Source organism: Vanellus vanellus (assembly GCF_965231255.1).
Source record: "Vanellus vanellus genome assembly, chromosome: 3".
Classification (NCBI taxonomy): domain Eukaryota; kingdom Metazoa; phylum Chordata; class Aves; order Charadriiformes; family Charadriidae; genus Vanellus; species Vanellus vanellus.
In genome coordinates this window covers 64,566,295-64,684,576 of record NC_138907.1, presented here as the reverse complement: position 1 = coordinate 64,684,576, position 118,282 = coordinate 64,566,295, and the positions used below count along the sequence as shown (strand labels likewise).

The window sequence follows — 118,282 nt, the reverse complement described above, 5'->3', positions numbered from 1 at the left end:
CAGAGCGCAGCCAAAGCCACGTGCACAGCCCTCCCTGGGCACGCACATCTGCTCGCTCACAGACAGACCAAAGGAAGAGTTCCCTGACACGCTACGAGGGTGTTCCTGTTTGTGAACGCCTGGAAAGCAGCCCCTGTAATAACTCAAAGATCTAAAAGCACCTCAACACACAACAGCTTCACAGAAGTTTAACATTTCACACATGAGCAAGTTCTGAATGAACTTTGACAGCACAAAGCAATTTAAACTCAAAATACTCAACAATTCACGCAAGCAGATCCACCTCCTCTCTACAAATATGTCCTAATGAGTAAAAGTTCAACACAGTAACGTGAAACTGCAAAGCAAACTCAGAATAAATCTAAGCAGGTAAGTCCTTTTAAAACCATACATATGTAAAATACGTATCACCTGGCAGCTCATCTCCAGTTTTGGTAAATGATTAAAAAAAGATTGATAATGCAATTAAAAAAAAAAAACACCAAAACAACCACATCAACAATGTACAGTAGAGAATGTAAAAAGAGTTTGTTAAACGTGGCTTTGAAAATACATCAACAGTAACTTCACTTTTCACAGGAAAAACTGAATGTGGTTGCAAACCTTGAAACACACAGGATAACAGATGCACATCCTTTCTGAAGGTGAACTTTGGAGTTATGGCTGGGAGTAATTTGTAAAAAGGATTTCTGAGCAAAAGCAGTATCCTTCTAGAAAGACAGCATTTGGATGGGTCTGCCCACAGTTGTTGCTTGTGACTGCATGCCCATGTTATATAAAATATGTATTAAAAATATTATACTGTAGAAGCACAGTTAATTAACCAATAGCCATATGGCCTACTCATATGCTGTTTTGACAAAAAAAAACCCTCACTCTGTGATTCAGAGATAAACTTGGACGTATGTTTGAGAAGTGAAGGGACTGGCAAAGGGTGAGCGGCATTATACTGTGGAAGGAGGGAAAAAAGAAAAGGAAAAAAAGGAAAGGACTAAAAGCTGGAGTCAGGCTTCACAGTCCAGCAAGCAGCACTCCCGGTGAAAACGTGCCAAAAAGGCAACCCCTCCACTGCCTGCAAAAGCAAACAGCATCTGCGCCGACAACAGCGGTACAGCGGTCGATCCGCTTGCGTAAGCCAAAAAATCTCATCCCTGCACCCTCCTCGCCCTTCGGGCGAACTAAAAGCGTTTTAAAGCGCTCTCGCTGCATACATCCCTCCTTAGAGGGGATGTAAAGGCGCATCCCTGCTTTCCCTACAGGAAGACACAGCCAAAGCCCCGCTCTCCTGCAGACGGGCCGCGCTCGGGGAGCCGCAGCTCCCAGGTACCTTAACCCCACCGAGACACCCCTCCTCCCCCGCCGGGGCGTACCTCGCCCCCGTTCCCGTTAGCTGGATGTGGCGGCTGTTCACCCCGACTGCGGCAATTCGCCTTTGCCTCAACTCCCGTTCGACACCCACCGCCCCGGACTGCCGCGCCGCAGCCCGCCGGCCGGGCCGGGCCTCCCCCGCAGCAGCCCCGTCACGGTGAAGGCGCCCCGCACCGCACCGAGCCCTAAAAACCGAAGTGTTTCAGAACAACAAACGCTGCCCCGGGCACGACGGCGCGCACCCGCCGGGGCCGGGGAGAAAAAGGGGGGGGATTCACCGTTGCAGTGGGGCACGGGCCGGACGCCTCGCCCCCACCGGCACCAGCTCTGCCCGCCGCCCGGGCGGGCCGCAGTGCCCCGGCGTGGGGCCGCCCCCCCGGCCGGGTCTGCAGGCGGCGGTTAGCGGTGGGTGACACCCGGGAGAAGGGAGGACAGCCCCCCCTCACGGCCCGGCGCACGGCGGGCGCGGGCAGCCGCGGGGCGGCCCCGCACCTGTTGCGAGAGGAGGCCGCCGCCGCCGGGCCCGCGCTCCCCCTCCTCACGGCCCGCCCGCAGCCAGCCGGGTGCGCAGGGGCGACCGCAGCCGCCCGGCCGCGCCGCTTCCCACCCTCCAACTCCCCAACAACCGCCCGGCGGCGCCTCACCTGTGGGGCGCCGGCACCCGCCGCTCCTGCCCGCGGCCTCCGCCATGTCTCCTTCTCGCCCAGCGCGGCTGCTCCGCCCCGCGGATCCGCGGCCCCGGGCAGGTGAGAGCGCCACGTCCCCCCCCTCCCCCGCCAGCAGCGGCGGCGGGATGTGCCCGGCAGCAGGTGAGGGCGGGCCCGGCCCCCGCGGGCGGGTAAGGGCCGCCCCTCACGGGCACCAGACCCCGCCGCCCTCAGCGGGGGCGGGCGGCGACCAGCCTGCCCCCTCGGCAGCCCTCCTCTCGTCCGTATGCCCGCGTTTCCCCAGGTGGTTTTTGTTTTGGTTTGGGTTTTTTTGTTTGTTTGGTTGGTTGGTTTGGTTTGATTGGTTGTTTTTTTTTTTTTTTTCCTCAGAGGGGCTCCCGCCGCATTGGCACAGCTGATTAGGTACCGGCGCGGAGAGAAAGAAGAGGTTTTTGGCGTTGATTACCAACTCCCCCCCCGGTGTCTCGACAGTAGGTGGGAGGCGCGGTGGCCACCTCGCAAGCCCGGGCGGTGTGCCGCATCGTTTGGGAAACAACTGTACCGCTGCAGCCTCGTTATTACGGCACACGCTTTTAAACAGATGGGTACATAGCCTAAGCTGCCTCCAACGCCTTGCTTCCAAAAAAATGGCTCTGTGAAGAGCTGTCAACGTATCAGTCCTTTCTGTAAAGGTCATGGTCTTGTTACCTTTCCTGTGAGTTCACCTAAACTGACCCTAAGCTGCTTTCCATAACTGTTTCTTTTATAAGCGCCTGGATTAAAACATCATTTCATTTTGCACCTGCCTACGGCTGAAACAAGGTGACTGAATCAGGGAACTCGTGATACGCAGCTGCGACACGCACACAGACAAGCAGATGGAGAGGTGCAGCTCCCTGGCACTGGGCAAACTTCTGCCACTGGGCAGAACATCCCCCTTTTGCAAACAGTTAAGTTCAGGGCATGAGGTCTTCTTCCAGAGAAAGGGAGAATGAATGTTTTCTTGCGCTAGGAGCCATCTGTGCTCTAAAACAGAAGGAGCTGGGGCTTGGGTGATAAACATGCCCTGGGGCTTGTGGGCAGGAGAGCGTTTGCGATGCACAAACCTTTGCTGAAAGGTGCAAGAGACTCCAAAACCAGCATTGCCTCAGTCAACTTTTCACTTCTGGCTCTCTTAATGGAGGTGGAAAGGTGTCTCTCAGTCAACCCAAGCCCTAGATTACAACAGCACAGTGGTCAAGGAGCAAGAGGCTATATCCAAGCTTAAAGGGAGTGGTATGTCCTGTAGTCAAAAGGTTGCCCTCAGCAAAATCCTACACTAAAACTTAACATGTCCTTACAACATAATTTCAGATCCCTCACTTGTGGTCCACATAGGCATCCACCAGCATCTTCAGGGAGCCAGGATGAGGAATCCCAGGCTGACCTGTCTGATACACCCTGTCCCAAAACATTTCTCCACATTCTGTCCAAGGTTATAAAAAGTAATATGTCAGCCACAATCTATATGAAGTAGTCTGAAGTGGGGATATTACGTAAACTTTTGTGCAGAGATCTAGTACATAGATAAACTGTGCTGTTCAAGGAACAACATTCAGTCAAGTTCATGATCTCTGAAGTAGCATAAGTGTACATGGCCCATCCTGGGCATGCATCAGACTTGACATAGTCTTACAGTGGAGAATACAAAACTGATTGCTGAGCAGCTGTGCAGAAGCTGGTGAGGCCAGAAGTCAACTATAGGAATTAATTCCCAGCTGGTGCCAGGCTGGGTCTTGTGGAGACATTAAAATGATTCCTCGATCACACTCCCTTCTCTTACGCATAGCTGGCATTACTGAGCACCCTGAGTCATAGATAATAGAGAACAGGCTGCATGCTTTCAAAGTATCAACACACAAATAACACAATGCAATTACATTCTGGTCTATTCATGCTGCACGAAATCAAAGGTTTTCAAACTGTAGTCATGGACTGGTACAGGATCATCACACAAAAATCAAATTAGGGGAGTCTACTGTCTTAGGGTCAGCTTTTCCACAGGTAGTTGCTTTGGGTTTTGCAAGTCAGCCTCCACCACTGGTCTTTCCAGTGCTTAAAACTACCTTGAAATTGTACTGTTTTCTGCTGTAGTAACAGTTGAAATTTTTTAAAAGTAGCTATTGTTTCTCCTGAAATGTAGTTACATTTTTGGAATGAGTTGAATCTGTGCCCAAACATCAGTCGAACGATCTTCAGAGTAAAAAGGTCTGACTAAAATTTTTTAATGTACGGTTCTTTGTTTAGCCTTTTTTTTTTTTTTTAATACATAATTGTTGGGTTTTAGTCAGCAAAAATTACTATATACATGTTAGGACAACATGTTTGTGTTTAGAAAAAAATATTTAATTTTCTTTGAAAATACTTGCTAGACCTGAAAAATACAGGCATAAGCTGTTCACTGATTACCAAAGTTTATGAAGAAAGAAGCAGCTTCTGTCCAGGCAAGTCTTACTCACAATGGAATTTTCTGCAGCTGCCCCATAAAATTCTGATGGGACCCAGTGCTAGAATGCTTGAGTGACAATGAGAGTAAATGGACAGGGAATATCCACCATCCTTTTTCATTATATTTGAGAAAAGACGTACTGCATAAATAAAAGCAGAAGAAAACAACAGGCCACAATGACTATTCAGTGCATGGAGGCAGGACATTCATTTCTCAAGTACAGCACCCAGAGAAGAATTTTGTTTGCCCCTATATTGTCAGTACAGGAATTAGACTGAACAGGAAACCCAAGAAAATATTCGATGCTATGATTATCAAACTCAAGTCACAGTAACTTTAACATGTGTCAGAAAGGTTTCCTGGATACTCAGTATGATTTTTTTTTCCTCTTTTTTTATTCCAATATTTTCCAGTTCTACACCTTTATTATTTTAAAAGTCCAAAAATATAGGAAAAAGTAAGTCTTAGGTTCTTTTTATTTTCAATGGTGTATGTCAGAGATAGCTTTAGAACAAGCTAACATTACTGTGGTTCAGGTGTATGCAACTGGTACAGTTCAGTAGTACATAAACAACTCTAAAACAAATGCACCATAGAACTTAAATTACCAAAAATAAACAATATTAAACTGTGTAGGGCAGTAGGTAAAAACAATTACCTTTCGGTCTTGCACACTAAAAGAAAAATATCTAATTATGATTGAAATTATGAAGTTCTACTACAGGTTATTGAGATACATTACAAAGAAAAAGAAACTTGAGAAGTTGTTGTCACATTTTGGTTTTGTTCCAGTGATGTACAGTCACATGTAATCTTACATCAGTTTTTCATGAAATTAACATCTGGTTACTTTAACTACAATATTTCATGAGTTTATAATGTTTTTGGTGTTTTTTTTTTTTTTTAATTTTTGAAAAACTTGCATGTAAAAATGTTTAAAGTAAAATAACGTTGCAGGTTGTTTACAGATTCCTTATGGATTATAGGAGTAAAAGCAGTCAGGAAGCTGCAGTGTTTTTAACATTGGTAAACAAATACTGGATTAAAGTGCAACAGTCCTTCTGACAGCACACCTGCTCTGTGCTGAAAGGAAAACTTTTCCTCTCTGCAGAGAAGCGACGAAGAATTTCAGTGTCAGGCGTGTTTCTCCCTAAAGTCAGTGATGGCCTTCCAGAGTGTGCATAGCATTCCTCCTCTGTAAAGAAAAAGTATAAAGATGCTCAGGTACAAGATGCTCTGGCTTGAAAGCATTCTAATTTAGGTGCCTTCTGATTTTCTTGCTCTGGTTTTGACCAATGAAACTCAGTGGGAAGGCTGATCAAAGGTGAAATTCAACACACGATACACAAATAGGGAACAGAGTCCTTTTCTGATTACAGTAAAAGGCAATCTTTCTACTTTTCAGATGCCTGCTTTCTGGAATTCAGACTTCTGGTCCAAAAGACCATTGGTCTTTTCACTCTGAGAGAGTGAACACTGTCTGCACAATAGGCAGTTAATTTCAGTAGTTAGAAGAGGCCCAGCTAAGAAGCGAAGTTACTGAACGAAATTGGTTCTGTTTTACCTCAAACCGGGACAATAACCCACAGCAGACTTCCAACATTATGAAAGCATCAGTTATGAAACGATCTTACCACCTGCCATTTGTTTGTTTGGGTTTTTTTTTTTTTTTTTAATTTACATTTAGTTACTTATTTTTATACTGACTGGGCACACACAGTGTTTGATAACTTCTATTGTTTCTACCTAAACTTGGTTCTGCAGTGACCCACACACCTGGCATGATTAGGTAAAATCTAGTGTTAGGTGCAGTCCATGGGTAGTATTTCTGAAGTTTGATGATGACAATAAACTACAGAAAGTTTTTCTATCTCTGCCTTTTAAAATAAAAGCAAGGCTTTAATGGGATAATCCAGTGTCTCCAGGTGTAAGGTAAAAGCTTTACTTTAAAATTTTCCGTCTGCTTTCCTTTACTAGAAAAGCTCATTTTAAAATTTAAACAGTATCAGGTGTTTATGAGGACTGCATCAGTATACGAAGACATACTGGAAAGCGTTACTTATTTTAAATTGACACTGCACAATCTAATAAATAGAGGCTCAGTATCAGTTATTTTCTCTTGTAACAAAACACAAGTACTGCTCAGCAGCATTACCTCAGTCTCAAACATTTCAGATCATCTCGTGTAACATAGCAGAGAACATCCATTAATGTATAGTCTTCAGCCAAGAACTAAAAAAAAAAGTTTACACGAACATTTTATTAGAAATATAATCTGACTTTCTAAGTTTCATATACTGTCTGCCCTTAAAAATAAAAGTCTAAGTTCAGAAGAAACCTAAAATTGGGCCAAAAGGTGGTACATGTAACAGATGAACCCACATCGTTTCTAGAAATACAGTGAAACTACTTAATTGGCATACTAGGCACAACTTGAAAGGTGTAATGCTTTTAGAGCTACTCAAAACTTTTGCCAACTGGCATTTCTATTGTTATCACTGATATCACAGTCTCACAGACTTCAGTGAACACAAATTAGAGCAAAATTAATACATTTCATCCATGAGGAAATTAAAAACAATGGTTAAGACCTACGTTTTCAAGAGAGGCATGTACATTTGATGTAGTTAAGTTTTGAGGAACCTTTGATCTGGTCTGTGGGAGTGACAACTACATGCAGGTTTTCCTAAGTCAGCTGAAATTCCGAGATGCTCAACACCTCCAAAATTATATAATTTGCTGCAGAGCAGACCTATCTACTTCAGGAAGATTTCATTTTAAAACAGTTAGCAAAGGGTGAAAATGTATTCTGTATCTAGGATACATCAGGAACTGCTGCAACGTGTAAAGACACTGAAAAATTATGAACCCAAGAGATACTGTCTATTTACAAGGACATTTTATTCCTTTATTCCTAATCTGATACAGGAATTATTAAGAATACTGTATTTTTATGAAGGCCTTCATATTCATGGCTTTTTCCTATCCTTCGAAAACAAATTCATCTCTCAAAATATGCTAAAATAATTGGAAAGGTTTGGTATCTTCTTGCATCAAGTCACAAAACAGTACTGCAACTGTGTCAGAGAGTGAACAGAATCATTGCTACCTTGTTTATCGTGGCCTCATCAGCTCCTTGAACCCTCAGCCAGTTTATGAGATCAGGGTCTTCGCTCCCTGTGCCAGTGGAATGACGATGACACACAGACAATCCAGGAATATCTAGAACAAGCATTTTTGAGAAAAGGGTTTGTGTTGCCAAAGCAACTTCTTGTCATTTTTGACTGCTGAAGCACTTTCTTCAGTGAGCTTTCCCTTCAAGCTTAGAACACCAGTATCCCCATAAATAAAGATAAATGTCAATTCCCAAAGGTCTGCACTTAATTGCGGTTTATAGACAGTTATACACCAATTACTCTACTTGGACAGGGATACAGCTAAAGTACTGCGAACACTGATACAGATACGTTTTCTGTCCTCTTCTGAAAAATTACTTTACTAGTACAAGGCACATCGATTTCACTGTAACTGTTTCTACACTGAGGCTGTTGCACCAATTTAACTAAAATGTTCAGTGTAACTCATATAATTGGTGTGTAGGCAATGCCTTAGATTAAGGATCATCTGCTTTTGGAAAGTAACACTTCTTTGAAGCACATTACACCGAAACATCAAACTGCATTAGCACTTCCACCTTCTTCAGGGCAGATATGTATCAAACTCAGCTCCCCTCAGTAAGCTTTAAATTGTATTTACATCTCACCAATTAAATCCTCTTGAACTTTCAGTGTAACAATTGGAACAGTCTGTAATTCAAAGAGCACATACCTAAACATACTAGATTATCCTCGTTAGAAATAGTATTTATTCTGTAGGATAATAGCCTTGTGTTCTTCCATATAACCACAATCAAAAATATTTAAATCATACCATTCTTTGTACTGTGATTAACAAATTCAGTAATTTGTTTTCACAACGTACATTCTTACTTCAAAGCAAATCCTACCAGGAGCAGCATAATAAAGCATCTTTGCTGAGACTAGTTCAACAAAAAGAAGTTTAGCTGCCACTCTCTTCATCTGTAGCCAGTATGAAATTTTTCTTTGAAACCTCTTCTCACTTACCTATTGGCTGTGACCTAAGCCGTAGGTTTCTGATCTCTTGATCTTTTTCTTCTATAGCTTGATGTAAGAGGACTTGAAATTCTCTCTCCTTTTGAACCAACTCCTCCAATAACCTGTGAAGTAACGGGAAGAAAGTATATATTTCCTTAAGTACTACACTTAAACTGGAAACCACCTTGACAGAGACAAGAACAGACTTCTTCAGCTCTCATATGAATAGATTTATTATGACCTACATCAAGACATAAACATTCACTGGTTCCTAAAAGCTATAGCTCTTAAAAAAAAAAAAAAAAAAAAGCCCCAAACACACCAGCCTCCAACTACACATCCACCCACTGAACAGGTGGTATGGTACAAAATTTCAGCAAAATTTCTACAGCCAGCATTCTGTTTTAAACAAAGCTGTGTAATTCAGAACAACAAAACCAAAGTGTTTCATCAACCAAGGGCTAAACTTTGTGACATAATCCTTTGTAAGGAAAAATGCCAGTTCACGTCTCTCCAGCAGACATTTTCAAAGGTATGGCAAGCATGGAACTGTGATGAAAGTGTGGTGAAAACTTACGGTTGCATTTCTTAAATGAGGAACATACATTCTCATCCACAAAAGGGCTGTCCCTCACATACTAGGCACTACCCTCCTATGCTATACAAAGAGTGAGAAGGGAGGAGGCAAAATACCTTGTGTGCTCTCCTAAGCAATTACTTTTGAGAATGTCAAGCAGAAACAAACTGGAACCCATGCCTGACTTCCTTCATGACACAAACCCAGAGACACCCAGAGAGATTCAGTGATCAGCACATTTCAAACTGATCAAAGGAAAATTGAAAAAATAATCAGAATTCAATGGAAAAATAGTATGTGAAACTGCTGCAATTTGCTATTTTAGAAAAGTATTGTAGTAAAAAGGGGGACTTATGAACAACATGTATTCAGGAACTTGGTCAGAGAAATTGGACGTGGAGAACACACTCATATACCTATCACTGACTTCCGTGCCTTAGGAAGTTTGGCCCTGAAAGAACAGCAGCACCTTCATTCCTTCCTTGAAGCTTTTGTCAGCCTGAGAACTATGCAATAGTTTTTAGTATGATTTTGGTTTTGTTTCCTTTTTGTAAAAAAAAAAAAAAAATAAATTCATTTACTCATACCAGTTGAGCACTGCAATTTTTTTTCCCGAGACACTGAAAGAAAGGCACATTCTGTAATTCAGCTCCAGAATGCGTTACAAAAGCACCTTACCTGTCTTTGCACGGAAGCATCTCATATGATTGATTTGTAAAAACATCTAGCCCTACTTTTAGCTTGCATGCAGGCCTACCAGCAGCATAGTAGCATTTGAGTGCTTCCACGCTTGTGCAAACAATTCTTAACAAGTCCACCCTGCACATGGAGAGCTGCTTTGTGCCTCTACGCACACCCACAGCTTGGTTAATTTCAGTGCAGATTAATATTCTGTGCAGACAGGTGTGCAGTCACCTTTCAGTTAATTTATTCCTCCTCTATCCATTTCTGGCTGAAAAAGGCCTTTGGGGCCAATAAAACAATCAAATATTTTTTCTTGATAACTGCTTGCTGCTTATGCCAATAAAGCTTTAATTAATACTTAAACAACTGTCCATATTATTTACCTCAAAATTTCTGTGTGAATAACAGGATGTCACCAAAGGCTTTGCGTTTGAAAAATTTACAAAAATAAAGTGCTAGAAAACTACCTCTACAAATTGACCACTTCTGGTGCTACTCCCCATCATAAACTTGGGAAGTGAGCCAATCTAAATTTTTTATGTATTTAAGTGTATCAATAAGGCAATCAAAATATTTCTCAGTGGTCAACACAAGCAAAAAAATTAATTGTAACATATGAACTCAAAAATAATGATACTTTATTAAAACAGTACTGTCTCATGAACTACTCTAATTGTGGCAAAATTCTTGGACACATTTAAAAGTAAAGTGCAATTTAACATTTTAATTTAAATTGGAATAATAACTACAAAGAGCGTTCTAGCAGCATAACAGCTGTCTTATTGAAAAAGTTCTCTTTCTATCAGGGTTGTATTCAAAATTTACTGAGGTCAGTAGGAAGACCAATGTCATAATTCAGATGCTGCAAAAGCTAAAATATCTACTTTAAACAGACTATCCGGTATATTTTAATGAAAACAAAATTATCTAGAAAATTATTTGGGTAAAGTAACGGAGACAGAGATTTGTCTCTGACATTTCTTAAACAAAAAACCCAAGAGAACCACTTCTCAAGTTTAAAGTAGAATATGTACATTTCTGGAAAAAAATCCAATATCCAAATTTCCAGCTTATTTCTTCTTTTAAAAAACACACCTATTTTTCCCATCTTTCTCTGATGAACAGAATTTATTTAATGAAAAGGTAATGCTTGCTGGTAAGCACGGATCCCGCTGCAGTGAATTCTGTGCACACGTCTGAAGCAGTTTCCTTGTGGAGTTCACGCATGGCCGTCAACTAGCTTGAGTTCATTACCCAAGAATAACTATAGAAAGGAACAGCTAGTTCTGCCCTAATGGAAACTAAACATAACACCATTCATCAGCCATACACAGCATATGAAGGAGAGAAAAAGCAGAAGCTTGGCAGCAAGCTCAACTTTTTCAGACCTTCCTTGAAAGGGTACCTGAAATCAAGACTGACCTTAACTTGCATCACTGTTGTTCTGAAATGAATAAAACTAATATAAGTGATCAGTCACAGCTAAAAAATAACCATCATTTAAGTGAACAACTTGCAGCACTGTGGAATTTTGATACTGTCACTAGTATTCTAGCACATATATTTTAAAAGCCAAACAATACATACTGTCACAAGTAGGCTAGTGTCCCCTGATGTCCAGGCTTACCTGTTTGTTTCTAATTTTAGCCTGCCCAGCTGGACACTCAGTGATCTGTGAGCAGCCTGGGAGTCATGGGATACCGTAGAGCTGAGTGTGCTTACACCTGAGGTAGCTACTGCATCTTCCATGACAATGCAAGGCTGTTGGATTGTTTGATTCTGAGGCTGTTCATCTTGATCTTCTTCAACTTCTATATCGTCTTGATCTGCTGTATCACTTTCAGATGCAAGACTAAAATGTGGCCTCAATTCTATTAGCGTTAAAACATAAGCAAAAGAAAAAAAACATTAAAGATGTTAAACATTCAAACAAAAGCAGACCTAAGTGTGACTATTTACAGAATATCCTACACCTTTGGTTAAACCAGACCTGAAATTTCTGTAGCAAGAGAATGGTTATTTTCTAGGTGTTTAAGATGACTCAGACCGTACCAGCGTCTTAGTTTATGCTCGTTATTATTCAACCTACCGAATGTTCAAAAGCTCTAAAAAACAAAAAATCTGGATGAATAGGATTCCAGATTTAGCTAGCATTTCGTGTCAGATTGTGCCGAAGTATTATGTGCAGCAGAAGTATTTTCTTTTGCTTTATTCCGTTCTCAATGTTTTGTAATTTCTTATGTGTCTGACCTGAAACGTTTTATTAAACAAATAACCATTATTTCTTATATCCAGCTCTTCCTCTTTTTGCTATTCTGGCATATTCAGCATTCTGTCATAATAAGAATATGTTTAGCAAAAAATTGTATCCAAAGATACAACTGTATACAAAAAAGATGAATTGTATACAAAGATACAAGAGGAAATAACAAATAGACCCCTTTCCCGACAATGAAAAGTACCACCCATCCCTTCTACTTATTGGAGATAACACTGCCTATTTTGTAATGATGGACACCCACAAAACTGCGGATACAAAGCTATAGCTGTACTCTGGGTTTTGTTATTCCCTGTTTAAATTACCTACCAGAGCTTTCCAGGTATGCAAGATATGTACACAAGATCTTATACTCCTACAAAACCTATTATTGCAACAACATCTGTTTGTTAATTCTAACCATTTTATATAAATCTTTCTTCCTTCCTTAAATTGTGGCTTCTTACTGCTGAGCACTCCCTTTAGTCTCCTCATCAAAACATACTTTTTTTTCCCCTGAATCACACTTGTTTTTTGTCCTTTCTGCTGAAAAACTAAGTACATTTCTCTTCTTTGCAAAAGGGACATTTGTTCCTTGATCCATTTCATCTCTTCATTTCAATGCTACATACCTTTTTCAAGGCTGAACATTCTAAGATCAACAGACCTGTGCTTCCTCTAAATTAAAGAAAGCAAGTGCATTATATAGCAGTTACCCAAATATTGCTAGGCAAATATGTCTGAATTTGCTTTGAACTTCTGCCTCACGCTAATTAGAACAGAAGTTCATTTTGCCATTGTTCACCACAAGGCATTACAACTATACAACGTCTACTTCTTACCACTCCTAAAACATCTTGTAACTTTTAGAAGTGTTAAGGCCAGAGACAAATCTTCACATTGTTCATGCAGGCAAAAAAAAGTCAAAGGCAAGGGGAAGCAATCAGAAGTAGGGTAAGGCAATTAGGGAAGAGGCAGATGGTCAGTGCCTGAAAGCTACTCGGGCACAGAGGCCGTTGTTCAAGCTTGACCGTTTACAATCGACACTGATACTGAGCTGTATGGGGAAGAAGAGCCTATCGAGGAAGAGTTCTACAGTACTCCTATTGTACAGCAGTAAAGTACGTGCCCGTTAAAGGTGTTTGGCATTCTAATCAAAAGGCAGGTTTTCTTTATGACTCAAAAGTAATACAGAAGCCCTATTTACACCTTGCTGGTTGTGCTGGGGATACGGAAAATACCAAGGAAAACAGGAAGAGCTGTGACTTTTGTTGGAATTTTCAGATCTCCTTGATGATAATGTAAGACTTAACTCACAGCAGAAAACAGGAACATAAGTATTCTGACTTCAGACTTAAAGCAGTAAATCGTGTATTTGAAAATTTCACCTTAATTCCAGTGTAGGGAACAGGGGAATCACAAGCTTAGAAGTTAAGAAGCAGCAAAGAAACTAAGTCTGGAAATAGGTAGAGTAATAACAGAATAGGCTACAGTTTCTTCTACACAGACTCTTTCCCTCAGCTAAGCTGTGCGTTCTACTTCCACAACATTCAAAACAATACTCAAACTGCAGGGAAGGCAGATTTTTTTTTTTTCTTTAGAGAGCTTCTGCCCAGGAGCCAGAGAGACCTTCAAGTGCTCCAAAAAGCACATCATCAACCTGCACTTTGTAAAACACCTTCCAAAACTGGCATGTGCTGGCAAGTGGTTTGTCCTTTGGATTTCAAGAGGCAGCATTGTGTACCTCAAAAAATGAGGCCCCAGAGCACCTTAGCCTACTACTGCTCACTGTGTTGTGGAAGTTTAGATTACGCATCTCGGAAAGGTGGTTTCCAAAATGACTTAGACAATACACTGATTAGTTTTTGAGTTGCAAAACAGATCGTGAACAGGAAGAACGCCACTGCTGGTTTCAAAATCTTAAGAGAAGCATCATAATCACAGCTCCAAAGCACATTTAAAGAGATCAGCTAATAAACATTTGCTGAGTATTAAGAAATCACTCACCTGGGACCAGAATAGTAATAGCAGTCTGCACAGCTTTTCTGATTATGCTGTCCAAAGCAAACATCCAATGTGGCTTGATGTTATGATTTCGGAGAACTTTATTGACCTAAAACCAGAGAATTCAGTTCAGATATATCCCCCCACAACTTAAAACTATAACGTATGTCAGCATTACGTAAAGTGTTTGACATTACAGATGCTGTATCAAAGCAGGTGATTAAGACTATTTCATGTTGTCATTAAGTGAAAAAATAGCAACATTGCCAACTTTCACCATTTTAGTACAAGTCATGCAATATTTTGTATTTTTTATCAAGTATTAGTTCCTGTGCTAGGTGACTTTTGATGGCTGCAATACCGAAGTTTATTTAACCTTCATGGGTGTGGAGAGAAACTTAGAAAGAATGCAAGCAAAACAAATACCAATATTATTTTTTGTCATCGTTTTCACTGCTTGCTCTGAGCAATACTTATCTATTTTAAAGTACAATTGTAGGAAATATCAAAGAACTATCGTAATGCTGCTCCTTCTTGATTCAGAAAATAGTTAATGAATATTAGTTTAAATAGTCAGGGGACTTCATTTGTAGGCTTTGCCATTTTCTCTTTCCTTCTACTTTTTACTTTGTACCATCAGACAGTTTTCTACACTGGATTGCTCCTAATTCCCTACAGGCCTACTTTCAAACCACTTTTAGCTGTATTCCCAGGTGTCTCAGTGGATGCTCCGTGCCGTTAGCAAGAATGTACCTTGGGGGAATTGTTTTCCAACTCCCAAATGAACAGGGAAGAAGCAAGTGGGGTGATAGTGCTACAAGAAGATGCCTAGCCACAGGAAGCAGCAATAGCGCAAAAACAGACTCAGTGCTGTTTTCCAGGCGCTGTAGCAGCAGTACAAAACAACAGGCTCTGTAGGAGCAGAACTCGAGAAGTTGCAGGAAGAAACAAATATAACTGTATTTAGAAAATTATTAAGTTACTCAAAGCCTTATAAAAAAAGTAGCAACTACTGCTTACTAAAAAATGTGGCAAGAAGATACTTCACTCTTAGGTCTTCCTAAAAAAGGGATTAGTTTAGTTCTCTCATTGTGATAACCTCTCTGTAAAAAATGACTGAAGTTACACAAATTATGCCTTCTGAAGATGTGTAGAAGTTAATAAATGTTATCAATCGTATTATTTTCACTGCCCCAAAGCAACAGTATTCAGTCATGCAGTAATTTATGTAGGTACCTGTACTGGGTTTGGCTGGAATAGAGTTAATTTTCTTCAGAGCAGCCCGTATGGTGCTATGTTTCAGACTGGTGACTAAAACAGTGTTGATAACACACCCATGTTTTAGCTACTGCTGAACAGAGCTTACACAGTGTCAAGGCCCTCTTTGTTTCTTACGCTGCCCCACCAGCGAGTAGGCTGGAGGTGGACTAAAGGCTGGTTAAAGCCAGCACAGCTGACTCAAACTGACCTAAGAGATATCCCCCTCTATAATATCATGCTCAGCAATAAACTGGAGGGGGGGGGCTGGGGGGGTAGCTTTTCCAAAGGATCCGTTGCTCGGGGACTGGCTGGGCATTGGTCTACTAGTGGTGAGTGAGTGACTTTTGCATCACTTATGAGGTTTGGGGTTGGGTTTTTTCCCCCTTCACTTATTAAACAGTCTTTGACCCACGAGTTCTCACTTTTTTCCCCTCTGATTCTCTCCCCCATCCCACAGGGATGGAGTGAATGCATGACTGGGTAGGGGCCTTCCTGTACTGGCCAGGCAGGGTCAAGCCACCAGAGTACCTGTCTCCCTCAGTTCTCTTGCCAATGGCCACGAGATGGCACTTGGACACCGTGCTTGGACTTGGAGAGCTGTCAGCAGCAGACACCCGGGCAGCAGCTGCCCAAGTGCCTCAAAGGCATGCCCACCGCCCTCCGAGACAGCACAACTCCTTGACATACTGACTCCTACCAAAACACTGAGATATGTTTAGCTAAGTGCAGCCTATTTAAGTACGGAAGAAGCATGATGTAACTTTGTCAAGAACACAACAATCCACAGTAATCTGATTTAGCTATTTACATTACAGAACAAAATTACTTTTTCTTGGTTGCTCCAATGAGGATACTATGATTAAACATTGTGACCCGAAACAACCTTATTAAGTCCCAAGAACAAGGGAACTACTTTCCCTCACTTTTAGCAATATCCCAGTCTCTGCAGTATCTGACATCTTGATACTGACCTGAATTTCAGTATTCTACTATAGAAATCTAATGCATGTCCAAAAGAATTAAGCCTGGGCACATACAAAGCAAAGTTTTTCTTTGAACTTTCTGTAGGTTATCTTCATTAAATAACAGAGATAGTAATGAAAGAGACATTTAATGGTTGGACTTGATGATCTTAAAGGTCCCTTCCAACCTCACTGATTCTATGATTCTATGATTCTATGATTTATGAGTTAAAAAACAGCAACTTGTAATGATTAAGTTAACAGAAGAGGGTAAAATATTTACGGAAAAGAACATGACTCAGGCAATTACCACTGAAAAACTGACATCCAGCAACATTTCTATCAGAAAACCAACCCAGATATTTGTACTTTTCCCACCTTAATTTTTTCGTGACCTTGTATGTTTGGTTTTTTTTTTTTTCTTCCAAGTGTCAAAACAGTATTAATATGAGGCTAAGTAGAATGGAGAACAGAAGTGTACTCAAAGTGAAGGCTCAAAGAGAAAACTTTAAAAGAGAGGTTTCCACAAATCAAAGATTCATATTACACGTTTTTTTTTCCCCCCGTAAAGAGCATCTAATTCTTGTCAGTGTAGTCTATGCAAAAAACAGTTTACATGCTATGCAATCCTTCCTGACAGCTCTTTTACTTGTCAGAGTGCCCCAGGATTAAAATTTAACAGAATCACCCACCTCAAATGCTTACTTGGATTGTCATTTCATTTTTACTACATGACTTCTGTCTGGACATGCAATGCCCAGCACAGCTGCACGCTCCCATTTTGGTTATTCATCTTAAGCATTAAGCCTAATTGCTTGTGAACTAACATTTAAATACATAGCTTAAGAAGAAAAAAAACAATTTGCTTTTGGTAAACTAGCTATTTAAAGGGTATCCATATGTGTGTTTGGATGCTTACTGTAGGAAATCATAAATTTTGCATTCATTATTGACAGAAGAGTAACCTTTTTTCCTCTTATTCTGCTTACTATAAATTGAAACGAAAATGTCTATTTTGGCAGAAATTTGCTGCAAACTGAAAGTACTAGAATAAGAACTCAATACAATATTGCGAGGTAGACAATTATTGGAAGCATAGAGTGGTTTAATGTATTAGTTTATAAGATAAGTCAAGATCAAGAGATCTGCATTTACACAGGATAAGCCTGGCATCCAGTGTTGGTCTTATCAGAAAACCCTCCAAAATGAGGTTTTAAAAGGGTTTCACTGATTTAGTATTACAACATAACGTTCACACAACTATGCTGAACCTTCTAGATCTTTAATGAGCAGAAGCCCAACAGTTGTGTTCAGGGTGTGTGTCCTGCCAAAGGATCAAGTGGCAACGCAACCACGTCATGGCTGTGGGCTGGACTTTTGTTACTACAGGTTCAAAGCCTTCATATATTATTGTTTCAGTAACTCTGGGTGGAAGTTAAGGAAATTCTGTTTGCTTCTGGCTTCTAGCTTATTTTTGGGCAGCTTTGTGCACAAAGTTCTTAGTAAAAATGACAACTTACAGCATCTTGAAAACCAAACAGCACGAGCTGCACTTGACTGATACCATGGCTGTCAAAGTCTAACTCCAGTTTCAGTTTTGAAAGAGTGTTTGCGATGATTTTACGATCGGTGGACCGCACAAACTCTCTGAGGCTGGAAACGAGCGTTGTGATATGTTCCCATTTTAGCTTGGGTTCTTCGGCGCCCTGGTAGAAAAGAGAGGGAAAGAAATAGTTTTGATAGCCATCTTTTGAAACGTACGCCCAGAGGGACTTTAACCAACAACATCAGCTGGCAACATGGATTTTTCAGAAACTCTACTGCTATGGTTAAGGGCAAGGTGCAGCTGCAGGTCAGATAATGGTAGCAGCGTAACTACAGCAGCACAGAGCTCTCCCACTCAGCTCCCTGGTAATACAGGTTACTTGACAAGCAAGTAGCTGACTTCGTTTTGTATCAGTTGAAGTATATGCGCACACTACAGTCCGTATGTTTCATTGCACAGGAGTGAAAAGATATGAATAAGTATACGTGCACTGAATACTACAAATTACTCTTAATTGCGAACAAACATGTACTTTGCAGTGCCTCTAATTTCAGAGTGCCTCTGAGAGACAATATGCAAGGTCCCACAGTAGCATTTAAAAGAAGGGATTAGTCAAATTTACGCAGAAGGCTCAGAAAGAGACTAGTTCTTTCCCACATAATTTCCCTTGATATGGAACTTCTACACTCACCTATTCATAAAGCAGGTCTAAAAATCTCTTACCTTTCTATTATAAATATTCATATGCTTATTTTTAAAAGCTTTCGTGTTCTTGCATGAGCTACTAAAGTAGCAAAAAGCTCAAAAGCATTTATTAGAATAACCAGCATAAGTAACTAGAAAGCAGAGAACTGTATTTACTCTCTAAAGTAAAGTTATGCCAAGTGAATACTAATTTCAATTCCAAATCTTAATTTTAAGCCAGAGATAGAAAACCATACTAGCTGTTCAACGTGAAGTATTAGATGCTTATTCTGAAGGAAGTTAAGTAATTATTTATATAGACTAAAGATATCTAACATTGATTTCCATAACAAAAGGACATACAGCGTTTGCTTCTGTATTTGCCAGGTTTATGCCATGAACGTTACAGCTGGCCAGATATCAAGAACTCTGTTTACCAACGATGTTGAGGTCTTAACTATAGTTAGTTCATTCTGATCAGGATGAAACAAAGATAATTTGATTATTTGACAGAGAGAGAAACTTAAAAAAAAAAAAAAAAAAAAAAAGAGCAGCAGCTTTAGAGCAGTCAAACATTCCACCAACTAAAGCATGCATCTCAGATAAAATATCCTAGCCTCTGGTCCTGATCTGCTTTGATTTGGAGAATGCACCTGATGATTAGCTATACTCAAGTGGACCCCTCACTCTGGCCTGCCATAGCTGATCTCCTTTTCGTATAAATAATTAAAAAGCCATTAGGGCAGATAGGTGGATGTGCAACACACTGTAGCCCTGGACTAGAAGACCAAGTCCATCAAGGCATGCTGGCGACAGGGAAACCAGTATGGCTCCCTAATAAGGAACAGTGGCCTATTTTGGGAGCATCATTCTCCTCCCCTAAACCCCATACCCACTGACTTTGTTGAAATTGTTCTCATGAAGGGAAAAGTGCTATCAAAGCCTACATCCTGATGAGGCCTAACAAGCAAGTCAGGCTTCGATTTATTGGTAACTTCTTGCATTTAAGCAGGACACAAGAAGAAGCCAACTCAACCTCCCCTTAACTGCAGTTACTACCGCTTTCTAGTGGTTTTAAGTAAGTTTTCTGCTCTTTGACCAGGATTCCTCTCTCAAGGGAGAAAATGGTGTTTGGGAGTCAAAGTTCTGCATCATCCTGAAGGGCAGATAGTCCCATGCACGTGAGCTTTGAACTCTTTGGCTCTGCAACTCCATGTGTCTCTGCTCCTATCTTGGGCTGTTCCAGCCCCCGCTGAGGAAGGCACGAAACACCAAGCACGCTCTCTGGATCTTGTGATTGAGTTTCAGCCTCTCACAATCACTGATTATTCCTTTCAAACACATGCTAACAACTGTGTCTGTTATAGCAACACTCTAAGCAAAGCGCAGATCACGGGCATCTCTCTTATTGCCTTCTATTTTAACACTTTCTATGGTTACCAGGACAACTGTGGGTTCTTCCCCTCCCCCCACCAAGAGTTAGAAGCTCTTTTTATTGGTATGGCAGCGATTTCCAGTTACGTTAACAGTAGTACATGCATAAGAATCATATTGGTTTGCATCAATTTCTAAACAGTACTATCTTTAGAAGATGAGTTGTCACATTTTATACAAATAGGTTTTAGACCAGCAATACTTAGCCTTGAGAACGAAGTGAGTCAATTAACTATTAACACACACACATTACAGACAAGAACAAAAAAATTCATGTCATCCAATTACGGTGTTGCAACATTTAGCAGTGTGGTCCTGACCTGTAATTTATTCAGTGTCATCCTGAACTGATACATCATCATGAATCATCCCCACAAAGGAGTGCCAAAGGGTCATTCTGCAATTATGTTTTTGTTTGCTGTAGCTCCATCTCCCCCCTCGCCGTGTGCTCCCAACTGCTGTGAGGAATAGCTGCAATTTATTTTCTCCCTAACCCCCTCTTTCCCCTTTTATGGCTGTTGGCTAGAAGGCAGTGGTGTACCAGTCAGCCCCATTTTTTTGACGCAGTAACATAAGAGCAGGCCAAAAGACCTAAAGCTCCCTCCATCAAACCAGTCAGCCAGAAGATGGAACTCTTGAAGTGGGGGACGGTAATCACCTCCTGGGGATGAACTACCTTACATGAGCTGACCTGACAGCCTCAGTTAGTGCCATTTGAAAATCACTGGCAAAATACAATCTCACAAAAACATGTTTTTCTGTTGTCTGGTCAGCACTAATATCCAGGTATACAGATAGTATTTACAAACACCACCAAAGGCATATGCAATGCAGCATAAACAAGTTTAAAGCTTACTTTCAATAGACTAAAAATAAACAATAAAAGCTTACATAGCGAATGCTTTCTAGTTTAATCACAATTTATTTTTTAATTGCTTTACTATGCATAATTTCAAAAGTTTCAGGTAATTGCAGATAAGTCTTCAAATTCCATAAAATTTTTGCTGCCTTCTGAAATTACTTTACCTGAGCCAAGGCTTCCATCAAGTTCCTCACCACCTTCTCTTGGTCCTCAGTTAATATCCTGTGAAGGGTAGCTCTCCTTTCACTATCTTTCTTCAGCATGAAAAACCCAGAATCTTTCTCTTCAGGTGAAGGAGGTGCACTGTGATCCTCAAAATGTTCATCTGGGATGCTGAATGAAAGACGCTCAGTGAAAAGAAACTTTATAAAAATCACCCCAATGCACAAATTCCTAATCTAACGTGTAATATAAATGTCAGATAGCTCTTTACCTCAGAAAAAGGGACCGGATTCCCTTCCCATCTTTTTCTCCACAGGATTTGGCTCTTGTTTTGAAAGAGAACGGATCAATTTTTAATTCTGTATCAGGTGAGACAGAACCATATTCACTGCTGCTACTTGTATCTTCCACCAGAACAGGGACAGGTAAGGATATACTCCGAAGATACTCTATTCGTATAGGAATATTGAGAAATTAGGATTTAATAGTGCCATCACAGTTCTGAAGTGAAAAGGTTACTCTTTCAGAGGAAACAGTCTTCCCCCACACCAATACAAAACAGTAAAAACAAAATTGACAAAAAAGCTCCTAAAGCTTATTCTTCTGGAACGGAGTTACCTTTCAGTTATGTTTTTATTCAAAAGCTTCCTGATACACAGAAATGCTGGGCTCTTCGCAAGGTCACTTACAGAACTTCCCCACTGGAGTGAATGTGCATCTCCTATCATCAATATGCACTTTCAGCAGTAACAAAATGTTTCTACAGGGTAAGTCATCCGAGCACCTTCCAAAATCTTCATTTTAAGTGTGTATATAAATATGTATTTATATATACAATACATGAAAGTATATACAACGCAGATAAGATACATTTCTTTACCAGATTATTTTGTAGAAGTTTAATTAGTTCATAGTCTTTGATTAATAATAAACATGCATGTTAAGTCAGAACTTTTGTTTTTCAATCCAGAGCACACATTACTGCTGCAAGAAACTATTATGCATGCATTTCAAAATGTCCTTTGATAGCAACTCAGCATGAAGGTAACAACGTGCTTGTTCAGTTTCCCCATCCTGTCCCATCCCGTCCCCCCGCCCTGTTAATTTCTGGAGAGAGAGACGAGTATCCTCTACCCAGGCCTCACAAGGCGTCTCAAATACATTCAGCTTTTTTCCAATTATAGAGTTTAGCCTAACAAAAATCTATTATCTTTCTTCAAAAACCTTGGCTGTATCGCTACTATAAAACAGCCATTTGGTTTCCCGTTCGGATTTCCACTAAACGGCCCGATAACACCACCACAGCTCTTCAAGCCTGTATTACCCACCTGCATAGACAATTAAGACATAGTCTGGTAGGATTACAAATAGTTGTTTAAATTTGCACAAATTATAAGTTCCTAACAGAGAAAGGTCACTTATTTTCATAATTGTGCCCACTTCTCCTTGCAGCATTTTGGTGTGACAAATTATACCAGAATAAGTGATTACCGCAGTATCTACAGTTATGTTTTGATAGTGAAGTATGTTAAAACTCACCATTTGTGTTAGCTGAAAGAACTGTGGGAGAAACGCAAAGAAAAAAGAAAGTTAAATGTGCTAAAATTAACAGAAAATTCGCATAGTCTAAAGGATAACTATTTCCTTTTTTTATGGATTATCTGGACTCTCCTGTCTGCAATCTTTAAAAGTGTAATTTATTGCAATTTAAAGTTATTTTTTATCTGGGGGGGTGGTGTGAAAACCATGGTAAAAGCGATCATGCAATGCCATCTCCTTTACCTTGTATTTTTATTTCTTGTAGGTATCATGCTAAAAATATACAGAATATATTTTCATATGTATATATGCACACACAGAATATGTGATTCATACTCTCCAAACTCTTTTTTTACTTTCCATAATTTAGAATACTACAGGAAATGAGTACGTGAAACAAAACCAATGCAGTGCATTTACTGTGGGACAAAGATTATTTTGCTTGTGTAGAAAACTCCCCTGAGGCTTAACAGCATGTTCAAACCTCACATAAAATGCAAACAGTCTTTGAATGAAAACATAGGCAAATTTAAAAAAAAAGTGACAACCACAAGAGTCGCACAAAAACTAAACAACCTTTTAGAAATCTTATTAGAAATATTTATGTAAATCACCTCTGTGACAACCTGATAACAGAAGCTGGAACAGAAGATTACAACTGAATGTTCACTGGGATGGAGATCTGCTGTGTTCATCTTAGAAACGATATCAGCAGTTTCAGGAAACAGTATCACCAACAAGAGACAAATTCCAGATGGAGTATAGCAATGCCTACCTGAGAGCTTTGATGGGGACTTTCTTTTTTTGCTTGAAACCTTCAAGAATTCATCTATAAGTAGCTCATGAGCAAAAGCTCGTTTATCAGGATCTGGTTCAAAGCAACGCAATATGAAAGCCTTGGCTTCTGCAGACATGGATTCAGGAATCTCTGGGTGTATTTTAAACATTCCCACCTGAGACAAATAAAGGGAGAAACAATGGCCTACATTGGTTTTTTTTACAAGTGCTAAATAGCATCAAAAAAGCATTTAGATAGTAAAAGTCGTATATTGTTCTCAAGGTTTGAGATTATCTTTCTGTAACTAGTTTATTAATTCAGATAAAAAAACTATTACAAAGTGCATAAAAAAAATACATTAAGAAAACCCACAACTACAAGTAGAGGCTCTTGCAAAGCTGAATGCTTCTGGGTTTTTTGGGTTTTTTTTTTGTTTGTTTGTTTAAACACTCAGGCTGCTGAATAGCTGCTATTGCTCCATTACTCTCTTCAAACCTACACAGCACTCCCACTCAGCTGAATCAGCTCATTCTTCTTAACGTCCTCACTAACCAAGTATTGCCTTTATCTTCTTCTCCTGCAATCTCTAATTCTAGCTTCTCCAAAACAGTCATAAGACTTCCTGTGTTTATAAACACTGGTCCGAGTTGTACAAGGAAGATGTCTGACCTTAAACATGGCTGCTTGTGGTTCTCCCAGTTCATAAAACGGGGGCTTCCCTGTAGCCATCTCGATGATTGTGCATCCCAAAGACCAGATGTCTGCAGCCTTCCCATAGCCACGTGGCCCTTTGTCTATGATTTCCGGTGCCATATACTGAAGGGTACCTGTTTAAAACATACTCTTTTTTTTTACTTAGGTACACTAATGATGCAAATAGATAGCTAAAGGATAACAGGAACAAAGTCACTGGAGTGTGAGCAATATTGGGAGAATTAAAAAAATACTCTTTATTACACAAAATTCAAAGATTTCCATATGCATTCCGTGTAAAACTCAAAATAATATTAAAAATATTACTTGCGCTAAAAGCATCTGATATCACCTACTTATCTAATGATAACACTTTTCAAAGTCAATGACAATCATTAAGAGGTTTCAACGAGCTTTGGATCAAACAATCTGTAATACAGTAAATTAAAATTAAGATTAAAATAAGGAAGATCACTCTAAATTGCATCCAGAGAGGAAAAGGAAGTGAAGCCTGAAATCTGAACCTAAACCAACAGGTGATATGAACACTTTTTCTGAACCAATCTGACACATCATTCTGCATTCTGTTCCGTATAGAGCAAAAATGGAAGAGCAGAGGATGGAATTAAAATAACAGTCACTTCTCATTTTGCATAATTATTTAATGCAGTGCCACTGCATGTTTTAACATCCAAATCAAATTACCAAGCAGAATGAGGATCAAGTTAATAATAAGCTCTGTAGATAAGCAATTCGGCAGATGAAGCCGGGATGTCCAAGCCAGTCATGAAAGAAAAAAAAAAAGTTAGCCTTCGGTCAGCAAGATGAAAAAGCCATGCACACAGGAGAGACAGACTCAAATACAACACAGGAAAGACACAGTTCTTCTGTAGTAGAGGACTTCCATGTCTCAAGTGGAACTTCCGAAACAGGATTCTCTTTGAACAGTACATACAAGTACAGTGTGTAGCTTAATATCAGGTATACAAAACCAGTAATACTTGCAGCAACCTTTTGTATCGATTTGAAGTCAATGAAAGTTCAGCAGCTGTGGATTCTGACCCTACATGCACAGTTCGAGTGAGGAAAGAGAGTCTCTGGGAACATACCAGTGAAAGTTTCAGTACATGGGTTGATTCCTGCAAGTCTCTTTGAAGTTCCAAAGTCCGAAATCTTTAACACTCCACTGTACGTGTTGATAAGCACATTATCACCCTGAGGAACAGAACATTCAGAGCAATTTTTTTTTTTTTTCTGCTGACTCTTCATCTAAGATTTCTTGCATAGCCTGTTTCTACAATGCACTCTTTAGTAAGTAACAATTACCTCCCAAGGCTCTTAAGAGGGGACATGAAAGAGGAATCAATAGAATTCTTGCCTTATATAATCCCATTATCAGAAACTTCATCTCAAAGTGAACTTCCCCTACTACAGGAATTCAATTAAAGAATACCAAGAGACAGAAAAAGATGTGCTCTTTTGCCGCCTTTTTTTTTTTTTTTTGAGAACTTTTTTGTCTACAATCGCCTTGGAAAAGAACCTGCTAATATCCCATCCACAATCTTCTTCACTTCTAATAAGCTTTTATGAAAGCTCGATCATGTCATTGAAAACAGTAATAAAAATATCTACTTTACAAAAAAGCATCCACTTTATCACATCTTAAGTGGATATATGTCAATTCTTCTAAAATAAAAAAAAAAAGTTTTGTTGGTGCAAATTCAAATTAACAATGGTTCACTTACCTAACCCACAGTTCAGAATAGCAGGGAGGGTATGTGAAAACAAAGAACTTGTGGGAAAAAAAGTTTTAAAATTACAGGACCAATAGATGATTATGCAGTTACCTAACACTATCAGGCTTAATTCTCTGCAAATTCTTACCTTTATGTCTCGATGCACTATTTGATTATCATGGAGGTATTTTAATCCTTCAAGAATCTGCTTGGTGTAAAAGCCGATTGTCTGCTCATTATTTTTTAATGGTCCCCATTTTGATCGTAGAAGAGCAGAAAGGCTGCCTATAATTTCAGAGAACAAAAAAGCGAGAGTGAAAATCTAATTAAGTTCTGCCTTCTCCCACAAAGGAAAAAAAAAAAAAGTAACAGCAAATATCAACCCCAAACCAAGTGCAGGCACCTTTTCTATAACCAAAGGCCTCTCCAGGAGAACGCTTACTTGCATAGCCACCAGCCTGAGCAGTTAAAGAGTCTCAGCATCTCCACTGAGCTGCAGCAGAGAAGCGTATGCCTCCTCAAGCAGGCAGATCGGAACCCATTTAATCAATGTGCTCATCTCTCTCCTATGCCTGGAGAGAAGTTGCCCCAGAGGAAAGTTGGAAAAGAGTGAAAAGGGGTGGATGTACATACGCATGTCTTCGTACATACACCAACTCCGCAGTTTCTCAAAAAGCTAAGCGCAGGAGGTGGGATTTTTGCTGCATCTGGCCCCTGAGAGTTCTTTAGTCTCAAACAGAAGTAACGATCACCAATTGCCATTCTCTTGTGTCAGGTACCTGAGGAGGGCTCAGCCAGCTGAGACTAGCTAGTCTTTCTAAGTAGGATAACCACAGATCAGCTCTGAGGAGGTAGGTAAAAGGAGCTCACCTGCCACAGCAATGATCTCAGCTGTAAGTATCTGTAGCACATCCTATCTAAATACCGAATGAGCAGACTCAAGCACTTTGAAGACAGTTTTCCCCATTAATTTCGGGAAGAGATATTAAAGAATATTACATTTGCATGAAACGGATCTTGTTACAGTGCTGTAGGTTTTATACTTTTAAAATAAAAAACAAACCAACCGACCACCTAACCAGTCTCCCCCACAACTTACCACCTGGCACCTGTTCCATGAATATCTTAATGAAGCCATTCTCACTAAGAGAACCTAAATACTGGACAATGTTCTTATGTTTGAGATGCTTATGCAAAGCTATTTCTTCATGCAGAGGCTGGGAGTACCTGGAAAGAAAAACAGTTTATTCAATATTGACCTTCAGGAAGAAAGTCTTACATTTACTGTAGCAGCTGAAGTTCTATTTTAGGTCCCACAAAACACATCTACACTGTAAATGACTATGTGTTAGAAGCATTTAACAACAGTGGTTGTGGCCATCACATACTAAAAAATTATGTAATCATATATAAATACACATATCATAAAATATATAATATGTGCATACACAAAATGTTATAAATGTACATAGATATACTAAGCAAAACAAAATTTGTGGAAAAAGAACCCCCCTCCAGCCTAACTTGAAGAGAATGAACAGCTGGGCAAGCAGTTGGATTCAGACTAGTGCCAAAGTGAACTAGTAAACCAGAAAGTTAGTGTATAATTAAAATCACCTCAATAATGAAATCAAATTTCCATTTAAGTTTTAATTAATTAAAGTAGGAGTCTTATCTGAAAGCAAGAGTGGATACCTATCAGAGTAAGAAAATAGGAATCATTTCATGGGGAGATATTCACAACGGATCAAAACAATTTCATCAAATGCAATTTAGTCGAAGGTAGAATATTTTTCATAGATGTAAACTTTTCAGCAGTCTTTTTGGCAAGCAGGTTTCCGGAGTCTGGTTCCTTCTCCAGTGTGGAACACCAGCACAGCTCGGCAGCTGATGTGCTCCCTGGGGCAGCCCTAATGCTCTTCTTCCAACCATAGGCGAGACGCACACAGCCTAGCATGGCAGCTGCCAGATGCTGCGTATTCTCTGGCAAAACATAAACAATACTCCGAGAGCCTGGTGGCTGTTTTCACTAAAGCACTAACATCTGCAGTCAGACTTTCAGGGTAGCCGAAATAGATGAAGGACAAAGGGCTCCTTCCATCAGTCCAAATGCAAGAAGGAGCTGCAGAGTCTTGAGCAAGTGGAGGACATGTTCAGATGCTTATACCGAAGGAGTACTAAACATAGCTGCAAACTCAACCTTGCAGCTATTTGCCACCAAAAGGAATAGTTTTACCACCATCTTCATCTTCAGCAGGTTGCTCTCAGCATAGACCTCACACCAACACCGGTACATTCTTGTCCCCTAATAAACTGGCAGAAAACTTTTATTTATTTCTTGGGAGCAGGGGTAGCTTCCTGCTGTTTCAAGTCCAAGAGTTAGCTCTCCCTGGAGCCAGTAGAGTGCCAGTACCAGGAATGCAATCAAAGCAGGAATGCAATCGAAGTTGTTAGGGAAAGTGCCTGTGAGCTCCACTCCCTGTTGGGGCAGGTAGTTATCAGCTCAGTCTAACAGCAGCAGCAAGCTGCAAGTGGAGGCTGAACTCTTAAAAGTGGAGGGGGGCGGGGGGAAGTGGGCATCTGAAAAATCCCTCTGGAAAACAAGTTTGCAGAAAACAAGGGAAAATATTTGGTAAATGAAAAGCGTGACTATGCAACTCTGAGTCTATTTACTAAAAACTAATTTGAGTTTTGGCTTGCGTCTCCGCACCTGACTATGAAGATGCTGACTACACTGTTAGTCATGCAGAAATGCAGAACCATCAGAGATTATATTCCCGAGTTCTACTAATGGGATATTCATTCAGAGCAGCAACAGCAAGACAATTACAATTCTTCCCCCTGCACTTTTAAACTGCAAAGTTAATTGAGTCTTCAGCAACCAAAATTATTTAGCAAATAAAATAAAGCCATAAAAAATCCTCCAGTAGGACGAAGCATTTATTATTTTAGAACTTAGTCATTAGGAGACTTTAAATGGTACAAAGTAAGACAAATTCTAAATCCTAGAAAGCTAGATCTTATTATCTACTTAAGATGATTTTGCTTTAACCTGGAAAGTCGATATGGCCACTGGTGCTATTTTGTAGTACTGGAAATGCATTTGAGGACAACAGCATTGCAGGAATGTTTCCTTTTCTTTCAGAATGTGTCTCCGTAGTCTAACATTTCCTAACAATTGAGTAAATTGTTCACTAGCTTATATTTAACATATAGCAGTATCGAAGACTCACTGCCTTTTGCACAGAAATCATTTCTGGCCATGCTCTGACTCAGAACTTAATTATTTCTTATGAATCCAAAAGATGGTAATTTTTACTGTAAAAATGCTAAGAATTAACTTCAGATTAATCCTCTTCCTTTTATAGATTTCTTTCAAAGTGCTAAAAGATCAGGTTATAATTAATTAGAAATTAATTAATTGATTTTTCTTACTTTACCATTAAAAGAATAATACTCGAAATGTGTCCCGGAAGCCTGTAAATATTTTTGAAAGTCTAGATGAAAGACTAACAGCCTCTTAATAATAATAATCTCTTTTCCAGTATGCTTTGCACATCGAATCTGAAACCTTTCCACAGAATCACAGCATGGTCCGTGTTGGAAGGGACCTCTGGAGATCGAGTCCAATCCCCCTGCCAGAGCAGGGCCACCTACAGCAGGTCCCTTCCCACCTAGACAATTCCATGATTCTGTGATTCTACGTTGAGTCAGAAGAATGCTTTATGTAACGAGACCATACTTTCTGAGAAATAACAACAGATCTTGAAGTTAAATTTGCAATAACAATATAGAAGGTGGAAGGATTCCCCTTTCCATAATCTAAGTTCTAATACCTTAAAAAAATCATGAGTATGGAGAAAATATTAGACCACACACTTCTCCCTATTGAACAGCCAATATACATGGATTCAAAAAGATTAAATGTCAAAGAAAAGCGAGGATAGGGTAACTGAAGGAAGGTCCACAAGGCAGACCCATGAAAAAGAAACTGAGCTAGGACACCAGGTGGCATTACTGTGTAATTTACAGACTGAAAGGTCAAAGAAAACTTTGTAAAGAGTTACCACGCAGTGCCTTGCCAACATCTAGGCTCCAATACAATTTAAACAACAGTACTTGGTGCTGGATAGGTTGTAAAGAATAATACTCCTTTTCCACAAAGGGTGGGTATTACCCCCAGGGCTGTGCATTCTAGATAAAAGTAAGACGACTAACAGCCACTGCGGTGGGTTAGAATAGCCACTTTTATCTACTGTTTGAATACTAGCACTCTCTTTAAGCTGACTGCTATGTAGGGACAGGTAAAACCAGCTTCCTTCCTGATACTAGTTGCAGATTGAACACTGCAGAGACAAGGATACATTTACTTCCTCCTACAGAGGAAATGCATCACACCAAAATATGGGAAATCATGCTGAAGGAGAAGCTATCCATTAGATCATAGTAGTAAACCGGGAAAGCCAAATGGGCAAAAGAAGACAAGAAACTTGGAAACATGGATTCCATTCCCAACTGAAATGAAAATTCACCAGTTGGTACACTCGGTATTTTACCTCTGTTTATTTAGTATGCAATTCCTCCTGCTACCAAGCAGTGTTCTGTCTTTATCAGAAGAGCTTCCTTCATAAAAATTATTTCTTTAAACATCGGGAAAGGAGAGATTTACCTTTGTGTTACTAGCCATGGCAATGACTTCATTTCCTATTTTTCATAGCTTTCCTGAACATAAGACTGAGTTACAGACTTTGATAATATCTTACAGTCTGTCTGAGAAGCACTTTAAAGATCCAGGCACTCAGGTCAGCTGTTAAGCAGCAGCTTGTACAACACTTGACTACAAAAACAAAAGGCTAGTGTCAAATTTAAGAATAACTTGACAATTTAATAGTCAGTTTCATTTGAAAAAAAAAAAAAAATCTTATCTTTAGGCTTGCCATCACTTTTATCACAATATTAGTGGAAAGCTATGTATACAAAATAGGATACTCTGCAAGCCTCCAGATACACAAGCAGAAAGCACATCAAGCATCTGGTCCTTACATGGTAACCTTTATAAATGAGAGAAGGCAATACATATGTAAAGAGCCTCTTCATTAAAAAAAAATTTGGCACAAACAGGAAAGGAAAATGCCTTTATCAACAATTCAGGCTCAGAATTTTAAAGGACTCTGCAAATCAGGAATTTCATTCGTTCTTTTATAAGGAAATGTCTGAGCATGTCTAAGTAGATAGGGCTTATCACTAAGTGTTTGAGTGAGATTTTGTGCTTCAGGAACATTTCTGTTGGAAAGAAAAAGTATTATAAACTACTAGTACCAAAGCCAATAAACATCTAAGTTCTCAGTGGTGATCATAATCTATTCTGCAACTTGGAAACGTCTATTTACAAAGATAGGGAACACCATTATATACAGCAGACAGGTAATTTATTGGCAGCTTGGTAGAAGAGGTACTCCTTAACCAGCAAACTGGTTGATCACGTTACTGATGAAATTATGTAATGCATAAAATTTGGAATCAGCCACAGTTACTGTACCTGCTATCTCTCTCTGGGATTTCTTTAATAGCAATTCTGACTTGATTGCTCAAATCTCGTCCAGCATATACAATGCCGTAAGTTCCTTTCCCCAGAACGACTCGCTCGCCATTTTCATCGTATTCGTAATCATACTGCAAAGCAAACAACAACATGAAATGAAACCGAGGGATACAATTTATTCCATCTGACCCTGTGCTCACAACTAAGGCATCTAGAACGCTAGTTGCTTTCTGCAGACCACGGAGACGGAAAGAAAAACACTTAAAGAAGACAATTTCGGATAGCGTGCAGACATGCCCGTGTTTCTCCACTGACTGTACAGGAAGCACTGGCTTCTAAGGTGTCCGTGTCCGGTAAGCGCATGAAGCTAAGCCAGCCTCTACCTGTTCTGGGTAGTTACGCTCGCACGTCTTACTCAACAGCATCTGCAATTCTGCTGGCAGGTGCTGTAAAAACAAGAGAAGACGACAGAGGGCAGCCTGCACCAAACGGAGAACTTCGGTTCCCCCCCCAGGCACAGAGAGCAAGGCAAGGATACACTTCGCTTGTTCCAGATGCTCTCCTGACCTGACCGCATCTGCCCAAACCAGCACAACCTCAATTTTGCCAGTGCCGGGTCAGCCAGCAGAGTGTGCCAACGGAGGTCCGTCAGGATTGCTGTGTATTAAGCGTGGTTTCGGCTGAATTTGAATTTCAAAGAGTTTAAGGCCAGTCCAGAAACGGTCATTAGACAGATTATTTGATCTAGCCTCTTGTGTAACACAGACAGGGAATTTCACATGCTCACTCCCATGCTAAATCCAGTAGTTTATGCCTAGATAAAGTATTTTTTATTTTCCTCCAAATAAAGATTGCTACCTTTTTATTAAAAGAGAGAATCCACTACTTTTTAGTACTTTGTTTCAACAATTAATTACTCTTATGGCGAGGTCATGCCTCAATTCAAATTTCTTTGATGTCACTATTTCATTTTGTTTTTCTTCAACAGATTAAAGAGACCGTTAGCACATTGTAATTTTCCCTGTAAAAATACTAACCCACTGTAATCAAGTCACCCACTGCTTTTCTTTTTGCTAAAATAAACAAATTAGGCACCCTAAGCTTCTCATTATAGGGTATTTTTCTATCCCACAATTCACTCTAGTGGTTACTCTTTGTCCCATCTCCAATTTCAGATCTATTATAAAATGCCAACATCGGAACTGGGACAGAGGGCTGTCTGTATTCTTTATGCAGCACTGACTCAGTTAGTTCCGGATGTCCCTAAAGCTTTGGGACACCACACTTCCACGTGATAGGACACAGACTTAGACAGTCTTTCCTGTTCCCTGCCACCTCAAAGAAAGCCTAAACACCCTAAGTGCTGCGTTGCAGCCCGTGGCCCTGTGCTCACTTTTCAGCTACGTGTATGTTCAGCTAGAAACCCAAGATGAGAATACAGTGCGTCACAGTGTACCCAGGCAAGCTATAACTTGGCTAAGAGGGGTGGTAGCAGAAGCAGAGCATCCTAAGCTTCAGCCGGAGTTAGTGGGCTAAGGGTATAAACAGACTCCCGGCAGCACCATCATCACCATCGGACTTGAGCTCGCCGTTCGTTGCTGTGCTTGCCTACAGACGCTAAGCAGCAAGGACAAGCCTTCCCCTGCTACAACTATATCCTTGCTCGTGGTGCAGACGACCTGCCAATAATGTAGAGTGCACACAACCCCAGTGATGCGTGAAACAGACAACAAACAGTGTTTAAAATTTAAACAGATGCTAATGCTGCCTGACTATGATTACACTCTGAAGAAACTGTTACAAGAGTCACTCTAAGCATGACTGGAGAATTCCAGAGTTGAGTACCTTCTTAGGCAAGCACGCTAACTGAAATACAGGAGATTTAGTTATGCTGGTTATTAAAACTACATGAGGACCATTAAAAATAATCATTAATTCATAAACAGTAGAGGATAAAATTTTGTAAACAATAACTTGTCTAACTTCTTCCAGAGAAGGAATATGTAATTTACTCCCTTCAGTGAAATGCTACACTAGAAGCCTGAAATTCTTAGTATGTCGGGAAAAAAAAATAAAAATACCTCTAGAGAGTCTCCATCACATTCCCCTTCCTCTGTAGTCTTCCCTATTTCTTCAGTGATACTGTTCACCATGTCAAAAAACCTATTAAAAGGAAGAAAAAAAAGAAAAGAAAATACACACTTGAGACAGTACCAGGACAAAGAAAACGCTTCTCTCTAAAGTAATGAATGAATCAAAAGAGGACTTAGTGTACTTAAGTACAAACTCAGTGTAAAAGTTTGTTTGCCAGTGAAAAGAAAAAATTTGTTTACATGGAGAATTAACAGTCAAAGTCTACAGTTTTCCTACTTTTTACATGCTCCTTTTATATGCGCAAGACATTCATGATGTTTGAAATTATTAATGGAATTCATATTTCAAAATCTATGTATCGGGTGAAATTCTCATCCTATAACACCATTTCTTTATGTCCAACGAAAGCACTGAAGCATCATGAGAAGTGCCTAGAAGTCTTGCCTACATTTGGAGGAAATTTTGTGGTGCAAGAAGGCTATCTTCATGTTTTTGCTTGAATGAAAAGGGGATCTATTTTACAACTTCCCATTAAAAAAAAAATATACTATTACATATGACTTCTACCCCCTTGAAAGAATGCAAGTACAAATACCATGTCATGCTAAGGTATTGCTTACTCACCTTCTAAGAAGAACTCAGATACAAAGGGGAATGAACATGGTAGAACCACCTATACGAATTAGAATGGATGAGAGAACAAGCTAGGGATTGGGCTTGGAAGTATGGAGTACTGCAGTGATTTTTGGTAAAGTTGCAGCCTTTTGTAGCATAAAAAGACATGAAATTTCCTCTGGGAATGCCTTCTGGATCAATTCATGACCACAGCCCTCAAGCTTATGGAGCAGAAATGCAGCTTAGAGAAACTGAGACACCCCTAATTTTGTGCAACAAACCCACACCAAGTTTCCTGTAGGGATACTGGCACAATCTCATGTAAACATGATGCTAATGTAAAGGAAATAAAAGTGTGCTTTTTCATAATCATAATTAAAATCTTAGTTACAATAAAAGAGAAATCTTTACCAAATCTTGTTATTATTCCAAATGTTCCCACTTCAGAAAGCCCATTTGAAGTTTAGGATGCTTTGTTGGATTGGGGTCAACACTTGTAGTAAGACTTAATATAATAGGTACTAGAAAAATAATCCCACAAAGTGTGTAAAAAAAAAAAATTAAATTTGTAATCTAATGTTTCTAATGTTTGTCTGAGCTTGCACTTTGACCCTTCAAAGCTCATACTTCTCCAAGGTACTGTAGTACTACGCTTTTGCATGAAAGATGACCAGTGAAGATGCTCAGATCAACTTTTACCATAGTTCTGAAACAGTCAGTCCCTGTTGTACATGCAGACACCAGCGACCCCATCACAGGCTGTGTTTTTTCCAAAAAAAAAAAAAAACCCCAAAAAACAAACCAGTGACACACCTTCTGCAATGAAGTTCTGTGCAGAAGTAGATTTGAAAGTCATCTGAGTTGTGCAGCACGTATAGGAAACAGCATCGTTCTTCAAACTTTGAAATGCTGAAAGAACAGCCAAGCAGAACATGTTATTCGAAAAATGCATTTGGACTTCTAAAGGCTACGTCAAACCGTACAGATCAACCCATGTAATGTGGGAAAGGACCAGATTAAACCTAGTTTTTACTTATTGTAAAATTACACTCTTGTATCCTCGAAAGTTCACGTTATGCTGTTTGCTATCATTCAGCTTGCCCCTCTAGTTCACACATTGCTCAAGAAAGAGGAGGAGCAAAGAAGTTAAGATTATTTTCATTGACCAGAGCAATTTTTGTCTTCAGTGTATTTAAGTAAGGCCCTTAATTTCCCACTCCTGCAGCCAGGATGAAACATCCTTTCAGGATCACAATAGAAAGCTGGACTTTGAACTCAAATCATGACGTTTTTCTGCTTTAGAAATCAGCCAGAGCTCAATCCTGAACACAAAAATTTCTCATCGGTTCCTCGTGAACTGGTACATTGATAGTATGTTGGAAAATATTTTAAAATTGAGTCGGCATCAAAAACTGTGGTGAAAGACTTTACCACCCTTGCCTACTCAAACTTTTCTTCAGTTTTGGTTTTATCTTCTATAACAGGAGAACAAAGATAACACAGAAGTACGTATGCCATTTTCTTATGGATGCATAGATGTCTCAACAGAAGAGCAGAAGGGGTGCAAACTCCGGTACAGTTGTCAGTTTTCTACCTCAAGCAGGCTGCAGCTCTTGCAAAGATATTAACTCACCAGAACTGTTTTATATGCATGTCATTAATATGCTCCTTACAGAAAATATTAAACATTATTTGAAATAGCTCTTTCTGTAACTTTGTCACATGTTGGTGTCAAGCTGATGTGGTATAATTGATTGTTACTATATTAGAAAATAAAAAAAAAAAAAAGATGGCTAGAGGTGTTACAAGGAGGTATAATTCAGTATTTGAGAAACCAAGACAAATTAAGTCTTCTTATTAATATTATTAAGATACTGGACAAATCCACAGTCCTAGTGAAATTATAGAATCGGAGAATTGTCTAGGTTGGAAGGGACCTTTAAGATCATCAAGTCCAACCATCAACTCTACACTGCCAAAACCACCACTAAACCATGTCCCTAAGCACCACCTCTACCCAACTTTTAAATACCTCCAGGGATGGCGACTCCACCACTTCCCTGGGCAGCCTGTTCCAATGCTCAACAACCCTTTCCGTGAAGAAATTTTTCCTAATATCCAATCTAAACCTCTATGGTCACAACTGGAGGCCATCTCCTCTTGTCCTATTGCTTGTTACTTGGGAGAAGAGGCCAACCCCCATGTCTTTACAACCTCTTTTCCAGTAGTTGTAGGTCTCTCCTCCCCTCTCCTGTGCAGCTTTCCAGCCACTCTTCCCCAAGCCTGTAGTGCTGTGCGGGGTTGTTGTGGCCCAAGCACAGGACCCGGCACTTGGCCTCGTTGAACTTCATACCATTGGCCTCGGCCCACTGATCCAGCCTGTCCAGATCCCTCTGTAGAGCCTTCCTACCCTCAAGCGGTCAACACTCCCACCCAACTTGGTGTCGTCTGCAAACAACCTATTGTAGCTGGATCAACATAGCCATCATGTTTTCAATTAATTTATAGCACAATAAAGTAGAACGGTATTCTATGTTGTGCCAAAGGATTGATGATTTGATTAACGTAACAGTTTTTCTGTAAATATCAGGAAATACTTGTACATTTTAACCTTTGATAGGTGTCTAAGGTTGTCTGATCCTTGCTTCCTTTTATGATGCCTCTATTGTACAGCCCCGTAAATTTTGATAAACAAATGGCTCTTTAGACAAGCTGGGGGGCCTGCCTTTCATAAAGCTACTTATCAGAAGAGCAAGATTCATTATAAGAATATTTGTCTTTGGGTGTGGTGACTCATTTTTACGTTAGGAAAAATTCGTAAGTGCTAAGTAATGTACACATCTTAGAAGACAGTCACTGTCCCCAGTTTATAAACTAACTTTTAAGTCAAGTTTTTCAAGCATATAGGTAAACTCCCCAGATACAGAGTAACTGATATTAACAGAATTACTCATTCCTTTTGGGTTTCATGCAAGTTTAAACATTTTACTGAATAAACTGTCAGTTTAAACCTGACATGCACAGAAACCACTGACTAACACAGCAGTGAATAAAAGGATAAGAATGTAGAGTCTACACAAAGCACAGGCAAATTCATAAATATTTAAGGCCTTTAAGTGAGTGTTTACATCGCTTATATGTTGCTTTCCTCCCTGAAAAAAAGTTCAAGTGAAGAAAGGAAGACTGAAAAATACCAAGTTATAAAAAAAAAAAAAAAAAAAAAAAAAGGGATAATTTGCCCAGGAAATGCCTCATTCTGGCAGTTCCCAAGCACATGTAGCACCTACTGACTTCTACGAGAGCAGAACTGGGGCTGAATTTGCAAAACTCTGAAGACGAACAGGGAAGCACGATGTAGCGTGGCCCTGTGCCCAGCTCGTGTCCATCCAGAAGTCCCCTTAGTCAATGAGAAATAAATACTGCAAACGCTCTTACTACTGCTTACTAATACTTCCAGATGAAGCAGCTGATAAAACAGCTGAGCATTGGCAGCAACCACAGAAAAGCAGCTCCATGGAACTTCTGTCTCTTTTCTAGAAGTGCAGCAGTACAGACACCTCCCACTGTCGTAATTAAGTAGTCTTACGAGATTCCAAGCTCCAAGAACTTGGGATGGAAGACAAACATCCTTGTTGTCAGTTCTCAAGCTACAAAGAACACCGGATGCAGATTTGAGTCTAACTTTTTCACTGTTTCCAACACTACATTCATCAGCATGACCTCTGATGTACTCTCCCAAGGAAACAACACACGTAGCAGTTATTTCATAACCCGGGGCTTGTCCTGAACATTGAGAAAAAGCCAACTTGTAGTCTAGCAACTTCAGTCAGCTGCTTTATTTTATTATTTTTAAATTGGAAAAATAAAGATGGTATCTTCTTGCTCATATGATGTCAGCTCTGCAGAACACTAGGGACTTTTCTGGATAACCTAATATGCAAAGCACCTTGGGGCAGCAGTCACATTCCTAAAGCTCCGATGAAGCCTTTAAGACTAACAGCACTTTTTGGCCCAATTCAATAACAAACACTTGTGTTTAAGAGGTCACAAAGGCATATGACAAAAGCAGAGTTACTTACATTGACGCACAAACTGCTAATCAATGACTTTTGTTAAGCTAAACCCAATTACTCTAACTCCCTGCATACAGAGTGTGATTTAGCACTGTGCTGCTCCGAGACCTCTATATACTTTCCAAGTCCCTTTGCAATTCTTGAGACCTGAACTCACGAAATAAGATGCCGATTGCACTGGCTGACACACAGCATACAGAAGAAGTGACTCCTCAGACACTTCCTTGAAGTATTTACCAAAAACATTAGCCATTTCAATGGTAGATGTCTCTGCAGACCTGCTGTCTCCTTACGTAATGCAGTAAATATTTCTGGAGGTCTTTGTACATAATCTTGGAGGCTCTTTCAACAAAGACTTGCCTTGTACGTTGAGGCTGCACTTCTAAAGCTGGCTCTTACCAGTCTAGAAAGGCTGAGAATCCTCATAAAGCTGGGAACTCCCCCTTCCTAGACGGCTTTAAGCCTAGGAGCTTCAAAGGAGCCAAAAACAGTCTTAACACAAAAATAGATCAGAAGCAGGCCTGGTTCTGAAGGCTGTCCTACTCCAAAGAATACCTGCCTTCATAAAATTTGAAGAAAAAAAAAAAAAACAAAAAAAAAACAACAAAAAAAAAAAAAACCAAAACCGAAAAACGCTGAAAAATTAAGTGATCAGAAACTTGCATATATTGAAGAAGAAAAAAAAAAATAAAAGGCTTTTTCAGTTTTATACTTGCATAAGATAAAGATTTCCCCCTGCGTCTCCTCATGGAGGCAGCCAGAGAGTTTTCTAAGAATTCACAGTGACTGTTGGCTCACCGTAAAGTGTTACGAGTTGCTTTGGACATCTGTCCAGATGAACAGATTGGAAATTTAATTGACAAATTAAATGACAATTGACAGTTAAAATAACAAATGCAGGAGGGTAAACCAGAAGCAGTACTGAATGCAGTATGGTTTAATAAGGGGAAGAAAGAAAAGAGGACATAAAATAAATACTTTTTTTCCTCTTTTTTTTTTTTTTTTAGAAGCATACAAAGACATACTGTAACCAAAACCAAAATCAGACTGAACTAAGCATATCATTGCAATTTTTGCCTAAAATAAGCTGAATCCCACAGGACTGCATTTTTGTGCCTGTTGATAGTTTGTTTTTTTAAGTCACTTTTTGGAAAGAAAAAGAATCATCCATCTGTGCAAAACGTCCTGCAGACATAGCAACAGCTTTGTGTGTATGGAACAGTTATTATTAGAACAGAGCAATGACTATTTTTAAAAACTGTAAGATTTCTGGAGTTTGTGGTTTGTTTTTTTTTTTTTTTTAATTACACTAAAAGCAAACACCAATGGGGAAAGTTGCAGGATGCCAAAATATAGATAAATCCTAAGGGGGAAAAAAAAAAAAAAAAAAAAAAAAAAAAAAGAGACTGAGATGAAGAATTGATCCGAAGAGGTGACAGCAATGGTAGACCACTACTTTCTTACTATCAGAAGATACAAATTGCAAGGCTGGATCCTGCCAAACAGGATGCATGCTGCGGTCAACCTGGGCTAGCAGAGCAGGCCCACTAGCTCAGATTTGGCTGTCCTCTACTTAGAATACGGCAAGCAATCCAGTAAGGAATTCTCCCTAGAGAAGTCTCCCTGGTAGACAGAAAACATTTTGCTGAAATCAAGCAAATAGATGGCAAAGTTTTCTCCTTTCTCATTATCTCACAAGCCCTGTCCCAAAGAGTGAAGTTTGCTGAAGAAAGGTGGCCTTGAGTGTATTCTTCTAACCCAGTCAAGCCCGTCTTCCACATGTCATTCCTGTTTGTATGATTTATAATCCATGTTAACCTAACTCCACATGAATCTGTCGGAGGTTAGCAGTTGTTGAAGTTGGGGTTTTTTGTTTGTTTCTTTTCTTCTTCTTCTATTGACTTCCTTTTCTGTTCTCTCAGTCTGCAAGTTTTCACTTTGTGGTTTAACTACCACTCTGCGTTGACAGACTCCTCTCCTTATGGGCCTTCTCTGAAACAGTTTTGCTGCCATATCCATAAACAGACACAGAAACAAACAAAAAAAAACCCCAAACGTACACACTCACACCAAAACCCTACAACAGGTAAGCAATTAGGATATTGCAAGACACCCTGATCTTCTCAGTTCTTCATATCCTCCCACTCTGCATCCACATTACTTCCTGGCTTACATATTCTGTGCACCAGGCAGCTCCTGGCTGTGACAGAACTCGGGTTAAATGACATGAAACTATAGCAGTTATTTTAATTTCACCTTAATTAGCATGCAGTGACTACCACCTTTTAGAAAATATTAGTTCTTTAAATTTGCTAATTTTTGCATAAAGAAGTCTACAAGTGGTCATTGCTGAATCCAGAATAAGACTCCTGGGGCTTCACTTAGAGCAGGGCGCCTGTGAAAGTGCTGCAATACTCTGCTCCAATTCTGTGTCTGTTACTCCACCAAGGTGCACAGCAGCAGCTTAATACAACACTCATTCCATTACTCTCTTCATTTCAAAAAATGAAAGGGAAACAACTTACCTTACTCCCCTGATAGAAGCAGCACTGAAGTTCCACTCGTGGATACCCTTCTGTAACACACAGAAGAAAATAAATAAATATTAAAAATCCTTTTTATGAATGAAGCGCTGATAGGCGTATCTTCTAGACTGAAACTCAAGAGATGGAAAGAGAACCACTTGAATTACAACAGCCTATTACCTTTTAACAGTTACTTTTTCAGGGCATTTTTTTTTTTTCCACCCAAAACCAAAACAACAGAAGTTCTAGACAGAAGTTCTGGTTTGTTAGTTTCTTCCCTGTTTACTCTGCAAACACAATATACTGTTTCAGAAGGCATGCAGAACAGAAGGGCTGCCAATATAGCCTGGTCTGGGTGCTGAACTGGGGGTCACACACGATCCTCTGAAAAGTGAGGGAAAAAAATTCCCCCTGCGAGAGTGAGAAGGGTGTGCTCGGCATGCTCAGCGCCCTGCGGGAAGGCCAGGCGGAGACAGCTACGAGCAGGAAGTCCGACGCTGGAGAGCAAAGTGGGAAATTCTTGAAAAGTAGGAGGAATTGCTCAGGGAAGGAGCAAATCCGAAGGCCAAGTGTCCAAAGAGACAGAAAGGAGACTGTTTCCCTAGGAATCCAGAAGCCAGCAGTAAGAATGTACCAAACCCCCTAAGGGCTGCCGGAGTAATAAACAAGGCTGGAAGAAGGAAGCCACCCTATGAAAACACAAAGGGCCAGGCCTCGCTTATTTTCAGACCTCTGAAATTTATGTGTGTCACACTCAGCAGAACTGAGTTCTCTCTGTAGACAGTCATATTGCTCTGTGTTTATGTTCTAATAAAACTTTACTGTAGGAAACAGAAGCCTTTTGTATCTTCTAATGAAAACATTCTCCTTTCAGGAAAAGGTGGAACTACACCACCTCAAAGTCCTGGCAACCTTGGGATCCCACCACAATGAGCAACATATTTGAAGAACCTCTGCTTTCTAGAGCTGAACTTCATTTGGCATTTTAGTGACCTGAGCAATTAAAAGGCACAGAGACATTTCTTGCTGAGAGGTAATTTACAGCATAAGGGCAGAGCATCAAACACAAACAATCAAATGTATTCCAAAAGAAGACACGAAAATGCGAAGCTTATAAAACATTTCATGACTAGTGAAATATACAGAAGTCAAAAAAGATACACTGCCAAAATAGTTGCACAATGTGCAGGAAATGATAGCGGAAATTATTCTCCCAGCTATAACAGCTTTTTATAAGGCTTCCTACATCAATTTTCCCCTCCTCTGTAATTCTTTCCTTCCTGCTCAAATCGCATTAAAAGTTGTGATGCTAATATAAAATGCCTAACACAACGTACCAAAAATACAAGCAAACGTCTTTCTTGAAGCACGAGCTTCATACTGTTATAATTGTAAAGTACAAAGCAGTAACTTTGATATCTCTTCAACGCTAAAGAGGGGAGGAATTGTTTCTCCAGTGGGGTACAGGGACAGGAGAATAGCCTGATATTAAGAAAAGGCGGGATTGCATCTTGAAGTGGAGGTACTAACCGATGCTAGAATGATGTGCGCGTGAAACTACTATTTGAGTTGCCCGGTTCTCTCGCATGAAGAAAGATCACCAACTCAATCCCTCTGCTAATAAGGAGGATGTATCTGCACTGTCTTTTACTCCACCCTCCACAAATAAACTCTGCTACTTTTCAATTTTCCATGCTTGGAAACTCTCTTCAGAGCTTAGCTATTGGTACTTGTCCAATTCTCACTATTGGGAATAATCTAAAATCTAAATAAGTTAAAATGTATGTCCTGACAGGCAGAAACGCTCGAGAAACATAACAAGATGCTTCAGTACTGTGGGTTTTACCTGTCATCTATGTGCAACTAATTGCTCACAGGTTCATAAATATTTTATTTACCACATGAAGTTCTCGGGCAATGAAATAATATAAAAGTTTTGTCCCTTGTGATCTTGCCAAGTTTTGAACACGTTGGAGTAAATATATCAGGCGCACTAGCCAAATTCAGCATCTGTTCTTTGGTTAGGCAAAAAAACCACCAACCACCCAAAACAAAACTCGAAATGGATTCAGAAGCCAACGCAAAACAGAGACAGGCTGTTCTATTTCGAACTTGCAAACAGCACTGCTGCATTCCTCTAACCCCATGTGGAAAGGGCTGCTAAAATTAGGGAACTGCAAGGCAAAGGTAACGTGCATTCTACAAAATAAAACATTATCTGATTTTTAAAGGTATTTGTTTATGTTAGACTTGGTGTTATCAATGGTATGAATGTTAAGATATGCTGCTAAAAAAGCCAAAGAAAAGGAAGAGGCCAGATTATTTGTCCTAGTATTGACTGTCGTTTACCTGTTTATTACAAAATTGCCAGCTGCAGGCTCCACTCGGTTCCAGTTTAGATTTGAAACGGAAATTCAGTTTCTTTGTGCATAAAAGGAAGTTCACATGCTTTGTAACTCACAATTCTTATACCTAGAGCACTGATTGAATTTTGGAAGACAATTAGAACTGTTAATTATGAGCCAAAATGAACCGAAATCTGAAGCATGAGCTAGTGAAGCTCCAACAGACCTATGGTAGGTAGATTGAACTTCGATAGTCGAATTAGTTTCCAACCGCAGCTGTCTAACCTGCCCTTGCAGTAGGAACAGGTGGTCTTTGCTTGTTAATTACCCCCTAAAATGCCTGTTTTCAGCCTAGTAAGGACCAAAGCAAGAGTCTTCCTCTTTGCAGTGGGCTGACAGATAACACATCCATTTCCTTCACAAAGGATCCATTTCCTTCTTACCAAAGATAAATCTTATACTGGTTATATGAAACGGAAAGGGAAGCTGGTATCACCAATTTTTTCTAGTCCCTTTTCTCCCTGTAAGGTTTCTGATGGAGTCTAAGGACTTTGACAAACTTGCAATGACAGACTACAATTGTATATATTGTATATATGGCAAGGATACCTACACTGAGTATCAGTCAGATCCTGGGCTACCCAATAAGGTCACCACAGCAAGGATTCTGGCCAGAGCAGAAGTACTACTAAGTGCATTTAAAACTGACCTTGTCTGATGCTATTATTTAACACTAGGGCAGCAAAAATAGGAAAATACTAACCTGCAGAAAATACAGAGATACTCTCCCCAAATTGGGGGGTGTGGGTGGAGGGGGAAAACAGGTATAATATACTATAAAAAAAACTGTAAAAACGGAAAAACAAAATTGCGATAACGGAAAGCACTACAAAGCAAAGGTTACAAACTCTGCAAAGCCAAATTACTGGTCTACCAAACACCAAACAAGTACAGACTGCTACATCCAAATCCTTCTCCCAGTCACAGATGACTGGGCAGTCAAGTGACAAAGCTATGAAAAAGGCCATTGTTGAAAGCCTCAAGCAAAATACCCCAGTAGCTAAAAGATACATGAATGCACCATGAAATACCATTTTTGGAATATGAGTGCATACGCCCAAGTAAGGTTAACTCAAACTAGAACATAAGTAGTCATGGCAATGAGATGCCATGTGTGGCCAGTACACCAATCCCATATTAGGATTCTCCTTAAAAATACTGTAAGGTAAACATCAGAGAGAGAAGGGAACCACTTAAACACTGTGTTAGCAACAGAAGAAATGAGTATGAAATGGCAACAAACAAATTCAGACTGAAAGCCAGAAGACTTAAAGTAACACTCTTCTACCTCACCAGCAGTATCCCACTCTGGGCTCTTCTAGAGGTGCAGTGGCATTCTCAAACCCCTTTCCAGCACACTCATCTCTGAAACCTGCACTAGTATTCAGATGGAGCTTCATCACTTTATGCGAAACGTTCTATGGCAAGAGTGTCCGCAACAGAGGTGAACAAGACTCAATAGTCCAGAAAATTCCTCTTATACTACAGGTAAGCCACTTAACAGAATGTATTGTTTGGAGGTAAACTACATATACACACAAAAAAGCCTACAAAAGCAAAAAAAAAAAAAAAATGCACAAAGAAATAGTTTCTAAATAAACTAAATTCTGAATACAGAAATACTTTCAGAACAGATATATTACAATAGCAAGGTTTACTCTGTAGTGCTGACAAATCATTATTTACTGTGTGGTAAATTTTTGTTTCGTCGAAGAACTGCATAAATTCATTTTTCATATTATTCTCAGAGGCTGAGCCCACTTGGAAAAGCACCAGTCAGAATAAACCTCAAACACACACAATTCATTGATGTAGGCAAACATTTCAGTTTGTCCTCTAAAGATGCTATTTCAGCCACTGTCCATTTACGTTTTCTCATAAACTCACAACATAAATTCTAAGCAGTACAGCCTCACCTATTCTGCATACAAGAATGTTTCTCCTTTAACAGACTATAAGTACAAAAGCTGAAGGATGTGTTACCTGAAAAATAGGTCTTCACCGTCCTATCCCGCAGGCAAACAGAATGCTGCCCCGGAAGAATGAACAGTGCTAGTTCGTACTAATCACACCATCTCCGGTGTTGTGCCTCCAACTGACTCAGCCTCCATTCGCTCTTCATAGGCTCCCTCCATGCTTCCATGCTCCCATCCTTCTCTGAGGTTCTACAACGTCCTCCCTGTCTTCACTCTTACCAACACTTTGCTTCCTCAGCATCCCAGAATGCAATAACATTCTAGGTTTTCCTCTCCCCTTGCACCTTTGGATTTTCTAAGCTCCTTTCCAAATACTCCTGACTATCTCACACCTCGGCATATGGACTTCCCAGCTTCTTCAATTTCTAGACCTTCTGAGCATCTAGTTATCTATCTGCTAAATGCTTCTTCGGCTTTTGATTGATTCTGCTCCTGTTTTAAGACAGCAGTCTCTAGTATTTTCATATTAAAGGAGTATTTACCACAGCTGACAAGCCATGCTGCAAGTACACAAAGAAGATAGTTTTGTTTGTGTAATTTTATGCTGCATTATTTGCATGATGACAGTATATTGTAAATTATTTATGAAATCTTAAGCAACAGACCTGTTATATATTATACACTGATTTAAAACAACCTGAAAGAAGATGTAAGCTATTTAAAAAAAAAAAAAAGATGAAGACAAAAGATCCATTGAATAACAGGACAAACTTAAAGAGAAAAATACGAATGACATATTAAATAGAAAAATTTAAAAATGCATGGCAACATATCTCCATGGCATCTTCCCGTGTGTTACTAAAACACTTTTCCCCTTTGCAGAATCCATCATCAGATGCATCTGTCTACCTGTTATAGGCCTTATGTACCATGCATACTTTTAAACTGTGAAAAAAGTTACAACTACAGACAACATCATGGTATACCTTATCATCAGGTAGCACGTGCCAGATAGATACAGTCTTCTCCTCGGCTTCACTGTTGATGGAGAGATATGAGGGCTGATAGATTTTTGTTGGTTCTAATATTAAAACCTTGTAGAAAAAAAAATAATTTTTAAGAGTTAGTACAAAAACATGTAGAACTTTAAAAAGTATTAAAATCTGTTAAAACCATTTCTGTAGTCATACCATAGCAGGAAAAACAGGGGAAACAGAATGAAAAGTACAATTTTAGCTACTGGGCTAGTTTAGTATGGTTGACAGTAACTTCAGATTTTAAAAAAAAAAAAAAAAAAATTTAGTTTTTTTATATAAGGTTATGTGTCAATTGGCAGCATATATAATTTTCCAAATGATTTCTCCAACAACTATCAGATTTTGAAATATTTCTGTCACAGTTCGTTCTCTTGCAATGCCATTCAAGAATGCCCATCTCCCATGTGGACAGGACTCATGGCATACCTTTACCGTTTTTTGGTAGAAGCGCACCTGGGTAAATCAGAAAAACACATCAACATAGAGCTAGACTGAACTGCAGCCACCAGATGACATGATTTTCTCAAAAGCAACAACCTCCACTGCAAGAGGCTGGCAGCTAAAGATTATAGAAAATTTCCTGGAATAAATGAAACCAAAGCTAGAACCATTATGTAAAAGAGATGGGATGCAATGCTGAGAGATTTAGTCTAACACAAGCACTTAGTAAATGAAGCCAGCCACTCTGCCACTTTAATAATGTTCTGACAGAATTAATTCCTGATCTTTAAAGCTTCCAGCATGCTTTTAAGGAAAAAGTCAAAGTCTGCCTATTTGAAGAAGTGTGGTTTCTCATTGGAACTATTTATTTATTTTATATTTTCAGTGGTTAAAATCTTATGCCTAAAATACCAAATCTATATTGCCTTTGTTGAAGGTATTATCATACTTCAGAATGTAACGTACTTTTATTAATTCTAGAAAAAGCTACTCTCTTCCACTGCAGCATACACAGGAAGACTTCTAGCCCCCCGTGTTTAGCTGGAAGACACTTATAAACTAGGACTAAGTTAAAGATGGTTAACAAACTGATCATCTCCTGCCTTTCTTCCTCCCTTCCCTCTCCCATAAAAGCTCCAATCAAACAGCATCTTCAAAATATCCAAGACAAAGAATTTCTCATTTGAAAATTTTTGGAGTTCAAAGAAATGCTTTAGGAACTAATGATTGACTGGGATGACTTCGCCTACATCTATTAAAAAACCCCAACATAAACACCGAAGCAGAAAGTCTTGGAAAGAGCAATGGCTCAGAGTCAAATCTAAGGCATGTCACCTCCTACAGAGTCAATGAACACATAGATACGCTGGAAGAAGCGCAAGGCCAAATTTTGAGAAATACCTAGGTATTTAACTCTGTAAGTGACAGCCAGTGGGATTTCAAATGTGTCACTTGGCATCTCCAGACACTTATTATTTCTAAAATCCAGTTTAGACCATTTCACAGATTGAGGTCTTTAGCCTATAGCAAGTTACCCACGTGCTGTGTCGTTTCTTCCTCTAAAGGTCAAAAAGAGGATGACACACTGATGCTCTCAGATAAGACAGTAACTGACAGCTAAGCTAGTACTGATGGACAGTGAAGTCCTTAAGTTCAAGCTTTCCTTATTCACAATAAGGAAATCTGAAAATGGCTTCTTTTAGAATAAGTTATTTGTAAGAGTCTGGGAAAAGGGAGGGAAAAGAAAGTTACTATGTTTCATTTTGTTGGATGGTGTGATTTTCCTTCTGAACAGGCACAAATATAATTTTTCTATTATGACAGATCATGTATGTCTGTCTGCAACACCAGAATAGTTTCCCGTACAACACAATCAAACTATGTAGTCACTGGGTTTATCTTTTGGCTCATGCTATCACGATGATCAGTTTCGATTTGTCTCTTAATACTAAGAAAAAAACCCAAACCATTGGACTTGGACAGTTTTATAAGTCAGAGCCTATTTTAAGCATCTAATTGCACCATTTCATAATCAAAAATCTAAGAAGAACACGGTGTTGTCTCTTACAAAAGAAACCAGAGGATTCAAAATATTTTTTGCTTCCCTGCAAAACTTTACGCCCATTCTCCTAGGAGAAGGAGAACCAGACTCCCTGGAGAGTCTCACGTTGCTTTCACTTTACTGCCTCAAGCTGTTGCTGTTCCACACTAGAGTCTTCCTTATGGTTTATTACCCCATCTACACACGGAAGCCAAAAGAACTGTAGAAAACAGACAGTATGCACTTGAAGTATCTGGGAGGCAACAGCAACTACTATTTAAAACGAAAAGCAGTGTTTGCTAATGGTTAGCTAAAAGGAATAGCCAAGACATGATTTCCCATACATATACAGTTAATATGTGCAGGGAACAAAGATCTTTTTGCAGTATACTTTCAGGACATCGAACAACACCAGGGTATCTAATAAAAATCTCCAGCAAAATGTTTGTGGAACAAATCATAAAGGTATATATTACACTTATAGTGCAGTGTTGTTGAAATATATCGTCTAGTAGCTGGAACAAGAGATTTCCGATTGCTTGGGCTGATTTTTAACCTCTAACAGAGCAAAGACTTAATTGGCAGTAGGGTATTCAAAGCCTGCTGAGCTAGAAAGAGACTGAAGTTAAATATCTTTTCTTCAAAACATAGTACAGTTAATATAGTCTCACCTGGAATACACTGCAAAGGTTTGCTTTAGAAGTATACCCATTGGTAGCAAACACTAAACAGCAAAGTCTTATCTTTACTCTTTTCCCTCATTACTTCCATATGGCACACACTGTGCAATCCCATTGTAGCCATGTGCAATCAATTAAACTTAAATAAATTGCTAAGCAGTTTATTGTCTGGCAGCCTAAAACCAAGCAGTGTTTTGTGTTTATTTCATTCATGTCACAATTTGCTGGGGAAAAAACAAACCAAAAACCACACAACACAAAACCAACACCCAACAACAAAACAACCACTTACGGGAAATCGAACTACAGACACATCTGTCTTTGTGGCTTCAACAAGGAAGTCCATCCAGAAGTCCACAAGTTCTTGTTTGGCTGTATGTTGTTCTGGAGTCAGTTTCTTAAAATGCTGATATATCAAAATAGTCTCTACAATAGACTTCAGGTACCTGTGATTATCCAAGCGTACACAGATAATAAATTTAATACAGTCTGTAAATAATAATGTCTCTGCCTTTAATCATAACTGAAGCATTCACCATTGCAACACCAAGGCAGCCAGTAAGATTTTAGTCCTCTAGGACTGCTTTTAATAATAGCAATTCCCCATTTAGAACTGGAAACGTAGCTGCTATATTAGTAACCTGAAATATAAATAAGTCCTGGGACCCTTCTTCCCGCATATATTCCTGATCCCACACTGTCTCCTATCCTAAACCATGAAAGCTTCATGAAATAGCTAAATCCTCTACCTATCGACCAAACTGAGCACATGTCAAACTGTGCAGTAGTGACCAACCTCAAATAAAAACTTGGGCAAAAAGTCCACTAGCTTAACTTTCTACACTATTCTATCTTCTGTATTCTATCTGCATGGGCAGTTGCTTAACACAGATTTCTAAAACAAGACACTTCTGGAATTGATTATCCTATAAAGACAACAACAGCTACGCTAAGCAGCCTTTTGACATTGCCAGGGAAGGGCAAAAGAAGTGCTGAATGTCTCCCCTAAATGCAGCTCATCCCTCTGTTGTTGTGCTTTCTGGGACTGATTTATGGGGCTCCCCATAACGTTGCTTTCTCCTGGCATTTTTGAAGAAAAGTTGTAAACATACATTTTATGCATTTTTTTATTAATACTATAGCAATACAGGCTTAAAGAGGATTTACCACAGCTATCACCTTATCACAATCAGACTATGCACGGAAACTTTGTTTCCAGGCTTATGACAAGAAGGCATAATGTAAACTCAGGGAGCCTTTTGGGAACAGTTGCATAGCTGTGCGTTTTCCAATCATCCTTCTTAGGCCACGGGGATATCCAGCTTAAGGTACCGTATCTACTCGCCTTTGCACCAAGTGGGCTCTGCTGTACAGCAGGCAAAAGACTGGGAAAGAATCGCTGACAGGAGAAATCCCTCCTGGAGCACATATGAGCGTGCTGCATTTTCAGAGTTTAACCCACAGCCTGAAACCCCAAAGGCACTGGTACATAAAATCCTGACAAGCAGGCATTCATCAACTCCAGAAAGCTCTACCAGGAGACTTCCAGAGTGTGCTATCCAGCTTCTCGGTAAAACATGCACATAGTAAAAATGGAAAACCTTGCAGATAAATACAATGTAAACGGAATTTATAAAATATTTGGTCAGAAAACCGGAGTTCTTAATTTTGACAGTTTCCTATGTTATGCCGATATAGAAATTTAGCATTTCCATATTTTAGCACACATACAAACATTCCCCTCTGATCAGCTTTTGGAGACACTTTCTAGCTTTTATAAAAAGACAAAACCGCATAGGCTGCGACATATGCACTCTTTCAATTGGCAGAGTGACAGCTTTTTTAGTCAGAAAGGAGGCTTGGTTCTCCCCAGCTACCAGGACACCAGCCCTTGATGAGCAGGTGACCGGCCCTTACCTCGCTGCCTAAATCCAAAGCAGAACAGGTGCCGGGAAGGTGCTGTCAGGGCACACGTCTTGGCCTTTGCATAACAGATGTGGAGTCTACAGGGTTGTCTTTAACCCTAGATTTATAACCTTTCTGTTCGTTGGACTTTAACCTGCATTCTTCCCAATCACGATGAGCTGCAACTTGCACCGTGCAGCTCATTTGTGTTCAAGCTCTTAAAACAGCTGGTATGTGCAGGAACCATCCCAGTATTCCAAGGTACATCCATGCCTCTCTATCCAAGCTGTCTGCATTCCCAAAAACTTCCAGGCAGTTATGACTAAACCCACTGCCACTACCGCTTCTCATCAGCAACGTAAGCGCTGAAGTACAGTGCCTACAAGCAACTCCTCCTTTCTCCCCTGCCCTCCAGAAGAGCCTGGAGCTCTTCTGCTGAATCTGCTCTTCTCAGACATCAAATTAAAGACCCGTATCAAATCTATTCCTGAATAAGAGCAAAAGGGAAAAGAGTCCCTTGTCTGGGTAAAAGCGCAGTGAAACAATACACAGACAGGAAAATCTGTTAAAAACACAAAACTAATCTCCTGTCAGCTAAACACAATACCTAATGCGAAAGCTGAAAGAGTCAAATGTGTTAATACATAGCAACGTACATGATCTCGTTTATCACCTTACCATGCTGGCGCCTTTAGCTTAAACAGTTTTTCTGAAGCCTGGATCACTCTTATATGGTCATTAGCCAACATACTGGCCCCCAAGAAAGATCCCACTTCCCAATAGCTCTGCAGTTTCTCCAAGCTCCCCTTTTTACCAAGCAGGCTGCTGATCTTTACGCCTGTAGTAAAAAGAATAATACGTCACAGGAATGTATTAATGCAGTTTTAAAAATAACCATTTCCCTGATTTGAAATCTATTAATTGCTTAAACTACTGTAGCCTCTCCATTTCAATAAAGTAAGATGGAAAATCATACTTACCAGTTAATGTTATATGCCTTCCAAACACCCTAAGCGGTAGCAGGTGGTTTTTTTTTCCCCTCCCCCTCTTCCTAAAGGCTTCTCAAGAAAAGAACTTTAAGACATCACTGTCAGGACAAGGCCACAGTCAGATTACCTATGTTCTTGCATGGACCTCATCTGTAAAGGCAAATTGGGGCCTTAGGCTACACAACATAGCTGTAAAAACTTAACAGATGCTGAATAAGGCACCTATTATGTTTTTCTCCGCTTTGTGTTTTTTGACTTACGAGCCCCAAGCCCCAAACTTACCTTTATAGACAAGGTCCCATGCAGAAGGAACAGATGGTCCACTGGGCTTCTTCCAGCAGTGATGTTCTTTTAATTGCCGCAAGTCCTACCCCAATGAAAGACATCTATTAATATTCATAAGTCCCTCAGCAACTCAAGACTATGGAGAGCCTCCGGTTTTACTTTGACTTAAGTTTTCTGAGAATTACAAGTTTCCCTGTGGCCTTCAGGATGATTTTTAGTTCGTATTAGCTGCTACATATTTATAGCTGACATGACATATGCTACACCATGGCCCTGCAAATAAAATAATTTGCCGCTTACAAGACAAGCCTCTCTGCCAGCATAGTCTTTGATTCTTTTTCCCCACGCTACTCCATTATGACACTTTCCCTCCCACATCACCTTCCATTGTCCTTGATATTAAGGCTGAGTATTCACAAGAAATTTCAGTACAACTGTTGATCTTTATTTTTCCCTTAACCTTCGTTAAGTACCTAGCAGACTAAACATCATGCTGGAAGCAGCAATAAATCTTATCAAAATGGATATCATTACATTAGCTACATTTCAGCCCACAAAATTAATCTTGTTTTCTGACATTGTTCTCATTTTTATGTTACCAACATCAGACAACAAATGCTTTTAAAATGTGAAATTGTATCCAAGTGGTCTATAGCCTATTTCACGTCTACATTTCACACTTTGTTCTCTCTTGCTAACAAGAAATTGTCATGCTTGAGTAACACACAGAACAAAATAATACTTAAATCATAAAACCACTATGTGTTCGCTTCTTGGGGAAAAAAGTTTATTTAGTTATCCCTGAAGAGAAAAAAATGCAATAGATTTTACAATATCTCAGATCTACCTGAGACATGATGCAATGTACATCACCTCCATCAACTTCACAACATACAGCGGTGACCATCTCTACATATATCAGCTCTGCAAGGCTTTAAGCCAGGATGCTATATACACGCACATTGTCAGAGAGACCGCTTGAGGACGTACAGCTACCCTTGTCAGTGAAGGATAGGAAGGGGGAATTTGTGTTAAATGTGTTCAACTTCAGTTGGGTTTTAGAAACCTAAACCTACAGGCTATCCACACAACACGGTAAACGGAAAAAAATTAATCTCCCCCGGGACCCCAGCGTAACACTGCTCAGCAATACCTTCAAAAGCTGAAGGGCTCTACTAGAATGTCTAAAACATCTGTGTGCACGTGACAGCAACACGGAAGAGCAGGTAGACACCCGCTAACTTCCACAGGCTTTGAACATGACCTCAACGCAAGAGAAGTAAGGAATTGGTATCACAGGAACACGTGAATCATTTCAGACCCATATACCTTTGCTGGGAGGAAGGGGAAAGGGAGCAATTTAGCTGCGTGGAGGGCCTTCGCTGAGTCCTGAGTGATGGCACTCACAGCTGCAGTGACCGCTGACAAGCTCTCACAAGCTATTCGTCATAGTGAGCAGCAGCTCTGGTGCGTGGTTCACAGGCGTACATACTCCGCTGTGTGTCATTGCGCCTGCAGGAACCCACCCGTCACAGCGCTCCCGTGTGCTCCAGAGGTGGGAACAGAGCCAAAGCAAGGTGCAAACCGAGCGTGTGGTTTTGATGAAAAGTACAACTCACAGGGGGAGGGAGGGACTGAGATTTTTAGTGTTTTTAGTGTTTAAGAAAAGGGTAGATGAGGTGCTTAGGGACATGGTTTAGGAGTGGTGGTGTTTTTATCAGGGTAGGTTAATGGTTGGACTTGATGATCTTAAAGGTCCCTTCCAACCTCACTGATTCTATGATTCTATGATTACTGGCGTGGCAGGGAGATGTGGTTGTTCGGAGGGTAAGACTGGCGATAGCATGGATTTGGAGTCCCAGCTCATGGAATAAGGGAGAGCTACAGGAAGATGGTGGCAGAAAGGATGGATGCGTAGTAGCAATGATATCTGAGGACACCAGGTTTGGGAATCATTACTGTTACGTACCCTGGATGAACTGAAAGTTTTTTCCAAGTGTTCCATGAAGTGGATCCTATCACCTTAGAGAAGACAACATCAGCCTCTCATCAAATTCTTCTGAGAAAGATAAGGTACTGACTGCTAAAACTCACTCTAGTTTGCTGACCTTCCTCTACAAAGCTCATCCACAAACTTACTTATCCCCAAAAGGCAAGTTGGAAAAATGCAATTGCAGTGTGGAGACATTACAAATAGGTTCAAAAGACAATACTTTATAGAGGTGGGGTTTTTTTTGTTTGTTTTCCAGTGGGTTTGGTCTTTTCTTCGGGTTGGGGGAATAAAAAAAAAAAACCAAACCTTTCTACACAAACACGCAATGTGAACACCTTCATCAGTTTCACTCTGAGTTTGTGGTCTCCTTGTATAATTTCTCTTCTGTAGTTTATTTTGATTTCACCATCTTTAAAAGCTTTTTGAGAGTATAAGGAAATCCAAGCAAAGTCAAGACATTCTCTCCTTCCATGATAAACTTGGCAGTCGCAGACGGAGGAAAAAAAAGCAGCAGCTGAATTCCAGTATATTTTATCAAAAATATTTTGCCTTAAAAATAAGTGAGCCAAAATAGAGGAACCATTAATGCCAGAAAAGCCATTGTTTTTATAATGCCAAGAATATACCCACAGCTTGTGAAGAAAATAAGATATTGTAAGTAGATATTACCAGTTAAATATTACTAGGAAGGCTTTATAAATAAACTGCTTTCCTTGCTAAAATATTGTCAGAACAATTCATATTACAGGATCCTTTCTATGTCAAAGTTGCTCAGCCTGCAGAGATCATTACTGTCAATGCAAAGCACTGCATTTCTGGTTTGGTCTCAAAGTTCTGCAATTTTGCACAGTTAAGAAAGCAATACTATTCAGAAAATAGAAGGAGGATTTTCATAAATGCTTTACATGATTATTTAGTTGTGAACTATTATCTGACAAGTAGAGATAGGAACCTTTAGAAAGCAAATTTTCTGATCTGAGGCAAATTGGTAAAAATTCTCTTGGATACAGGGTTTACTCTCAGTTTTACTGGAATTATTACATTATTGCCAATGTAATCAGATATGCATCTTCTAATTACAGCCTCAGACACCCTCTGAAGTGTTGTTAGGGACCATATCTTTTCCTTAGCTACCTAGTCTACCAATATCATTTCCAAATAACATGGACTGAACTTCAACCAGCTTGCTCTCACCTCTGTCCTCATCTCCCACCAGAGCACAGACTTCCTCTAACTTCTGTGTGCAACAGACAATGCTTCGGGTGGACGCCAAACTGAAAGCACCTCCAGGCAAATCTAACTACTGCTAATGAATGATCTTGTACATGCAGATCTAAATAAGAGGTGGCATCAAAATAATGACACACATGTAAGAGATTCTGGGGACAGGGGAAAAAAAAAAAAAAAAAAAAATCAAAACGTATTCCCACAGAACCTCTGTGGTTTTGCTTAATTTTGTTTAAAACATTAATGTTAGCCCAAGACAAAGAAAATACTAAATTATCCTCAGAATCTAGCACAACCCAAGACAGCTGACAAACCTCACTGTACAACGACAAACGTAAGGTCTTGCACCTGGGAAAACATAATCCAGGAGGGCAGCACAGGCTGGAATCTACCCAGCTGGGGAGCAGCTCTGTGGAAAGGGACCTGGACAACAAGCTCAATACGAATGAACAGTGTGCTGCTGTGGCAAAGAAAGTCAACAGGATGCTGCGTTGCATCTACAAGGGCATCACCAGCAGAGATATAAAAGTCATTATCCCACTCTACTCCATGCTTGTCAGCCCACACCTGGAATACTGGGTTCAGTTTTGGTCCTCACTATACAAAAAAGCTGTGGACAGGCTGGAAAGGGTCCAGAGAAGGGCCACCAAGATGATCAAAGGACTGGGAACCCTGCCATGAGGAAAGGCTGAGAGAACTGGGCTTGTTCAGCCTTGAGAAAAGGCTTAGTGGAGACATTATCACCACGTTACAGTATTTAAAGTGTGGCTACAAAGAAGATGGAGACTCCCTTTTTACAAGGAGTCACATGGAAAAGATGTGGGGTAATGGGTACAAGTTACTTCTGGGGAGATTCCAACACAACACGAACATTTTTCACAGTGAGAACAATCAGCCATTGCAATAGTTTCCCCAGGGAAGTGGTGGATTCCCCATTGTTGGACACTTTTTAAGATTCAGATGGACAGGGTGCTGGGCCATCTTGTCTGGACCATGCTTTTGCTAAGGAAGGTTGGACGACGTGATCCTTCAGGTCCTTTCCAACCTGGTGTTCTATGTTTCTATGAGCAGTGACCACAGTCTGATCAACAAGAAATCCATGACACACATAGGGTCTATACTATACACGCATTTTAAAACTTATTTCAAAATAGTTAAGTCAGTCTGAGGCTTAAAGTATTTTGACAATATTTCCCATAACAAAATAAGACAGACAGACACTAGTAGATAACAGGAGGAGGTTGCTATATCAAAGGTTTTCAGCAGACACCAATTAAACGCTTACATGAGAGAGGCACACCAACAGCTCAAAAAACAACCAACCCCAAAAGAACCAGCCTTCCACCAAATAGCTACCAGATGTTTCTCCACTAATTATTCATCAGCCATGGATGGAACCTTAAGTAACAAGGAACCTTAACTTCTGTAACATTCTCCATACAAACAATAGGGAAAACAACACTGGACAAGCTCACGAGAAGACGATACCAAACATCCGATCCCTACAAATACCACCCAGATTTCATCAGTATAATTAATTTGTCCAAATCTAGTTGGCTGTAGCCTGCGTGCAATGGAGAAGTTTCTTTAAAATGGAAACATTAAAATTAAACTACACAATAAATATAGCCCATCTTTCCTAAACTATCTAACTTAAAGTTAGGCCAGCCGAGTGAATATTTGCAAAAGCTATGTAGCAAGCAAAACACGTATTTCTACCTCCTACACCGGCACAATAATTCAAATTTCAGTTTAGGAGATGAAAGTATTCTATCTGGCCTAAAAAGCAAAATCTCACCGACTCACAGAAGGGCAAACACCATAGTTGGGTTATCTCTACACAGCCTATCACATCCAAATGAATACCTTCATTCACATCAGAGAATTTAAATTTCACTTCCATTAGCTACATGAAAGTAACCATCTCATCTGATCTTCACACTCCAAAACCTTCTCTATCTAGACAATTACTTCCAGATATATAGTGCACACCTCACTTCTAAACTAGAGCAGTGGCCGATTACAGATACATTCTGTGGAGTGAAAAAACATTGTTTCTTTCTCAAGTGACAACCTCCTCAGGAGACAGAAGGATAAAAAGGATTTTACAATAAGAATTATATGAATTCATGGAGAAGAATGCCAGCTGCAAATATATTGCTACACATTACATTCAGTGCTTTCTCCCATAACTTCCCTGAAAGTATTACTGACTAATCTTGACTTTGCACTCTCCTCAGATCCAGCAAAATCACAAACAAAATGGACACCTTAGTTCTTCCTTCTTAAGCGAGAAATTTTTTATGACAAGGGTGGTGAGACATTGGACCAGATTGCCCAGTGAAGTTGTGAATGCCTCATCGTCGGAAGTGTTCAAAGTCAGGTTCAGCAACCTGATCTAGTGAAAGATGTCCCTGCCCACAGCAAAGCGGTTGGACTAGATGGTCTTTAAAAGGTCCCTTCCAACCCAAACCACTCTGCGATTCCATGACTCTATGTATACAGATATTCAGGAAACCTCAAAGAATGCACAGGAAGAGAAACATTCTTCTCTCAGTCCATCCCAAGCTCAAGACAAGTGCATTTTCCCCATATTTCCTACAGTTCTACAGGGCTATTTATTTGTTTGTTTGTTTGATTTAAAGAATGCTAGCTGGAACTGGATTCCCCCTTCAGGTGTTCCTGTTTCACACAAATGATGCCATTGTAAAGGAGGGCTGTCAGTTTTCACTAAGCTCTGGTAACCACTTGAAACTGGAACCAGGTCTTCAATGACAGCGCTCACCCGCAATCAGGTGGGATCAGTGGGGGGGGGGGGAGACCCAACTTAAATATTCACACGTTCGCTATCAAAGCATTCGTATACAACCATCAGATTTTTTTCCCCCATGACAGTGGGTGGTGTCATACTTTCACAAGAATGCCATTTCACCGTGAATTTGCAAGCTATAATTACCAACTTTCCGCAGCTCAAAAGAAGTATCAAAGCAATGTCCAGCTGCCAGGAGGAGTACTGCATAATTAATTCCTGACTGTAACGTTGGCTCTGACTCAAACGCCTTCTTGAACCTAGAAAAAACAAACATACAAGGTTACTTTCTAAATAATGCGATCTAATAGGGACATAATTATACTTTTAGGTACTTTAAGTGCTTATCTTCTGTTTACACAGCAAGACTCTGTGGAAGCAAAAAAATGTTACTGTTTTCCACACATGCTTTGTGGTTATTTTTAGGAGTCCGTTATTTATACATCCTCTTCCCATTTCCTTTCCCCCTCACACAAGCAGCACAGACCCTACTCATCCATCCCAGTAAAGTTATAGTATCTTACCAGATTTCCAATTTTCTTTGGGATTAAAGAAAAAGAATTAGCTTTTAAGAGACCTGTTTCATGCTTATATTTATTAATAAGATCATAAATTTAAGTCTAAATATATGAATTTTCACTGACTTGAAACTTTAGATTCTATTGGGGATCTGCTACAGTGACACACATGCCTATCAAAATACATAAGCACAAAAGCAAGCGATACAAGAACAGCTACTCCAAATTTTATTCTTTACTGGGCATTTCATTGACGTTGTCCTTATGAGTCTGTTCACAAGAAAAAGGACTATACTAGATTTTATTCTCCTCAAGAGGAAGTGAGTGAGTGAGAGGAACAGCAGTGGTATTCACCTTGCCTAGATCTTGTCTTAAAAGAAGTTGAGGGGCTTCACCCAAATGCAGCACACTACCCTCATCCTAACAATGCAAGTTCTGGTGACAACAGCAACAGCAGAACTTGTTCTACAGAATAAGAATGTGTTTGATTGCATAGGTACATATATATATATATACATACACACATATAAACACTGTAAGGAGGAGGCAAACAAGGCTATCGTGAGTTAAGGAGCACAAGAAATTCAGTCAACACAACTCCACTACAGTAAAAGAAATGCAGTTTAAAATTACTTTCCCAAGGACAGGAAAAATCCAGACAAACAAATGGATTACATATAAAAAAAAAAAGCAATCTGTGAGATTAATAAATAAGGAAGGAAAGAAAAATAATCTGTGCAAAAACTAAGGATTTGGCTTCCAGACCACACTTTGACATATAAGCAAAGCTAAGGCATTTTGATCCTAGCAGGCCAAAAATATGGCTGTTTAAGTTTGGGGTTTTTTTTGTTTTGTTTTTTTTTTTTAATTTTGTTTATTTTTCTTGGTGTAATGATTCAGGACTTTGCATTCTTTAGCATAAGGTCTGCTCTCCAAAATTGCAAGACAGGCTCCTCTTCAATCTGCTACATACATACTCTTCCTATACCCCGTTTACCCACCTCCAAAGAACTTAAACATCGGACAAGAGACTAGTTATCTAAAAAAAGCATGATGAGCAGAGAACATTCAATTAATTCTTTTCTTTCATCAGCTTCCTTTCCTCTTGTACTGTGAGTTACAACAAAACCAGGAAGAAAGTACATACAAAACATTTTTGCTCAATTAAAAAAAAAAAAAAAAAAGCAAGCCACAACAAAAACACAAACCCCATAAAAATCTGCCAACCAAACAGAATGACACTCATTGATTCTAAGCGTATATAGCTAGAAGAGACCCATTGGCTGGCATAATCGGTTTGGAGACAGTGATGTTGGGAACCAGACTCCCTTTTTTTGCCTTAGAGATCTTTCATGCTGGCATCCTCATACAACATCAGGAAGAGGAGAGTGGAAAGACTGACAGAAGAAAAAAAAAAAAAACCCTTAAAAATAAGTATTTTTGTTCCAATTCAAAAGACTATACTTTCACTTTTTTGTTTTGCCCCAAAATGCCAAATTTCTGGCATGACTATCAAAATTTCTCTAGTTCTTGGACAGATACATACAAAACTTCACAATTTAAAGATAAAATAAGCATCTCATGCGTATCAACAGGTGGGAACAGTTGTGCTGTAAACACGTATGTTGTCCATACAGGCAGAAGAGGTGGAGACAAACTTAAGTTTGCAAAACAGTTACTGCTTGCAGAAGCATTGGTGAAACAGCCCCCCAAAAATCCCTTTCTTAAATATGTTACCACAGAGACGGCCACCAGGGCTGCTGATGCGCTCAGTTTTGGCCAGTGACGAGTCCATTGGAGCTGGCTGGAACTGGCTGTGTCTGACATCGGGCAACTCCTTGTCTCTTGTCAGAGGCCACCCTTGCAGTCCCCTGCTGCCAGGACCTTGCCACCTACCCCCAGCAGACCAGAAGGGACACCATGGGAATTTCTGTTCCTGGGTTCTGCATTTTCTTTCCAAATTGCTTCCAAATCTCCCTTGCCCACAGCAGAAACTCACCTTTCTAGCCATCTTTACACGCTACTCACACCAAGAAATACCAGTATCTTGGACCTCTGTAGTGCTATTTACCTCTTCTAAATCGTTACAACCAATAGTGTAGTTTTATATTTGGCGCTATCCTATCCTGACATTCTTAAACCTGCCTTATATCCACATAGCCCGGACAGAAAAAAATTTACAGACAAAAAATAAAAATAAGAAACCCAAAACCTGTAATAATTAATTCTGAACGGATGAAAATATTCGCCGTTTCCCAAACAACTCACAAGTCACATCTGTGACCTGGTGCAATTGCTGTACATTGTCATGCCCCAAATATTGCTGGAGGAACCCGTGCAGTATCATAGAAAGGCGGTAAGGTTTAGAAGTCTGTCTACAAAGTAGAGGTTGGTTTAGCTGATGTGATTATAAATGCCATCAAGAAATTGAAAGCCGGCATTTGGGAAAATGTTGCCATGCAGACTGAATTAGGGAGGTAGCAGTGAAAAGATCTGAATAAAGACTTGATAGCTTTGGTAAGTCTGATTTGCACTGTCAGTATGCAACAAGGAAGTGACAGTTAATAATTAATCTTTCATCTCTTCTCTCATATTTATATGAAAGATGTCTTTTATTCTGCTTTTTAATTGTCAGGAAAGCACACTGCCTGCCTATTGCCTAGGCTTTGGGTGGTTTGTTTTTTTTTTTTTTTTTTTTTTGTTTTGGGTTGTTTTTTTTTTTGCAATAGACCAAGTACCTTGACATCATTAGTTGTTGCAAAACCAATGCTTTGGTTCTACTGCCAAATTCTCATTATTTTATGCAATTCACTATAGTCCCCCTACATCCTCATCTCTCTAAGACTGAGGTAATAATAACCTTTATCTCAACGTAAAGTAACGCTATCATGGAGGCATTGTTCCTGCACACACCTTCCCCGGTTGTGGCCATGCTGTAGAGCACTGGAGTAGGTCTGCTCCTTCCCAAGAGCCTTCCCCCAAGTTATGAGTCAACCCTTCAGCCACGTCAAGCCTGCCGAATGACTAACACTAGAATTCAAAGCAAAATCCAGCATGAAGTACAAACCAAAAGCAACTGACCCATCCGGTATGGTTTCTGGCCAAGCTTCAGCTTGACTCAACCGGCATCACCTTGTTCCATGGCAGCACAGAGCAGTCTGTGTTGGGTCTTACTTGCCAGAGACTTCAGGGATTATTTAGGGGCTGGCTGGTCAGCATCCCACCCTGCTGCAGGAGCTGCCAGCCTGCTGTCCTTTCCCAAACTGCTACGCCTGACTGCAACCCTTGCCCCTCATCAAATGAATGAATATCATGATTGCTAATATGCATCTATTAAAAGTGTGTTAAAATCGCTACATGAAATAGCCTAGGAGTAATTACCACTACTATACATATAATTGGTTTTAGTTCAATTATGTTTGAAAGATCTCAAAGTTTGTCTGTTCATAAGGCACTATGAATGAGGAAAAAAAGCAAGACGTACAAAAGTAATTCCTATTTATTCTATTTAGCCTGTGATAAAGCCTTGTATTTGTGTACAGGACTACAATTTTCTTTTTGTATTAGTTCATGACACTAGCATAATATTTTTTTGAAACAGAATATTGGAAGTTTATTATGGGTTTTGCCTTAGAGGAAATAATTTTCTTTAATCCAGAATTATGAAGGGGACGACAGTGACGATAACATGCTGCATTCCTGTTATTTTAACATCTTAAAAAAAAAAAAAAATCCAGTAAGGATTGCAAAACTGTAAAGCATGACCAGCAATTGTAAACTGTACTTGTATTCTGAGGCCATAAATGGTAAACAATTATATCTTATCTTTTACCAAAGACAGTTCTAATCTGAAGTTTACTGAAAACAAGCGATAAATGACTAAGGGAGAAGAAAGCTTTCCATTCTAAGCATTAACTTCAACAGGCAGCTGACGAGCACAAGACCAGAACTAGGATCTGATGCACAGGACACAAACACAGACTGTCTGTTTCCTCCATAATGGAGAAAAGCAGCTCATCCTGACAGAAGTCTAGGATGGCATCCAGTGCCTCCATTTTTTAACCTATTCCACATAACAGCGTTTTAGTGCTGAAATGCAATAAAAAAAAAAACATGATACCTGCCTTTAAAATTAAAATAAGAATTTGTCCAGCTCATTGCGTGCTTCTTTGACTATCTAGGTTCCCTACCCCACTGTAATATGCACATATCATATGGTGATGATGGGGTGATAAAACTTTTGCCAGCATGAGTTTGGAACAGTCGTATTGCTTGTGAGCATGGAAGCCAAAAAAACCCCAATGGAGTGGTACATCATAAGCATCAGTGCAGAATTAAACCTCAGCACCTTTAATCCTAGCTAGCTAATATCTATCAGATTGCAGATATGCCAATTGATTATTGTTTGGTCCCGATTCCTAAGAATAATATAGTAAACAGGAGATTTCACATTTGGGAAAAAGAAGGAAAACACACTCTGATGAGAGCTACCTAACCTTCCAAGTCTCTGAGGAACTTTAAGAACTTTGCAGAACCAGATCTGTGACCAACACAAATTTCCTCATTCTTAACAAATAAGTGAAGTTTAGAAGATTCCTTGTATCCTTTAGGGATGCTGAATATTTGGAATGAAAAACAGTTGAAATGTATTCTTGTTTAAAGAATATTTTCCCAAAGCTAACAAAAGGACATAGACCAGGAAAACAGTACTCACCAGAATGTCCCTTTGTCCCTGCTTTCTGTATCTATGAACCCAGATTCCAAAAACATGTCCTTGTAAATTCGACCAACCAGGCAGTACATGTCTGAAGCTACTTGGTCTTCCTGTTCTACCAGGGGAATCATAATTTCTAGGGCTTTCTGCCTGTCTCCAGGTAGATTTCGCCTATGAAAAATAAAAAAAAAAATATTTAAAAAACAATAAAGTTAAGAAATAATCTTTCATCACCATGTTTGAATATATATGCATGACTTCATCCATGTAATATGTGCTCCTAGACATAATGGACTATATTATACATGCACACTTTCCCCGCCTTTTCTTTTTTTTTTTTTTTTTTTCTTTTCTTAATATCATGGGACACCTTTATAAAAGCCCCCAAACATATTTCCTCTCTCTCATGAAGCATCAGCTGCAGCACAGCACTGACGGTAGCAACAAGAGCCTCAAGAGCAATTCTTAGAAAGATCACGTATTACTTAAAAACCAGAAAGGCATGAATATCTAATATTTCTTTCATAGTAATTCATGCTTCACGCACAAATCTGCGTTTGATTTTTTTTAATATACATTTTGAATGTGAAGCAAAAAAAAAAAAAAAAAAATCAAAAAGCACAAAGCAGACTGAATTCCCACGATAGGGAAGGTTAGGAAGCGAAGCCAATAAGGCAATATTAACAAAAGTACTTCAGACAAATAAACCACATAATTGCAAGCATTAGACACTTCCTGGTGACTCACAGTTTAGGTACATACATCATTCAGTATCAAGAGTTTAGAATTTTTTACGTGTTTGTATACTGACCAAGCAAATGACTCCTTTCTACAGGAAAAACTATTCTTCAGTGGTTTGGGGAGAGTATGATACTACTTTGGAGAAATTGCTTGTAATATTTGAGTGGCTACAATTGGAGTTGGGGGGAATATATAAAAGTGGTTTTGTATCTGTCTTGCGAGCTTTGCACTGAAGAAGCTTGCAAGAGAAGACTACCTCAGAAAGAAAAAAAGAAAAAACGCATCAAAAGGCACTGACATATTAAAGCAGACACTACTTGATCAGAGGTTCAGTAATGGATTTTTTTCTTCCCCCTCTACATGAGCATATCAAAGTTTTGATTCATCTGCACGGGCAGAGTCAATGTCAAACCTGAGAGCAGAGCATGTGTACTCTCAGGGATACCTGAGCTCATGTACGCAGCTCCATAGGGGAGTGATGTGGAAGAAAAGGTTTAAATCAAGCAGAATGGACAACAGAGGACAAGTAAGTACTTACATCATAACAAAAATAATTAAGAGAGCAAAAGCCCTTGTTTGAGCAGACAGTATAAACTGCTTTCCTAAGCATAAAAGCCAAATAGAGTGTGCAAGTCTACATATTGGGCCAACCTCTGTTGATGACAAGTGAAACCCAGTGCCGTCTCTTCCCAACCTTCAGACCAGTCAAATTCTAACAAATTAGGAGAAGTCCCCTCAGACTACAGAGCTGCAGGAGGTTCCCCAAGTACTTCGAGTGGCACAGCAAGGCTGCTGTACTCATTTGAGATGGACAAGTGCTCCAAATCCCAGGCCCCAGGGAGAGAAATTAAGTGCTCCTGGCTGAGCAAGTAACAGGCTCCTTCGGGTCTGCGTGATTCGAGTTCCTCTGCCAACTGATCATTTGCCCAGGTGTTGAAGGTTTCCTTCCTTTTGTTTTATCTCCTCATATCAAACATGCAAGTAAAGCAACAAGGGTAAGCCTGCAGCTTCTTTATGTTTTTTGGCTGACTTTCCTTACAGAAGGCCGATTTTCAGAATGGAGTTTCAGGTGGATAACTATTCCACATCTTGTACCAACTATCACTAATCCAGATCAAACCAATAGCTTGCTGAACTTAAACGAGAACAAAACCAGTGAGGCACAACACTGTGTTGTACTGTGCACCATTTACACTTTGCTGGTCTCCAGAGACAGAGGTCCCTACTTTTCTTTCTCCTTACTCCTGCATCATCAATGCCCTCACACACTTCCCTGATTTGGGTCAGACTAATCCTGACTAATTGAGCCGCTCCATCCTTCCGTACTAGTGACCTGGATTACAAGAGAGAGGGACAGCTTCTTCCACAGTAAACATTCAGATCTGCAGAGTATTCCAGATCTGCTTTAGCTCAGAAAACATCCTCTGTATTCCCAACAAGGAGAAAGCTACAATTAGCCCAAGTAATTCCTTCTTGGCTGTCATGGATTCCAGTTGAATGTACAATCTGGGGAAGGAAGGGAAAGGAAAATCTGAGCTCCTTTGGAGGTACTGTGTAGACCTTTTGTATGACAGATACCCTCAAAGGCTACATCTTACAGTCACTTCTATAAAAACAGACCTTTCCATCTGCAAGAAGTCCCAACAGAACCAATGAAATATAAGGATCTGTCTAAAAAGATTATACTGTGGTTTTGCAGGTTTTTTAGCGCCCCAGTGAACTAGTCAAGTCCTGTTTTTCAAGGTGACTTTGTTTTAGGAAATGGTGACCTTGAAGTCCAAATAACTTGTTAAAACTCTGAGGTACATCTAGTGACCTTTGTGAAGGCAACGTGGAAGTGGCAGATAGATGCTGGATTATTTAATCTGCAAAACTCCACATATTTATGGTAAAGCAGGATCAAAAAGGGCACAATATTCATACCGTCATACACCTGCTATAAAGGAACAAGAAAGGATCCAGACATTTTATTCAGATGAAACGGTGCCAGATAGCCAGTTTTTTTTGTTTTGTTTCAAAAACAGGTTTGTTTTTTCAACTAGTTACTCATGACATATTTTGACATTATTTTGACATGATATGCAGTTTTGAGGCTCCTCAGCGAACCTGAATTACAATATTCAAATTTGTGAGAAGCAGAAAGATCTGTAGATATCTTCCATATTTGAGACACCTGGTCTACTCTAAACATCGATAGCAAAATGTTCATTGTGATAGCAGCAAAGGAGCAGAAAACATCTGTAATTTCCCCTGAAAAACTCCCCTTTTAGGGCCTTGCCCAATTCCCAGTATCCTCTAGACTTGGCTCTCATTTAACCCAAAAAAGTAGTGTGTACTGCTCCATGTGGCATGTTTTGTGCATGTTATCAGAGAATATGAAAACTAGTTTATTAATTATAAAAAAAAATAATCTTCTGATGGACATTTGATGAAAGTTCTCCACCTGTGTCCTGACACTAGCAGAACTCGGACATCATCTCATCCAAGTCTGAGTTAGCACAAATGCTGCAGCACTGCCACGCATATGGCAATGTTAAAAGTGTATTTTACAGAGGTAAAGCGCTGCTAGGTATTTATTAGCTCCAATTTAGGTACTGAAACAAAAGAATGATGCAAACCTATGGAAAGGCCAATCAAACACTCACGCTAAGGGAAAAGGAATGGAATAGGACAGTATGAGAGAAAAAGAAAGCTTAGATTGACCATGAAGCTCAGAGCCCCCAGAGTCGCTTCAGTGAAAAACCTAGACCTGTGTATGAAGATTCCAGTAGGGAACTTCAGCCGGGATTACCAACCCTGTGTGAAGTTTGCAGTTCTGATTTACTGTTCAACAGCGGAAGGAAGCGTAGATTCTTACCTGTTCAGTGCAAACGCATAATGAAACCTCACATGGTGGTGGGAAGCCAAGTCAAAAGTAGGCAGTTTTTCTAAAGTTTTCACCAGTTTCACAATGGAATCGTAATCCTTCCAAAAGAAGGGAATAATGAAGTTTTAGGTGCCTGTACTGAGGTATGCCTATATAAACTCCTCTTTGAACTAAGCACCTCTCATTTCATACTAAGAAGTATTTTCAGTTCATTCAAAGTTCGGTGGATTTCAGTTTCTTCAAGTCTGAAACTGTAAATAGCCTGGCACTCATCAGAAATGTGAATATGCACAGCATTTAGCAGGAAAACACTGCTTCAATGTGGACCTGGGGAAATTTTAATACATCTATTTCATGATTAAAGTTAGCTTCAGAAGCTGAACACATACCAGAGTTCTTATTGTACAGACATTGCAATACTAACTCCATCTCAATTAAGGTATCCCAAAACTCTGAAGTAGACGTGAATGATGAAAACAAAATAAAAGAATCCCTCAATACCACAGTTTTTAACATAGCTTACTCACTGACATATTAAAAAAAAACAACAAACAAAACAACAAACTCAAAACAAACAAAACCAAAACTAAACCACTTCAAAGTGTTTCAGGATCAACAGTTGAAATTTTGTAAAACAAAGTATGGAAATGTTATGTTTTCATGAGAAATGTCACAAGTATGGTGACAAGGTATACATATACATAACAATAGCAGAATGCTACCATAGCCTTTACGAGCTGTTCATCACATAGTAATGCTGAGATGGAGAACAGTTATTATATGTTGTGCACTTTTTAGGTGCTGCTATAAAATAACGCCACTTTTCTGCTACATAAATGCACACTATATAAACTGTAACTACAAAATAAAGTAAAAAGCATCAGTGAAGATACTGTAAAAGATTTTTACTAGTGTGCATTATTGCCTTAGTTTGTTAACAAATCTGTGCAAAACACACTAAAAATTTCACTGAGAATGTAATTTAATTTACTATGGTTTAGATGATCTTAGAGCACAGCATTCATACCTGGATGTCTCTGTAGGACAGCAGCAAGTTTATTACGATGTCAGCAGACAAGACTTCAACATTATCCACTCGCTGTCGAATCCTCGCCAGCTCTGCTGCAAGCTCTTTGCCCGTGTAGAGGGTACGCGCCTTCCTGATGTCGTTCAGAATGGATTCCCGGAAATACTGGCTGGAGAGGAACAACTTCACGTCAGCAATTTGGGACAGGTCCCTTGCATTTGTTTTTCTGGCCCTGCAGCTCTCCCGCAATGTATATGCGGAACACATATTTATTGATAGAGCAGCATCAACGGAGAGATTTGGTCGATCTAAATTATTCATCATCAATTTGTCTCAACAGAAGGCAAAACACCGCATCTCCCAGAAGCAGAGAGTCTGACATTTATATTGCCAGCAGGAATATATGACAGGAATATATGAATTTTACAGAGGGGTACAAAACGACAACTCACCTTGAACTGGCCTGTGCCACCTTCAAGAGCTGAATAAATCGATCCACCAGAGGTAGGCATATAGGCCCAAGCAGAGACTCAAAACTGGGCTGCATCAGTTCTGTCAGTCCCTTCATAAAACTGCTGTCACAGCAGTACACCTTGTTATGTGGCGTTATCATATAAGGAACAAATATGTAGTTACCGGTGCACATCTGTAGGGGAAACGAGGTGCAATATTTAGGGCAGTTACGGTTTGACAAGCCTAAGCATAAAACAACGGCATATACTACCCGCAGTTTCACCTGTTAAAGTCAAAGGGAGATCTGGTGCTTACTCCAGCAAGACCGAGATTTTACCTACATAAATTCAGTTTTCATCTCAAATATGATATACACCTGAAACGTATTCTTTCAGATTTCTGAACCGCTTCTTGCAAGGTGAGTCTTTTTAGAAGCATCACGTTGACCTTAAAATGCTCATTGGCTCAATAGCGAAACAATTCTGAGGGCACAGCCTAGTCACCCCAAAGTGGCGGGTGGACTCAAGTGAAGGTGACGTACACTCTTTTTAAGGTGACTGATGGTCAGAAGAGAGCAAGCACTCTGCAATTTAGCATTGTTAGACTCACAGATGCTGCAAACAATAATGCAAGCTAGTTGCCTCTCACAACAAGAAAACTGTAGAGAAAACTAATCCTCGTACAAACTGCAAAATGACTCAAATAGTTTAGCATAACAAGGACAAATTAAATTCTCTGCCATATAGCAAATCTACCTGGCCAGCGGGACTTAAAACCATATGTATTTCAGAATAATCACTTATAATGTCTTAGCATTGCCAAATGTATTCATTTCCACAGATCAATGTATGACAGACACTTTGCAAAAAAAAAAAAAAAAAAAAATTATCTTCCAGGAAAGAGGGATGCAAGATGTCTGGTGCTTGTGGTATGTGTGTGAGTACAGATTTATGCACATAGAAAGCTTGATGAATATTTGTGATTCTGAAGGGTCTTAAATGTGAGACAGCACACCATCAAAATCAGGAGGAGTTCTGCCATTTGGCACTCAAAGCTCCGACTCCACTACTGAAGTGGCCAGCAGCTCAGCAAGAAAAGCCCTAAGGAAGCAATTCTTGAGACCCAGCGTTTTGGTACCCCTAAATTACTTCCAAGGCTAATTACTTTCTGATCAGCTGCTTCTGCTCTCCCAGAAGTCAATACAGCAATAAGGACATCACTTCAGAGACTCTTGGTAAGCTGAGCTCCATGCATTAAGAGCAGTGATTGAACAGTTTTCAAGCTGCGTGCTTAAAACATGCATTTTAACACGCATTATTAGATTTTAAAAACACAGAAGGATCAATGTACTTAGTCTGTATAAGTGTATGTGTACAGATACGTCAGTAAACATGTCTGTATACAGATCAGAGATTGACTATGAAGAGTACAGGAATTATTTCTTTTTAATTACACCTTTTATGCTATGAAATTATAAGACCTCACTATAAAAGCAATCCCATCCCCGCTTCTGAGGGATATAGACAAAGTCTGTAAAATTTGAAAGTAATTGATGCAGGCATTTTTATGAAGTCCATTGAACTCAACTAAGCCAGAACTGGGTCGGTGATTATTGCATACACAGACTTGCACAAGGATGAATTTAGTCTTCCTCCCCCAATAACTGCAAGCTATTACAGCCAAATAGCTAGGACACATTTTTCTGTGCATGAGCGTACCAATTCCAAAGGAACCTTGAGAACTGGGAAGTGTACGACAATATTTTTAGCAAGCAATTAAGGAGTGTTGCTAGAACCCAAACTGCTTGTCTTTATGATGGAGAACTGAATGGACACCTCTGCTCAAGAATATGCTAGCAGGTAAGGTGATCTCACACACTTTCATGAGTGAACGGATGAACCTTTGACCCCACTAAAACCTAAGAGGCCCCACATTAAGAAGCAGAGAGGAAATTATGAATTTGCGGGAACTGGTTTCAGCAATTACAGGACAAGGGTGGGCAGTGACTGGCACAGGAGCCACTATTAAGCAAAGGCAGACTATTTGCCAACTTTCCTTTTTTAAATAAATGAGAAAAAATTTGGGAAGGCAGAGCCAAGAGAAAGAGTGAAGTAGCTACAGATATCCTGGAGCAAGCTTTTTACTTCCTAATGTTTATTCAGTACCTTAAAAATAAATTCAAGACTGCTTGCAGGAAGGCCTTCTCAGACCTCTGGCACACTGTTTCCAAAGCTCAGGTCTTAATTAAAACTCAGCCCTGAAAAGGGACGTGTCCAGCTTTTCAAATCCACAGAACCCAAAGTTTATTCTGGCATAATGGTCAGGCCACCTACAGAGACAATACTGGCGTTTTCATAAATAATCCTACAAGCAGAAAAACTACTCTTCCTGCAGAGGCCAAGTGCCTGAATCCATTACTGAGCAAGACCTCTTATAAACTGATCCCAAGTGCATCTTCTGTAGGAAGTAGGTACCAATTTCAGTGGAACAAGAAAGCCACCAAAAATTAGTTTACATGCATTTTCCCCATTACCTGAGGGGGGGGGGGGGGGGGGGGGGGGGGGGAGGGGGAGGGGAAAGCTGGTTATATTATAGAGCCTGCTACAGAAGACATGCAGACCCAGTAATCTTTGGAAGCGGCAGACAAGGAAGAACTTAACAGTAAAAGACAGGAGAAACCACTACGTGGAAAGAAAACAAAATCAATTTACAGTTGTTCAGAAGGGACCCCAGGGTTCTCAGGGAATTGTCTCAAGGTAGAATCTCATTTTGATCCTCAGTGGCAAGTAGTGTGGGCACATAGTGGCCTTTCCCTCAGCCAGGGCTTTAATTTGATTGTTAACTTAAGATAGACAGTTATGTTTTGTGGGGAGCTCTGTCTCTGAAGCCTCTTAAATTTGGCTGAAATTCACCAAACAGGCAGATACAGAAAGAGGGTGGAGGATGAGAAAACAGTACAAGCTTTTAAGTTTCATTTCCTTAGAAAACAGACTTTTACAAAAATAGAAAAAACCCACATGCAGTAAAGTTAAGAAATATTGACCTCAGTTTCACCTTCCTAGCTAAGGAGTACATTAGATTTTTAATAGCTGAACCTGACAAAGACAAACATGCAGAAACCCTGGTGACAAAAGAGAAAAAAAAGTAATCTGAAGTTATATATTGTTTACTAAAGGTGGTGGTGGAAGAAAGGTAACAGTGATGGCAAGACTGCTCTTGTATAATGAAGTCTATGGTCCTCACTATGGAGAAACATATTTCATTATCATCACAAATTCTAACTACAAAGAGCCCAACCCTGACTGCATTTGGGCAACGACTGGGATGGGAGCCCAAGAGGACAAGGCTGTGGAGGCAGCAGCTGAGGAGTTGCTCCAGCGTCAGACAGTTCTAAACTCTCTTCCCCAAAGCAGAATGCATGAGTGGCTTCTTTCCTCATTCCCAGGCTATGCAACCTCCATCTCAGCTCTTTTACTTCCTTTCTCACCTTTCTTCGTCAAAACGTAAGCTACACTAACTTAAGTCAGAAAGGATCAGGTGGTCTTTCTGACACACACTTCTGATCTGCTCACACGTTGCTTTACCTTTTGACTTAGGGCACGTTATTCCACTTGGAAGTTTAAATATAATCAATTCATCCTATTAAAATCTGCCCCATAACACTCCATCCCAACTCTGATCTCACAAACTCTGATATTTTTCCTGATGCTAATTAACTTCGCTCTATATTCCAAGTTTGCTGAGGACAAAATTGTTGTTTTCCTTTGATCCATTCCTCTGACTCACCGTACCACATACAATGAAAGTAACAGAATTAAGCCATTCAAGAAAAATGGGCAATTTTTGAAGGAGTAACACCTTAAATCCAATTGCAATATTCTCAGTTACACCAACACCTTTTAAAAAACATAAGCAGCATAAAGGGGCTTCAAAAGTGGGTGGAACAGACCACCACCCCCAACAACAGGTACTAGAAGTTTAATTTTCCAACCCTCTTTTTTTTTTTTTTTTTTAATAAATCTCACATTATTTAAGGTTCAAAAGCTCAAATTACACTAATGACAGTTACAAAGTGATTGCAGGTCACCTGAGTTGTAAGCTGAAAGGCATCACTGAAAACATCAGGGGCTTGGGACAGACCATGACTGTGCATACAGATAGTTACTATGGTTCAGCCCGATGCACAAGAACTCAGGACATCAGATAAGGTAAACTTGGCCCGAGGCCTCAGATCAGCTGAACCAGTTATATCTAGGAGATATGAACATACGTATCTCTGAAGGCTTTGGGCCAGCACACTCGGGACCTGGCAACATTAGGCCACCTTCTGAAAGACTATCGGTGTCATAGACCATTTCACCAAATCAGTCACACCAATCAGAAGGCAGAAGTACTGGCTGGAGCCAGCTACGCGTGCATAAACGCTTACCACAAAGTGACAAAATCTGTCATTAGTTTTTGCAAATGTTTTAATTGGTTTGTATTTTTCTAACATCCCCCTCACTTACCGTGCAAAATTAAGCAATTCCAGAGTGTAACTTTAGTTTAAATACAGCTGAATGATTGTCTTAATAGCTCTACCGTTAGAGAATTCACAACTGTGCTGCTCCTAGATAGACCTACTGCTCACCAGAACACTAAGCACTTCTTTCTTGTTTGATATCCTTTCTCAGCTTCTGAAAAGAAATTAATATAGCACCTATTTGTATTAAGAGATAATAAAAACACATAGCATATAGTTATATTTTAATGATCACAGTAAGAATATAGAAAACCCTTCTTTCAATACCCCCCTCTAATACAGAACTGTTACTTGTAAAAGGGGCAGCCTGTGGGGAATTCAATTTGGAGACCATGTCTTTTTAGAAAGAACATCATGCAATAAGATAAACAGTGTTCTCTCCCCAAAAAATACATCCGAAAGTACAGAAGACTTTTCCCTGAAAGTTGCACATATTAAGAAGACATGGTGCTATACAAATGAGCATTTGAGTTCTGCCCAATTAATTCTCAGATCTTGAATTTTACTTCTGAAGGAGGGAGAAAATCTGCAAAATCCCAGGGAGTCAATGATGTGTGGTCCTCTCAGTTCCCTGAGGCTCTTTACTAACATTGCTCTGTTGGAATCATTTAACAGTCAAATACCCACAATCAGAAGAAAGCTGCCTTCAAAGACGAGAAGTATCAAAGAAAAAAATCCCCAAAACAAAACCATGATGTTTTACCCGTGGATGGCAGAATCTAGCAGAATCCCATCTACTTGCCTGAGCTTCAGGTCAGCATCCTCCAACGTAACTTTTATTTTTTTTTTAAATAAATAAAATCAGCTGAGGTAATAAAAGTAGCCAGTGTCTCTAACAGTAGGAACTGTTATTCCTGCTGAATCTCCTCTAATTAAGATCAGCTTTTTTGCATTTCTCCTACTAGTTCCTTTGAGAAATATCTGCTCATTTCAATTCTTCTGATGAGATTTTTCTTAAAGATAATTCTCTGACTGCACATGGTGTTACACGTAGCAGATGGCAAAATCCTGAACCAAGTTATTAAATCAATTCCCTCCATCCCCCAAACACACAGTAAATCAACATGTGCTGATGTTTTAATGAATACAGACTCAGTTTGGGTTTACTTCAAATCCCACTCACACAAATGACAGCCTTGCTATTGATTTGAAGAGGAACACAAGCAAGCCTCACACCTCAAATGAACTGAAGCACAGAGACTGGGTCTACTCTTTTACATACTTCCCATTTTCTTTGGGAATATATTCTTGCTTTATATGCCCAGCAATAACATTCTACTGCAGCCATGCCACATCCTAAACGCTTGTTAAAAATCAGCATGCACTCTACATGGTCCTTTCATCATATTCACATTGGAAAAAAAGAGTTCTGGCTTTTTCCAAGCAGGGTACGTGCCAAACAGATTAGTCAAAGAATTTAAAACATGAAAGAATGAGCAAGAGAGAGTGATGTATCATAAATAACAATAAACACCACAGTTTTCATTATCAAAGAAATATTTACTGAAGGTTACTACACAGCATTCTTACATACTTCGATATCAAAAATCAAACTGCCCCCAGATTATTTGTCAGCTGGGTGGAGTATTAAAAATATTTCCTCTTATTTCCACAGTGAAAGAGACCAATAGCTAAACACATCCTATGGGATCTACAGTCTTCTAGCAGCACCTAAATGGAAGCTCCAAGCTTGCAGACGCCTCTGGCATGCCTCAGCCGGTGTCACTCATTCTCCCGCTCCTGCTGAAGGAGCACGACACCAAACCGTTTCCCAAGCTACACCTTAAACAGGAGGCAGTTTGGAAGGGCTGTGGAAAGGCAGGAAAAATTACAATCTCTGATCCCTCCAAGTGTCAGAAAAGGAAAACACTAATCAGAGTCCTCCGCCATACAACATTAACACTATTGGCTTAATCACTAATGCTGGCGAGTCAGCTGCCGGGCAGAAGGGTTCCCATTGCCTCCTCAGTGCACTTCCCATCAGGCCAGCAGCTGGACCAGGGCCTCACACCCCGAGCAGCTCCTGAGGCTACCTGTCACTCCGACCCAGTGCAAGCAAGCAGCCTGACCTGAAAGGTGAGCACTGTCCCCGGGTGTTACTTAACTGCCATTGGTTGCAAACCGTATGTATGTCATGCACGCACACCAAACTTCCTCAGGTCCAGCAAGAAGTGAAAATTTTAAAAAAAAAAATGTGAATAAATGGCCATTTGGAACCTAACCTGCAGCTTTTCTCCAAAGGTGGTAAAGATTCAAACTAGAGAGAACTAGGATGAAAAAAACTGGTGACCTAAAACCAGCACAGCACAGCACAGCCGTGTACTGTAACCTCTATACCAACATCTCCTTGTTACCGAAACTCTTTACTATTAATTTCTAGAATGCCTCTGCTGCTTGGTTGACCTCAAAAATCAGATAACAGCAAAACCTAAACTTAAGCTTTCAAATATCAAAATAACTGCCTCCTGTTGAAGTATCGCTCCCTGTAAAAAATGTATGGCTTTGGTAGTACTGCAACATTTGGAAAAGCTCCAACTGAATAGCTATAAAACCACATATAGCAGGAAATGAGTCTACGTTATCTTGCACTGCTCTGTCCTGACAGGCTCCAGGCAGCTTATCCTAGCTATGCAACATTGTATTGACTATTATTAGGAAGCACAAAAATCCAGTTACAACAAAGAACGAAACAGTTGGTAATGGATTTTTTTCTTTTTTTTTTTTCCTCCCCACTAGTTTTAGGGATACAAGGTTCAGGAAAAGCAAACACCAGGCATTTCAGTTAGACAGATATATATAGATACACACACATACTTGTTTTGCAGCCTTTTTAATCCCCTGGTGCCCGAGATACCATTGTTCTGTTACGGCTGATGTTTGCGTGCTATTGAAAAACATGTTCTAGAACAGCAGGGCTAAACTCCTGGTTTATTCATATGTGAACTTGATTTTTTTTGTATTTGAAACCTGACATGATCATTCATATGACTATTTTTGGTAAGGGTGGGCACCACAGTCACAGTTCTCAACAGCACCTTTGCCATACCGATTTCTCCAAGAGTCTTATGATTTCTGAAGAAACGTGATTTTCATCAAGCAGAAATTATATTCAATAGTTAGGCATGCACTAACGCTGTGAAAAGTCTACTTCCAGGTAATTTGGCTGACATCATGCCAAAAAATGAGGAAAAAGAAGAAGAAAATAAATCAGTTACAGAGTTGCTAAACCAGTTTTACTGACTTCCCAGTTCTAATCTCTGGGAAAATACTTCCTCCCAGAAAAGATGTTATGTGGGTGTGCTTGAAAACATCTGAGACTCTCAAGGAACACATTCTTTTTGTGGCACACATTGAAACATTTCTAGAAGTGCTAAATGACAGTTTCACAGCCACCTATCCAAATTTAAACGGAAAACAGAACAACCCTTTCTCAAACAGATGAAGGCCAAGTTATCATACCTCTCCTTGAGCTTCAGGGACTGTCATTTGAAAATAGGACAAGACAACAACTTTTCCCCTTTATTCTACTGTACCAGTCATCTCCTGCTGGTTTCCTGCTAACAGAGCTATTCCCTCTGTCCTCCCAGGGACATTACATTAGTCACACATAGTTTTTCCCTAGACCCTGGGCCACCTGAACAAAAATACAGGATGCAATACATTCATTTACAAGAAAGGACTTACTGTTCTCTTCCCTTTTGTGTAAAGGCCTAACTGATTATTTACCCCACTTTCATTAGAGAAAGGCAAGAGATTTTTAGTCTAGCATGTCATTCACAGCATTTTGTGAGTCTCTGAAAAGCAATTTTTGGTTAAGAGTTATACAGAAACTCTATAGGAACCATCCTTGCTTTGCAACCTGAATGCCGCTTTAGGGCCAAAGCTTACACTGGTTTTGAAGCCATCTTTAGAAACTCTACCAGCTATAGTAGATAACTGCATCCTTTTCAAAGAACCATGCTTCATACTGGCTGAAGTCAGTACTTAGTCCATGAATTGCACTGTTAAATAAAAAAGTAAAACCAGGAATACTGCAGTTTTTATGGCAGTTTTAACACTGTGGGAAATAAAACCTGACCGATTTCGAGAATTAAACACTTCATATGCCCCTTAGAAAAGTTTATTCAAATATATGGAATCGTACAGCATCCACATACACAGCACCTCAGGATACCTACACACCACTGACTAACTGCTATAAAATTATATCTTAGCATATGTGGCTACCGGTAAGTCCCAAAATTGAAGCCAAGAACAACTCAACATGCCAGATATATATTCTGAAATGACTGGCCCTGCTGCTCCAGAAGAAACCACATTGAGAAAGCAGTGTTCTCAGTCACAGGCCTCGGCCTCCCTTGAACTTTGGGGTGAAAAAGGGAAGGGGGATTTGCAAGGCCAACCGCAGAAACCAGAGGGACGCCAAGGTGCAGAAACCTACAGTTTAATGACTGGCAGCCACAGAGAGACTCCGGGGATCTGCACTGCACCAGGACTAACAGGCTCCAAGACTCAACTTCCAGAAATAAATACACACACACTCACACACTCTCTCTCTCTCTTTATAAATATATATATATTTTCATAGCTGTAGCCATGGGTTTCTAAAATGAGCATCAGTTTCCAAATAACTCTCTTTCAATAGAGTATTTTTTGAAAATACTAAAGAACACTGTACAGAAAAAGGCAACAGAAAAAAATCCAAAATGACAGATGTAAATATTGTGTGAAAAAATATGACAGACAAGTAAAGGCAGCGAGGAAAATACCACTGATAGATGGAGGCAAGGTAAGAAGTGAGCCTGGTACCTAGCAACAAAGTGATATACACAGATTTGCTGCTAGGATTTCCAGAATTCTGCATCTAACTCTGTAAAATACAGTAGGAGAGTGTTAAATGATTCAAGTAGAAAACATAAGATAAACAGCATTAAATGGAACAGGAGTTTGGAATGCCTGGAATTCAACCGGCACCCAGAAATCATACTTACATTATTCTTCTGGCAAATAATTTCCTGGAATAAAAAAGAAAAAAAATAACGTTGATAGCACTGAACAACTACTAGGAAAGATCTGATTGGTGTGACTTGCTAATATTAACATTTACAGACACATAACAGGAAAAGGCTGGATGGTAGACGTTTTCTATGCCTGTAAAATCAATGTAAATCAAATATTGTCTCAGGAGAGACAAAATGGCTATCGAACCAAGTAGATACATACATCATATATACACAGGAGCATATGTACTGTGTGCATCTGTATATACATATCTACTGCTACACATATCTACATAACGTCTACTCAACTCCCTCGGCATGGGCAGGGACATCTTTCACTAGATCAGGTTGCTCAAAGCCCCATCCAGCCTGACCTGGATGTTCCTCTAGAGGAACATTCCACCAGCAAAAGTTTACCTACATTGCTTTGTATCCCAGTTAAATCATGTGCTGCAGTTCTGTATCTCCTACATTTTCATGATAATTTTCAGTTTTTTAACTCACCGCCTTCTATACAAGATTAAAACCGCTCACACACTCCTGGATTGCTTCTACTCTATCTGATGGCTGTAACAAATACAGGAACAAATATTGCCTCAGAAGATGCCCAGGCAGGCCCATAACTGCTTTTTTCAGGCAGTTACTAAATACTACAGAAAGGGTCTTGCTCTCTGATGACTTTCCTGCAAACAGTCAAAAGTAGAAACATGGGCACAGCCTGAAGCTAAAAGAAAGCAAAGAGGGTCTTTCGGTGGGCACTCTACCGGTGGCAACTGGGACATTCAAGTCTCCCCACACAGAACTGGGCTTCTACTGATGTCAGTGAGAACCCTGCACATGACCCATTTGCAAAGTCCAGCTCCTAAACTAGTAAAAAGTTCTCCTAAGTGCCCAGGGGAGCCTGGTGCCTCACTCCAAGTGGGTTTCAGTAGGAGTTGGGCATTTGGCTCCTTACTCAGTACAGCGAAATTCTGCTCTGCTTATACTGTAGATCATTGTACTTGCATAATTTAATTCAATCCACAGATAGGTCTTTTGTCATTAGCAGCTTTAGTTTTAGGGCTTTTATCTGTATACTCTTTGTTTTGCAAAAAGAAAGGAAATAATCGGATTGCAACCAGTCCAGTTGGCCAAGAAAATCTGGAGGGAAGAGCAGGGGGAAGAAACAGAGTTACCCAAGGTATGTTCCTCCCAAGAGAGGGCCGAGCTGCAAATAACTGGACAGAATCAAGAACAAACATCCTGCACTAGCCAGAAGCAGTGGAAGCAAACCCTTCATGAGAGGCGGCGGTGCCCAGCTTGCAGCCTGACTCACCAAGCTGCTTACTAAAATGCTTCTTTTCCGCGATGCCTGGAATGGAAGTGCAATAGCGTAAACCACTTCCTGATCAGAGCCAAAGCATCTGAGGGAAGGGAAGCAACTGAAAACACTGCCATCCAAGTTCTCTGCCCTCCCCCATCCCCACTGAAGTTACTAAACCTTTAGTGGAGTTAGCAGGAGGAAGCCAGTGTCAACTCCTTGGCTGACACAACTCACAGCCCCATACCTTATCTTAAACCACCATCTTGCCTTAAACCAAACTACCATACTGCAAACTGTGGCCCTGAGAACCAGGCACAAGTTTTGTTTTTACTAACTCTGCCACGCTGCTGGTAATCTCCAGCACAGCAATCCTGCAGGTACCTGATGTGAACAGCTGTAGCTCAGCAAGACGTACCAGAGGCCATCTGGGGCCCCATCAGGTTTGGCCAGAAAACTGCTAACTTTGCACAGGAGCTAAAACCTCAGAATTATTTTGCACAACCCCCCTACACGCTAGCGTTCTCCACCGATTGTTATTACTGTAACATTTCACCCCAAACGCCAGTAATTCCCTTGAATGACAAAACCACGTATTTCACTTCTCATCTGAAATTTGTCAAACTTCTGTAAAGAGCCAATTTAACACCTAGGTATTCAACTGACCACGATAAAGTCATCTAAATCTTTCTCTTGGGAAAACCAAACCGAGTCTTTCAGCATGTCACTGTGGCCATGTTTTTCAGTCCTCAGAATATTTTTTATATTCTTTTGTGAACCGCAAGCGGCATCTGCATTCCCTACGGAAACAGACAACCAACCCATTTCAGGAGTTGGACCCAACTGCGACTGCCCCCCAACACACCCCGTTTTTCCATCCAAAGCTACCTTCAGCGACTGCAGAGACTCCGCGTTTGTATCACAGTAGAGGATAATGTTGTTCGCCATGCTGAAGCTCTCCCTGACTCCCAGGTGGTAGAACAGAGAAGGCTGACGGAAGGCGTCACTCATCTCTACGACAGCAATATCTGCAGAAAGAAATGAAAAATTGTCAATGCCACACACTTCTGACAGCCAAATACTTCCACGCCATGTCTCTTCACACAATTTGCTTTGATAAGAAGACCCGATTTTAAGTAGGAAATAAGAGACCTAGAGGGATTTCCCCATTTTAGCTGTTATATCTGAATTTTGAATATAGCCTGCAGGATGTGGTTTCATTTTTTCTCTTTCTTCCTTCCTCCCCCTTTTTTTTCTTTAAATGAGATCTTCATTTCCTCAGGTAAAAAGGGGTAAAACATCACTAATCAAGAAAAGGCAAAAGTTAATTTGGTGCCTTGGAGAATAAAATCTGTTTGGTTAATTGATGACCTTATGAAAAAAAGAAAAAAAAAACCAAACGAAAAAATGAATCACATTTGAGGTGGATTTTCACCCTCTGCGCAAATTGCAACAAAAATGCATCCAATATACGGACATCACCGTAGAACTTACTACACAGATTCTGTACTAGAACTTTGGAAGAAAATAACTGTAAGTTGAAAGAAAGGCAAGAGTAAAGTTCCAGTGTAAACTACCATTCAGATCTATTTTGATTCATATGGAAAGACTAGAGAGAAAAGCACAAGGTAGAGCAGAAGAGAAGGAAAGGAGTCAATATGTAAAGCCATAGAAATCCCCATATAAGAACCTTCCTGTGCAGAAAATTCTGTTTATAATAAATTTTACCTGCATGAATAAATTTAAGCACACGCACAAATGTCAACAGAACAAGGAACGCAGTCCATAATTCCTCCTATAATGTGTTTCACTTGCCAAGATTCACACCAACGTAAAAGTAAAACAAGAGGCAGTTACAAGTGTCAGCAGAAATAGTTAAGGCTTCTGTTACAGAAGGCTTGTGGGATCAAGAGAGCAAAACAAGAAAAATTACTCCTCTCCACCTCTCCTGCAAACACCCTTCTGTCTCTTCACTCAATTCAGTTTTCTTTCGGGATGGGGGGGGTGGGAATTCAGAGAAATGCAGTTCTGTGAAGAGTACAACAAAAAAAGCAGCCTGGTTTCCAGTGTCTCTCCTTGCTTTCCCCTTCCTGCGGGTGCATTTATGACAGAAAAGACAGATAGCAAGACAAGTTCTGTATGCAAAAAGCTCCTGTACCCTCAAGTTTCTCTACTCTAATAGATCTAACGAGAGATTCTACCTCTAACCACAACTTTTCACCTTGCCTGTTTACTTAGATCATTAAAACTGTAATGAAGATATTCAACAAAAGATAAGCCTTGTGGCCATGCTCTCAACTGGGAAGGTAGTAAGGGTGTCTCTCCAACGTGTTGAAAAGTAACATCTTTGAGACATCTGCCCTTCAGTCATACTTTACTGTAACTGGCCTACAGGCTTAGAAATTATTAAAAAGCTGAAGAAATGATAGGTTCACACGGGGGATGAACAGGCAACATTTGCCTATACAACCTGAGGCTCTTCAAGAAACAAGATTAAAAGAGATGAGACTAACACGGTACAAAAAAAAAAGGAAACGTTTTTCCCCTCAAAAATCTAATATTAATGTTTTCTAAAAGTTTCATAATTTATATTCTAAGAATTTCCCTCTGTCCAATTTCACATATATATTTGCAGCGTGTATTCCATCAAATACAGTTTACTGGAGTAAAAAAATGTCCATTAATGGAAATAATGGCTGATGTCCATTAATTTTAGGAAACTGAGACATCACAAAAGCCAAACAAGAATTACAATATTGCTACTATATTTTGTTTGGGTAACATTAGGGCTCGTTTGTTTATTTTCTTTAGGAAGTTGCTGTAATACAAGCTCTAATTTTAACTACTCTTATTCATATAAAAGTCTAATCTTGAGCAACTGGAAGTTTATAGTACATTTCTATTACACTGAGCAGGAGGAAAATTTGCGCAATTTGCTATGACTTAATTCTCAAATTTTGCAAGATAATGTGCTTGCGCTAGACTTGCAAAATTAAAAGAGAAATATTGCTTAAAAAAGAAAAATAAAGTGATAGAGCCCAATCAAAGTTAGGATACAGGAAATGCTTAAGAAATCTTGTTAAAATGACAAGTTCCTGGGACCATGAAGAAAGAAAGAATAACTCTTAAAAAAATTAAATTATGTATATGTGTGTGTACATATAATATGTGTAAATATATATTACTGTCAAGATCACCTGGCCAAATCATACAATGGTTAGAGTTGGAAGGGACCTTAAAGATCGAGTTCCAACCCCCCTGCCATGGGCAGGGACACCTCCCACTAGACCAGGTTGCTCAAAGCCCCATCCAGCCTGGCCATCCAACATTTCCAGGGATGGGGCATCCACAACTTCCCTGGGATTGCGTTAAATCCTTTTTACACAATTAACTCAGGGCCACGCTGTAAGAAGTGTTCTTGGGTCCTGTCTTATCCCTATCACAGCAACACACACACACAAAAATAAATAAATAAATCAATCAAACAAAAGCCTTGAGTTACTTAAACAGGAGGGAAGGACCACAAGAATAAGGAAACATTCATAAGAAAGGTTACACTAAGAAATTGGTATAAACTCTGTTGTATTACTTGTATTTCTTATGTAACTAAAAAGGATCTCTTTCCGTTATGTGTTAAGACTTCTGTTAAATCCAGGTCTTCTGGATAACCTCATTTGATACAGCAGTATCTTCCTTAAAATAGGTCCAATTTCTGAAGTTTGCCTTCTCACTTTAAGCAGTTACGTATTTTAAGCTGAAGTTGTCCACTCATAACAGATCAAATTTCTAAAGTCCAAATTAGCCCTCAGGGCTGGTATCACAGTTTCCAAGGGGAACAGCTCAATTCTTACCTGCTATTCCAAAAAGTCACAAAAAGCATGTGTACTTTTGGGACCAGGTGACTATCCAATAAAAAAACCCCTGTACCTCCTCTGACAGAGCCGTTTCTCACTATCTTCTTTCACAACATCAGGAAAGAAACTCCTCTGACCAAAGGAGGGATCAGTGTATGGAGCGCTGGTCAGAACTTCAGAAGTCAAATACAGAGCAGCAAATGGAAGCTCATAAAAAAAAAAGGGGTAGTGGTAACGATTCCTATAAAGCACCTGAAATGTACAGTCAAGTGCACCATAAAGCAGCTAAATACTACATTCAGTTACATAAAACATGATTAGAAGTTTAGCAAAGCTGAGCAGGGCTCATGGTTTTCAATACAAATCTCAGTCAAGTAAACATACATCAAAAAACTCACTACTTCGCAAGGGCTAGGACTTAGCTAAGCCCAAAAGAATTGTTTGGTCATCAAAACAAACTGAATCCCGTTTATCAGGCTCTCACTCTCATATTCCCTAGATGAAATTAATCTAACAGCCTGATGCAATGAAAGATACGTTCTCCATCCACTGGAAAATACAATTTCACAAGTGGCAAAATGGTATTTCAATAAAGGTGGAAGAATTATCTCTACAGTTACACTGGAATAAACCCTACTTGTCCAAGTATTCGCAGTTTCAGTTTCAAGGAAAGTAAAATAATTGACCAAGCACAGGAATCGGAGTAGAGCCCTCTCAACACCTAAGCCTCAGGATGAAGCACTCTGAAGACCAGGGACCAACAATTCACTCCAAATGCTCTTGCACGTCTTCTTTGTTGCAGCAAAGAAAGTGTGTTGGGGCTCCAGCAGACTAACGAGCAGGCTGGGTGTGGAAGCACACTGCGCCAAACAGGAGCAAGAGCCAGGGAAGTGAAGAACTGCGATTCTTGCAACCCCGCAGGCTGCGGGAAAGAATACAGTTTGTCCCTTAGTTTGGTCTTGAGCACAAGATTAAATGTCACTTTCTCTAGCTAGTGAAAGTGGACCTGGTTACAGATCACTGATACTGTTTAAAGAAAACAGGGATAGTATGGTCTTCGCCTTTGCTAGTCATCTTTGACATTAGGGCTAAAAAGTCTCTAATAAATGCAGTAGATTACCGTGTCTTGCTAGTTTATGAACACTAAAGTAAGTGTAGCCATAGCCTTCTCTCCCATCTCCTTAAACAACACAGATGTGACTCATAAGCCTGAGACTAAAGCTTAGCTCTGGCCTAGGAAGCAGAAGCAGCGTAAATGCAGCAGCAGGCAGTTCAGTAATCTCTTGGTGTCCACTTCCTAAACCACCCTGAGCTCTACCTGCCTGCTGACAGCAACCAAGCCACCTGTAACGAAGCTGCCTACCTACACATTAGCTGGGTAACCACACACTGAGCTGCAGACGTAGCAACAACCACAGAGAAGTCGCACTCTATGCTATTAGGCTAACTACCATCTCCATCAAGAAGAGCTCAAAACGCACCATCACGCATTCAAGAGAACAAAATACCACTACACTGGGAACTGGCTTCTTATTACCCTGGGAAGCCAGATTCATGTGATGGAACTGGAAGCAGTCCACTTGACACTACATGCTGAGAAGCAGTGGAAGCTCAAGGACACATCTCTCTGTGAAGCCTGGCATGTATTACAACTGTGTTACCAACAATTCTTATCTGCAGTGTAAATCCACTTAGCTCTTTCCAAGCTATGTGGGCAAAGACTGAGAACTTCACATAGAAATTCTCTACTAATTAACCTTTCTTAAGAAATGGTAAAACCTTAAGATATATACACGATAACATGGTCAAGAAGGGTAGGTGTCCATTGGTAAATATAAAGCCCTTTGCTCTTGGCTGTTACCAATGCCTTTAGTCACCAAGAAAGCAATAAATGAAACGCAGTGGACAAAGTTCATCTCCCACTCATTGTTTAAAATATAGCAGGGCAAAGAAGAATGTTTAAACAAACGCTCTGAGATATCATACACGCACACCCTACTTTTTTATACTACCTGCTTACTACAGTGCTGCCAGGAAAAATAATGAATACAAACAGAACAGCTATAAAACTAATGAATGTTTATGTTTGCTATTATCTTCTGATTAATTGGTATTAAACATATGGCCATTGCCTTACATTCATTGTCGTACAATTAATCAGTGCAAAAGGAAAGCTGGTAACAGCAACTTCTGAGACAGACCAATCTTTAGGGTTCTTTTCCACCTGGGGGTTAAGAGGCACAGTAAGAAACTCTTTTGACAGACATATAGGAAGAAAAGGGCTTGTGACAAAATTTATTTCAGTGCAAGTCTGAACACTAAGCACTTTTCACACTGCAGTAGCAGCTCTCTATTCAGCATTATAACGATGGTTTCAACAAGCCACGATGACGGGGTAAGCTTTCAGAAACAAGTAAACAACATCAGCTTCCACATGGTTCTCTATGCTCGGCACAGGTATCTTCCTCTGTACCTAGAGACTGCCTGCACGAGGTAGGAAACCTGCTTTGGAAGTCCCAGCAACACATCAGTACAGTTTGGTATTTCTGGTTCAACCGTGCAAACCACGGCGTCACTGACTTGTCAGCACCACTGGAATCAGACATTTCCCGTCAAGAGCGTCTCATGTGTCTCCAAGACCGGAAACAATTGATGGGAGCCACTGGGGTGAGAACACCTAAATACAGAGGAATGGCTGACCTCCCAGGAAACCCGTCCAGCCGAGCCAGTCTGTTGGGAGAGGCTCGCCAGGAAAAGAACGTTAGATATGGGGAAGGAAAAGCAGGTAATGACCGTGCAGGCAAGTTAAATATGCCACATACTAGAGGAAAAGCACGGTGTTTGTAGAAGTTCCAACTGATGTACAAAGTATGCTCAAGGCCACTAACACAGAGACGTGTGACAGACACGTGCCAGTTCTTATCTAGCATAAAGCACTATGGTTCAGTATTCTTATAGTAATCCTGGCTCAAGCAATCTCACTTTTCTGAAATAGAAGCAGAGATCCTGCATCACTGATGTACAAACCAGAGCCAGTCCTGCATCTACTCAAAGGGAAATTTCTGAGCACACATTCCCAGCAGATGCAACACAAGCCCAGCAGACTGGTGGGTGTCCCTTTCTGGATGCCGCGTAGCACAAAGTAGAGACAGAAATAATAAGTGCACCTAATACTTACCCAAAAAGCAACCAGTTACCTTTAAATACAACAGTACCACGTTGCCCTCATGCTCCCCACTCCCTGAACAGCTAAACTGAGTTGAACTTCTCTTGAATTTCAAAGTGAACTTCTACACCTAGGCCCACAAGCAAAAGGTACGATTTCACTTCAGATAAACTCTTTGAACAGCTAGCTGCTACTGTTAGGGGTGGCCCTGACCCTCCCCTCCATGTTTGTATCGGATCTAGCGTGGTTAATACCCAATGAGACAACTGAGTAAGTCTATCTGTTGGCTTGGAAGGATGGAGTGAGTGCGCAGGATCAGTTGTCTCCTGGATCAGTTAGATTATCTCATTTTCCACCCACACAATCACTAGGTCCTATACAAAGAAGGCACCAGACATCACAACATCTGCAGGGATGCAACAGAACACCTCCCTAATTCTGCTTAAGATTGAGAGTCACGTGTTGTTCCAGAGGGTAAGGAAATTTTATCCTCCATACAGACACAGATGAAACAGCCACTTGTTCAGGAACCCCAGATATAACATCATCACAGACGGAAGAGTTCCTTGAGGCTCGATACAGAAAACGAATAAACCAAAACTCACACACATACCCTAATCCACCTCATAACAGATACAAATTAAGTATCTATACCCATACTGACAGACTGTATGTGACTCAATTTAGATCTCTGGGAATCCGCTCAATAACAAAAATAAATTAGCCAATCACTTAAAAAGCAACCTTTCCTCTTTTTAAATCATCGACAGTTGCTGATTTCTTGACAGATAAGGTAAGAAACAAGAACTACTTAAGCAAAAGGATGAGTGTGGCCCAAGAGCAAATATAAGCCACCCCTGTATAAATTTAAACTAGAAATCACAAGAAAGTTCATAACACACAAATCAAGATGTTCTGGAGCACCTCCCCAAATATTTAACTGACCGGTGGTGTCTGCTCTGCTGTCACACAGGAGCACTGCAAAACTCGCACTCTCTCCACAATACATCGAGCTGCTTCTTAGAAAAACCTGTGCAAATTGCTTCCTGCCAACTTTTGTAGCTAATTGGGTCGGACTATTCTCATAAAACCAAGCGCACGACTTCACCGAGCAGAACCATCCAGACAAGGAGCAGAGAAAAAACAACTGATTGTTTTTTTTCTTTTTTACAACAACAGTATTCTAGACTGAGAGACTCCACGTGAAACCCTGGCCTTGCTGACTGCGCTACGTTTCAAGGATGTGAAGGGAAAAGAACCTCTTGCTTCTGTAATCCAAGGCTGACGGGACCAAAGCAGAGGGTACTTACCAGAATAAAACAGCAGTAGCTGGCAACTAACTGGTAACACAAAGTTCACACAGATGTAAGAAAAGAAATGAGAGACGGGGGAAAAAAAATGTAGATGACAAACATAAGAGGGGAGTGGGTAGGAATTAACACGGCAAACTACATGGCAAAATCTAAAGGACTATACCAATGATATGAAGACAACTGGAACAATATAGAAAGGCTTTCTGCTGGAGAGAAAAAGAAAAAAGATGAACCCTTGAGATTCTAAAAATCCATTCTCTCTTGGCCCAAGAAAAAGGACTGATGTTATCACATGATTCCAACCCCCAACAATTGAAAAAAAAAAAAAAAAAAAAAAAAAACAACAAAACACCCACTTTCAGCTTGATGCATGTAGGAGGAACTCAGGATTAGGCAGGAATAAAAGATGACAAGCAAACAAAGAGCCATTTATTTAAAAATAACCTCAATACGTTCAGGCTCACTGAGTCTGTATCAATCCCAGTGAAGCAGGCTCCCTAGTGCCAAGAACACCAAATACTAAATATTATCTCAACTCCAAACTTTGCATCAGAAAAAAAAAACTCAGAGCTCAAAAGAGCTAATTAATGAGGTTCAGCTGAAGGCTTAAGCACATTGCAGGGATAGTAAGTGTTAGGACCTGTACCAAACCTTAATGTATGTTTAAACAATTTACAAACACAACAGGAGAAAAAGTTATGGAAAACAAGGCAAGCTCTAGCAACTCAGTACTTCTACATGTAGAAGCTTTGTCCAGAGGATCTACATCACTGCAAATTTTTTTTTCAATGAAGACCAATCATAGAATGGTTTGGGTTGGAAGTGATCTGTAAAGGTCCCATCTAGTCCACCCCCCCTGCAATGAGCAGGGACATCTTCCACTAGATCAGACTGCTCAGAGCCCCGTCCAACCTGACCTTAAATGTTATCAGGGATGGGGCATCTACCACCTCTCTAGGCAACCTGTGCCAGTGTTTCACCACCCTGACCGTAAAAAAAAAAAAAAAAAAAAAAAATCTCCTTTGTATCTAGTCTAAGTCTACCTTCTTTTAGTTTAAAGCCATTACCCCTTGTCCTGTCGCAACAGGCCCTGATAAAAAGTTTTTCCACGTCTTTTTTTATAAGCTCCCTTTGAGTACTGAAAGGCCAAGCACTCCTTTGGCCTGGACAAGACCTTAAGCAGACAAAAAAACCCAAATAAATAAATAAGAGACATGATGGTATCTGTGTGATTATTTTGGTTTACGTTCTCAAGTTATGTGCCTTTAAGACATGAGAGGGAGGAGTGATTATTCATTCTCTGGAGAAGTGACCGAGACTACCCAGGAAGAAAGAACCCGTGGGACCCCGGGGTGCCAACAGAAGAGCTCAGAGAAGAAAAGAGAGTCCTACAAAAAGCAAACAGCCAGGCCTCAGAAGTGACGGAAGTATTTCCTAAAGTCTAAAGGAACTGTAGGGAGTTTGCTACAACTCCAAAGGTGCAGAGTTCATTAAAACCAAAGCAGAAAACAGCAATCCATCTGAAGGACAGGATAGGCAGGAGGAAAACTGATCAAAATTTCTTTTTATTTCTGTTTATCCTCTTCTGTTTATTTCTGCCTTAGTGACCTGAAGTTTTCTCCACCTAAGAAGAGAAGTATTCTAATTTTTATTCTAACAAAATCTGACTATTTTCATTTATAACATGGTTATATATTTGGCTTCTTTGAGCAGCTCACTGAGACAAGACTGCCCGGACAGATCCACCTCCAAGCTTCAAAAAACAACTCCGGGTTTCATTGCAGCAGCTAGAGGGATCAGATCGAAGCTCTGTTTAGCTCAGTATCTCCTCTCTGCCAGAAGCCAGCAGTCAATGTTGTAGAGATTGTAAGAACGGGGCAAATAAAGGCTGACCTTTCTCAGTCAGCAATCCAGAGAACTCTTGAGCTAACTAGAAAGCTGAATAGCAACAACTAATTTAGCACTTAATATTGTGTGAATAGAGCTGCTTTTCTTCATATACGTTACTTCGCATTCACTATCACTGAACTTCAGCTGTCTTTTACCTGCCTGTTTCCCTGGTACCATAAGACATTCTGCAATTTTTTTTACAGCCAATTCTTTATAGTTTTGACTAGCCTACACATCATCTAACATTGCCATCATGCTGTTCACCAGCAGGAAGTTTCTAGATCAGCCATGAATCCTCTGAAAAGCCCAATTCAAAAGGAAAGTACAGAGCAATCCTTTCACCAGCACATTTTTCTACTGGCAACCTTGCTTCATTGCAAAATTGATCTTCTGTTCCATTCCTTTAAGAACCCATTCATCTGAAGGGAGTAAAGATGTCATCTCCAGTCATTTTGTCTCTTAAAGAGTCTTCAGTAAGGTATCTGTTAAAAGCTTTTTAACACCCCAATATACTGTCTTAAATGGATCACCCTTAAGTACAGGCTCACAAAAAGAAAAGTGCAATTTCCCTCTACAAAAAAAAAACATGTCAGGTCGTCTCTACTGCCAAATTTTATCCATGTGTCTACGCAATGTATTCTTGATTTCTATTTTCAGCCCATTTGTCCCTTTCCTATGCTGCCAACATCAACTAAAGTTGGAAGTCACGCACCATAATTAACAGCTCAGCTTGTTTCAGTCAGAGCTCCTTAAGAACTTTTGAGTCACCATCACATAGCTCCTATGAGTTGTTACTGTTAATTTTAAAACCGCTTCTCCTAGCAATTTAAATCTGAGGCAGGTCCTCAGCCTTATCCCTTTAAAGAAAGTCTTTCTTAGCTTCATCTTTCTAAAGTCCTCCTTTTCTATCTTGACTGCATAGGTTCCCTACCTTGCTCCCTGTTGGTGAAGCATTCAAGAATGCTTTTTTTTTGTAGTCTATCTTCAGCCAGTATTGCTCAAACTCTTTTGGAAACTGTCTTACTAAGGCTTACATTTATTTTGCCACAGTTCAAGGGTTTTTTAACTTGTTTCCTCACAAAAGTTCTCCTTTCAAAGGGCATCATTCCATTCCTTCATCCTCTTGGCAATGCCACCTTCTGTGGGTTACTTGAAAATTTCTTTTAATAAGCGTTTTCTGGAAGCAATTTTCCTTAAGATATCTTTATGCCATCTGAAAGCTTCTCCTCTCTTTAGTTACCCCTTTCAATTTCTTAAGAAGCTTGCTCATTTTTATGCAAGTTCTAGTAGAAATGTGATCTGCACCAAGTCAAACTAAAAGACTAAGATAGACCAAGGCAGAGTGTGTAGACCCTTCTGAAGAAGGCCAGAGCCATGACCATTAAGCTGTTGAAAAAAAATCCAGACGTGTTTCTCATCTGAAGATGTAGAATTATTTCTTCTGACATTATTGTCAAATCATGGTAGTTAACATTTCCCAATCCAGTGATACCAAAAATGGTTTAAACATAGACAATTCATGAGCAGCAAGCACAGATTGAAAAATAAATACATAGTATTTCAGGAATATGATGAACAGCAGCTGGAATGCCTGCACAAAACTGGGATCTTCCCAGGCTTCTGAAAATTTGGAAGCAAAAGTATTCTGAGATGTAAACAAATGCATTTGTTAAATGTCTCTACTTAGTCAAGAAAATATTTCATCCTAAGAAGGAAATCTCTCTCATAAATAATACAGTATTTGAGAATTTTAGACCCCAAGTCTCATCATCACCAAAGGTACAAACTACATTGACCATCCCTGGTTCTCACCAACCTCTCCACAAAAATCTCTACATTGAAGCATTTTTCACTGCTGTGTCCAATGTTCTCCCAGGAACAGAAATACAGTGAGAAAAGTAGAATTCCAGGGGTGTAGGGTCCTCATGTGCCATGCTTTCCAACACAAAACATCATCATCTCTTAAAAAATCTTTATTCTTTAGGCTTGATCCAGAAAGGACTACATTCTTAGTAGCTCTGCTGCAAAGTAATAACAATTCATATTCTGTTAAAAAAAATGATATGAGAAGTCTCATCTAAAGTATCTGGATCGTAACTATTAAGCTGGCAATATGCTGTGTTGCTTAAACTTAAGGCTGGATCCAGGATTCAGGAATTTAAACTGCTCACTCCTGTTTTTTGTAGTTGTCTCTTGGAACATTTTAAGATAAACTCCAATTTCTGTAAAAAACACACTTTTTTCCTTACAAGATGAGAGTATTTACCCATGATTCACTGTCAAACTGCAGCGCAATATCACAAGGAACTGTGCAAGGTCATACTTGCATTCCCGAGTCGTAGGTCAATATGGCTGGAATTTCTCTATGGCACCCATTTGAGAAGCACCCTGAAGAACAGGAGGGGAACTTGTTCTGAAGCGCGACTGAAAACATCCAGTAAAAATGAGTGTTTTTTAACCCCTATGCTTAGGGATGCTGAAATACAATGTAAAACTGTCTAGAAAGCATACAAGAAAGAAGAAAAAAAAAAAAAAAAACAAAAAAACGTTTTGCACGTACTAGCAGTCACAGAACGAATGAGCCAGCACTGTGGGCTACTGCAAGAAAACCCACATTCTGCACTGTGTGAAGGGGAGTTTCATATGAAAAAACACACGACAGCATTATGCCCTACCCGGCACTCGTGAAGCATCAAATGAAATACTGTGCACAATCTGGGGTATAACTGAAGGAAGAAAGTCAAACTGGCAAAGTATCCAGAAGAAAGGAACAAAACATGACAGTGATAAGAAATTTAAATATACCCGATTAAGAAATTTAAATACACCCGATTAAGGAGGAATTACTGAACACACTAGAGTTGTTTCATCTATAAGAAAAAAAAATATATTGCTGGATATGTTATATGCAGAGGGGAGTTATCATAAAATGTTGCTGCCAAGCAGAAGAGCAATTAAATTTCCCTGCATTTCTGAACAATAAAAGAACAATAGGACTAAATAAAAATTTACTTTAAATTAAAACATAGAATAACACTGTAGGGTTTTTTTATACGTCTCTTAGGATATATTTGCTTCCAAAGTAAAGGAGATTTAGAACTGATTTTGGGGAAAACCAGTCTATCTTTAAAGGCAACTGTGTCCATGCAGGGTTTAGGGAAGGTTGAAGACTCCTTGCTACTGGAAATTTCCAATACCTGATTGGATTCCTCATGATGGGGTAGAGGCATCAATACCTGATCCATTCCTGGAGTTCAAGGTGGATTAGCTACTCCATGGAGTCCCTGCCAACCCTACAAGTCTTCTATGATTTGCATTGTATTTGTATTTGCAAACCACACTATTCTCATTGAGCAGAAACCATACCACGCTGCTGTTTCTGACTTCATACAATTAGGACGCTAACTTTCTCAGTTTTCTTCATGTTTAAAATGCATTCATAATAATTTAATGATGCTAAAATCAAATAAAATAGGAATGCTTTTACGCTTTTTTTTTTTTCTTTTTACACTGCAGGTATTCCAAACAGTCTGTATACTCAGGTCTGATCTAGTACATTCTGATTATATATCAGAGGAGCTTTCATGAAATATAGAAATTAATATTTACAATAAAGAAGCAGACAACAAACACCTCCAGCAGCCTGAGCCTCATTTTATTTACTCTTTACAAGAAAATGCTCTTATCTGAATCAGATTGATGAAAACAGGTAGAGAACCGCCCTTACAAATTTCTGATGAAAGACAAAATGGAAAATTTGCTCGCACCATGCTCAACCACACTGTAATTTGTTTCAGGACAGAAAGCAAATTGCAAAAGAGTAAAACAAGATGTCCCATGGAAAGTATTCCTTTCACTCCAGCACGTTCTAGACGTCTCTGATGTACTTTCAGTGTTTTTGCACAAATTAAGGGTTGCATAATATCCCCTCACACTCATCCCAACCAAAAGAAGTTCCTAGAGGCACCTTCTACAAAACCTTCCTCATGTGTCCAAGTGACAGGCCAGTTACACTCTAGGAGGTGTAATGAAGGATGTTGCCTTCAGAAGTACTCCATATTAACCAAACTTTCTTCCACTTAAGTCAAAGGTAGTTACTGAAGGGCAAAGGCATTAAAGTTACTGATAAGAACTTTTAAAAACAAACAACCCCCTTCCCACTGGCAGAAAATCGTCGAAAATATCCAGCGATTTATTGCAATTCAGAGAGCCATGATTTGTTTATATCCTTTACTAACAGCAGCAACATCAACAGAAATTGTTTTTCACTGCTTTCATCCACCTCCAGCATACCTACAGGCATCACTTAAATCACAAAGAATAAAACATAGTTGTCAAACTGGACCATGAAAAATGTGTACTAAAGCATCCCTAGGGATATCCCCACCATTACAGAGCCTGGTCACCAAGAGGAAATCAAGCTCAGAAGAGGTTCATTTCACCAGAGTCCAAGTTGCCTCAAGTACCTACAAGGTCTCAGCACATCCTAGGGAGATCCTTTCGGATACAATCATCAGTGGATCCTAGTCCCCCTCTTCCTGATTCCGCTCTACAGGTCTTAATTCCTGGTTGCTGGAATTCACACTTCACAAAACATGAGCTTAAACACTGAATTCCCTGGCTTCACTCTGAAGGCGACCCACGAATTAAAGATGCAGAACTACTGGCAGAGAAAAGTGTCCTGACAAGAGAGCTCCTGGAGCTCCGCTGCGATGAAGCTAAGGAGGGCAGCCAGGTGGCCACGCAACAGTGCACAGAAAACACAACCCAAAGCCTACCTGGCACTACACTCATGGACAGTTTTCCTGCTATTTCAGATGCCAGACCGATGCCAGATCCTCACCCAGCGTAAACCAGTGTGCTTCTGTGAATCAGGTTATATTAGCTGACGGTCTTACCCACCTGGCATTAAATAGGTCAGCCTTGTTCATCATCATCATTTGCACCTACTTCTGGAAAACATTTACAATTTCATTTGTCTAGCAAATTAGTTAGAAAATTTACATCATCTGTCAACAAACTGTCAGTTTGGTCCTAAGGGCAGCAGCATTAAGTCACATCAAAAAGTCCATCTGGCCCAGTATCTTATCTCTACCACTGCCTACAGCAGTTATTAGGGAAAAGAAAAGAAACAGAGCAACTGCAGAGCCACCCAGTACATCCTTAAAGCTTCTGGAAATTCAACGTCCCAAAGAGCTCCTGAGTCATTTCATGTGTCCACCACACATAATAGCAAACCCATCCCTCGTGAATTTCAGTCCTTTTGAAGGCTAGTTAACTATGTTCTTGCATGGAAAAGTGCTTCCTTTAGCTTCTTCTAAAGTTGCTTGCAGATAAGAGCTAGAAAGCCAAAAATGAAAAATGAGTAACTGTTCCTTAATCATTCCTTCCTTCCCATTCCTGATTCTAAGTTATGTCACCTTTCCTTTTATTTTCCTTCTGAAAAGACCGTATCTATTCTGTCTCCATCTGCACGGAAAAAATTCCATGAATGGTTCTGATAATCCTTTTTTCCCTTGTCTGTGTCTTCCATCAAGTCATAAATTCAGTTTTTGAAATGAGATGAGCAGATATGCACACAATAAAGATGACACATCACAGATTTATACAGCAAGTGACTTTTCTAGTTTTTCCTTTCTTTCCTAGTAACTCCTGACATTTTTTTATTACTCCCTTGAGGTTTTCAGAAATTTAGTGACAATACCTCTAACCTCTGTTAAGCATCCTAATAGATTAGAAAATAAGCACGTACAGCAGCATTTAGTCTTTTTGTGTGTTTGTCTATTCATTTGCTTTTAAAAATCAGTCTAGTGACCACACCGGCCAATATTTCTCCAAGCACGCACATACAAACCCTAGTTTATCAATCGCTTCATTGCTCACATGTTTCCAGGTAGCAAAGCATGTTCTTTCTCTACAGGCAAAACAATAAATTCACCATCTGGAGCACACAAATTTATTGGGATTTATTGTCTACGTGCAACGTCCTAAATATTTATTATTTAAATTCAAAAGATGATCTCTAATTTTTCCTACTCATCTGCACCTTACAAAGCCTATTTATATCCCATTTCAAAGAAATACTTGAAAAACAGAAAGATACATCAGTCTCTGCTCCCATTTCTCACATACCTTATCCATTTCTAGCTCTTCCTTTTAAAAAGAAAAAAAAAAAAAAAAAAAAAAAGGAAAAAGACAAACCACCACCACCTTCTATCATCAACAAAGGCAAGCTATGGAATTACAGTTAAGTCGTTTTCCACTGAAAGCTAGTACTAAGGCTTCACAAGTCAAATATGACTTGAAAGCAGGTAGGACAACCCTCTCAGGGTTGGGGCAGAACTTACGGATCCGTAAGTCATACGCATGAGTTTCGCATGTGGCCCTTCTTGCAATTTATCAGGGAAAAGTCTGAATCCTTTGTACCACCAGCAGCACTCAGCCACAAAAATCAATTTACTCCAGTCAACACAGGGAAAGCGCAGAGTACACACCACAGACCTGATTAAACTTAATTTGAAAGATCCCCCGGGCTCCACCAAAAACACTGCATAAAAGAATCTAATTCACACAGAAAAAAAATTCTCAAATTTAAAAATGAGCCTATAACTTCTGAGTACTCTGAACTCCATCAAAACCTGACATAAGTCACTAAGGCAGCACGTGGCACGATTACCTACTTCTATCACAACAATTCACAAAAGATGTACCGGGAATCAGTGGTCCGTTTCGCAAAGTGCTCCTCAGCACGGACACTTTTTTGTGTCACTTGCCCCGTGAGACAAAAGCCTCAAATCCCTTTAAATATTTAAAGTGCCTTATTAAAAGTTAAGAAGGACAAGGAGTTTACCTCCAGCAGAAAGCAGCAAAGTTGCAGCCTAGTATACAGTTGCAGACCTACAAAGTTGATTACGGTGCAAGTAGTGTCGCTAGGTACAAGAAAGTTTGGAATGGCTGTCCATCTGTAAACCTCATCTCTCACTGGTTCCCAAGGGCAATAATTACAGTAGTTTTGGGGAAAAAAAATAAATAATAAACCCCTCATCTAGGAAAAATTGGAAAACCTGAAATTGAGAACATCACACTTACAAAATTTAAATTAATTTAGAAGACGTACTCAAAGCTGAAGTATACTAGTTTTTCCTGCACGTTGACACCCTGATCCAGCCTCTTAATTTAGGCACGTAGTGCACAATCACCGGATGTTTGGAACTGGTGGCATTGAAGCTTTTTTAGAACCAGAACATCTTTAAGTTCAGACAAGCACAGATTCATGCAGGCTGATCTATTCAGCTTAACATCATGTCGCTTTTACATAAGTCAATTTTTAAATTAATTTCAGAATTTGAGATAGGACTCTTTGCTCTAGCCAAGCAGAGCACAGACCCTCAGATCCCATAGCAACCCCTCACGTTTCCAGCCTGTCTGGGTCAGAGGGAGAGGGGAGATGCGCACCTTATTCTTACCGAGGGCGACAAAACTTTACACTAGTTGCTCTACCAAAATACCCGCGCGCGCGCACATAAGGAGTTATTTAGTATTGAGTGTGAAAATCCAGGAACTTAAAACTTCCTGAGAAGCAACGATTAATTTGCAAACCAATACAGAAACTACTATATACCTAAAAGGACTTCTGCTCCCACCACGCACCATCTGCCACGGAGGCTGCAGCCAGTGCCCAGCCTCACAGTAACTGCACTATTGCATCCCACAACAGAAAACGGATATGACTCATCCGAGTTAAATTCTTAACGCTTGACATGATGGCTGCTAATTGCTGCAAAACGAGATTAAGTAGGTCTGATAAGCAGGTCTCCCTTTGGCTTTGTCAATGGTAACTCCAGGTGGCCTGCGATAGCTATGATTTCAGTCTCATTCCATTCAGTTTTGCAGCAAAAAGAATAGCCTCGACTTACTGTTGCTTTGTCGCTGTCCAGATGAATACACAAATGCTCAAGCTTTCCTTCCAAAGGCAAACCATCTTTGAATGCGATTCCAGTACCAGAAGCTGCTTTTATTTTGCCACAACACTGATTTCGAATTCCTGCAATGCTGTCTAATATCTAACCATTCTGTAAGAGTTTTAAAAAACTTTTCTCCGGATTTGGTGTGAAGGATGATAGGCATACTTGTCTTCTTAACAGAAATGAGTTATATCTAAGTCACCGATGATCACAGTAGCAGCACATCTGATCTAGGCAGCAGCTCACAAACTCTGAGGAAACCCAAGTTCTCTCCTCTGGTCTAGTTACAGTCCACTGTCAAACCTCAGCAAGTCACTCTACACTCTGTTCCTCTGGTGTCACTGTCCTTAAAATGATGAGCTTGTTATTCGTTCCCTCTATAAAATACTTTAGGATCTATAGATGAAAACCACAATTAGACATATAACCCCCACACAGGAATGCCAGCACCCTAGCTGGTAGAAGCAACTTTGAGATAAAACACTTGAAGCACTGTAAGTATTGAATTTGATTCTGAGGTATTTACAATGGACATTCACCAACCCAGCACAGCACAAAGCTCCATGTTTAGTAAAAAAAATAACAAATTACTGTTCCAGTAGCAGGTTTTGAAACAGAACGGGCACTATTGCTACATTTTAAGTGTCTTGCAAAGCATCATATTTTTCAGTAAGAACAAGGACCACAAGAACAGGAATACAGTCAAACATATTATTTGAGAAAATACACTACAAACTAACGTATCGCCTAGATTTCTTGAATCACAGCAGACAGCAAAAATCCATGCCAGGTAGACCACAACTGAACCAAGGAAATTATACTTGAAGTTTATGAATTCATCAGTTCCAACCGGCTGAATGAGTGGTCCAAGAGAAAGTCTCAGGACTGCCATAGATTAGTAGACCCAAAGGGTAGGAATGACCATGGCATATTTAACAGGTGATTTATTTAATCTTGTATTTCTAGTCCTTCTGTATGCTATGTATGGGTAAAAATGTTCTCATTCCAAATAAATTCTGGAATTCAATTAGGATTCCAAGTGGCCTGGTACCAATTAACTAAAATAACTCAGTATGCAAGATCTAACTGCAAGATTCAACGTAGGCTTCAAGCTCCATTCAAGCTGAAGTGATGAACTGGTAAGATAACAAGTTATTTATGCTAAAAATAGAATTCTTTTTTTCCTACAACAATTACTGGTGTGAATATGAAAGCTACACAGATGCAAGTCTTTGAATAATTGCCAGCAAAATAGATATTCAGCTTTACACAAACTAAATAACCAACACAGCTGGTAAGAAACCCATCTCCGTTTGCATTTGTACAGTATTAACACTTGAATTCTCATGCTTCAGCCTCTTCTTCAACTTCTAAAGAGAAGAAAGAATCATTTAGGATTAAGAAGCATTAGAGACACTGACAAAAAGGAAAGTGACAACAGCCACCACCTATTCACACATTCGTTTTAAGCACAATAATCACTCTTTCACTGTGAGGAGTACTGAGATTTGTCCAAAAATACCTGGACACAAAGGCCAGCACATTAAACCATGAAACCTAGGAACAAATTTTGCCAGCATTGAACAAATCATTTACAATAGCGTGAGTCCAAATTAAGCTTCTGAAACTTCATTTGTTTCTTTCAAGGTCAACCTTGTTTATTTTCCACACTGATGGCTTTTCAGCATAACTGCAGTAATGCAGAGCAGCTATATTATGTTGAAATTAATCACTGAAAAATATTATATCTTTTATCAAAACAGGAACTGAGAGGTGCTCTCTCAGCTATGCCTTACAGTTGGACTGAAAACCCAAATGTACAAAAATGGAAAATAATTTTTTTTTACATCATATTCAGTTAGGACTTTGTGTATGTTACAGGCAAATACAAAGGAAGTGATGATCCATGCTGGAAAAGACTCACAATCTAGTTCTATAAGGTGGTTTTTGGAAAGAATCCTTTTCAACAGACAGCACATACTAGCATATTATGTGCTTGACAACCTCTGAGGCCTAAGACTTGCACTAGCTACCCACTGCCTTTCATTCAGTTTAAGGGCTCCAAGAAAGTGTGAATTTGGAAGCCGAGATAGCTGCTGGGATTGTGCATTCACAGATGCAATATCTTTAATCCACCTCCCTGAGTATATAACGGCACCGCAGCTCTGCACATCCTCAGCTACCAATGGAAGCCTCAAATCTCTCCAAAGGAGCACACTCGTTACACCTGAACTAGGAAACCAGAGAAGCAAGACTGACTGATTAAACATGCCCCAGGTCCCACTTCTGTATGAGGACCAAGTGGCATGGAATGGCTTACGTTCATCTTGAAGTCTCCTAGCCTCAGGCTGCTGCCTTCAGGCTGGCCACTGGGAACGCTACTGAGACCATACTAGTTGGCCCACGCCACAAGCATGCCAGAAGTGATAACAACAACAGCACAGGCAACTGAGCTCTGGTATCCACGAACGTGCTCATTTGCTAGCAGACATGCAGATTTCAATTTGAGTGGCAGAATCTTCGAACATTCAGCTCATGGAGATGTCCTGAAGTTTTTGTTCCAACTCAGAGCAAAACCCAAACAATGTTTTCAAACCTTCCAGTAAATGGAAAGTTTCTGAAAAACATCAGGCTGAGAGCACAAACAGCTGGCACAGCCGACACGAAATACACTCCTTAGCCACCCCTGCCGGAAGAGGAAAGGATGTGAGGCAACCCACAATGAGACAGGATCAAGAATAACATGAAACCACACCTTTAGGCAATCTCAACTCCGGTTGCTGCAGTCCTGCTTTGGGTCTGTCCTCTGGACCGCGTGCTCAGCTCCGAGAACTTACAGCTCGACAGAAAGCCAACCAGAAAGAAATAAAGGGGCAAGTTAGCAACGAGGTCAGCTCCCTGACCTACCTCACCAAGTATCTGAATGCTGAAAGCAGCACCAAGGAGAAGCGTGCTAGTCCCAGGTTTTCATCCACTTCAGCTGCCATGGGACCGTACCTCAAAGAGATACGATATACTCAACTCTTCCAGCAGCCCTGCTTATTTGAGAGGAAGCGCATGCAAAAAATTGACTTTATGATCTTCTTTCCTTACTTAGCACCGCAGCTAGAGGGAGGCAGCAGTATACTTTTAGCAAGAGGATAATTCTCTTTTCTGATACCGATATGCACATTGCACTGATAGTAACCTTACTCGTATTTATTTATTTATCAGCATTAAAGATTATTTGAAAATATGCCATGTCAATTAGGCCTTTTAGTGTTGGAAGTCTGAGACAGTTCTACCGCAAAAGTACAGCTAGAAATTACTACAGCAGTAGCTCTAAGTCAATAGCTTCGATTCATAACAGGTAAGGAATAAATAACTTCTTATGAATTGAATTACATCCTGAAGACAGGCACCTGCCAGTCCGCAACCAGCCACAGAACAAGCTGAAATCCACTAAGGCTTGGGAAGTCTGCCTACCGGGAAATTTTTCCACTGGAGCTACTATTAAAGTACTCAAACAGGGAAGAAATAGAGACAAAATATCAGGTTGTCAACACACTGATCATTCAAAGCAGAGACACTTCTGGGACGCTGCAGAAAACAGACCAAAATGCAAGCAGTTAAGCAACAAAAGGGACTGGAAGTTTTCCAGTTACACACCCATCTGGCAGGGTTTGCTACAGAAGCTCTTGCTTTAGATTAGTCCATTTTCCTAGCGCTTTTATTGCATTTTGGCCTTCTTGCATCAGCTGGAAAAGGGAGATCATGGGTTCTGGTAACAGAATTACTGGCAACAATCCTTATTTTCTTGCTACTTTTGTGGAACGCTTCTAGAACGCGTACTTTTAACGCTTTCTCCATTTTCCTCAAAATTGTGAGATAAACCCAAGTGCGTTGAGGTATTTAAACCAAGTTAAAACCGCTTCATACTTAATGACCTCCACAAACTTCTGTTGTTATTAAGCTTCAGAGAGAAGTGCCTCCGAGTAAAGCTTCAATTCAAGCTCTGAGTGGCAGCGAAATCCAGCCTGTGAGACACTTGACAACTCATCTGCAAACAGAGAGTTCTGCCATACGCCCTGAGACGGGTCCAGCAAAAAAGCTGCCAGCACAGCTGGGCTGCATCGTGCAGTCTCGACCCTGGGCAGTGCTGCCCATATAGGGTCCAGCCTAGGAGAAGGCTTGTCCAGAACCCAGCATATACCACCCGTCTCCAGCTTGAACCCAGGCCAGAGGGGCTTCCTCCATCATGCTGAGAGGTTCAGGAAGCACTTCTCTCTTCAGCTACAGACCGGGACCGAGCAATACCTTGTGAGGTTCAGACTTCACCACCAGAGATGGCCTTCTACGGCCGGGTCAGGGTACCCACGTGCTGCCCTCAGTCTGTGAGAACCCTGATCTAGGGGTAGGAAAGAACATAATCCCTCAAGAACGGACCAGAAGCGGGCAGTGCTGCAAGATCCCAGCACTTCCTCAAAGATAACAGTGTTGGCCATATCGGCCGGCTCTCACGACGAGGGTCATGCCTTTTCTACTGTTAGAGCTGCAGCACTAGGGAACATGCTCTTTCTCCCCCTCTACCAGCACCCTTTCAAATAAAATAAAATAAAATCCTGCTTTGTACAGCAATGCTGTAACTGTACAGGATATTTTGGAAGTGCCACATTTTTCTGGTTTGCCCTGCAATCTCTTCTATGCTTTATATGCACAACACTCACTATCCCCAGAGTTGTTACTTCTGGTTAACAAATCAAGAAAATCCCCAAATTCAAATTACAACCCTGAAAGACATAAAAGGAATAAAAAACTCCAGCAGAAATAAAATGAAACTAGAACTACCAAGGTTTTGAGTTACACAGTCTCAAAACAAAAAAAAACACACCACACAAATCTTTAAGTAGTTCTGTTTCTCTCTTAATTAGCATATACTCATAAAAAACCGTTGTGGAAGGTAGAGTTGCACGGGCTTCACAGTCTTGAAATGTAAATAATATACAAATATTGAATGAATTAGTCAGGGAAGTCTACCTCCTGAAATAAGTTTCATTGTCATAAGCAAAGAAAACAGTTTCTGCACAGCAGTTTGCGTGATTTGCAAGGTCACTGAAGACCCTCGTACCAGACTACGTGTTAAAGGACTCCAAGTATCATGTGAAGTATATTTATTATTACATGAGGTACCAGCAGAGTTCAGCTCTGCAGAAAACAAAATTTGAAACTGACCTCAAGGAAACGGAGAACATAAACAGGACTTTGGTTTGTTTACACAGGTAACAACCACTTCTTTTCTAGTGAAAGTGATCGGGACAGTGTCACTGAGCCTTTTGCAATTGCACTTGACCCAGTAATGGAGACCAGTGTTCGGAACTGACCAAATCCCGCTCCTAAGGGGAATTGGAAGGATTCCCAGTTCTTCACACCAACCACCTGGCAAAAACTTCTCATTTCCAACTGTGATCTGGAAGACGAGGTTCATTCAAGAGGCCAATAGCTTCTGCCCTTCTCCACAGATGCCACACGTCACTTCCACTGATGGCACAAGCTGCAAGGGCCAAGCGAAGACAGGATGGAGCACACAACCGAAAACCTGGCTTTCACTAGCATGCCACCTTATTGCCAACATGTGGAAGCAGAACCAGTGGCCAGCACACGTATGTTCAGATTAAAGTCAACCCATTTTCACATGAATCCCCTGTAAGTTACTGGAAGAAGGCTCAGAAACCTTTTATTAGATACTGCATTTGAAAGGCAGTTGTAAACAAATAAAACAAAGTTATGGCATACATCTAGCACATTTCCCTCAGAGTTATTTTTCTAGATGGAAAAAACAGTATGTCATGCTTTTAAAAGCGTGTGTAGCTGTAAAAACCATACCGAAAGTGGAGCAATGGAAGTAGGAGCTTTTTATCTTAACGGGTGTGCCTCTTTGGCGGAGTTAAACGAAGCACTTTGCTACTGTGTCAACATAACCGGATAAACTTATCCCAAGCGCATGGGGCCCCACTTCAGAACCATAAATGAATTTCTACTGTGCTGCGAGTGTTGCTTTCCTCTGGGTACATCGCTCAGCCCTCCTTGTTCACAGGTGGGGCTTTCTGTGCCACGGTCGGAGGACTGACTTGGGCCCTCTTGCACGTTGCGGAACACACTTCTGTTGGAAGCCCATAAGTCCATGGGAAGGTGCTGAAGGACTTTCATCTCTTGACAATTATTTAACCTGCACCTTCACGCTTCACAGACTGCAGGTTTCAGCCTATAGTCCCCAGTAAACCGAAAGCAGCATTATACCTGTGGCAGACAGGTATTGTGTGAAGGGAAAGAAGATCAGATAAAACTCTCTGCAAGAGCTGCGGGTAACTCTTCTGTTGAGACATCACCGAAGAGCCGTCTTCACCACTGAAAGCACCAGCTGCTTACTCACCCTGAGTGCACTCTCTGCAAGAGACATCCACTGATGCCATCAGCAAGCAACTCCCAGAGCAACCCATTTACTTTATTACAGTGAGGGAGAAATGCAGAGCCAAATTTTTACAAGGGTATCTAGTTCCTAAATCAAAACGTACGTTTCTTGTGGGATTTGAAAGAGTGCTGGTTCCCACTGAATGACTCAGTCTGTGGGAAATCTTTAAGCCCCGTGCTGCACCTAAACGCATCCCCAAAGTTATGAATAAATGCGGACACAATTTAGAAGAGAATTCAACTCTGGCATGCGGTTGTTAGTAGCTGATCAGCAGCTCTTCATAACTGAAAGAAGTATCATATCTGCTCCAGTCAAGAAATAAATTTGGCCTCGGAGGAAAAAAGTAATATACACTAGAAAGAAGCAGCCTGTGCTTGTGTGTCAAGCTCAGCGTGAGGTTCATTTTCTCTTGGAATACAAACAATCACAAACTTCTTACAGAAATCTACCCATCACCGATTACCAGAAAATACCCCAATTGTCAAAACAGATGCTGCTGTCGTCTGTCACACACACATGTCGTGCTGTACAAAATTACTTCACTGACTGCTTCATAGGTCTATCTCATTCTAACAAATGCTGTACTTCTGAGTGTGTCTGTTCCACTCAATAGAAACCCCCAGAGATGCCATACAAAAATCAGAGGTAGGAGACTACCGTGAACAGTGGATGTCCAGGGACAATCTAAAGCAGGGAGCCTATGATGAAAGATGAGAATCCCAGCAATAACTTCCGTTTTATTAACTACAAATGTGTACAATCCCCATTATTGTTGGCCCATTGAGGTTTTTTAGTTTCCCTGGGTATAATTTACAAATACAACTTGCAGGTTACCTATGCATGCAGATAGAGCAGTTCTAAATAGCGAGTGTTCCAAAGGGCTGGAGAAGGGGGGGGAAGGAACAAGTTTTAAATTACTAACCCTACAGAACATGCTTAAAACTCAGCTCTTCTCTACTGAGAGACAAACAAAACTGAACTGCCATAAAACTGAGAGTTTCACTTGCTTAATTTTATTTAAGACCATAACAGATGGGAAAATTTACTGAGGATAATGGTGCTAAATTATGTATTAAGGCCTTTTCTATTTTTCACTTGACCCTTTAGGCTTTAACACAATTTGTTTCATTCTATTGCCACTTGCTATATATACAGTTTTTTTGTATTGTGCTTCTTGACTTTAGAAATTGACTAAAGAGAGAAGCCACATTCTTATGCCTGCGGTAAATTCAGGAGTCGTTTCTGTATGACACATCCTGTTCAGAGCTACAGAAATGCAAACTGCAGAAAAATCAGTCACCGGCTTTTCTGTATTACCCTCAAAAAGCATTTATCCAACTCCAATCAGCCTTCTCTCCACTGGGGAATACACTTTCATGATGTCTGCTCATACGGATGCCTCACAATGAGTTTTATACATTTTTACTGTATTTGAAGAGATCCTAATAGCTTCATAACCTGCATTTCTCCCGCTGCTTCAAATACTATGCAGCACATAGTATTTGAAAACTAGCTCTAACACCCTGATGCACTTAACAGAGAAGGTAACATTTCAAAAGCCTGTAACTGCCAGTAATCCAACAAAAGTCTGGATGTGGACTATCTATCCAGTTGTCTCACTGATATCACTGGGAGATTACGCAAGCAAGCCCTACAAGAGCACACCCTTAATATTATTTACTTTACAGAAATGGTGGGAAGTTCACACTGGCATCGGGGCTTCTGTGCCCAGGGCACCCATGCTAGATGCTCTACAAGTGTCTCAGCTGGGGGAGAGGCCCAAGGAAGCTCTTGCAGCACAGCAGAGCTATAAATTGCTATGACAGGCCAGTGACTAAGTTTGAGACAGCACCTGGGTCTCACAGCTCACATACGTCCACTCCATACATGCCCTCCACGCATCCGCTGTGCTCCTCCTACTTCATACAGAAACCAATGGGACACCAGTCTTCCAATCACCTGTTGACTGATGGAATTTACGCATACCAGTCCCAGTATTGGAAACTGGTTATAAAATTTACAGCTGGTCCAGCAATGGAAGAATTTGTGAATATGTTGTTTCAAATCCCAAAATTTCTTCATAAATTCAGAAGCTCTCCACTAGCACAAACTATGAACAGACAAAAGAAACTTGATATCAGGATCGTTAGGTTTTTTCCCCAGACTCATCATCATCATTTTTGTTGTAGATGTAAATCATATTTCATTCTGAAGCACCTGAATATTGTTTTACATTGAAAATGTGCCATGCATTTGAGTTTCTAACGCTGCCTTCTAATTGAGTCTGGTATCAACATATAGAGTCAAAACGAGCTTTATAACCCACCCCATATAAATGTTACAAAATAAATATTCAGACACAAAGGTTCTGTACTCATAATACCTCACATCCTGACACGTCTATCTTGAAAGTATGGCTATAATCATCAGCTCCATTCTGCACGCCATCTGCGTTATTAAATTACTTGGCATTTCTTGCTCCAACTCATCGCTTGCAACATAGTGCAATGCTCTTTCAACATGAGTTCCGCTGACAGTGGGACTAGACATTTTTTTTTTAGTAGTTGCTCTTGACTCTGAAATTGGACAAAATCGGGATAATTTCTTCTGCTATGTTAGTGAGAACTGTCATTTGGAACAGGGATTCTCCAGTCATGATGCTACAGAAACAGTAGTGGTGATTCAGCAGCACCTGGGAGAACTGGGTGGGGTGAGGGTGTCAAAATAGTAAAATAAGTGATGGATGCGAGTGCTGCATAATCACAGAAAGCATGTGCAGTATTTCAAGTATCTGACAAAACTCTGTTAGTGAAACAAAAAAAAAAAATAATAATCAGGAAGTACAGAGAAAAAGATGGTAAAAAAACCCTAATCATTCTGAGAGACACTGTGGAATAGGACAAAGCTTGCAGTCACTCTCTCTCTAGCAGTAGATTTTTTGCTCCTACAAACAGCTAATATGGTAGGAAGCACGCTGCTTTTTACCACAGAAAACATTTACGTCAACTGCTAGAATCAAGAACCATCACCTCCTTCAGGTTTAAGAAGAGAGCCTGCATTAGTGTGTCACAATCACAGAACTTCCAGAAAATTTATATAAAAGGCATAAATCACTTAAAAAAAAAATTTTAGCATCATAGAATTTAGCATATTTAGAGAAAAACTGGAAGAAACTGCAAGAATGCAATTGAGCCCTGGTACCGCTTTACTGCATTGCTGTGTGCCTGTAAACATTTATAAATGCACAATCCACAAATGTTCTGTGAAGTCTGCAGAAAAAATTTACGTGTAGAACACCTTCCAAGTAAAGTTCACTTTCACTTAAGTGACTGTATTGGCTTTCTGACGATTTTGTCATTTTGTGTGCCAAGATTCTCCCCCAGCACATTGCACAATATGTTTCTTAGCCCAGTATGCCAACACTGACAATTGCTAGCCCAAGTCTGCATGAATTCTAAGAGCAACGATGCTGAATTCCAGAAACAAAGATAAGAGACTAAACCTATTTTATTTTCTGTTATTTGATCAATTCTGTTTTAGTCAATCATTGCTCTTCTGGGGAATTACGTCAATAGCCCCACATCACAGTGTTGGTATAAAATATCACCATAAGGGCCACTGATTCATGAAACAAGCATAAGAAGCTGAAAAGGAAATTCCCTGATATAAGTCAACATTGAAGTTACACGGACAGACTTCTATGACGAGCACATCAGTCAAGCTGTTTAGCTTGAGAAACATTCTAAAACAAGTGACTGTACAGATTAGAAAACCCATATGCCCCTCAGTCACCGACTGTGTGATCTTTCTTATCTTCCATCAGTTTCTCTGAGATTGTACACAAAAGTCAGAATCTTTGATACTGTGCTCCTGACAAATTACCATTCCTCTAAAAAAATTTATTTTACATCTTCACTTTGTAGCTTAATCTTGAAGGCAGACAAGCAGGAGGAACACAGACCCGAAAACGCTAAACAAACGATCCCTCTATCCATACACAAAGTCAACACAAGTTCCTCCAAAAGTGGTTGCGAGGTAATCCAGAATAAGACAAATTTCCGATAAGGTTTCTCTCTAACTCCTTAAGGTGTATCTCCCCCCAAATATGAGACTACTAACCTCTTCAAGAAGGAGACCAACTTTCACCTTTACAGTCCTGTACTCTACAGGTTATTCCAAAACCCTCTCTTTAGTAGTTACCCTGGTTTTGACACTTGTATACCACTTGTCTTGCAGTCAACTGAACACTTATCCCTAACTTACTCTGCCCTTTAAAATTTACAATTTAAAAGTAAATTACAGATTACAAGTCAAATGAAACATTTCTTTAATCCACAAAAACCTGCCTAATCCTAAAAGCCTCTGTGAAAAAATTACCTTGACTTAGAGTCCTCTTACCTCCCTCTCATGCAGAGCTGACCCAGATTACTGATTCATGTGGTTTTTTCCTTTTACAGTACTTTTACCTTTTGTCTTTTTGTAAGACACTGTTCAGCTAGTCCTCGACGCAACTGTGTAACACAAAAGAATTGCGTAAAGATCTGCACAGAAAGCAAATCATCCTAATTTCAATTGCTTAAAAAAAAACGGGAAAGAAAAAATGAATTCTTACCTAAACCAAACAAACTCTAAGTACTCCATACTCATTTATGACTCAGTTTTCAAAAGCAACTGAGCAATTAAAGAAAAAAATAATCAACAGGATATACACTTCTGGTCATTATAATGAAAAGAAAGTAGCATTTAATTACAAATATCAATGATTATAGTAAATTTTAAAACACCATGACTTTCTACTGCATTATAGAAAGGTTTCCCTGCTGTATTTTGGCAGGCCTCTAATTGCCTCTTAAGCATTCCTGAACTGTTTAGAAATTAAGCTGAATTTAAGAGACCTGCAAGTCACCTGAGCAGCTTACTACAACTGGAGAAAAAGAAAATAAAAAGAAAAACTCTAAGTATCCTCTTCATGAAGGAAAAAAGTCCTTGAGACAGCTGATCAAACCCAGATACATCTAATTTTGCAAGAAGTTAGACTAGATTTTCCTCTACTCACCTTACTGTCTCTCCAAGCTGAGGAAAATGTGATAAATGTTGAAATCTCTATTTTTGTCAGACACTTTTCCAACAGTTTAAGGCTGATTTGACACTTGCTTCTCAAGAAGCAATTTTTTTTTTTTTTTTTTTTCTGAAATCAGGCAGAGTTTAAACCATACAAGCAGAAATGCTACAATAGCCCTATTCTTAATATTTGGTGCTTGAATGGCTCAGTCATATATAGCTGAGCCCTACTCACTAATCATATGCATTGCTAATTATGTCTCAGCATTTAAGGACCATCAGTTGACTGAAGCTGACAGAAGAAGATTATTAGTAGGCTAATCTACATTTACAGCGGATGATGAGTATTTACATCTGAGATTAGGTTTTATTCAATACTCCTTGAAGTTCTCTTTGAAGCAGTGAAAGGCACAAAGTGAACCTACATCAGAGATCACCAAGAGTTCAAACTACGTTATATAAAGCAGAAACAAGATATTAAAAAGGGAAGTCTTGATGATGGACAGATACATTATGCTGTAGCGCTCCCCCCCCCCCCCCCATCACAGTTGATTTGTATGCATTACAAGAACTTTGTTTTATTTCATTCAAACACACTTATAAGCTTGATTTTCCAAGCCTTCATGAAATCACATCACTCATTCTTCTAACTTAGCTGGCCTTTACACAGAGTCCAGTTAAACTCGATACCTTGAATAAAGCCAATTAACCATTACTTAATTTGAAAGTACTTCTACTGCTAAACTCTTATTTGACATTCAGTCATGCTGTACTATTTTCATACACTGTATTTTTTAAATAATGTGGTGTGCAGACATTCTTTATCAATATTATTGATACCATCTTTGATCACTGAAGGCACACAACAAGAGAGAGGACAAGAAGGGGAATAGGGAAGGGGTTTAGGTCACCTACCAATGCTCCGTCCCACCACCCTGTTAAAGCAGTTAAAGAAAAATAAACCTGTGCAATAGTTACACCATCCACAATCATATTGGTTTTGTTCCCTGCACTGCTGCCCATTTGCATTCTTCAGTTACACAGCATCTACTCTTTAATGCTGTTCTGTTCCTAATCTGAGAGCCATTTTTTCACTAGCTTAAAGTTTCTGGAGACCAACTAATTCTTAAACATATATATAGAGAGAGAGTGCACAAAATGCAACAGGAATGAAGAAACAAGTATAAAAACCTCATGGATTCTACTAGACCTAAGTTCAGCCTTATAGTCAGCAGCACAGCATAGTTTTGGGACTGCAGCTGGTTTATGACTTGTTGGCTCAGAGAGTACAGAGCCTATGTGGAGCAGACACAAACTTCTACGCCCTGCTCTCTTCAGTCCTGGAGCTGGATATTTCTCTCCTAGTTCTTTACACGTTTATGGGCTTTGCTGTTAAAGCAGAATGGCAGAGTATTTTTCCTGTTTTGCAGTACTTTGATTAAATTCCCACAGCCAAACAGTACTGAAAGAAAAAGTAATGTTTCCACATTGACACAGTTTGCTCAAAAGCCATCGAAATAAGCAAATTATATTACATAAGTGTGCAGTTATGTAGCACTATACGCCAGACGCCTACTGCCAGAACTAAAAGGGGCCCACTTCAAGTCAAATCTCCCATTACAAGAAAAGCCTCAGTGAAGCACCGGCAGCCTGCCTATTGCACAGCTCAGAGTCTAAAAATTAACCAACACAAGAGGCACAAAAACATCACGGATCATTCAACTCTGCGAGCCTCGCTACGCGACAGCTTCCACAACAGAACCGTAAGAGAATCTCAGATTTCACTCGTCCTGGAAAGAAGACGTGTCAGGGTGCCTGAAATGTGAAGTCCCTCTTATCTGTATGTGGAGAGTATAGGATCTATAACGAAGCTCTATGGCCTTCTTATTTCCACCTGTGTGAGGACAGCTCCTCTGACTTCTGAGAACATTACCTCTAATGACACAGGCTCTGCAAGAGGCACAAGGAATAAGTTGCGGTTGCACGCTTCGGAGTTGCCCACCTCACTGACCCAAAAGCAGCAGTCCACGAGGTAAAGCTTGCGGAGTTTCAGAGACGACAGCGTATGCATGTCTGTGCTGAAGAGTCTTGTGGAAACTTGCTACAATAAGGCCAGGGTGTTTTGTTTGGTTGGTTTTGGTTTATTTCTTTCTCTTCCCCCTCCTCGCCGGGAGAGAAGGAAATTACGATATCAGCCAAAACTTTTTAAACGCGCTTTTTTTTGTATGTATTTCACATACTTAAAAACCATACCACACAATAAGCTTAAAATTGTAGGTCAGGTCAATCTCCTGCTTCCGATTTTTTTTTAAAGGCAAAAAGACATTATTTCAGTACTGTAACTTTAGTTGTATGAAGTCTTTACAAATCTAGTAAGTAGGATTTTTTATTCTACATTCACACCATGTATGTGTCAATAAAATAAAAAAAGAAGACGAGGGGGAGGGTTTTGTTATTATTTTTAAAAACGGGGCCAGATAAATCATAACACACAACCTCGGGTCATCACACCTTCCAATGAAGGTGTGACAATTTTATCGCTGGGAAAGCTGGCGAACAGGGGTGAGAGGATGCAGAGCAGGGCATTCCTGCCAGCTCTTTGTTCAAGCCCATCCATCATAAATGTTTTATACAACCAGTATCTGAAGCACAAACTTCCAAGCACAAACACACGGAGCGTCCCAGATGCTGTGTCAGCACAAAGAAATTGTTTAGCTGGTGCCAAACCTGCTTCCCAAAGCTGCCGGGGCCTCGCAGCTCCTGCCTGTTCCCAGCCAGAGCTCAGCCTGTTAGGAAAAACTTTGCATCCCTGCACTTTGTCGGGAGACTGGGAGAAAACAGCCAGGTCACGTTTAATCCACAGGTACAAGTCACAAGTGCTGATTCACAGCACGTTTGCTGACAGGGAGTTTCTTCTCCGAAACACATTAGCGGGGCGGGGGGGAGGGAACAGGACGGGACAGACAAAAAACAGGTTCTGACGCACTTTCGCCTCTCCACGTACCCGCCGCGGCCGCCCCGACGGCGGTCACGGAAACCCGGGGGGAGCGGGGGCGCCCCGGGGGCTCCGCGGCCGGAGCTGACCCCGCGGCGGGGGAGGGCGGCGCCTGCTCCCGCCTCCCCGCTCTCAGCCCGGGGCGGCCGGGGCCAAGGGAGGTGGGGGCGAAGCCGGGCCGAACCGCTACCGCGGCGGCCGCCGCCGGCCCCGAACAGCTCGCTCTCACCTGCGTTGTAGAAGCGGTCCAGCACCGCCGTCTCGCCGAAGTCCAGCTTGCCGAAGTGGAGGGTCTCCAGCGCGGCGCCCACCACCTCGCACGCCTCCCGCAGGCTCTGCAGGGCGCCGCTCTCCGCCGCCAGCAGCGGCCCCTGGCTCGCCTCGTTGATCACGTAGGTGACGGCGGTCCGCCTGCCGCCACCCTTGGCCCGCGCCCCGATGCCCGGGCCGGCAGCGCTGGCGGCCCCGTCCTCAGCCCAGACGGTACCGGGCGGCGGCGCGGCCAAGTCCGGCAGGAGGTTGCGGCCGCCCGCCTCGGCCCCCTGCGCCCGCCTGCCGAGCACCTCCTCGCCGGGGGGGCCGCCGCCGGGAGGGCTGGGCACCGGCAAGCTGATGATCCCCTCGCTGCTGTCACTCATCCCGGCGGAGGGGGCAGCCGCCGCCGCCGCCGTGGCGGCGCGTCCCGGGCTCTGCTGCGCCGAGCGGGGTTAGGCGGATGCCATGCCGCGCCGCCCGTCCCGGAACGGTCCCGCCGAGCTGCTGGAGGGGAGAGGCGGCCGGGCTGAAGCGAGGGGTTCCCCCGCGGGCGCTAGCGAAGGCTGCCGGAGGCGGGCAGACGAGCACAGCCTCCTTCGGTGTCTGCCGCCGGCACCATGGCGCGCCGCTGCCTTCTTCCCCCGCACCTGCAGGGTACGAGCCGGCAGCCCGGCCCTCCTTCTCCCGCCGCCCCCGGGGGACTTGGCTCTCCCTCCGGCCGCTTCGCTGCCCGGGCGAAATTACTCGGCCGCCGGCAGGAACCACTTGTGGGACCGCCGGCTCTCCGGCGCCCCCGCCTCCGCCCAGCCGCGGGCGGGGAGGGGCGGGCCCCGCCCCCCGGGGCAGCGGTGACCACGCCCCCCTCGGTGCGGCGGCCGCTTGGCGCCCCGCGTGGGAGAGGGCAGCGGGTGTCCCGCGTGGGAGTGTTCCGCCTGGAAAACTGCCGCTTGTGTGTTGGTTAAATATATCGGCTTCTCACATTCACCTGCCATTTGCCTGTCGGGAAGACTCGAGCGGTCGGTAATTAACCAAAGCGTTTCTTCACGGGAAAGGAAAGTAGTTGGAATAAGGAGCGTGCAGCCAGGAGCTGCGCTGACGTGGTGTGGTGGGCCACCCCCACCCCACCCCCCCTCCGGGACAAGAGCCTTTGACATTTGAAATAATATATGACGCGTATTGGGGTGAACACCCCAAACTTGCACATTATTTGCAGGCCAAGAGCGAATCTCTGAGGAACTCAAAACGGGTTTGAAAAGGGAAGGGCGTTGAGACTTCTGCAGTCTTTTTGAACAGAAGTGCTGTGAAATTGGATGATTTATTCAATTCTTTTTAAAAAAATATTTTATTAGGGCTTTCTATTAAGTAGGTACAGGAGAAAAGGAGGGAAAATGCTACTCTGCATATTTATAGTTACGTTTATATGTCATATCAATAGGTCCATCCTGTTTCAATTGATCTCGTTAAGGCTAATCAACTTGTTGGCATGAAGCCTGCTTCTGGATCTCAATGTTTTCCGTGGCTTCTGTAGACGGAGGATCAATTCTGGAATAAATAGAAAAATTAGTCACCACAGTACCTTCAGTAGCTCTGTTTGCTTTTGCATTGAGCAGTCCCCTTTTTTCGACGAGATACGCCTGGCATTTGCTTCTGCTGATAAGGAATGGGTAAATGGGGTGGGAAGATGACGAGCAAACTAAGGACTAATTCACAGGGAAAAGTTAATATTTGCTAATCTGCCTGATACAGTAGGTTATTGTTTTTTGCTACAGTCTGAATGGCAATCAGTGTTTTTCTAAATCATGTCTTTTTCCACAAAATGCAGAATCAGTGTTAATCCATTCAGCCCTGCAGTTACATCACCTTACAGGAAGCAAGAACAATATGTCTCTGTTGGGCTCGAGAACAGCCCGTGTTTGTCAAGCGCAGAAGGAAGTCTCAGGCTGAAAGGGGACGGAAGAAGCATGCTATTCCACTTAGCATTACCAACTTGTGAGGCTTGCTTCATTATTAGCACCGCGTCTATTCCAAATTCAAGTTACTTTTTCTGTTGATTTGGCTGGGAGTGAGGTTGGGCCCTAAAGCAGGAAAGAAAAACAAATCAAAATGCTGTTGAAACTGGAGTAACAAACACAAATTGCCCACATTTTTATAAAGTGAAAACATATATTTTAATCTGTTAACTCTTTGAAGTGAGCGTCAGACATTTAGGAGGTCTTCTGTTTTAATGTTTGATTAGGAGATAATAATTCAAAGGATTGTTTTAAAACCAAAATAACACCCCATTTGTTATGAGAAGTACACTTACCTTGTTCACTTGTTTCTCAAGTGCTGTAAAATTAACATCTTTAGCACCAGATGGTTTACATTTAATCACAATTCAGTATCGCCCTGTTCCAGCTCTGTTTTTTATAATAACAAAAACTTGTAACAAGCAGTTTCCCATAAATTTGTTGAAAGAACGACCCTCTCTTCATTATGTTTTTTACAGCTATACATCATTGGCCTCTAGGTTTAACCATAATTATAATTTTAACATCCAAGATTTTGCCAACTTTATTAGTTGCAAATATAAATGCAATATTTGATGAGTGACAAACGGCATATGGCAGATGCCACAGGCTTGATTTAGCCACTCAAACTAGTGTAAAGATCCAAGACTAAAAAAGGTAGTTCCAGTGTATCCTGATTTATAGAGATTATATTTAAAACATATGTGCATTTAACATAACTCTATCCGAATTATGCTTTTTATGTATTATAGCCATCAGCATCCAGTAGAGGGAGAAAAATGATTCTAGACTAATCTGTATTTTGAATTTTGTTTATAGTAGCGCTGACGGAATTGAGAGAATGGACTAAAATATATCGCTACAGATATTGGGTTTAAAATGGATGCTAACTTTAAGGCCCTCTTATTTAACTACAGGATAATATATAGGAATGAGATGTTGGGGATACACTGTAAACTCTTCACTGATTAGCAGGACAAAGAAATTTGCAGGAGTAAAGTCCAGTATGCTTCAACTGTGAGTGTAAAAAAAAAAAAAAAGAATGTAAATAAATTTGCAGATACAAAAATCCGAATGAGATTTTGAAAGTACATAAACTAATAAAATTTCTGTAACCTTTGGACCAGAACTCTCACAAGCAGTAGAAATTATTAAACTGAAACAAAAAACTTGTTTCTAAAAACTGTCCTAAAATGTTAAGCTAAGTATGTCACTGTAGACAATCAAAAGTAGCCTTTATGTTCAATATAGAAAGGGCAATATTTTCTTATGAGGCAGTCAGCTGCCAATCTTTAAGATGAGGCAAATCTATGATTACACTGAACATTTAAAGCAATATTTAAGTACAAAGGGGCAGGTAAATAGAGACTGGTGGCTGTTGTGTAGGGATGCAGCTGATCATGGAACAGTAATAACATGAGGAAACCACTTACCAAATTATGGCATGGTGCACATAAATGGCAGTCAGCAAAAACTGATGGAGCAATGTGGATACATCGCTGGGGATGAATGTTTCATCAGTCAAGACTGTCCTTGGAGCATGGTGAAGAATGTGCACTGTTCTTACTTCATACCCTTTTTCCTCACAACAACTCTCATGCTTCTTTCTAAATATCCTCTTCTAAATCTTCCTCTGCTCCAGCGTCTTTCCCTCCTTTTGCTTCTTTTGTTCTTTAGTAGCCCGCCCAGCCCAAACCCCTACATTTCCAGAAAAGTCTCTGTGCTAACTGTCTCTTTGTTCCGACTTCCACAACCCTCAGTTTCTCCATATAAGGGAAGCCTTTTCCCTTTGCATTCGTTCCTGCAATCCCCTTAGTTACTTTCATTTATTTTCAGTGTTGCCAGTTTTGCAATCTTCTCATGAACCTTGGGACACTAAGTGCTTTTCTTAAAGCTTCAACTCATACAGCTTTACGACTGTATGGGAATTTCAGCTGGAAACAACTCTGCATTTCTATTAGTCAATAAACATTCACTGTTGCAGAAGAAAATCTTGATAGCATGAACCCTAATGAATGGCTCAATAACTACAAGACAGAGAAAAGTTTACTGCAGTCCCTGAGTATTTTCAGTAGTTTAAGCAACCCGTCCTTGCATGTGACTAGCTCACGATCTACTTTCTCTGGCAGAAAAGCTTTTTTCACAACTTCTTTAAATACTTGGACTAGACCCTTCCCAATAACTGTTTCTGCTGACCAGTAAGATTTTTGGGGGGGATTTGTGTATACAGCAGTGATGGTTACCAGCCCAGTTCACACCTAAACTAGCTGTCAGCCAGCAAGCCGAGGAAATGAGGGACGTGTTTGGAACAGAACAGAGCTTACTGGACTGTGAAAGGGTGGTGAACTGGAAGTGGAGGTATTGCTGTAAGCCTCTCAACTAACTATTCCAATGCTAATGAGGGGTAGGATTGCGAACTGAGCTCAGAGAAGTGACTGCAGCATAAATATAGCCTAAAAGTTACATACTAAACAACTTTTTTTTTTTTTTTTTGATTCATTGAAGTGCTGTTGGGATAGGAAAAAAATAATGCCAGTGTATTTGGGGAATTTTTTCCTAGGGCTGTGGCCTTGTTTTCACGTGGAACACGGCTGCCATCTACCGCTGCAGGCGGGATACGTCTGGTCGGTGTCAGCCGGTGGAAAGAGCTGGCTGGTGGACCATTCGGTTTCAATGGCTGCATATACAATGTTACTATGATGGGTAGTCCTTCATGCTTCTTGAATTTACTCAGCTGCCCAGGGGCTGAGGATGAAATACGGTCACGTTTAGCAGCTTTGTTTGTTGGGCCCTTCTCTCTTTGCTTGTAAAAGAGCCTTCCTTTCTTTAGTTATTCTCTCTACCTTGAAATCTTCCTATGAAAATACCTTCACTCATCGCATTACTTTGCTTCCTACTTCTAAGGATCTTCAAAACCTGAATTCACAGGCTTGTCTGAAAAAAAAAAAATGTTTTGGGAACTAGTCCTGCTCTCAGGACTTCCTTGTAACCTTTTACCAACTTCTTGATCTTTTGAAAATTCTTTTAATCTGTCTTTAAAACAAAGTTGGGCCACTGATAAGGACTGCTTCCTGCTTACATAACCTCTTTGTGGAATTTCACTCATTACAAAAGATCAGCTAGATTTGAAAATGCACATGATGAAAACTTTCCAATACTCAGATACATCAATGATAAATTGTCTCTAGAATAACTGGACTTTACACCATCAAGCACTTGACTCCCAAACAACACCTCACAAAGAGCCATGTCCAACTTTACTTACTGCACTACCACGGTGGCTATGTATCTTCAAATGTTGTTATTGACATCCCAGTTACAAAGACAATTAGTTTAAAAATATTTGCTCAGAAAATTGTCTTGTAACTTGCATTTTGAAAAGATGCATTGATAGAAGATTCCACAGAGGCTAATTGGTGGAATTTGGCCTGGAGCAGCCAACTCAGTAAGGTATTCCTTTGCCCCAGGGTTAAAAAGATCTGATCTCATATGACATCAGTCAATAAGTTAAACCTATAAATTGCCAGCTGTGAGGCTTTGGGAGCTGCTGTGGTAACCCAAAGGATACATTAAATTGAGCTTCGCTTGCACTGAATTTGGATTGATTCTATTCTAAAATCCTGGAGGCTGTTTGACCAACATTTGTTTTCACTTTTATCACAAGATCAAAGAGTTAGAACTGCCTAATTCAGTGACCTGCATCTGAGTGCCAGTTTAAGCAATTAGACATTTATGTGGCTTTATAATAGATTTTAATAATCTAATTCGCCTTTGCTGCACCTTCCTAATGTGTAAAACAATACTTTTGCATTTTTATCTCTACACACGTAGATGGGTGATTGTAACTGATTAGGGTAGCCTGTTCAACTGGAATAATCTCTATGTCTGTAATTTAAAGTTCTGTATATCACACACAGGACAGAATATAACAAAAGCTTCAGCTGCTGCTCTGCTGAAATATTTATTTTCTAAGCCTGGTACACCCCCTTTTCCTTTCAAAGGCAAAATTCCCACGGACTTGAACAGAAGTTGTCACAGGTGTAAGAAAACTTGAATTTGTTCATAAAAGGATTTCCATAAAGCATAATTGCGTCACAATAATAATAAAATATACAGATCTATTCAGGAAATTAGAAAATGAAGTATCTTAGGAGTGCTTTTTAAAAGGAAAACTGACAGGTAACATGTAACTAGACTATGACTGAAACATCTCATGTATTCAAGCTGATGTACATGTCTTACATGGCATAAGAGAAAGAACGGATTGTCTCTGCAGGTTGGAAGTGATCTCCTTCTCACCAGAAGGCAATTTTG

At 40.4% G+C, this 118,282-nt stretch overlaps 1 protein-coding gene across 1 annotated transcript; it reads right to left on the bottom strand.

Moving 5' to 3' along the window:
* Positions 1–4,602: 4,602 nt before the first annotated feature.
* On the bottom strand, positions 4,603–112,342 carry MAP3K5 (mitogen-activated protein kinase kinase kinase 5; the record flags this gene model as incomplete). Its single annotated transcript, XM_082481387.1, has 30 exons — positions 4,603–5,698; positions 6,659–6,735; positions 7,613–7,725; positions 8,628–8,740; positions 11,507–11,750; positions 14,144–14,249; positions 17,883–18,068; positions 21,053–21,221; positions 21,322–21,499; positions 22,590–22,610; positions 23,365–23,542; positions 24,037–24,194; positions 25,170–25,275; positions 25,945–26,081; positions 26,896–27,023; positions 31,336–31,469; positions 33,420–33,501; positions 34,861–34,956; positions 40,646–40,695; positions 45,953–46,060; positions 48,957–49,110; positions 51,248–51,407; positions 58,020–58,132; positions 63,105–63,275; positions 66,703–66,809; positions 67,739–67,907; positions 68,191–68,384; positions 77,705–77,728; positions 79,902–80,041; positions 111,934–112,342. 30 exons carry the CDS (start codon positions 112,340–112,342, stop codon positions 5,638–5,640), a joined length of 4,086 nt encoding a protein of 1,361 aa, XP_082337513.1. The 3' UTR covers positions 4,603–5,637.
* Positions 112,343–118,282: the final 5,940 nt, after the last annotated feature.